This window comes from Durio zibethinus, chromosome 8 (assembly GCF_047325235.1).
Source record: "Durio zibethinus cultivar Kanyao isolate XHJ-2024 chromosome 8, ASM4732523v1, whole genome shotgun sequence".
NCBI classification, from domain to species: Eukaryota; Viridiplantae; Streptophyta; class Magnoliopsida; order Malvales; family Malvaceae; genus Durio; species Durio zibethinus.
The window spans coordinates 3,658,616-3,802,794 of record NC_143169.1 but is presented as its reverse complement, the minus strand read 5'-3'; the positions used below and the strand labels follow the sequence as shown (position 1 = coordinate 3,802,794).

Below are 144,179 nucleotides of genomic sequence, written 5' to 3'. Positions count from 1 at the left end.
TAGTATGTTTCTTGCATTTATTAACTTTTTTCATATAAGCGCCTATACATCCACATATACTACACAAATGTTTAATGGATAAAACTTACATGAAGTTTAATAGGTGGAGTTCGTGAAGTTTCTTATCATAAATAAATAAATAAAAATTTACTAAAAAATCTAAATTGATAAATTAATAGAGTTCAATGTAAAAATTATTAATATATAAAAAAATTATTAAAAATATTATTTATAATTTAAATTTGATTGATATTTATTCAATGATAAAATTTTTATCAATATTTTTATTAAAATATTTATTTAATAAATATATCAAATTTTATTAAATCTTTTTTCAAATTTTACATGTTTGATCTATGTGATGATATCTTTCAATTTATCAATTTTGATTTTTAATTTTAGTTTTTGTTTACTTATTTCTAATAAAAAACCTCATGAACTCTACCTATAAAATTTTATGTAGGTATTTCTCCATGTTTAATTAGTTATTTTAAAGTGTTAGTCAAATACTTATGAAAAGCAAGTATAGTCAAATATTTAATATAATTTTCTAATTTTCTTATAATAATTTTTAAAATTTTTATTTTAGTATTAATTAGAAAAGAGTTAAGAACAATATGGCACGTACAATACCCACATATCAAAAGTCTTAAAAATAATTAAAAAAAGATAACATGAGCAACAACTTCAAGCTTGTAATAAACTCCAATGTTTTTAAAAACATTATTTTATTTTTATTTTTTTCAATAAAAATTTTACCAAATGCATTTATTTTTTGTTATTGTTACTTAAAGGAGAAGAAAGTCCGGTTTGAAATTCAATTCAAATGTTGTTTTGAATGTAATTTTTGTTGGTTATTGAGTATTATTTTCGTGCAGAATTATCTGTTTTGGAAAACTTAGAGTTTTTGGATCTGAGCAACAATTGGCTAGGAGGCTCTCTAACAATGCAGGGTAACCTCTATACAAGTCTGAATTTTTCATTTTCGTCAGTTGATTTTTTCTCTTCAATGCTCTATTTTTTATCCTTTTCTTTCTCTAATTATTCAAATAAAGTACGGTATGATGATAGTTGAGTGTTGACAATTATTCTTTACAATTTCTTTGATTTAAAATGGTTATCTAAACTAAGAAAGTTGGAGTACTTGGATCTGAGTTTCTATAGATTCAACAAAGATATTATAAGATTATTGGAATTTCTACCATCCCTCAAATCTCTCTATCTTTCTGAAAATGGCATGGAAGGGTCCCTTTGTGTATATGCAGTTCCAAAAAAATTTATTCTATAACAAAGACAAATCTCTCTTGTATAACAAAAAAACAAGGTAAAGATTACAAAGGATTTGAAAACCTAAATTGTTTCCAAAGCTTAACATTAGCACAAAATAAGGTGAGTTCCAAAACCTCTCCCAAGACGTCGAAATTGTTTCACCTCAAAGTCTCTCATAGGTCACAGCCTCCTCTATGCTACCATGGCTTGTTGTATGCTTGAGTCGTTGTTCCCAAGGTCATCTTTGTTTTTATTTTGCTTTGCTGAGTTTGATCTTTCTACTTAAGGAAGATAGGTTTGCAGACTTTGGCTTTGGATTTATTCATTAAAAGTTTTACGTAATTTTTCCTCTTTTTTTTTTTTTGCTTGAACATCATTTGCTAGTGAAAATATGAATTTGAGAAAGGATTAAACATTCATTTAGCTCCTGTGCTGTACATTTTCTAATCATTTACTATTTAAAAAATAAAAAATTGTAATTAAATATTTGAACTTGCATTTCATTAAACATTTTGATCGTGGGACTATTTTTGTTAATTAAGCAACTATCATAGACAAAATATTTAATAAAATCCGAATACATGTAAAAAAAATGTTTTGTTATTACCAAATTATCCATTGCTATGTCAACAAAAAATAAAAAAGATAAAATTTAAAATTTCTAAAAAATATGAAAAATTTTACAAAAAAATTTCAAAAAGTCAAAAACAAATAACTAAACATTTGGATTTAAAGAAAAAGTTAAAATTTGAATAAATACCAAAAAATAAAAAATGATTTTAAAAAAATAAAATCTTTGATTTATAAAAATCTAATATACTACATTGATTAGGACAATCAAAGCTGATCTACACTAGGTACCGAATCGACTCTATCGGCCTCGTGCCTCTTCTCCCTCTTTTCTCTCTCTTCCCATTCAATGCTTCCTCTCTCTCATCCATTCTTTCCCTCTTTTCTTTTCTTTTTTTTTGTTTTGAATTTTTTTAATTTTGTATTAAAAAAATCAAGTTTTAATTTTTTAAAAAAAAAATTTCAATATTTTAAATATTTAAGAAATTTATAAATTTTTTCAAAGCAATTTTGAATTTTAATAAAAAATCATGTTTTTTTAATTTTTAATAAAAATTTTAGATTTTAAATTTTTTGGATATTTTAAATGATTAAGTAAAAATTCAAATTTTTTTTCTAAAAAATTCAAATTTTATTTCTAAAACTTAATTTACTAATAAAGAAAGAAAATTGTCTAAGGATGGATATATATATATATATATATGTCGTTTGACATGTAACCAACGAAAATAGATAAAAATTTTGGAATTTCAAATATGATTTGGACATTTTTCTACATGTCTTTTATAAATATTTTATTTCTTGATAATAATTAATATTGTTACAAATTGAATGATCAAAAAATTTTCACACGTAAATGTATGTCTATGCACGTTGCTAAAAGACTCTACAATGTTTTTTTTGATACATGACATTATGTAAAGTTGCTTAAATGCATAATGGTTGCTAAATTTTTGTAAAAATAAAATTTTTATTATAAAAATTTTTTAATCCTATAAAAAATTATTAATGTTGTAAATTATTTTTAAATTACAATAAAATATTTAATGTGATATTTAAATTATAAATATATTAATTAATATGATATTTAAAAGTGTTATTTGTCCGTTACGTACATAATTTAAGACTAATTACATTAAAAATGGGTATCACATTAATTAATAAATTTATAATTTAAATATCTCATTAAAATTTTTTAAAATTTAAATATTAAATTAAATTTCACAATATATTCCAACCATTTAAGGAGTTAAGGATTTTCAATTTAAGTTCGAATTGGATTAATATGATTCAAAAGGAAGGTATGCTGCCAAATGCTATATAACATATACTCTACTGAATGAATATATGTACATTGATTAATAAATTGCTACAATTAAATAGTACTTTTGAAATTTATTCGACTACTTAATTTGATAATTGTAATTATGCATATATATAATTACAGGTTCTAATGGCTTGTTGAGACTGCATAAGCTTGAGACTTTGGATCTTTCTGGTAACAATTTTTCAAATAACTCTTTGCGGTCCTTAAGTGCTCTCACATCTCTTAAAAAATTGATTCTAAGGAACAATGACATGGAAGGATCCTTTCCTGTCCAAGGTACGTCTAGTATTTGTTATTAATATCATATTAAGTATTAATTTGTTTTGATTTTTAGTGTGGTTAAATTAAGATTTTTTTAATAGTTATAACAGAGTTACTAAATGATATTAAATAATAATTTTTTATATGTATCAAATTTTTTTAAAAAATTAACAAAATTTAACATAAATAATATATTTAAAGTATTTTAAAGCCATATATATATAATATAGTTATTGCAATATATTAATTTCTTTCATAGAAACGCCTAGACTATCACATATATTACGTACATATTTAATTAGTTGTTTTAAAGTGTTAGTCAAATACTTATGAAAAAAAAGTGTAGTCAAAGATTTAATATAATTTTACAATTTTCTAACAATAAACTCGTTATATTTTTATTTTAGTATTAATTACAAAATAAGTTAAGAGCGATATTTTGCATAAAACACCCACATATCAAAAGTCTTAAAAATAATTAAAAAAGACTGTGAGCAACAGCTTCATGCGTGCAATAAACTCCAATGTATTTAAAAGCATTATTTTTATTTTTATTTTTTAAAATAAAAAAATTACCAAATGCATTTTTTTTTTTGGTTATTGTTACTGAAAGGAGAAAAAAGTCTGATTTGCAATTCAATTGAAATGTTGTTTCGAATGTAATTCTTGTTGGTTGTTGAGTGTCATTTTCGTGCAGAATTATCTGTTTTTGAAAACTTGGAGTTTTTGGATCTTAGTTTCAACAACTTAGAAGGTCCCCCAGCAACGCAGGGTAGTCTCTAAACAAGTTTGAATTTTCCATTTACCTTAGTTGGTTTTTTCTCTTCAATGCTCTATTATTTCTACCTTTTATTTTTTAATTATTCAAATAAAGTATGGTATGATGATAGTTGAGTGTTGACAATCATTCTTTACAATTTCTCAGATTTAAAAAAGTTATCTAAACTAAGAAAGCTGGAGCACTTGGATCTGAGTTTCAACAGATTCAACAAAAATATTATGAGGTCATTGGAATCTCTGCCATCCCTTAAATTTCTCGATCTTTCTAGTAATCGTATGGAAGGGTCCCTCTCTGACCAAGGTATGTATATGCAGTTCCACAGAAATTTATTCTACAACAAAAACAAATCTCTTGTATAACAAAAAAAGCAAGGTAAAGATTACAATGGATTTGAAAACCTAAATTGTTTCCAAAGCTTAAGATTAAGCACAAAATAAGGTGAATTCCAAAACCTCTCCCAAGTTCTCGAAATTGTTTCACCCCAAAGTCTCTCATAGGTCACAGCCTGCTCCTCCATTCTACCATGGCTTGTTGTATGTTTGAGTTGTTATTCCCAAGGTCATCTTTGTTTCTATTCTACTTTGCTGAGTTTGATCTTCCTAGTTAAGGAAGATAGGTTTGCAGACTTTGGCTTTGGTTTTATTCATCAAAATTTTTACGTAAATTTTTTTTTTGTTGAACATCATTTGCTACTGAAAATATGAATTTGAGAAAGGATTAAATATTCATTTGGCTTAAACACTATACATTTTTTTAATTTAATATTTATGGAATAAAAATCATAATTAAATATCTGAACTTACATTTCATTGAACACTTTAGTTTTAGGGACTATTTTCGTTAATTAGGTAGTTGTTTGGACAAAACATATAATAAATTCCTAACACATGTAATAAAGTTCAATAATCGTCATATTATTCATTGTTACATCAACAAAAAATAAAAAATGAAAGATTAATTTGAAATTGCTACAAATGTTTTAAAAAATACAAAAAGTTTTATAAAAAGTTTCAAAAAATTCAAAACAAAAATTAAATATTTTGATTTAAATAAAAAAAAAAGTTAAATTTTGAATAAATACAAAAAAAATAAAAATTTTAATAGATAAAAATCTAGAAGAAATGAGTCAGATCAACACTAATCCAAGGCAAATCGAGCCCGATTTGCCCCAAGCTAGCCAATCGACTCTAACGGCCACCTACCCCCTCCCCGCTCCCTTCTCTCTCTTTCCTTTCAATCCTTCCTCTTTGTCCCCGATTCTTTCCCTTTCTCTTTTTTTTTTTTGGTTGAATTTTCTCTTTTAGTGTTGCATTAAAATCAATTTTTAATATTTAAAAAAGTTTAAAATATTTAAAATATTTAAAATATTTATAAATTTTTTAAAAGTAATTTTGAATTTTAATAAAAAATCATATTTTTTAATAAAAATTTTTAGATTTTAGATTTTATTTATATTTAAATGGTAAAGTAAAAAATTCAAATCTTTTTCTAAAACCTAATCTACTAATTTAGTAAAAATGAAAGTTGTTTACAAATAGTTATTATAAAAAAAAAAAAAGTTGTCTACGGACATGGACATATATAGGTCATTTGAAACGTAACTAATGATAACGGATAAAAATTTTGAAATTTTTAAATACGATTTGAGTATTCGACATGTTTTATAAATATTTTGTTCTTTGAAAGTAAATAATATTATTGCAAATTGTATGATAAAAAAATTTTGACACTTGAAAGCATGGCTATGCACATCGCTAAAAAACTATGCAATGTTTCCTTTGATACATGATATTATGCAAAGTTGCTTAAATGCATAGTGGAAGTTAATTTTTTTGTAAAAGTAAAGTTATTTTCGTTATAAAAAATATTTTTTTCAATCTTATAGAAAATAGTTAATGTAATAAATTATCCTTAAATTATAATGAATATTGAATTTAATATTTAAATTATAAATCTATTAATTAATATAATACTTGTAGCGTTATTTGTCTATTAATTAATGTATCAACATTTAAAACTAATTATTTTAGAAATAAATATCATATTAATTAATAGATTTATAATTTAGGTAACTTATTAAAAATTTTTAAAATTTAAATACTAAATTAAATATTTTATTATAATTTAAAATTTATTTATTACATTAATCTTATAAAAAAATATTTTAAGAAATTGTGTTTTGCAAAAGAATCATTTGGCTTATTTAAAAAATGAAATGGGGAAAACAAGCAAGTCCAAGGAACCATGTGGTTCCTACTCTAATTGCTCTCACCTCCTTCAACATTTTCTTTCTTCTCTTTCACCTATTCTCTCTCTTACGTATTTATAGACTTGGTTCGGTGACTCCCAATGTAGTGAGGAGTCACTCGTGCCGCATCAGTGAGGGCCAAAATGCCATTCATACTTTTCATTTTCATTGGTTTTGGCCTCTATTAGAACTGCATCACGACATAAGTGACCGCTCACTGCAATGACTTAGTTACCTACCCGAATTTGTAAAAGAAAAGCAAAATTCTCGAAAATGCAAATTAAGACACCTGCCATGCTCTCAAGAATTAACTGGGAGCGGTTAGGTAGGGATACTCTATTGTGCGTGTATTGTACTCCTGTGCACCTTTCTTTTATACGTTATAGATTTTTGAAATTTTGAAGGTTTAGTTGTAGTTGTAGGCAGATCCTTTTTAAGTGTTTCCAATATCATTATTTATTTTTGTTTATTTGGTGACAGATTTGAAGTCTTCAACAAAACTGGAGATATTAGATTTGAGTTTTAATAATTTGGTTGGGAATGTTCCTTCTACAGTAAGGGAACTGGCTTCGCTTAAGGTATTATCTTTGGCAGAGAATGGTTTTAATGGCTCTTTACCAATTCCAGGTAATACTTTCAGTTTGGTGCAAAAAGAATAAAAAAGGCTTAAATATATATACTAAAAGGCATGTACCGGATATATATATATATATAGCGATTAAATTGTTTTTTTTTTTTTTTTGCAAAAACAACAAACTTTAATTAGCATTGAATTATATATAATGTTTTCATGTAAATATTCCTCTAAATTTCTTCCTTTGCCAGGTATATGTGAACTAAATAGACTTCAAGAGTTGGATCTTAACGGTAATAGTTTTGAGGGAATCATTCCTCAATGCCTAAACAATATGACTTCTCTTCGTCTCATTAATCTTGAAGGCAACCATTTTGAAGGCTCATTCAAATTTAGCTTATTTATGAATCACTCCAAGCTTAAGACACTCGTGCTTACTTGTGATGGTGACAAATTGAAGATAGATACGGAACATCTACATCAAAGCCCATTGTTTCAGTTAGAGATGTTAAAACTCTCTAACTGTAATCTGAAAAATATTTCTCAACTTCTCCTTTACCAGTATCGATTAGAAGCAATTGATCTCTCTCACAATAACTTGAGAGGTATGTTCCCTACTTGGTTAGTTGAAAAAAACACTGAGTTAAAACTTTTAAATCTAAGGGAGAACTCTCTTTCTGGTCAATTTCATCTCCCAGCAAATTCTATGAGAGATATTCAATTTGTTGACGTCTCCAGCAATCATTTCAGTGGGCAACTTCAAGATGATTTCGGAAAAATATTATCAAATGCAATGTGGATTAATTTGTCCAATAATCATTTTGAAGGTTATCTCCCATCCTCAATTTATGTCGCAAGCAAGTTAGAGGTATTGGATTTGTCCTCTAACAATTTCTCAGGAAAAGTACCTAAGGAGTTACTTAGATGGTGCACCAACTTGAGACTCTTGTGGTTATCACATAATAAATTTCATGGTGAAATATTTTCTTCCCATTTTAATTTGAGTAAGCTATTGTATCTCGAGTTGAGAAACAATCAGTTCACAGGTGGTCTATATCTACCCAACAATGTTAAACTTTCGTCATTAGAAGTTTTTGATATCAGCAACAATCGAATGGAAGGTGAAATTCCTAGTTGGATTGGTAATTGGACAAGGTTACGAATACTTTCTCTGAACAGCAATTTATTTGAAGGCCAGTTTCCTTGTAAAGAGATGCTTTTATCAGTCGAATACTTGGACCTTTCTCACAACGTTCTCAGGGGACCCTTACCTTATTGCTTTAATCAGAATTCTTTAAAGCAACTTAATTTGGAAGGGAACCAATTCTGGGGATCAATGCCAAGTGAACTTTTCAATTTCTCGACTCTGAAGGTGTTGAATCTTAGAGATAACAACTTGTCTGGTAGTATTCCCCACAATATTAGTGGAAACCTCCCTAGCTTGAAAGTCCTTTCATTAGGGAATAACTATCTACAGGGTTTAATTCCGGAGTTGTTCTGTCAATTGACAAATATAAACACTCTGGATCTTTCCAACAACTATTTCTCTGGGTCAGTACCTCAATGTTTCTATAATATCTTCTTTGGGAAGATCGATGCAAAAAGAGCTATCAGCAATTCACCAGAATATACTAGTGATATCGTTTTTCTCCTACTGGATGAGATATATGATAATCTCATAGATTCTATCTATGATGAGCCTGACCCGTCTTACTCTCCCAGAATACAATTTGAGCTTGATTTTGTCACCAGAATACAATTTGGGTTTGATTTTGTCACTAAAAATAGGTTGGACGTTTACAAGGCGGACTTTTTATATTGGATGTCCGGACTTGACTTGTCATGCAACAATCTAACAGGGAATATCCCAGTAGCATTGGGGAACCTATCCTTAATTCATGCATTGAACTTGTCTCACAATCGATTAATGGGACCCATTCCAATTTCTCTTTCAAAGCTTGTTGAAGTAGAAAGTTTGGACCTTTCCTACAACTATTTGAGTGGGGAAATCCCATCGGAGCTGACCAACCTTGTGCGTTTGGGAGTCTTCAATGTGTCACACAATAATCTATCCGGTGAAATTCCTTTCACAAAGCAATTTTCAACATTTGAAGAGAATAGTTACGAGGAAAATCCATTGCTTTGTGGACCGCCATTAGATAAAAGCTGCCCCACACCATACTCGCCAATTGTTCCTTCAGATGAAACACAAGGGAAATGGTTTGAAATTGATTTTATTGCCTTCTACGCAAGCTTTGGTGCAACATATTTCATGTTCTTGTTGGGTTTCGTGACTGTTCTCCTCATTAATCCTTTTTGGCGAAGAAAATGGTTCCATTTCATCGAGAATTTCCTCTATTCTAGCTATTATTTTGCTTATTATACTCTAGGCAAATTGTCAGGCAAATTGTGGAATTAGCTATCTTTTTCATGCCCATCAATTGTGTTTGTAATTTCCATAAATACTTGTCACTTGTCATGACTCTTAGAGTCTTTGTTTAAGCTTACAAATAATGGGCATTGTATAGTATGATAATCTTGTATTATGTTTATTTTGTACCTAATTAAAAGGGATAAGAATAAAGAGAATTATCCTCTTTTTGGTATAGGATGATTAAATCATCCAAAAATAGAAAGAATGATTTTTAATTCATAAAATTAAATTTACATGTTTTATTATACTCTTAAAAATTATATCAATAATTTAAATTATATAAACTTTAAAAAATGATAATTTTGACCAATAAATAAATTATCCTATCATATTACAAATAATGGTTTCATCCTGTTACAAATATATAATAAGGTCATATTTAGTATATAAGATGCTAGATATAATAGTATAATAATTATCTTATATTATATTAGATTTATATCTAATTAAAAGAAATATGATTATAAGAAGGATTATCATCCTCTTAATAGAAGACGATTCAATCCTCTGAAAGTAGATAAGATTATTTTTAATCAATAAGATTAAACTTACATATCCTATTATATTTTAAAAAATTATATTAATAATTTAAATTATATAAACGTTAAAGAAGGATAACTTTGACAAATAATCATTGCACATATAAAATAGGATAACATTATTTAATCTAATTATAATCATAATATCATTTTACCATATTCTATTTTAATTTTGTATACCCAAAATTTGTTTCCTCTCCAATTCTATCTCCTACCTCTACCTATTGAAAATCAACGATTTACATTTTTTCTTCTTTTGGGCGGTTTCAATATATAATAGGTCTCATTCCCTCCCTTTTATATTAAATAAATTTTAGCTTATAATTTTCCTTGTATAACCAGACTCTTCTACCTATTGAAAATCATTTTTTGGGGGCTTCCTTACTTCATGGCAATGGCATTTGATTTTTAACTACAAAAAGCATGGGAAATTGTATACGAAATTCCTTAAATAAGATTCATAAAGTTTTTTATTAAAAATTATTCAATAAAATCAAAATCAAAATTAATATCAGTGGATTGATAAAATTCAATAAAAAAATCAGTATTATGTAAAAAAATATTAAAAATATAGTTTATAATTCAAAATTATCAAGTATTTAGTCATTGGTAAAAATTTTGTTAAATTTTTTACTAAAAATATTTATCTAAAAATTTATCGAATTTTTTTTTCAAGATTTGCATAATTAATCAATGTATTAAGACTTTTTAATTCATCAATTTTAATTTTAAATTTGAATTTTTATTAAATCATGTTTAGTAAAAAAAATTTCAAAAACTTTATTTAAAAAATTCCACTTAAATCTTCTGGTTAAAAAATTGAAGGAGGAAGGCCAGGGGATGAGCCAACCTCAAAAAATTACTAATGATCGGTACTGGCGCACTAGTTTTGAGGAAAAAAAAAAGCTTGATATTTGAGAGCTAAAGAAATTATTACCATAAATAATATAATAACTTTAATATGCACAGATTTTTTGTTATATTTTTTATAATTTTAATTTTTTATTCATTTTAATTTTTATATTGCTAATAAAAGAATATATATTCTAATTTTTGTATTTGTAAAGAAAATAATTTATCATACCTTGATTCTAAAATTTTTATTTTAAAAATGCATATATGTATAACCTGTTTGATAAAAAAAAGAAAAAGAAAAAGAAAAAACATTTAAAGTGTTTGATTCATGAATTATGAATTATCTAAAGTGGTTTGAGAAAATATGTAGAGTATAAAAATATTTTTACATGATATAAATGAAAAAAAAAGTCTAAAGTGGTAGATAAAACCGTTTGATTTATGAATTATCTTACAATAATCTTTAAAATATTGAAGTATATAACTATAAATTATAAACCAATGGTAATAATATATGATACAATCAAATTAAATATCTTTTGAATCGTTTATCCTAAATAGAAATAAAAAAAATAATATTTTTATCTTTGTTACCTCATCAATAGACCCAAAATAATTATTCACTGATCAAAGCAAGCAAAAAGATAAGCATTCCTCTAGGAATGATAGTACTTATTTTATCATAACCAAATTATATAATCTCAAGAACTAATTCCTAAAAAAGCAAACTATTTTGGAAATATACGAAAAATGTGAAAAGAAAAAATATATATATTTTTTATAATGGGTTAAAATGAGAAAAAAATCACCTAGAATCTAAAAAATGCAATTTAAAAAAAAGATTTTTAAAAAGTTATATTTTCTTATAAATTTCCAAAAAACAGAAGAATTTTAATAAAAATCTATGAGCGGATCACCACTCTATGATAATTGATCAAAATTTTTGAACAAAATATGAAAAAAAAAGTTAATTAGTAAATGTGTTTTAAAAGAAAAATAAATTGAAATAAATATTAAATTTTTATAAGAATAAAATTATAAAAGCAATAGTGTACCTTTCAAAGAAAAATTGTAAATTGAAAAAATATTAACGATGTAACACATACCGTTTATAGGTTCATTGCATGACAATTAAAGTGTACAGATAATTTTCAAATTGATAAATATATTTTGAATTTTAAAAAATATAATAAGTGATATTTATGTTTTTAAATTTTAAAACATTTTAAAAATTAGTGAATATAAAAAATTAATGAAGGTAAAAATCTAATTTTGAAATTTTAAAATTAAAAAAAATAAGATATATCTACATAGCTAATAAAATCTGAATTAAATAAAATTAACTTTTAAATTTTTAAATTTATATTATAATTTGTTTTTATTTTAAATATATAATTTTATCTATTTAATTATTTTAAATTTAAATTAGCCCAAAGAAATATTGATAACGTAAAACCAACACTTAAAAATTTAAAATCAAGATATGCTGTAAAAAAAATAGCTAAAATTAGAACAATACTTGCAGTAAAATATAATAGAGAATTAATTATAGATAATATAATAAATTTTATTTTATATATGAATTGATCTTCCATTTGAAAGTTTTTGATAACTAAATAATTTTTCAAATATATAATTTTATAAATAATCTAAAATTAAAAAATATCTTATGTGACAATATAAAAATAAATTTAAGAATTTTTCTATACGTTGAAAAGAGAAAAGCTGTTTACATAAACGTTCACATCAATAAATCTTATCTAATAACTATATTCTTGTAATATAATATTATATATGATACATAATTGCAAAATTAAATGCTATAAATAAGCAGACTGTTGACTTTATTTAATAGTTAAAAATAAAATCACCTACTAAGATTGTTGGAACGTTCCACAATCTAACTTCTTACATTTTGCACTTTACTAGAGCTTATGTACTAGCATCTTTTAATATTAAATCATCCCCAAAGGGCACTTTCCAAACATCTTTTAATATTGTTCTGTCAAATGTTGAACTTACATCTCTTATCTCATTTTGGTTGCAGAAATGCATAGCACTTAGCAGACACATGAATGGGTATAAATATATATATCAAGAGTGGCTCATAATGTCGTAGATGTGGTGGAAGAGGTAGCATTTGGGAATTTCCATTCGATAGCATTGGAAATTACCTTGGCTTCTCTATCTCTGAAAAAAGAAGTGCAGCCAAGTATAGATTCATCGTTGACAAAGTTAAGAAAAAGTTATCGAGATGGAAAGCTAACCTCTTTTCTTTTGCTGGTAGAAATACCCTCCTCAAGTTTGTGGTTAACGCCATCCCCATGTACTACATGCAAAGAGCGGATCTCCTTGTCTTGTCTGTGAGGAGATTAACAGAGTTAGTAGAAACTTTCTCTGGGGCTCCACTGATAATCATAAGAAAATGCATATGGTTAGCTGGAATGCTGCTACTATACAGAAAGAAGGAGGAGGTCTTAGCCTTAAGGATATGAGGTAGGTTAGTGATGCCGATATGGCCTAATTAGGGTGGCGCTTTGTCACTGAAACTGAGAGTATTTGGGCCAAGGTTCTTAAAGCAAAATACACCAGAGATGGTGAGTTCATTAGAAAGGCCTGCTTGCCCATTAGGGCTGGTATGCGCAAAGGTGCACCGATCCTTGAACGTGGTATCAGAATGGGGAGCCCAAGCCTTGTTCTGGTCAGATGACTGAGTTGGCCTTAGTCCGCTAAATACAAAAATCTTTGGCCTTTGGCACCCCCACGATGAAACCCCTGTTGCCAAGGACTTTGTCTCCTCTGAAGTGTGCTGGGATTTCTCATGTGCAAGCGCTCCTATTCCTGACGAGATTGTTGATAAGCTTACTGTTATCCCTGTTCAAATGGAAAATACTAAGGAGGATATTGTTGGCTAGAAATTTTCCCGAACAGGCCTCTTCTCTATCAAGTCGGCTCATAACATGCTTAAAGGATGCATTGATGGCATGAAGAAGGAATGGAAAGATATTTGGAGAATTCCTTCTCTTCCCAAGATCCAACACTTCATTTGGCTCTGCGATCACCAAAAAATTGCCATTCGTGATACAATGTGTAAGCAGGGACTGCAAGTCAGGCCTCTTTGCCCGAGATGTAATAGGGAAAGAGAAACTATTGATCACTGCCTCAGAGATTTCCCTAGCACTAGAGATCTCTGGAATACTCTTACCATTCCCCAAGACATTCTCTCATCTTTCAGTATGGACTTTGAGTGCTAACTTTTCAGAAATTGCAATTTCATGGTTGATTTGGACATATCCAATATTCCTTGGAAAGTTGTTTTCTCCTTCGCTGTTTGAATGATTTGGCTCAGAAGGAACAAATTGGTTTTCCGTATGACTTCTAAAACACCTGATGGGTGGAAAAATAACCTGATTATTCGGGTTAAGGAGTTTTGGACTATTCGTGGCTCTGTCAACCGTCCTAAGACTTCTTGTGAAATTAATATTGGTTGGCAACCTCCTCCTCTGAAAGCCATCAAACACAATACCGATGGATCTACTAAGGGCAACCCTGGTAAAGCCGGGGCGGGAGGTGTATTTAGAGATTGGCTTGGCAACTTGATTCTTAGATTTGCTCATAACTTGGGAACCACTACCAGTGTGTGTGCTGAGTTATAGGGTATCAGGGATGGTATGCGTATGGCTTCCAATCGGGGATACAACAACCTTATTGTTGAGATTGATTCTCAAACCGTTTCAAGGTTTGTTTTGCAGGTTGTTTTTTGCCATCATACTTTCTACTCTATTATTGATGATTGCAGGTCGTTGCTATGAGGCATGCAGAATACAAGGGTATAGCACATTTAGGGAGGCTAACTCTTCTGGGGATCAGTTGGCTAAACTTGGATCCTCTATGAACTCATCCTTTCTGTTCCTAGAAGAACCTCCTGAACTCTTAACTCCTTTGTTATTGTCTGATGCTATGGGAACTATGTTACCCAAAACTCTTTACATGTAACTTTATTGGTTTTTGTTGGTTTTTCTTTAATGCAACTTTATTCACCAAAAAACAAAAAAAACTTATTTATATTTTATATTTTTTCAATATTTTTATGCAAATTTAGATTGACTTAATATGAATATCAAATCTAACCCTTAATTATTTTTTATTACATTGAATAGGGGTCCTCCATCTCAATGTTAGGGACAACTTTAATAATATACTAGAAGGATGTCTGAGCTTCTTTTCGAATCTATTATTAACATTTGCTTAAATTAATTTGTAAAAAATGTAAAAACATTTAAAATAATAATAAAATAATATAAAATATTGAACAATTAAAATGACATGAAATAATTCTATTTTTCTACAATGAAATGACTTGTACGATGAAGATATGCGGCGATTGAAGCTTTTGATGCGAGGAGAAATTGCTTAAAAAAATGTGATTACTAATAAAAAATCAAAGCAAGACGGACAGACAATTGAAGTCGCAATAGTAAGGTCAATTTGGTTTCAGTGACTAGAACAAATACAACTCAATTTGTTTTTTTCTATTAAATTGATGTGGTAAAAAACGAAAGGGAAAGAGGAAAAAGAAGAAACAAATCACAGCATGCATTAAAACATTTATCTCAAAAAGTTCAGCACAAATGATACTTCTCATGTTACGGGTTATATAATATTTCACGTCAAATTTGGTACAAATAATTAGTAGACAAAAGTAATCAAAGAAACCTATGGAATAATGAAGTTTGCTTACGATTCAAGCTCAAGGGAATGGAAACTTGGACAGAACTACAGAAATGGAAAAGTTTTATTTCCTCTTAACTGGGTTATGGCAAATAGACATAAAATGTAGTAGCATGATTTACTTATCAAGCTTAAATAAATAAAATACTTTGGATACACTAAACTTGCACCATGAAACCTTGCCAAAATCATATAGTAGAATTGCAGAATAAAACCGCATCCTGTACATTGTTGAAACCATAAAATTAAAGTATTACCTTGTTAACTGTCATCATGGACTGAAAAATACAAACCTATGGGTATGAGACATGCATGATTCAACCACCGAAAGAGAAAGAAATCCTTCAAGGGGAAGATAGAAATCTAGAAAACGGTGTTTTTTACACAACAAATAAAGCAGCACTACATGTCTTTGTAGCTTAAAGGCTGGCAAGCCTCTTTCATTTGTTAAAATACATCCTTTATATCTTATCACCAATTACTTCTTCCAAAAACGATATAAAAAATAGGGGAGAAAATTTCAGATACAATTAGATCAAATTGAAAGGCCAAAGAGTGCAAAAAAAAAAAAAAAGGCTAACTTGCTACACTACTGATAGAGTCTCTGTTCAATACCAGTAACAATGACTTTGGCTGTCTTAGAGTGAGCCTTACAAACCTTATGCCTCTTGTGGTAATCTTTGGAGGAGCTAAGATCCTTGTTACAACCAAAAACTTGACGGCAGGGAGTATGAAAATTTGAGCTTGTCGTTTGAGCTTTCTTCACCACCAAAGCTGGACGAACTAAAGAAACAACAGAAGTTTCCTTTAAATATTTGCCATCCTGTGCACCTGTATGATCAGTCAATCTCCCTAGCTTAAAATCAGTGAGTGAAAATTCTTGACTGTTAAGCAAACCAAAATTAGTATCTTTTAATCATAAACAGGGAAGTTCTTCACTCACCATTCCTCATAATTTTCACCTAGCATCTTGCCAGTTGTTCATTTAGAGGTATTTCTGGGATGGCTCAATCAATAAACACCTACCCACCTGAAGTTTCAAAGTTCAGTGTCAAGAAAAATAAAAAACATCAAGCCAAAGATCCACAAACAGGCAGATTTTATCATGTAAAAATAGTATTAAACTGAAGAATATGACTTTATAGTATCAACTGGGTGCATTAAAGATGTGGAGAGTGCATACGAAAGACCCCTTGCCAATGCAGATTTAAGAACACTTCCAGCAGGTATTTCCACAAGTGGTGCAATAGTATTGACGGTTGCAGCGTCAAACCAAATATTTCTGTATGTAAAACAGAAGGAACTTACTGTCTACAATTGGTCACCAGAATATTTGTGCAAAATGAGTGCATGCGGAAAATAAAATATATATGTTCACAAAATGAAAAAGGGAGTTGAGCGTAAGTACTATTAGTATTCAGCTACTGTAATAATCTTTATGGCCTGGCACCAAATTGGCAGTTTGGAGGCAATTCTTATCAGACAAATCGATACAAAATGAAGTTTGGTTCCAATGGAACTTACAATGAATACATGTTATAATCACTGACTTGGATTACACAAATTTCGCAATTGGTTGCAATATTTGAATAAAAATCTTTTTCAAAATGTAGTTTACTGTAAAAATGTTCAGACTTTAAAATATATGCTAATGAACAAAATAGAGTATATCTATAACTATAAAAATCATACATACCAGGAATATGCCTAAATACTCTTTGATAATCTAAAGAGCAGAAAACATTGAAGAAGACAAAAGTCTAAACTTGAAAAAATCTGCAAACGAATACATCCTGCAATAAGAAAATAAAATAAAATAAGAAAATTTTATTCATTCAATTGAAATCCATGTATATACCTATAAAATAATCACACAAAAAAAATAAAATTGAGCAACACATGCTAATCATCAGGTCGCTTGCCGGCATCTAACTTTTTGATTGTTGCAGCCTGCCCATTTTTAAGAACTCCATAATAGACTCTACCATATGAATCTTCTCCAATCAAAGAATTTGTACCAAAGTTATCTGTGATTTCCTTCAATTCATCTGTTGGAATTGTAGGGACTCCAATAGACTGAACCTTCACAATCTTAGCACTCTTTGACGTCATACCTTTGCTTTTAGTTGCTCTATTTGCTCCTTGAATAAATAATCCTGGAACATATTGGACGTAACAAAATTCATTGCATTCGTTTAGGTTTAGTATGATTGATATTATTTTTACATTTTTTTTTGTAAAATACGAATAAAAAAGTAAAAAAATATATGAATATAAATCAAAAGATAAATAACAAATGCATAAATCAAATGAAGCTGTACATTCTTATATTTTGTTGCTAAGACATGACATGAAAAAGGGCAATTCAATTTGCTGCTCACAAACCTTTTTGCCTTGATGTTTCTGAAGCTTCATTCTAGCTGGCTTTCAACCTTTTGAAGTTCCTTGACAGAGCACGAACCTAGACCTTGACCCAAGAGCTTCCTGAGACACCAAAATATCAAAGTTCAAACAGACCTCATACTTGAGAGAATGTGCCAAGTAAAACACATGTCTGGAAGAAGCATTAAACTGTATCTAATACTTTTGAGAAGCTTCAAAAAGCTCAATTTTCCTGACCATTTTTGCTGCTTCAAGCTCCAGTTGCTGCAGCATAAGCAAATCAGAATGTATATATGTGCCATTGAAGAACGCAATGAAGTTCATAGAGCAACAAAAATTATGCTAGATCAATATTCAATTCCCAAGAAACGCAGTTGTCATGTTATCATAGCTTTGAAGCTAAATTATAAAAAAGATGACATCTAACAGTAACCTCTCCATTTATTCTTAAACTAAAATTTTTTTGTTAAAAAAAACAGAATATTTTTTTTATATATTTAAACCTTAGCTTGAGTGCATGCGTCCGGTAGTAGCATCAGATTTCAAACCAGAAATCAATGGCTTTGTGTAAGTTGTTCTTGTTATTATTGTTGTTGGTCCAATTCCATGAGCACCAAGCTTGCTATGAAGAGGAGAGGAGGAGTCTATTGAAAATCAAGGCATACTTCCAATCAAATGGGTATGCAGACTATTTTGTTCTACGTTCATGGGGTGAAGATGATCCAGACTGTTGCCGCTGGGAGAGTGTCAAGTGCGCCAACACCACGGGTCATGTCATCGAACTTTCTCTCTGCAATGTGGGCGAAAGTGTTTATGGAGACAACTTACCATCTATGCTTAACCTATCTATATTCCAACCATTTAAGGAGTTAAGGATTCTCAAATTAAGTGGGAATGGGATTAATCTGATTCAGAAGGAAGGTGCGCTGCTAAATGCTTTATAACATTTATCCTCCTGAATGAATATATGTACCTTAATTAATAAATTGCTATAATTTCAAGTATTTTTGAAATTTATTTGACTAATTAATTTGATAATTGTAATTATACATATATATGATTACAGGTTCAAATGGTTTGTTGAGACTACAAAAGCTGGAGACTTTGGATCTTTCTGGCAACTACTTTTCAAATAACTCTTTGCGGTCTTTAAGTGCGCTCACATCTCTTAAAAATTTGATTCTAAGTGACACTCACATGCAAGGATCCTTTCCTTTTCAAGGTACTTCTAGTATTTGCTATTAACATCATTTAAGTATTAGGTAGTATTATTTAGTTTTGATCTTTAGTGTAGTTAAATTAAAATTTTGTTAATAATTTATAACAGAGTTACTAAATAATATTAAATAATAATTTTTTATATGTATTAAAAAAAACAGTTATATTTGAATAATCAACAAAATTTAACATATATGATATATTAAAAGTATTTTTAAGCCATATATTTAGTATATTTCTAGCATATATTAACTTTTTTCATACAAACACCTACACACCCACATATACTACATGCATGTTTAATGGATAAAACTTACAAGAAGTTTTATAAGTAGAGTTTGAGAAATTTTTTATTAGAAATAAGTAAATAAAAACTTTAATAAAAAATCTGAACCAATAAATTAATAAAGTTTAATGTAAATATCAATAATATATAAAAAATTATTAAAAATATTATTTACAATTTAAATTTGATTAATATTTATTTAACGGTAAAAATTTTATCAATATATTTACTAAAAAAATTTATTTAATAAATATATCAAGATTTATTAATTTTTTTTAAAATTTACATGTTTGATTTATATGATTATATCTTTCAATCTACTAGTTTTGATTTTTAATTTTAATTTTTATTTACTCATTTTTAATAATAAACTTTATGAACTTTACTTATGAAACTTCATGTAAGTTTTTTCCATGTTTAATTATTTATTTTAAAGTGTTAGTCAAATACTTATGAAAAGAAAGTATAGTCAAATATTTAATATAATTTTCTAATTTTCTAATAATAGTTTTTTTATATTTTTATTTTAGTATTAATTAAAAAAAAGTTCGGAGCAATATGGCAAGTGGAATACCCACATATCAAAAGTCCGAAAAATAATTAAAAAAAAAAAGATAATGTAAGCAACAAGCTTGTAATAAACTCCAATGTTTTTAAAAGCATTATTTTATTTTTATTTTTTTAAATAAAAAATTTATCAAATGCATTTATTTTTTGTTATTGTTACTGAAAGGAGAAGAAAGTCCGGTTTGGAATTTAATTCAAATGTTGTTTTAAATGTTATTCTTGTTGGTTATTGACTATCATTTTTGTGCAGAATTATCTGTTTTGAAAAACTTGAAGTCATTGGATTTGACATTCAACAACTTAGAAGGCCCCCCAAATATATACACACGTCTGACATGTAACCAATGAAAATGGATAAAAATTTTGGAATTTCAAATATGATTTGGAGATTTTTCGACATGTCTTTTATAAATATTTTGTTCCTTGAGAGTAATTAAATATTGTTACAAATTGTATGATCAAAAAATTTTGACACGTAAATGTATATCTATGCACATTGCTAAAAGACTCTGCAATGTTTCTTTTGATACATGATATTATGCAAAGTTGCTTAAATGCATAGTGATAGTTAATTTTTTGAAAAAATAAAGTCATTTTCATTATAAATTTTTTCCATCTTATAAAAAGTGATTAGTGTCATAAATTATTTTTAAATTATAATGAAATATTGAATATAATAATTAAATTATGAATTTATTAATTAATATAATACTTAAAAAATTATTTGTCTGTCATGTTCATAATTTGAGATTAATTATTTTAAAGATGAATATTATATTAATTAATAAATTTATAATTTAGATATTTCATTAAAAAATTTTTAAAATTTAAATATTAAATTAAACATTTTATAATAATTTAAGAACCAATCGTTACATTAATCCTGTAAAAAAAATAATTAAAAAAATAATATTTTGCAAAAATATCATTTGGTTTATTTAAAAAAAATAAATCGGAAAAGCAAGCAAGTAGGTCTAAGAAACCATGAGGTCCCTACTCTAATTTCTCTTACCTCCTTGAACCTTTTGTTTCTTCCTTCTTTTTCACCTGTTCTCTCTCCTGGGTATTTATAGACTTGGTACGGTGACTCCCAATGCAATGAGGAGTCACTCGTGCCCCATCAGTGAGGGCCAAATCGCCACTCATACTATTCATTTTCATTAATTTGGCTTTTGTTGGAGTTATGGCACGATACGAGTGACTGCTCACCTCACCAGGATTAGTCGTCTACCTGAATTTGTAAAAGAAAAGCAAAAAATCTCTAAAACGCAAATTAAGACACATGTCATGCTCTTAAGAATTAACTGGTAGCGGCTAGGTAGGGATACTCTATTGTGCCTGCATTGTTCTATGTACCTTTCTTTCATAGATTATTATAGATTGTGAAGTTTTCAAGGTTTTGTTGTAGTTTTAGGCGTTCGAATACCATTATTTATTTTTGTTTGGTGATAGATTTGAAGTCTTCAACAAAACTGGAGATATTAGATTTAAGTTCGAATAATTTGGTTGGGAATATTCCTTCGATGGTAAGGGAACTGGCTTCGCTCAAGGCATTATCTTTGGCATGGAATGACTTTAATGGCTCTTTACCAATTCCAGGTAATTCTTTCAGTTTGGTCCAAAAAGAATAAACAAGGCTTAAATATATATACTAAAAGGCATGTACCAAATATATATAGCGATTAAATTGTAAGTTTTCTTTTCAGAAACAACAAATTTTAATTAGCATTGAATTATATATAATGTTTTCATGTAAATAATCCTCTACATTTCTTCCTTTGCAGGTATTTGTGAACTAAATAAACTTCAAGAGTTGCATCTTTTCGGTAATAGTTTTCAAGGAATCATTCCCTCATGCCTAAACAATATGACTTCTCTTCGTTACATTGATCTTAGTGGCAATCATTTTGAAGGCTCATTCAAATTTAGCTTACTTATGAATCACTCCAAGCTTGAGGTAATCGTGCTTACTTGTGATGGTGACAAATTGAAGACAGATGCCGAACATCTACATCAAAGCCTATCGTTTCAGTTAGAGACGTTAAAACTCTCTAACTGTAATCTGAAAAATATTCCTCAGTTTCTCCTTTACCAGTATCGATTAAAAGCAATTGATCTCTCTCACAATAAGTTGAGTGGTATGTTCCCTACCTGGTTAGCTGAAAACAAAACTAAGTTAGAACTTTTAAATCAAAGGGAGAACTCTTTTTCCGGTCAATTTTATCTCCCAGCAAATTCTATGAGAGATATTCAATGGGTTGACGTCTCTAGCAATCATTTCAGTGGGCAGCTTCAAGAGGATTTCGGAAAAATATTCTCAAATGCAATGTTTATTAATTTGTCCAATAATCATTTTGAAGGACATGTCCCATCCTCAATTTGTGTCAGAAGAAACTTGGAGGGATTGGATTTGTCCTTTAATAATTTCTCAGGAGAAGTACCTAAGGAGTTGCTTACCTGGTGCACAAACTTGGGACTCTTGTGGTTATCACCTAATAAATTTCAAGGTGAAGTATTTTCTTCCCATTTTAACTTGAGTCAGCTATCATATCTTGAGATGAGAGACAATCAGTTCACAGGTAGTCTATCTCTACCAAACAATGTTGAACTTTCGTCATTAGAAGTTTTTGATGTCACCAATAACCAAATGGAAGGTGAAATTCCTAGTTGGATTGGTAATTTGACGAGCTTAGGGATACTTGCTCTGAGCAATAATTTCTTGAAGGCCACTTTCCTTGTAAAGAGAAACCTTTATCTGTCGAATACTTGGACCTTTCTTACAACTCTCTCAAGGGACCCGTACCTTACTGCTTTAATCAGGATTCTTTAAAGCAACTTAATTTGGAAGGGAACCAATTTTGGGGATCAATACCAATTGCTCTTTTCAATTTCTCGGCTCTGATGGTGTTGAATCTTAGAGATAACAACTTGTCTGGTAGTATTCCCTGCAATATTAATGGAACACTCCCTAGCTTGAGAGTCCTTTCATTAGGGAAAAACTTTCTAAGCGGTTTAATTTCGAAGCTGTTTTGTCAATTGACAAATCTAAGCATTCTGGATCTTTCCAACAACTTTTCTCTGGGCCACTACCTCAATGTTTCTATAATATCTTCCTGGGGAAGATCAAGGTAAAGAGAGGTCCAAAAGTGCTTAGTATTTTCTATCATCGTCCACCGTATCTTATAAATGGAAAACTCTTAAGACATACGTTAGATGACCTTGACTCTTCATACACACCAGTGATACACTTTGAGTTTGATTTTGTCACTAAAAATAGGCTTTACTTTTACGAGGGTGGCTTTTTATATTTGATGTTGGGACTTGATTTGTCATGCAACAATCTAACAGGGAAAATCCCTTCAGCGTTGGGGAATCTATCCTCAATTCATGCATTGAACTTGTCTCACAATCGATTAGTAGGATTCATTCCAATTTCTCTCTCGAAGCTTGCTGAAATAGAAAGTTTGGACCTTTCCTACATTTATTTGAGTGGGGAAATCCCATCAGAGCTGACCAACCTCATGAGTTTGGAAGTCTTCAATGTGACACACAACAATTTATCTGGTGAAATTCCATCCACCAAACGATCTGCAACATTTGAAGAGAGTAGTTATGAAGAAAATCCATTGCTTTGTGGATGGCCTTTAAATAAAAGCTGCCCCACACCATACTCGCCAATTGTTACTTCAGATGAAACACAAGGGAAATGGTTTGAAGTTGATTCTATTGCGTTCTATGCAAGCTTTGGTGTGACATATCTCATGTTTTTGTTGGGTTTCGTGACTGTTCTCTTCATCAATCCTTTTTGGCGGAGAAAATGGTTCCATTTCATTGAGAATTTCCTCTATTCTAGCCATTATTTTGCTTACGATACTCTAGGCAAATTGTGGAATTAGCTATCTTTTGCATGCCCATCAATTGTGTTTGTAATTTCCATAAATGCTTGTCATTTGTCATGACTCTTGAGTCCTTGTTTATGCTTACAAATAATGGGTATTATTCCTAGTTTGTTTTATAAGTAAACAACCCCTTCCACAATCAAATTTAAATATTGTTCACTTGACTTTTAAGCATCACACGGTCAACAAAATTTGGCATATTTTCATTTAGCATTATTATATTATTGAAGGAAAAATTTTTTTTGCCCCATCCAATCAAGGGTAGAGTCACATTGGACAAAAATAATAATAATAAGTCATGTATTTTCTAGATAAAGTTTAAAGAATTTTCACTATTATAACTATTTTTTACGATTTTTTTCTTTCATTCTAATGTCAAAATATTATTTCCTGAATCGAAAAATGGTTTGTGCAAACTTTAATAATATTTTCATATGAGGGTAGGTATATAGATATTTCTGATTATACATTATATAATAAATTTCAATACTGAAGCATTTATGAAAAAAATAACAAGATGTTGGGGCCGTAATAGGTATTTTACTTATATTTTATCTTCTATGTCTATTTGCAACTTTTCCTGATTTACTTTAACAAAAGTACATAAAATTTCATTAGAAGTTAAATTGTTTAAAGATTATGTTGTTATTGGTAACAAATTTTTTTAATTGGTTTCTTATGGATTTGTAGTTTCTTATAACATTAAGATAGTATTTTGTGCTTTCAACACAATATTTATCTCAATGATTTAGTCATAAAATAGGTGGTTATTATTATTTTTTAATTTAATATATTTAAATTAAGCCCTAAGATGAAAATTTTAGCTCTTGCACTTAATTCATCCCGCCTCTTTATCATGCTCATCTCTCACTTTCTTATTAAACTAGATCTCTCTTATGAGAAAAAATTGTATTTTTTTCATTGAAACCATGATACTTAATCATATTATTGAAAAAAATTAATAACTTATTACATATTGCATGTGATAATGTGATAATTAAATAGTGGATATTTATTTTAATAAATTAATTATTTTATAATAAATAAATTTTTTAATAATATAATTGTATGATATGATTTAAATAAAATATATATATACTAATCTAACCTATTTGTTTTATATGAATTTTTTGACCAAAAGTCTTCCTTTTTTTGTCTAAACTAGTAATTTTATCGGGGGTTGTTTAAAAAGAAAAACCACATATCATCCACTCCTCTAATCTTAAAAAATCATTTCTTTTTGGGCTTTCATGATGTATTGCATCTCAGATCCAATTCTTATCTAAGCCAATGGAATATCTTTTATATGGTGAAAAAAAAAAAAACATATATTGGTCTCTTCCCCAATACCATCTCTACCTCTGCCTATTGAAAATCAACAATTGCTTTTTTTTTTTTGGTGGGTGGGGGGGGAGGGGTTTGGGTTCATAATATAATTGGATTTGAGTATTTTACCTATAATTATTATAGTGTAATTAATTAATTGCAATTTAAAATTATTTGATATCTATAAAAAATTTATGTCAAATCCGCACTTATAAATGATAAATCCTACATTTTTTTTTATTATGATTAGATAATTATAATATTGTAATAAAAAGAATTATTGATAATATGCTTCTCTTATTCCCTCTATCTTTTATAAAATAATTCATCTTTTCTATCATTCCTCGTATAACCAAACATCTTCACCTATTGAAAATTAAAAAAAAAAAAAAAAATTGGACTATCTTTCTTTGTGGCAATGGAATTTGATTTTCAATTATAAAAAACAAGGAAAATTTTATATGAAAATTTTTAAGTGAAATTTATAAATTTCTTATTGAAAATGATTTAATAAAACTAAAATCAAAATTGATAGATTGATAAAATTCAACGAAAAGATTCATACTATGTAAAAAATTATTTAAAATATAGTTTATAATTCAAAATTGTTGAGCATTTATTTAACAATAAAAATTTTATCAAATTTTTTTAATAAAAATATTTTTCTAAAAAAAGTATCAAATTTTTTTTTTTTTTAAATTTGTATATTTGATCTATGTAAAAAGATTTTTTAATTTATCAATTTTGATTTTTGATTTTACTTTTTATTGAATCATTTTTAATAAAAATCTTCATAAACTTTATTTAAAAAAAAGGTTAATGTTATGAATGGTTATTGAATTATAATGAAATATTTAATATGATATCTGCTCTTTAAAAATCTTTAATGTGGTACATAAATTATGAATTTATTAATTAATATGATACTCACACCTAATGTGGTTTGTTCCAAATGATGATACATGGTATAAGTAACCCTCCAAATACCATATTAGTTAATAAAATAATAATTCAAGTACTATATTGAAGATTTTTAAAAGTTAAATATCATATTAAATGTTTCATTATAGTTCATGATATAATGGATCTGATTATTTCACTTACAATTATTGTAATATAATTAATCAATTACAATTTGAAATTGTATAGTACCCATAAAAAAATTTATGTGGAGTTCACACTTACAAATGATAGACCCTAAATAATTTTTTATTATTATTAAACAATTGAAATATTATAATAAAAAGAATTATAGGTGATATGCTCCCCTCGTTCTCTCCTCCTTCTATAAAATAATTTCTCTTCTATCATTCCTTGTATAATCAAACTCCTTTACTTATTGAAAATTAAAAAAATATTCTTTTTTGAGCTTTCTTACTTTATGGCAATGGCATTTGATTTTCAACTATAAAAAACAAGAAAATTTTTATTTGAAAATTTTTAAGAAAAATTTGTAAAGGTTTTTCTTATTAAAAATGATTCAATAAAAACTAAATTCAAAACCGATAGATTGATAAAATTCAATTAAAAATTATTAAAATTATATTTTATAATTCAAATTTGTTGAGTATTAATTCAACAGTAAAAATTATGTCAAATTATTTTACTAAAAATATTTATCTAAAAAATATATCAAATTTTATTTTTTTTTTTCAAAATTTGTATTCTTGATCTATGTAACAAGACTTTTCAATTTACTGATTTTAATTTTTATTGAATCATTTTTAATAAAAAACTTCATAAACTTTATTTAGAAAAAGGTTAATGCTATGAATGGTTCTTAAACTATGGTGAAATATTCAATATGATATCTGAATTTTAAAAATCTCTAATGTGGTACATTAATTATGAATTTGTTAACTAATGTAGTACTCACACTTAATGTGGCTAGCTCTAAATGATAACATATGACACACAAACAACCCTCAAAGTATAATAGTAGTTAACAAATTCATAGTTCAAGTACTATGTTGAAGATTTTTAAAATTTAAGTATCACTTTAAATATTTTGCTATAGTTCAAAGATCATTTATAATATTAATAAAAATCGTATATAGGCTTGGCAAACGCATGGCCCCTAAACTTTGGGCTAGATTCTATATTGATTCCTAAACTTTAAAAAGTTCTAATCGAGTTCTTAATTGCCTAAATGTTTGTCAATGTAGTCATTCTGTCTGCTGAACCATTTAAATTGATAGTAAATCCTACATGGCATAATAGATAATCTTTCAAACTTATATTACGTAAAATTTTTTTATTGTTCAAATAGATTATGTAGAATTTTTTTATGGTTTTTAAACAAATTATAAAACAAAAAAGGCAAAAGACTAAGGAAAAATAAACTTTGACCACCCATCATCCATCTGCCATTAAAGCCCTCATCGATCTTGAAACAGAGTCTGATTTAATTCTCTCTAAAAACCTCATCTCTTTACTCTTTTCCAATACCTTGTTGACTTCAAAACCCTTGCTGAAACCTTCAAAAGAAATCATAGTTACAGCTTCAGTAGCTTCTTAACTCATCAAGTCTCATCTCACTTCATCTCCTATGTCACTGGTTTAATTAAGTATGAGATTCAAGCCTAGATTGACCATGAGAGCATTAAGAGCTTGATAAAGGGTTTGAAAGAGCCATGGAAGAATGGGGACAAGTTGGTTTGGTTACTGCTCAATTAGAAAATTGAGTCTCACAAGGGTTTAATCATGAGTGTAATAACGTATAGATCCATGGATCTACCACTAGATGTGGATTAGAAGGAGTCACCAGCAATCTTTTTTGTTTAGGTGTGATTAACCACCTAATTGAATCTATCCTATTTAAAGGAGAATCTCAAGATTGACTTAGTTATCTTTAAATAGTATATTATAATCTACGAAACCAAAGTTTAGATTCGGGAGTGCGGTTACATATAGGGAAGGTTATAACACCCTTATAGCGCCTATTCAAATAATTTGGTTGGGATTATTCCTTCGATGGTAAGGGAACTGGCTTCGCTCAGGGCATTATCTTTGGCATGGAATGGCTTTAATGGCTTTTTACCAATTTCAGGCAATACTTTCAGTTTGGTACAAAAAGAATAAAAAAGGCTTAAATATTTGAGCATGATCCTAGGTCTCGATTTGATTTTAGCAGTTATAGCGATTTGATTTTTTGGTCTGACCAATTTTAGATTCGGATTTCCTTGCGAAATGAGCAGATTCGACCAAACAGGAAAGAAGAAAAGCAATAATAATAATAATAATAATAATAATAATAATATTATTATTATTATTATTATTATAGTATAAGCTTAATAATAACACTATAATATGTATATAATAATAATAATACTAATGTATAATAATAGTAATAATAATAATAATAATAATATACAATATAATGTATTATACTATAATATATAATAACATTATAAAAATAGTAACATTCCATACAATCGACCTCAATTCATCTTGGACACAAATGAATGTCTACAGCGAGTTATAGATTTAATCCTAAAATCGAAAGTCTTTTCGATTTTATAGTCAATCCTTGACTACCCAAATTGCACAATGCGGATCTGAAAAGACATAGCATTTTATATAGTTGCCCGTTGCCTGAAAGTTTTGTATGAGCTTATTAAGTTTACTAAATCTCACATTATGAAAGAAATTGTCAATAATGAAGAAATTCTTAAACTTTGTTGGAATCTAAGGATTTGGACATGAAAATTTTACCTTTTGATTTCATTCTTGAAATTGGTTACTTTGGACGCAAAGAAGCTGTAGAAGCACTGTTTAGAGAATGAGGAGAGTAGGGAAAAAACTTATAGCCTTTGATAAAGATTTGGACATGAAAATTTTGGCCTTTGATAAAGAACCTTGTGGAGTTGTAAAGGTTAGAGCTTGGTGGAGATTTGATTGAAATGGGAAAGTTTGGTGATAAAAATAAGGAGAATGGGGATAAAAAAAGATTGAGGAGAGAAAATAAATTTTGGTCTTCCTCCACATAATCTATTCAAATCTTTGAAAAATTTCACGTAATACAATTTTGAAAGATTATATGTCATGCCACGTAAGATTTACCATCATTTTAGATGATCCAACAGACGGAGGGACCATATCGACACACGTTTGAGCAATTGAAGACTAAATTAAAAATTTTTTAAATTTAGAGATCAATATATAAATTGACTCAAAGTTTAGGTACTACACGTGATAATAACTTGCAAAAATTAAAAAAAAAAAATTTATATTTAACGTGTCAACAAAAACTGTGATATTATAATTTTTATAAGTTTATATATATTCGATGTGAAATAAATATACACAAATACAATCGAGCTTGACCTAGTAATAAAAAAGAAGTCTTAGAATTATGAGATCCTAAGTTTAAGTCCCATTGTATGTGGGTTTGTTTCAACTTATTATTGGATTTATTTAATTATGTTTTAATTTGTTGATAGATTTATTTATATGATTGTGAATGTAATCTATATTTGTAATTAAAAAAAATCTACTAAATTACATGAGGTTAAATTTTGGTTTGCTCCCTATGTAGGCTTTACTCTTTAGGACGTTTCAGAAGAATACGTGGCGCCGCTCTCTCATGTAGGTCGTCCTTGACAAATGACAAGTTCAAAGTTCAAACAACATCCAAGCCGAATCCAACCAGCCCATTGGACAGCTCCCTACAGTTTGGAGTTGGGTCTTCCGAGCTAGAGATAATAAAGTTGGTTTTCGGCTCCATCCTCATTTTATGCACAGAAAACACGACGTAGCTTCACAACTCAAGTCTGTATCAGATCCTTCCACTATCACAGAACTCCTTAAATTCCTTTTCCTCCTTGTCTCTCTCATTGGGAAATTGCAACAACCACCTGCCATCCGTCACTGCACCACCGCTTCTGCTTTCGCTTCGTTGTTTTAGACGCCAAGGTATTTATTCCCAACTTTAAGTTAGACTTTCTTTCTTCCCTTTCCTTCTCTAGCATAACTTCGTTATCGAATGCACAGAAAATCTTAGGGCTTTATGCTTTATTACTTCGACAATTGATTGTTTTATTAAACCTTTTCCGCCGTAATCAGAACATCATTATTTAGGGGTTTTTTTGGGTTATAAAAAAATATAAAAATGGAGGAAGATGATGATTACGTTGAGTGTATTCCGGTAGCGAAACGCCGAGCCATGGAAGCTCAAAAAATCCTACAAAGGAAGGGCAAGTTTTCTGTTCTTGACGATGAAACTGAAAAATCCAATCTTGCTGAAGTAAAACCTAGTTTACTCGTAAAAGCTACTCAGCTTAAGAAGGACCAACCCGAGATCAGTCAAATGGAACAAATTGTACAACAATAAAAAAAGATGATTGAACATTTATCCAATAAAAAAACGCTTATGTCAGTCCGAGAACTGGCGAAAGGGATTACTTATACAGAACCCTTGTTGACTGGATGGAAACCGCCTTTGCATATTCGAAGGATATCCAGAAAGGATAGGGATCTGATTCCAAAGCAATGACATATTATTGTTGATGGGGAAGATATTCCTCTTCCTATTAAGAATTTTAAGGATATGAAGTTTCTGGATCCAATATTGAAGAAGTTGAAGGCAAAGGGACTTGTGCAACCAATTCCAATTCAAGTTTAAGGCCTGTCTGTTATTTTGTCTGGAAGAGATATGATTGGTATTGCATTTACGGGGTTAGGGAAAACACTTGTGTTTGTGCTTCCATTGATTATGATTGCATTGCAGGAGGAGATGATGATGCCAATACTTCCAGGAGAAGGTCCTTTTGGGTTGATTGTCTGTCCTCCGAGAGAGCTTGCTAGGCAGATATATGAAGTCGTGGAGCAGTTTTTAGTACCTATGAGGAAATCTGGGTATCCAGAACTCAGATCTCACTTTATATTGGTGGTGTTGATATCAGGTCTCAGTTGGATGTTGTGAAGATGGGGGTTCACATTGTTGTTGCTACTCTGGGAGATTGAAGGATATGCTTGCCAAGAAGAGGATGAATTTAGACAATTGCAGGTATGATTTTTTTTTTTTTCAACGCTTTTGGTAACACCATTGTCAATTAGCTAACCTGCTACTTTTAGTCTCATGATCATGAATTCAATATATATTCGAATTCAATATGCATTTGACAGGATCAGAAATTCTAAATGCTATAGATGCTTGGTTTGGGGACCAAACTGCTATTACTTTTGTTTTGCCATTTAATTTGTTCTCACATGTTTAAATATCTCTTTGTACTTTTGCAAATGTAGTGCTATTTGTTTCTTTATGTATGGTGAAAACATGTAGTGTACTTACTTCTGCTTTATGTTGCAATTTTTCTTGCGTTTATTTTCAAAGTTATTGTATGGTGTCAAATCTGTCACAGTGATCTTAATTTTGGTTTGTTTGTTAATTTCTTGCGGTTACATTTATTGGGAAAAGGCTTTGTACTTCCTTTTGGTTTTCTTTGTTATTAATTTTGGTTTATATTTATTTATTGTATGTACTTTTGCTTTTATGTAATTTTAGGTGCATCTGCGTTTTGTTTTGTTTTTTTTTAATACCAGCACTTAATTTCAAAGTTAGCCAATGTGTTGAATATGTTGAAGCTGGCTTTTTTACCCCCAAAACATAGATTATATGCATGCCTTTTAAATTAAACTTTTTTCCCCCTAGATAGATAATGATACTCAAGCAATTGGTTTTTCTTCTGTAGGTACTTGACATTGGATGAAGCAGATAGACTAGTGGATTTAGGCTTTGAAGATGACATCAGAGAAGTGTTTGACCACTTTAAAAATCCAAGGCAAACCCTTTTGTTCTCTGCAACCATGCCTACCAAAATTCAAAACTTTGCCAGAAGTGCTATAGTAAAGCCAATTACTCTTAATGTTGGAAGAGAAGGAGCTGCAAATCTTGATGTGATTCAGGAGGTTGAGTATGTGAAGCAAGAGGCGAAGATTGTTTACCTCCTTGAATGCCTACAAAACCCCCCTCCTCCTGTTTTAATATTTTGTGAGAATGAGGCTGATGTAGATGACATGCATAAATATCTCTATTTATTGTTTATAAGTAGAGAGAGTATGCCATTTCATCCTTCAAAGCTGGCAAGAATGATGTCTTTGTTGCAACTGATGTTGCATCAAAGGGTGTTTGGATTTTCCTGATATTCAACATGTGATCAACTATGATACGCCTGCAGAAATTGAAAACTATGTCCTCCATATAATAGGACAAACAGGAAGATGTGGTAAAACAGGAATTGCAACCACATTTATAAACAAGAATCAGAGTGATACACCCTTCTTCATTTGAAGCACTTATTACTAGAAGCCACACAGAGGATTCCACCTGTCTTAGCTGAGCTTAATGATTCAATGGAAAATGTGGATGCAATCACCAATGCAAGTGGTGTAAAGTGTTGTGCTTATTGTGGTGGGTTGGGGCATCGTATCCAGGATTGCCCCAAGTTAGAGCATCAGAAAAGCATGGCTATTACAAATTCTAGAAGGGATTATTTTGGTTCTGGTTTAAGTTCTTTGAACTCATTTTGGTTTGTATCAAACTAAAGAATCTGGGTTGTAGCGCCTTAATGCAAAATGTATTTCTTCTTTGACGTTAATTAATGCGAAGTTCAATTTCAGGGAAAATAGAATCATGTTTTTTCTAGTTTGTTTAGTTGTGCTTTTCATCTCGTCCATGGAGATGTTTTGTTCTGGGGAAAAAGAAGTGCAGCCAAGTATAGATTTGTCAAGAAAAAGTTATCGAAATGGAAAGCTAACCTCCTTTCTTTTGTTGGTAGAACTACCCTCCTCAGGTCTGTGGTTAATGCCGTCCCCACGTACTACATGCAAAGAGCGGATCTCCATGTCTTGCCTGTGAGGAGATTAACAGAGTTAGTAGAAACTTTCTCTAGGGCTCCAATGATAATCATAAGAAAATGCATATGGTTAGCTGGGATACTGCTACTTTACCGAAAGAAGGAGGTCTTAGCCTCAAGGATACGAGAGAGGTTGATGATGCCAATATGGCCGAATTATGGTGGCGCTTCCTCACTGAACCTGAGAATATTTGGGCCAAGGTTCTTAAAGCCGAAAACACCAGAAATGGTCAGTTCATTAGAAAGGTTTGCTTGCCCATTTGGGCTGGCATATGCAAAAGTGCACCTATACTTGAACGTGGTATCAATTGGATTATTAAATCGGGAGCCCAAGCCTTTGTTCTGGTCAGATGACTGGATTGGCCTTAGTCCGCTACATACAAAAATCTTTGGCCCTTGGCACCCCCATGATGAAATCCTGGCTGTCAAGGACTTTGTCTCCTCTACAGTGCGCTGGGATTTCTCACGTGCAAGCGCTTCTATTCCTGATGAGATTGTTGATAAGATTACTGTTATCCCTGTTCAAATGGAAAATACTAAGGAGGATATTGTTGACTGGAAATTTTCCCAAACAGGCCTCGTCTCTATTAAGTTGGCTTATAACATGCTTAAAGGATGCATTGATGGGATGAAGAAGTTATGGAAAGATATTCGGAGAATTCCTTCTCTTCCCAAGATCCAACACTTCATTTGGCTTTGCAATCACCAGAAAATTGCCACTCGTGATACAATGTGCAAGCGAGGACTGCAAGTTAGCCCTCTTTGCCCGAGATATAATAGGGAAAGGGAAACTATTGATCATTGCCTCAGAGATTTCCCTAGCACTAGAGAACTCTGGAATACTCTTACCGTTCCCCAAGACATTCTCTCATCTTTCAGTATGGACTTTGAGTGCTAACTTTTCACAAATTGCAATTTCATGGTTGATTCGGACATATCCAATATTCCTTGGAAAGTTGTTTTCTCCTTTGCTCTTTGGATGATTTGGCTCAGAAGGAACAAATTGGTTTTCCATAAGACTTCTAAAACACCTGATGGGTGGAAAAGTTACCTGATTATTCGGGTTAAGGAGTTTTGGGCTATTAGTGGCTCTGTCAACCGTCCAAAGACTTCTTGTGAAATTAATATTGGTTGGCAACCTTCTCCTCTGAAAGCCATCAAACACAATACTGATGGATCTACTAAGGGCAACCCTGGTAAGGCCGGGGCGGGCGGTGTGTTTAGAGATCAGCTTGGCAACTAGATTCTTAGATTTGCTCATAACTTGGGAACCACTACCAGAGTGTGTGCTGAGTTATAGGGTCTCAGGGATGGTTTGCGTATGGCTTCCAATCGGGGATACAACAACCTTATTGTTGAGATTGATTCTCAAACCGTCTTAAGGTTTGTTTTGCAGAGTGTTTCTTGCCATCATACTTACTACTCTATTGTTGATGATGCAGGTCGTTGCTAGGAGGCATGTAGAACACGAGGGTGCAGCACATTTAGGGAGGCTAACTCTTCTGTGGATCAGTTGGCTAAATAGGGATCCTCTATGAACTCATCCTTTCTGTTCCTAGAAAAGCCTCCTAAACTGTTAACTCCTTTGTTATTGTCTGATGCCATGGGAACTATGTTTCCCAAAACACTTTACGTGTAACCTGGGGACTTTTGTTGGTTTTTCTTTAATGCAACTTTATTCACAAAAAAAAAAAAACTTATTTATATGTTATATTCTTTTAATATTTTTATGCAAATTTAGATTGACTTAATTTGAATACCAAATCTATCCCTTAATTATTTTTAATTACATTGAATAGGTGTCCCATCTCAGTGTTAGGGGACAACTTTAATAATATACTAAAAAGATGCCCGAGTTTCTCTTCATATCTATTATTAACATTTGATTAAATTAATTTATAAAAAATATTTAAAATAATAATGAAATAAAATAAAATATTAAACAATTAAAATGACATGAAATAATTCTGTTTTTCTATAATGAAATGACTTGTAAGAGGGAGAAGCTTTTAATCTAAGGAGAAATTGCTTAAAAAAATCTTATTACTAAAAAAAAAAAAAAAGTCAAAGCAAGACGGACAGACAGTTGAAGTCGCAATAGTAACGACAGTTTGGTTTCAGTGACTTGAACAAATACAACTCAATTTGTTTTTTCTATTAGGTTGATATGGTAAAAACGAAAGGGCAAAAAGAAAAAGAAGAAACCAATCACAGCATGCATTAAAACATTTATATCAAAAAGTTCAGCACAAATGATGTTTCTCATGTTACGGGTTATATAATATTTCACGTCAAATTTGGTACAAATAATTAGTAGATAAAAATAATCAAAGAAACCTATGGAATAATTAGTTTGCTTATGATTCAAGCTCAAGGACATGGAAACTCGGACAGAACTACAGAAACGGAAAAGTTTTATTTTCCTCTTCCCTGGGTTATGGCAAACAGACATAAAATGCATAAGCATGATTTACTTATTAAGCTTAAATAAATAAAAAACTTTGGATACACTAAACTTGCACCATGCAATCTTAGGTGCTTCTGCGTTTTGTTTTGTCTTTTTTTTTCTAATACCAGCACTTATTTTCAAAGTTAGCAAATGTGTTGAATCTGTTGAAGCTGGCTTTTTTATCCCCAAAACATAGATTATATGTATGTCTTTTAAATTAAACTTTCTTCCCTCTAGATATATAATGATACTCAAGCAATTGGTTTTTCTTCTGTACGTACTTGACATTGGATGAAGCCAATAGACTAGCGGATTTAGGCTTCGAAGATGACATCAGAGAAGTATTTGACTACTTTAAAGCTCAAAGGCAAACCCTTTTGTTCTCTGCAACCATGCCTACCAAAATTCAGAACTTTGCCAGAAGTGCTTTGTAAAGCCAGTTAGTGTTAAGAGGGGGATCTGCAAAACTTGATGTGATTCAGGAGGTTGAGGATGTGAAGCAAGAGGCGAAGATTGTTTAGCTCCTAGAATGCCTACAAAAACCCCTCCTCCCGTTCTAATATTTTGTGAGAATAAGGCTGATGTGGATGACATTCATAAATATCTCCTCTTGAAAGGAGTTGAAGCTGTGGCTATTCATGGAGGCAAGGACTAAGAAGACAGAGAGTATGCCATTTCATCCTTTAAAGCTGGCAAGAATGATGTCTTAGTTGCAACTGATGTTGCATCAAAGGGTTTGGATTTTCCTGATATTCAACAAGTGATCAATTATGATGTGCCTGCAGAAATTGAAAACTATGTCCTCCATATAATAGGACGAATAGGAATTTGTGGTAAAACAGGAATTGCAACAACATTTATAAACAAGAATCAGATTGAGACAACCTTTCTTCTTTTGAAGCACTTATTACAAGAAGCCAAACAGAGGATTCCACCTGTCTTAGCTGAGCTCAATGATCCAATGGAAAATGTGGATGCAATCACCAATGCAAGTGGTGTAAAGAGTTATGCTTATCGTGGTAGGTTGGGGCATCGGATCCAGGATCACCCCAAGTTAGTGCATCAGAAAAGCATGGCTATTGCAAATTCTAGAAGGGATTATTTTGGTTCTGGTGGTTGCAGAGGAGAAATTTGATTTGTACGTGTAAGTACTTTGAACTCATTTTGGTTTGTATCAAACATAAAGAATCTGGGTTGTAGCGCCTTAATGCAAATTGTATTTCTTCTTTGACGTGAATTAATGCAAAGTTCAATTTCAGGGAAAATAGAATCATGTCCTTTCTTGTTTGTTTAGTTATGCTTATTTCATCTCATTCATGGAGATTTTTTGTTTCGGGAAAACTTTGCTGCAGTTTGATTTTTTTTTTTTTAAGTTTATCTTTATCTCTGTGTGCTTCTTTTCCAATATGATTAACAGTAAATAATGATCTGTGAATCAAAATTTAAACGAAATATATGTGGTCAGGCAAAAAGGATATAATTACCTGTGAGCTTTAGTCCAAGTGATAGAGATAAGGTGAAAAATGGGGGAAAATCTTAAATTTAAGCGATTGTTAATTCTGGAATAGAGTTTCTCAAGATTGGAAATTACTTGAGTATTCGAAGTCCTTTAAAATGATAGTAGTTGATAAAATAACTCATATGAGTGAATTGTGTAACTCTGAACGAGAAATGCTGATACCTAGGCGTTGGGATCTCTGGAACCTGGATTTGCCAATAAAACTTGTGACAAACTGCTTGCTGCTGTTCCTCCAACTTGTCCTTGTATACTCCTTAATATTATTATCATTTGTCCAAACCCATATTCTGTTTCCAAAAAACATAAAGTAATGGTAAAAGCAAAAATTGAACCAATTGCTCAAAAATGGAATACCTTGGAGATTTGATGATCAAAGATTCATAGCTGGATCTGTGCCCATCTTCTTAATCCTTAGGGTGGAGGCTGTAGCTCAGTGTCTGAAGCAGCTGACATACTTTATTAACTACTTTTTTGCTTTCCCCCACTGTCTTAAGAATGCTTGATTAAAAATTTCATTTTCTTCTTCAAGGATCTTCAATCGTGTATTCAGTCGTTCAGCTTCACTAACCTGCAAAACAAACTTACCTTTACGAAAAGTGCTGCAAGCCTCATTTCTTGGATGACTTATTTATCACTCCAGAATTTTTTCACTACCTGTTCTGAAGTCGAAGCCCCTTCATTCCTAAAAGTGGAAAACAATTTTTCTTGTTTCACAATAGAATCTGACGAGACATCAATCTATTTTTGGTATAAAAGGAGAATGTAGCTCAAAGATGAGTTGTAGGTACTGGGATTCGAATACTAAATCATTTGAATATTAAACCTGTTGATTGTCACCTCTTATAAATGGTTGTATGAATCTATTATCTAAAGTTCAAGTTTGACAGCAATCTTTACTTTTGACTGATGGCTTGTTGTATGCTTACCAATTCTTGCTGCCTCAAAATTCTTCAACTCCGAAAACCTGTTTCTCAAGGAATCTAATTTCATCTTAGATGAAGCAAGTTCGTTCTTCCTAAGCAAGGAATTTCTTGAAGAAGTTGCATGGTATCCAAATTTTGGTTTCAAATATATCGAAGGCTCGAGCTTGGTCTATCAGTTCTATGACGGTAAAAACACCCATTTCTATGAAATTGGCAAGCACATAGTTGAGCAATTCTGAAAGGCAACATAAAGTATAAAGGGAAAAAATCATTAGAAAAAAGTTTAGCAATCAACTGGCTCTAGTTGATGGAATGTATTTTTAGCAGTTCTATTTGCGTAAAACAGAGAAGTTAGTTGCTGAACATGATAATGAATGATGGTTGCTTATTAGAGAGCGATATGTCCAATGATATGGAAAACATTTAAAAAAAAAGTTTCCTTTTGTTTGTCTTCTAAGAGAGTTTGCCACTATTGGGATTTGCCTTAAATCTCATAATACCACATTGAAAGTTATAAGAGTTTTGAGTTTATTTTGTATCCCACATCGAAAGTTTAGTAAAGGTATAAGGGGTTTTACCCTTATAAATAAGATGCTTTGGTTTCGTTTTGGTAGTCCCAGATAGTTAGACACCAAGAGAATAGCTAGGTGAGTAGGCTATTAAAAGAGTGTAATGGGTTTTTGGGTTAAGTTTTGAGTAAGAAGTTTTTAGAGATTTTTTTCATTCTAAAAGTTTCACAATTGTAAAGATTTATTTGATAGTGGATTAGATTTAGAGTAGGCCATTTTGAGTTGGACCGAAATAAATATATTTATGTGTTCTTATTCTTGATTTGAGCTTGCTATTTTGTTCGTGGGTACTGCGTGTGTCTGTTGATTTCTTAACAAGTAATATCAGAGCTGTAGTGATCTCCAACAATTGGTATCAGAGCGAGGTTCAAGGTTTAAGGTTCGTGGGCCTAAGAGAGTGTGAAGCAATGTTTCAAATGTTTGAAAAAGGTATGTCTAGTATGCCTATGCCTAAGTTTGAGATTCTGTTATTTGATAGCAAGAATAATTTTATGTTATGGCAAAGTATGATTCAAAATCTATTAGTACAACAAGGGTTGGATCAGGCATTAGAGAGTAGTAAGCCTGAGGAAATGTCAAATGATAATTGGAATAGAATTTAGAAGAAAGCTCTTAGTATTATTAGATTGGCCATAGCCTCAGAGGTAAAGTATAGTTAACTAAGAGTACTCCGAAGAGTTTATGGGATATGTTTAAGGGTATTTATGCATCAAAGTCATTAATTAACAGAATATGTTTGAAGATGAATCTATATTCTCTAAAGATGAAAGAAGGTATAAGTTTTTATAATCACTTGAATGAGTTTAATAGATTGGTTTCTCAATTGCTAGCAATTTTTGTTGATGAGTTAAAAGATGAAAAAAAGGCTTTAATTTTACTGTCATCTTTACCTAAGTCTTATAGGCCTTTAATCCAAACTGTGTTGGTGGGTAGGTCTACTTTGAAGTTAGCTGATGTGATTGCCCTATTACGTGAGAATGAAAGATTTATGTGAGCACAGAACTCATCACCTAAAAAAAGTACACTAGTTATAGAGGGTTTTAATCAAGAGAGGATTCAAAAGAAATTGATGGATCAAGAGAGAGATCCAAATCAAGAGACAGATTACAGTGACATAGAATGTTATTATGGTGAAAAGGGACATATTTAAGTGCGTTGTAAGAAGTTGAGAAGGGATATAGCTACTTTTGAAAAGGCGAATGATGAGAAAAAATTGAATGAAAGAAATAGTGATACTATTGCAATTGTGTCTGATGATGATGATGTTGTTTTGATTATTTGTGTGGATGAGACTCAGATTTTGAAAGATGATAAAAGTTGGGTTTTAGATTCAGTTGTTATAGTCCATGTTTGCAATGATAGGAGTTGTTTTATGGAGTTGGATGAGAATGAGAAGTATGGGGATATTGTGGTTGCTAACAAAAAAAAGGTATAGATTCAAGGCATTAGGAGTGTTCGCTTTAGATCTTATAATGGTGTTGTTAGGACACTTCGTCATGTAAGGTATGTATCGAGTTGTAGCTACAATTTAATTGTTTTGGGTGAGTTAGTTTCTCGAGGGTACACATACTATGGTAGTAATGATTCGTTGAAAGTGTACACGAATAGTAGTGTGATTCTACAAGTGAATATGGTCAAATCACTTGTATATGCTTGATGGAAGCTTAGTTGCTAGGATCCTTGTGATGAAAGAAAAGAATAAAGTTAAGCATGTTAGCTTTGCAGATACTGTTGAAGTGTTTGGAGATTCAAGTTAAGGAAAGATCTGTTAGGATTTGCCTTGAATCTCATAATACCACATCGAAAGTTATAAGAGTTTTGAGTTTATCTTGTATCTCACATCGAAAGTTTAGTAAAAGTATAAGGGGTTTCACCCTTATAAATAAGGTATTTTGGTTTTAGTTTGATAGTCCCAGATAGTTAGACACCAAGAGAATAGCTAGATGAGTAGGCTATTGAAATGGTGTAATTGGATTTTTGGGTTAAGTTTTGAGTAAGGAGTTTTTGGAGACTTTTCTCATTCTAAATATCTCACAGTTGTGAAGATTTATTTAATAATGGATTAGGTTTGGAGTAGGTCATTTTAAGTTGGGCCGAAACAAATATATTTGTATATTCTTATTTTTGATTTGAGCTTACGATTTTGTTCGTGGGTGCTGCATGTGTGTGTTGATTTCCTAACATGTAATATCAAAGCTATAGTGATCCCCAACAGCCACTGCAGCAAGCAGAGTGTGCAGTGAGAGTTGAGTTTTGAGAAAGAGTGGAAGTGAAATTAACAAGAATTTGCCAAGCAATTTCGAGTAGAGTGTCACACTATCAGAATTTGTCATTGCTAATGGTCAGAAATTAAATAAGAACTTGGGACTGTGGAGTCATATAATAGTTATGAAGTCAAAATTTTGTTCAATTAATTTATGTATTCACTTTTAAAAAGAGATATTTAGTAGATTCGAAATTCGAATCTCAAGTATTATAATTCAGTTTTTAGTTCTAGACGGTAACCTTTTATATAAAAGTTATAGCATTTATAAAAAATTGTTTTTCTCAACTTAAAGCAATATATTTTGATTCTATCAAGGCTAAGTTTTGGCCTTTTAAGTTTCGGGCTATTTCTTACAGCTCATGTTAAAAAAATTCAAAATTTAATTTAGTTGATTTATTCAATCACCTTTAGAAGATGATATTTAATAAATTTTTAAAAAATGAGATCTAATAAATTTAAAATTTAAATCCTAATATCTATAATCTCTCCTTTTATTTTTAGATTATTTTTTTTGTACCAAAAAAAAAACCTAGATTTTTTTTATATTTAAAATTATCAAGGGTTGAATCTTATTTACTTGAACTATAAGTAAAACACTCTTACTAACAAACCACAACTAAAAGTATAACATCTTATTTACAAGTTAAATTCAAGTGTAATACTATCAACAAATCTCATGGCTTTTTCAGACAAATGACAAACCATATATCAAATTAGATGTCTAACTTACTGAACATTTTTAAGCCACCAAATGGTATCTATTACCATGACTTGCCATATGATTCTTTAGGAAGGTAGTCAAACAACCTAATGGTGTCATAATGTCTAGATCCGGAGATCTATCGCTAGACATTGACTTTTAAGAGTCGCCACCAATCTTTTTTATCTAGGTGCGATTGACCACCTAAGGAATCTGTCCTTTCAGGGAACACCTAAGTTTAAAGGTCCCTAAAAGAATAGGTTCAGGTCTACTAACCAAAACAGGATTCGGGAGTTCAGTTACGTATGAGGAAGGTTATAGCACCCTCACAACGCCCATCAAAAAATGGTACCAGTTTAAATTTGTGTTATCCAATGAGCCTTAAAATTTTACCAAGTAATTAATTATTGGAAATTATTCTCAATTGACTTTAATACTTTTAGCAGAAAATTGAGAAAATTCCCTCACCTCAAGAGTATGCAAGAAAAACTACTGTTTCACTTGCAGAGGCTCCATTGTCGGATTATTTAACATAAAAAAAATAAAAAAGGAAGAAAAAAATGATTGTTCTTGTGCAGGAAAAATTGATACTTTCAACTTTTTCCCAAAATATTTTTCTGAAATTTTAATCTCGAGGAAAATTGATACTTTCAACTTTTCCCCAAAATATCTTTTGAAACTTTAATTTCAAGAAAAATTGATACTTTCAACTTTTCCTCAGAAAAACCTTTTTTGAAAATTTATTTTTAAGAAAAATTGATACTTTCAACTTTTTCCAAAATATCTTTTGGAAACTTTGATTTTCGAGAACAATTGTTACTTTCAACTTTTCCTCAAAAAAACTTTTTTTGAAAATTTATTTTTAAGAAAAATTGATGCTTTCAACTTTTTCCCAAAAATATTTTTTGAAAACTTTGATTTTCGAGGAAAATTGATACTTTCAACTTTTCCTCAAAAACCTTTTTTTTGAAAATTTATTTTTAAGGAAAATTGATACTTTCAACTTTTTCCCAAAAATATTTTTTGAAAACTTTAATTTTCGAGGAAAATTGATATTTTCGAGCAAAATTGATACTTTCAACTTTTCCTCAAAAACTTTTTTTGAAAATTTATTTTTAAGGAAAATTGATACTTTCAACTTTTCCCCAAAAAATATTTTTTTTGGATTCTTTGATTTTTGAAAAAAATTGATACTTTCAACTTTTTCTCAAAAACCTTTTTTGAAAATTTATTTTTAAGAAAAATTGATACTTTCAACTTTTCCCCAAAAATATTTTTTTTGGATTTTATTTAAAGAAAATAAAATAATAAAACAAAATAAAAGTGAAAATAAAAAAAAAAGTAAAACAAAAATAAAAATAAAATAAAGATAAAAGAACATTAAATAATCCTAATTTAATAATAAAAAAAACAAATAAATAAATAAACAAATAAATAAATAAATAAATATATATAAAAAAATTTGGAGCGGCTCGGAGAACGACTCGGCTCGGCTCGGCTTAAAGAAGAAAAATGGCTCGGAGAAGCGGCTCGGGACGTCGGCTCGGCTCAGCTAACGGCTCGAGGAGGCAGAACACGTGCGGGTAGAAAAGATGGTCAAAGTTCGGGTCGAGTCAGATCTTGACAAAACGCGCTGATCTTTTGGGTTATTTAACGCAAAAATGGCATCGTTTTGGGAGGGTATATAAGGCTGTTTCCTTTATTTTTTCGACAGAAACCTTTTCCCCTCTCTCTCTCTTCCTTTCTTTTCTCTCCCTTCTCTCTAAAACGCCCGATGAATCCCGGTTGAATATTCATCGGATTCCGAAATTTTTTTGCTGGAATCTGGGTTTTTCGTCGAAAGTTCACCGAAAAGTTGATTAGTTTCTGGGAATCTTCATCGAAAACTGGGCAGCTGGCCGAAAACTTCAAACTTGGCCAAAATTGTTGTCGAAAAATTCAACGTCCGCCGAAAAAGTCACCGAAATCTGAAAATTTTCCAAAAATTTCCAGAAAAAAATTTTGCCAAAAATCTCCAAAAAAATTTTTTCGATTCCTACAGCTGTTCTAACACTTCTAAACCTTTTCTTAGCCTTCAAAAATCTTCTATATGCCCTTTTCTCTCAACCAGTAGCTTCTTTCCTCACTATTTTTTGTGTTTTCTGTGTTCCTGAGGATCCCTTTTATAGGGATTGATCAGAAGAGTTTCTGATCAATTCCAATTCCTCTTTGGATCGATATTCAATCTTTGAATCCAACATGGACTCTTCTGATTGAATCTCAATCCAATTTTCAGCCGGATAAATAAAAAAAATTAAATGAAAATAAATCAGATAAATCAAGAAAATTAACAGATAAATTAAAATTAAAGAACAGATAATACATAATCTGATATACATAAATATTAACAGGGAAAATAATAATAATAATAATAATAGTAAAGATATATACATATTAATAAATAAGTAAATACCTAAGATAAAAATAAAAGAAAAAAATATATAAAAAAACAATAATAAAAATAAAAATAAAATACAAAAAAAAATAAAAATGTAAAATACAAAAAAAATAAAATAAAAATAAAAATAAAAATAAAAATGAAAATAAAATAAAGAAAAAAAAGAACATAGACTTACCTATTTGGACCAGGCCCAATTGATCCGGGCCTGGACCAAATTGGGTGTCTACAGCTGCCCCTCTTTGCACATTTTCTGTGAAATAAAAATTACGCAAAGACGTAGACACCCAATCAAGACTCAACTCGACCTTTTTACTTTTTATTTTTTTTTTTGTTTTTGATCAAAGCTCCTCTAAGCAGAGGCTCAATGACTTTGAGAAACATAAATGGCTCTTCTAATCAAAGGCTCAATGACTACCTCTAATCAAAGGCTCAATGACTTTGAAAAAATAAATGGCTCCTCTAAACAGAGGCTCAACAACTTTGAAAAAATAAATGGCTCCTCTAAATAGAGGCACCATGACTTTTGGAAAGTAAATTGCTCCTCTAAACAGAGGCACCATGACTTTTGAAAGTAAATTGCTCCTTAACAATCATGTCCAAAGGAGTTGAAAATTGTGTTTGAAGGAATTTCAGGAGATTATGCCCAAAGGTCTTATAAATCAACCCTGATACCAAAAGACATCCTATTTCAAGGATTAGGAACTTACCTGACAAGTTTCTTTTCAAATTTGAAAAATATCTTCACATCTATCTTCTCTATGTAGGATGTTGAAACACCCCTGCTTCTTGAATTTATACACTATACTTTCCTGAAAGTAGTATATGCTATGTAATGCATATGAATTTCAATGTATGCTAAGCAAATGTTGGCCAATTAATTCCTATTCAATGTATGGTACTCAAGTTTCTCAAGCTTTTTCCTTGGGCATCAAGCCTTTTGATTCTTCAAAGATCCAATTACACTGCTCTTTTAAGATCGAACTAGTGTAGCTCTCAATTGTCTTTTCCACTCACATTTTTCCTGTAAGAAATCTCTTCCCAAATTCAATGTCCTAATCAGGAACTGAACCTCTCGATTCTACCTTTATCACTCTTGACTTATTCAATGTAATGTAAAAATCTTTCATGTTGTTATTCATTCATCAATCATTATTTCAAACTCAAAAAGTAAGAATACATTTGTACATTTCTTCCATGGTGGGGTATTAAGAAGAAAAGAATCTGAATGGTTGAGAAACAATCATCAGAAAAAGACACAAAGAATGAAATAGAATGTCTCTTATTAGCAAAATGTTGGCTAATTTCAGCCAAGGGAGGATTACAAGGATAAATATGTGGATAAAGCCCAAAATGAACAATCAGATAATCATGATAACACATCTCAAAGTTTTTTTCTAAAAAGCCAACCCTCTGATGTACTTAACAACTTGGAACTCTTTCAAATTTGCTAGCCTTCATGTCAGCAGACTTTTAAATTTGATACTGTATTCTCCTTATCTAAGCTGCCTTTTCAGGTTTTCAACTTAGACAAATCCCCTATGACTCAAATCGTCCTTTTAGGGTTTTCGCCTTGAATCTTCCTTTTTCATTCACTTTTTTCATTTTTTCATTTTTTTCAAGCATAGTATTTCTTCACAGCATCAAAATTTATAGGATGGGGTAAATCATTTCCATCCATCTCAGTCAGTATCAGCGTTCCACCTGAAAAAGCTCGTTTCACCATAGACGGCCCTTCCCAATTCGGAGTCCATTTTTCTCTACTATCGTGCTAGATTGAGAGAATTCTTTTCAAGACCAACTCTCCTTCTCGAAAGCAATGGGGTCGAATCTTCTTATCATGAGCCCTCAACATTCTTTTTTGATATAGCTGACCAAGGCACAGTGCAGTCAATCTCTTTTCTTCTATGAAATTTAACTGTTCATAGCGTTCTTGAATCCATTTAGCTTCTTTCAACTTAATTTCTTTTAAAACCCTTAAGGATGGGATCTCTACTTTCACTGGTAGTACAGCTTCCATCCCATAAACCAAAGAAAATGGGGTTGCCCTAGTAAAGGTACGAACTGACGTTCGATATGCATGCAGTGCAAATGGTAACTTCTCATGCCAAAATTTGTAAGTCTCGATCATTTTTTTCAAAATCCTTTTTATGTTCTTATTGGCTGCCTCAACTACCCCATTCATTTTCGGATGGTATGGTGCCGAGTTATGATGCTTGATCTTATATTGAACACATATTCTTTGCATCATCTTACTATTTAGATTCTTAGTATTGTCTAAAATAATTCTTTCTGAAAGTCTATATCTACAGATGATCTCTCTTTTTATGAACTTGTAAACCACAGAGCGTGTCACACTTGCATATGATATTGCCTCTACCCATTTTGTGAAGTAATCTATCATCACAAAAATGAATCTGTGCCTGTTAGAAGCTTTTGGGGTGATTGGACCAATGACATCCATGCCCCACATTGAGAATGGCCATGGTGGTGCCATAACATGTAAGGCAGATGGCGGAGTATGGATTTTATTAGCATATATTTGGCATTTATGGCATTTATGAGCATAATCAATGCAATCATTCTTCATCGTCAACTAGTAATATCCAGCTCTCATGATCTATCTCGCCATCATATGTCCATTGGTATGTGCCCTACATAGTCTATCATGCACCTCTTCAATGATTTTTCTCGCTTCAGTCTTACTTACGCACCTCAATAATACTTGATCCTTGTTTTTTTTTTACAGGACATCCCCATCCAAGAAAAAACTCATAGCCAATCTTCAGATGACCTTTTATCATTTTCTGTTGCTTGTATTGGGTACTGTTGATCCTTAATATACTATAAGATGTCATAATACCAGGGCTTTCCATCTTCTTCTTCCTCTACATTAGAGCAATAAGCTGGTATATCCTTAACATCTAACTTGATAAGCTAAATGTCAGTATTATCATTAATTCAAATCATTGCAGCCAGAGTAGCCAATGCATCAGCAATCAAATTCTCTTCTCGAGGTAAGTAGTCAAACTAGATATCTTCAAATTGTTTCGTCAACTTTAGAATATACTTATGATATGGAATGAGTTTTGAATCTCTCGTCTCTTATTCTCCTTTCAACTGATATATAACTAGATCTGAGTCTCTAAACATTTTTAGTACTTTCACTCTTCTATCTATAGCAGCTTGTAAGCCCATGACACATGCCTCATATTCAACGATGTTATTTGTGCAATTGAAATTTAACCTTGCTGTTACAGGGCAGTATTATTCTTTTGGAGAGATCAGAATTGCCCCAATTCTATGCCTCAAGGCATTAGCAGCTCCATCAAAGTACATTTTCTAACATTTTTTTCCATGCTCCCCTTCCTCCAGTTGGGAAATAGTCATTAAGTCTTCATCAGGGAATTCTAGCTTCATTGGCTCATACTCTTCAGTAGCACGATCTATAAAAAATTCTGCTATAATACCCCCTTTTATTCTTTTTGGCTCACGTATATAATATCATATTTTAAAAGCATTACTTGCCATCTAGCGATTCTTCCAGACAAAGAAGGCTTCTCGAAGATATACTTAATGGGATCTAATTTTGCTATGAGCCACGTAGTATGATAGAGCATATACTGTCTGAGTCTTTTGGCAGTCCACGCTAATGCACAACACATTTTCTCTAATGAAGAATACTTGGATTCATATTTCATGAACTTTTTACTCAGATAATAAATAGCTCTCTCTTTTCGGCTAGCCTCGTCTTGCTGCCCTAGCACACATCCCATTGAATTTTCACATACAGTTAAGTATAAGATTAAAGATTTCCTTAGAACAGGTGGCACAAATACTGGAGGGTTCGATAAATATTGTTTAATTTTATCAAACGCCTCTTGACATTCTTCATTCCATTTCCCAAGATTATTCTTACGGAGAAGCTTAAATATGGGATCACATTTGTAAGTAAGCTGAGAGATAAATCGAGAAATATAGTTCAATCTCTCCAGAAAACCTCAAACTTCCTTTAGCGTACTGGGAGGTGACAGATTGTGAATGGCCCGTATCTTATCGGGATTGACTTTAATTCCTCTTTTACTGATCACAAAGCCTAGCAACTTCCCTGACTTTACCACAAATGTGCACTTGGCTGGGTTTAATTTGAGCTGAAATTTTCTCAACCTCTCAATTAACTTTCTGAGGCTAGTGACATGATCTTCATCTTCACAAGACTTTGCAATCATATTGTCTACATACACCTCGATCTCTTTGTACATCATATCATGAAAGAGTGTTACCATGGCCCTTTGATATGTTGCCCCAGCATTCTTTAACCCAAAAGGCATGACTTTGTAACAAAAGGTTCCCCACATGGTTACAAAAGTAGTCTTTTACATATCATCTGCAGCCATTTTTATCTGATTATACCCCGAGAAACCATCCATAAAGGAAAAAATTGAATGCTTAGTCGTGTTATCTACCAGTGTGTTGATATGAGGCAAAAAAAGGTTATCCTTTGGGCTAGCCTTATTCAAGTCCCGATAGTCTACACATATTCGTACTTTTCCATCTTTCTTAGAAATTGAGACTATATTGGCTACCCATTTTGGATACTTAGCCACTTGTAGAAAACCTCATCAAATTGTTTCTTCACTTCTTCTTTAATTTTTAGTAGCATTTCGGGCTTCATCCATCTTAGTTTCTACTGAACTGGTTTACATTCTGGCTTTAAGGGCAATTTGTGCTCCACTATCTCTGTGCTCAGCCCTGGCATATCCTGGTAAGACCAAGCAAATATATCTACAAATTCTCAAAGTAGGTCTGCCAATCATTGCCTATCTCCAGATGAAAGTAAAGTGCCCATTTTGACCTCTTTCTTATTCTCTTCATTTTTCAGATTCACTAAGTCCACTACCTCCTGATGAGGCTCAATTGGCTTATTTTCTTGTTCAATCATCCTCATTAGGTCCGAAAGCATAACATATTCTTTAGAATTCTCTTCATTGTCAAGTTAATTAGTGTTAATTGAATTCTCAGAGCTAACCTCTTGATTGTTATCATGATTATCTTCATGTTCATTTAAAGACCTGAAATTGAATGAAATGGGATATGTTAGTAAGATGTGCTTGGAAAGATGAAAATAATGAAGACACAAGAAGAAATGAATGAAAATGTATCCTTCTTATTTTTTATTAAAAAATAATAAAAGATAAATGGCCCAAACAAAAAAGATCACCCCAATGCCTTGGGCAATAGCTATTGAGATGTTACAATTACATTGTATCAAAATCAAAAGTCAAAGGCATCTTGATGGCACTCCAATTATTTAGCTCATAATCTGGTGGACAAAGGCGAACCCACTCCTCTTGATTAAGCCCCACTTCATCTTCAACAGCATTAATGGCTAACTGGGCAAAAGCGTCTTTCACACTTTTTCTTGTATCTGGGTACATGAATCCTCCAAATCTAAGAGTTTCACACAAGTGTAGGATAAACATCAATCTTGTTGTCTTTTCTGATGGCCTTCTTTTGACTTCTCACTCTGCCATCTTATAGCCTAGGCCTACCCTGTCGCTATTATCTATTATTGTCAGAGGTTCTTTTATTCTCTGTAAGTTTTTGCCTAGCCCAAGTCCTGGATACCAGCCCTTGTTGATGACTTGGCTCACCATTATCCTTGAAAAAGGTTGATTTTGAAATCTTTCACCTACAGAATTGATCAATTCAAAAGATCGATCGATAGCCTTTATATATGGAGTGTTCAATGGTTAAGTCACTAGCATATCTTTCTCCCCAACTACCACTACTAATTGACCTTCTACATTAAACTTGATCTTCTAGTGCAGAGTAGAGAGCACAGCTCCTATCATGTGAATCCATGATCTTCCTAACAGACAGCTATAGGATGGAGAGATATCCATCACTTGAAACTTTACATTGGAGGTGCATGGCCCAATTTGTAAGGACATCTCAATATTTCCTAGGACTTCTCTTCTGGTCCTATCAAAGGCTCTCATAATCATCTGACTATCTTTCATATGAAAGTAATCAATGGGTAGCGTTGTCAAAGTTGACATAGGCATGACATTGATAGCAGAGCCATTATCGATAAGGACCTTGGCTATGATATGGCTCTTGTACTTGACTGTGATATACAGAGCCTTGGCATTTCCTTTTTTCTCCAAAAGAATCTCATCATCATTGAATGAAATGTGATTTGGCATGACTAGATTTCCAGCCAGGTGGTTCACATATTCAACAAATACGTTATGTGCCACGTATGCCTGATTCAACACTTTTAACAGATGTTTCGGTGTGGCTCTAAGTTCAGCAGTAGTGATAATAATGAGATTCAAGCTGGCATTTTATTCAACTGTTCCACAACTGAATACTCACTATGTTTTACCAGCTTCAGGAATTCACAAACCTCTCTTTCTGATACTGGCTTCGGATGATCTTTTTTAGGTTCTATCTCAGGATTATTTCATCTTTCTCCTTCTTTAGCTTTCTTCCTTCTAGCTTTCTCTAACATTTCTGGAGTATAACACCTCTCACTTCGAGTAATGCCTCTTACGCCAATTATATTAGAAGCGTCGGCTTTAGAGACATTTTCTTTTTGCCTCTGAACTACAGTGTCATAACCATATCTCCAGGGTACAGCTTTATCATCCTTGTATGGAAAAGGAGTCAGAACCTTAAAAGTTATCAGCCTGGGGAAGAGTTTGTCTATGATTGACTTTAGTTTGTTCCCACATTGAATTGTCACTAGTTTTGAAAACAACTTCATAGGCCTATCAGTCATGTACACCTCAACATTCTTTAAGTCTTCTCTTTCTTCATAGACTTTCATTTGATGTGAATCTAAGAGTTTTTGTACCTCTTGGTGAAACTGCTCACAGGTCTCAATGGAATGGCCTATGTCCCATTATGATACTTACAACTAGTACCAGCTATATATACTCCATGATAGCTATGTGGACTTACTAGTCGTATCATGTCAGCTCTTTGTAAAACATCAAACAGTTGGCTGAGAGGTGTTTTAATATCTGTCACTCTTTTCTTCACATGGCGCTCCTGTTCTTCACTTATAGCATTTACATTATGATTCGGCAAAGGATTGCCACTAACATTCGATGCAGTCATCCCTCCCGTATCCAAGCAAATCATCCCATCCTTGATTAACCATTGCACTTTGTGTTTCAAAGTAGTGCAATTTTCGGTGGAGTGATCGATAATCCCATAATGGTAGTCACAGTGGGCTGTGGGATCGTACCACTTGGGGTAAGGTGGCTTGAGGGGTTCCAATTTACTTGGAGCAATTAAATGACTGTTGTAAAGCTCCTTATATAATTCTGTATACATCATAGGAATTGGGTCAAACACAGGTTTCTCACGGGTAGTTCGTTGCTCTCGCGAACCACTAATGGGGTTAGTTGGGTGATTTTGGGGTCTTGGGGTAGGCTGAGTGTTAGGACTGTACATGGTATTTTGAGGCCTATGAGTGGTTTGATATGTTTGAGGGTATGGTGATTATGCAAATAGTTGGTATGGGTGAAGGGAAGTGTTATTTACAGTAGGGTAATAAGGCAGATATTCTGGTAGTAAGTTAGGTGGATAGCCTCCAAATTGCTGTCTATCAAAACTCACAGCTGAGCTTCAGTTTCTTTATTCTTCGAGACTCTCTTGCTAGATGTTTCATTTCCTTCTAGCTTACCATTCTTGATGGCACTCTCAATAATTTCTCTCAAAATTACCATATCAGTAAAGTTTTTCGTTGCATTCCCTATCATCTTTTCATAATAGAGAGGTTTTAAAGTGCTAACAAACAGCACTGTAGTCTCTTTCTCAGTCAGAGGAGGTTGTACCTGAAAAGCAATATCCCTCCACCTCTGAGCATACTCTATAAAAGACTCGTTTGCCTTTTTTTCTAGATTTTGTAAAGACAAACGATCAGGGGCCAAATCAATAATATGTCGATATTGACCGATGAAGTCATGTGCCATATCGCTCCAAGAGCGAATGCGGGTTCTGTCCAGCTGAACATATCATCTGGCCGCAGAGCCAATAAGACTATCCTGAAAGACATGCATTAATAGTTTTTCATCATGAGCATGAGCTGCCATCTTCCGACAATACATTGTGATGTGAGTTTTGGGGCACTTTGTACCATCATATTTTTTAAATTTTGGTACTTTGAACTTATGAGGAATAACCACATCAGGGACTAGGCAGAGCCCAGCAGCATCAACTGACCCATAAAAACTAAATCCTTTCACAGCTCGTAGCCTTTGCTCTAGCATACTAATCTTGGAGCTTTCCTGAGTTTCCACTCTTATCTTTTCTTTCTCCTTCTCTTTTAAATCATCTAGATCAGGAATTGGTTCTACTGCCTTTTCAGTAAAGACAGGATTTACATAACTATTATAATGCCCTGGGTTGGAAGCTGACAGTATTCCAGGATATGTTGGATATGTGAAGTGTTGTGGTGGAACCTCTTGAGTAGATTGGGCTTGAGGTGGGCCAAAACCTGAAGGATATAAAGGGTCAGCCACTTTTGCAACGGGGGAACTTGTTGGCTTGTATTTTTTTCAACTTTTTTTCCTTTATTCATGTTATTAAGAGCATCCAGAATCTTGCTTAACTCACTTTCAATCTTTTCCTGTGCTTTTTCTATCTTTTTAAATCTATGAGAATTTTTCTACTCCATTTGCCTTGCTCTGGATCTTGTGTTGTATCGATGGGCAGGGTTTTCGCTAGATGGAGCTATCCTAAAACTTAAAGTACTATATCTTAGAATTAGTAAATTTGCATGACTATCACATGGTTACTTTGTTAAGTGTAATGAATGAGAATGCAATGAATGAAAAATGCATGTATGCAAAGAACATTTGCCTTAAAACGGTATTCAACTAAAAGATTTCATTTATTCCAAAAAAACTTTTATCTACATTGAGTTTATCATCTTAAAATTATAGCCATAAAATTGTTTGATTTGTTCATACTGGGCCTTGGCTTTTTCGATGAAGTTCAACAGACGCTGTCCATGTTCTCATACTGGGGTCACCATTTGTCTCACTGCCTCTACCTCTTTCACCATCTCTCTTGCCTTACATACCCCTTTACAGATTTGGGTCATTAAGTGCTCAATGTATTTCTACCTTCCTAAGTTCTCTCTTTTACCACACCAGACTTGGTATGATAATTCTCTATGTTCTCTAACCAATGTAGCGATGTGGTCTCCTTGTTCATCCAACTTTTGACTTAGCCTGCTCAAATAACTATTTAGCATGTTAATTTCTGCTTGTGCTTCAGTACTTTCTTCTTCCAATTTAGCATACTCTTGCTTCAATCTTGTATTTTCCTCAGTCAACTCGACAATAGTTATCTCTTTAGCTCTTTCTCTCACACATAACCTTTTATGCTCTTGGTGTAGCTTTGTTAGATCTTCAATAGTTGTTCACGTTCTCTAGCAATCTTGTGAACTTTAACTTCATAACTTTCGACTCTATCTTTCCACTGGGCTTTTTCTTTTTGAAGCTTCTGGATTTTTTGCTTTAACTTGCCCTTTTCAGACTCAAATTCTTTTGTTGCCAGCTCTAATTCTGATGGTGTCTCTTCAAGTTTTTTTTTTGTTAGTGGTTGAGAGATTTCATAAGTAAATACCATTTCTTATTTTTTTTTTGTTCTCCAAACCAAGTACCCTTGGTGACTTTATCAGTAAATGGTCCAGGACTCACTTTTCGAGGATTTTTCCATGCTTTAATCATCTCATTCATCCTTTGAAATGCTTTAGGCTCACTGTAAGAAAAATCTAAATGATGAAGCCCATAAGTCATAGGAATGAACTGTTCTCCCCCAAATTGCCTTCTCACTACGAGTGGTGCATAATTCGTCACTCCCCACAAACCCAAAAGTGGGACCATTGTACAATCCCCACATTGATACAACATAGGCTCACGATTCATCCATGGGGCCAACCATCTCACCCTGGCGCTTTTCAACTTTTGTAGAAAAGTTATCCATTCTTATTTAGACTTTCATTTTGACCACTCACTTTCACAGAATTCCTTGATCGAAACACGATTACGGATATAAAGCTTCAAGAAAACACCATTTCCCTATTCAAAATGGTTTTTCATCCACAAGTACAATAACTATATGAAGCCTATGAAGCGTCCTCCATTCCGACGACAATAACTCAAAGATCTGATAGTCTCTGCTAATATTATCGTTGAAGGATTACAGCCATTAATCACACTCTCGAAGAAGTCGACCACCACTATCTCAATATATCCCAAAACCTTTGGAAAGATCACCAGTCTGTATATGGCCAAGGCAAATATATCTAACCCCCGTTCTTCATTGGCATGTTGCATCAAAAACTCATGAAAGAACTTTCAAGATAGGCAAACCTGTTGTTGTTTCTTCTTCGTATAAGAATTCATAATTTTCTTGTCTATCCCCATGAGTTGAGCCAGACCTTTACGAAATCCTGACTTGTGTTTTTTGACATATATCTTGTCAGGAGTCTTGAGATGCAAACCCAACAAGACCGAATATTCTTCGATGGTGGGAGTCATATCAGCTTCATTAAAGATGAAACACTTGTATGTAGGATCCCAAAATTATGTTGCAGCTCTGATTAGTTGATCATCAACAACTACTGTTAGAAGGTGTGCTATATGCTCATGTTTTTAACAAAACTGCTCTTGTCTTGACGGACTCATCTTCTTCCAGATATTAACCAAATCCTCTAAATTGTTCTGTTTGAGGAGGATAAATGTTTCTTGAGATAGAGTAGAATCATACTCGATTGGCAAGCAATCTCCTATCTTCAGTTGAATCTTTTTTTACTGGGCCCTTACTTCATTGGGTGTCCCACAAGGTGCTAATACGGATGAAGAACAAACTAGTCGTTCAGTGGAGTCCATGAAAAAATTTATTGAAGAGCATTTTTCAAGCAAATGTTCTTTATACAACTTTATGATATGCGTATGAACCAATGCAAAAGAATAAGAAGAAGGTTAGTATACCTAGAAAAAGAATAAATAACTAAGTAAATTTAAACATCACACAGAGTAAAAGGGATGAATCCTATGCTTTTGGTCAATTCTAAAAGGGAAGAGTGATGGCTCTATCTATAGGTTAGGTGCTCTTAAGGTTCACTATATGCGGTTTTAAGGTCAAAGTCTAAAGGTCCTCAAATTGTTCCTTACATCCTTGTCCATCACAGAATAGTAAGGCACCCTAATCCTCACCCATTACAGGCTACAAGCGGAAAAAGTTTAATTTGAGTGGGAGTATTTCGCTAACCACTGCAGAGGCATTAGACCTCACCAAAGCAATAGGTACTTTACTCCCTCCTAGAGGGGCGGAGCTCAGGTATAGAGCTCATGTTATGCACATGCATATGAATGACATAATTAACAAAGTAAATAAACATGAATGAATAATAACACATATATACAAAAAGGTTCAATTTTATTAGGCTTTTGGATAACACAAATTATTTGGTGGCCTGACTCTCAAAGCTTTCCAGCAGAGTCGCCAAGCTGTCACAACGTCTAGATCTGGGGATCTATCGCTAGACATTGACTTTTAGGAGTCGCCACCAATCTTTTTTATTTAGGTGCGATTGGCCACCTAAGGAATCTGTCTTTTCAGGGAACACCTAAGTTTAAGGGTCCCTAAAAGAATAGGTTCAGGTCTATTAACTAGAACAGGGTTCGGGAGTTCGGATACGTGTAAAGAAGGTTATAGCACCCTTACAACGCCCATCAAAAGATGGTACCAGCTTAAATTTGTGTTATCCAATGAGCCTTAAAATTTTACCAAGTAATTAATTATTGGAAATTATTCTCAATTGACTTTAATACTTTTAGCAAAAAATTGAGAAAATTCCCTCACCTCAAGAGTATGCAAGAAAAACTACTGTTTCACTTGCAGAGAGGCTCCATCGTCGGATTATTTAACATAAAAAAATAAAAAAAGAAAAAAAGAATGATTGTTCTTGTGCAGAAAAAATTGATACTTTCAACTTTTCCCCAAAATATTTTTTTGAAATTTTAATCTCGAGGAAAATTGATACTTTCAACTTTTCCCCAAAATATCTTTTGAAACTTTAATTTCAAGGAAAATTGATACTTTCAACTTTTCCTCAGAAAAACCTTCTTTGAAAATTTATTTTTAAGAAAAATTGATACTTTCAACTTTTCTCAAAATATCTTTTGAAAACTTTGATTTTCGAAAAAAATTGATACTTTCAACTTTTCCTCAAAAAAATTGATACTTTCAACTTTTCCCTAAAAATATCTTTTGAAAATTTTGATTTTCGAGAAAAATTGATACTTTCAACTTTTCCTCAAAAACCTTTTTTGAAAATTTATTTTTAAGGAAAATTGATACTTTCAACTTTTCCCCAAAAAAATTTTTTTTTGGATTCTTTGATTTTCGAGGAAAATTGATACTTTCAACTTTTCCTCAAAAACCTTTTTTGAAAATTTATTTTTAAGAAAAATTGATACTTTCAACTTTTCCCCAAAAATAGTTTTTTTGGATTTTATTTAAAGAAAATAAAATAATAAAACAAAATAAAAGTGAAAATAAAAAAAAGTAAAACAAAAATAAAAATAAAATAAAGATAAAAGAACATTAAATAATCCTAATTTAATAATAAAAAAACAAATAAATAAATAAATATATATAAAAAAAAACCTGGAATGGCTAGGAGAATGGCTCGGCTCAAGGAAAAAAAACGGCTCGAAGAAGTGGCTCGAGACGTCGGTTCGGCTCGACTAACGGCTCGGGGAGGCAGAACACGCGCGGGTCGAAAAGCGGGTCGACGCTCGGGTAGGGTCGGATCTTGGCAAAATGCACGAATCCTCTGGGTTATTTAACGCAGAAACGGCGTCGTTTTGGGAGGGTATATAAGGCTATTTCCTTCATTTTTTCGATAAAAACCTTCTCTCCTCTCTCTCTCTTCCTTTTTTTCTCTCTCTTCTCTCTAAAACACCCGATGAACCTCGATTGAATATTCACCAGATTTTAAAATTTTTCACCGGAATCTAGGTTTTTCGTCAGAAGTTCACCGAAAAGTTGGTCGGTTTATGGGAATCTTCACCGAAAATTGGGCAGCTGGCCGAAAACTTCAAACTTTATCGAAATTATCACCGAAAAATTCAACGTCCATCGAAAAAGTCACCGGAATCTAGAAATTTTCCAAAAAAAAATTTCGTCAAAAATCTCAAAAAAATTTTTTTCGATTCCTACAACTGTTCTAACACTTCTAAACCTTTTCTTAGCCTTCAAAAATCTTCTATATGCCCTTTTCTCTCAACCAGTAGCTTCTTTCCTCACTGTTTTCTATGTTTTCTATGTTCCTGAGGATCCCTTTTATAGGGATTGATCAGAAGAGTTTATGATCAATCCCAATTCCTCTTTGGATGGGGATTCAATCATTGAATCCAACATGGACTCTTCTGATTGAATCCCAATCCAATTTCCAGCCAGATAAATAAAAAAATAAAAAAAATCAAATGAAAATAAATTAGATAAATCAAAAAAATTAACAGATAAATTAAAATTAAATAACAAATAATACATAATCTGATATACATAAATATTAACAGGGAAAAAAATAATAATAATAATAGTAAAGATATATACATATTAATAAATAAGTAAATACCTAAGGTAAAAATAAAAGAAAAAAAAATATAAAACAATAATAATAAAAAAATAGAAATAAAATAGAAATAAAATAAAAATAAAAATAAAAATAAAAATAAAAATAAAAATAAAAATAAAAATAAAAATAAACATGAAAATAAAATAAAGAAAAAAAAGAACATAGACTTACCTATTTGGACCAGGCCCAATTGATCCGGGCCTGGACCAAATTGGGTGTCTACAAATGGTATATCACATTAGGTCCAGTCTAAAACCATGAATGTTATCACACCATTTAACCATACAATTTCCTATATAGTCTAAGAAAATGCTATCACTTGAATAAGTGTAGCATGTGAAGGAGAAGCAAGACACGAAAACAAGAATCTTAAACAGCTAAATTACGCTTTTTAGAGACTTGAAAATTTTGAAGATAAATAGAACCATTTATAAAGATTTGAAGCTTATTTTGATACATAAGTTGCTAATTATTTATTGTCATTGAGGTTAGGAAACATGAAAAAGGAATAGTATAGGTGTGTCATGGATTTAAATAACATTTGCGACACAATATAGCGACTATTATTTAATGGCAACGCTGATTTTCATCACCATTATTCATCATAATGAAGGGTAAATCATCATTCACATAAATTACAGTATATCGCATTTGTAAATAATGGTATAATAAAAAATTATGATCACAATGAGACGTTAAAATCATTATTTGTGCTTTCCTTTAATATATTTATGAATTTTATAACATATTGATTTTAAGTTATTACTAAAATATATGAAAAAACTTATTTTAATCTATAAATACAAGATTAAAATGTCATAAATTACTTTAAATATCATAAATAAATATTATTCTATTAAATTATTCTATGATAAATTGTGAAAGTTTTAAAAGAATTTACAATCGCAATAAAGGCGATTACCGTTATTTTATTCGTTTTATTCGTAACTGTGATAAATGTGACACCATCGAAAATGCAACGACAATCACTTTTTAAATCCTGAGGTGCATTATATATGCTTCTGAAAGGTGTTTTTCTCGTATTATGCATATAGTAGCTCATCTCCTATTATTTAGGGGAGAGACTGCACAAATTAGCTTAATCAATGAAAACTTCAACCTCCATATTTAGGCTAGAGCTCTCAAAAACCTGTGCCAAATAGAAAGCAATAATGATAAATATATGGATTGTCTCCAAGAAAGAACATTACTAAGCCGTAATATCATTAAAATTATGGTGGTAACACAAACAGGGGTGCTTCCCAACAGTTATTTGAAGCTAGCCATTAAGGGAAGCTTTGGCAACATAATAACATGTGGATCATATAGACCCTTTATGCAATTTTTAAATGTTTTTTAAATCGCATCAGAATATCAGCCTGTTTACTTCATTGCAAAAGATGTAAATATTTGAGAATTCATCTACTCTTACCGGAAGAGTCAAATTGTTGGGTTCCTAATACACTACCATCTCTAGTAGTTTACACAATTGATCCCATAGGCGTAAATTGCCACACCATATGAATCTGTTACAGGTTATAGGTTTAGAAAGAGGGGAAAATGCAAGCTACAATTAACCTCCCTTATATTTCAAGTGTCAAATTGGTTAACTTCCTTTTACACACTAGCTTTAAGGTTTCAGTCACTCAACCCCATAGACACCATCAAAATCTTTGCAAATAGGAGAAAAATCATAATATTCTTGTTCTCATAATGCTGAGAATTGGTGCTTCCTTTTTTGCCCAACAAAGTATGGATCTTTAAGATAAGATATAAAACCACTCAGACATGGCATAATAGTTATTGATCAGAGGTCTTTTTATCTAGCTTACAAGGTCCATGATTTAAATCCTTTCATCAAGTTTTCATGTTCAATTGTAGCAAAGAGAGAGATCTTGCATAAAACCTTAAGATATATGGTTAAAAATAGGCTGAGTCAACACCATTGGTCTCTACTTCAAATTTATTACAGCCATAGAGTCAATCAAAAGAAAGCATCATGGTTTAAATTTTAAGGAGCCAAGGAATTCTAGTCTAGGGTTGGTATATTCATCCATGCATGTGAAACAAAGTAAGACAACTAAAAACAAAATATTCTAGATGATATTATCTAATTGATTTTTGCTGGATTCCATCCCCCAAGTCAGCACATCATTTATAAGAAAAAAAATGAAATTTCCTCCAATTCTATTTTAAGCATCCAAAGTAGTGCCAAAAAAATTAAATGGATTAGGAAACAATTCAGAAGTATTATTTTCTTTCTTGTAATTTAAGGATGTTTATCATAACTACGTATCAAGAAGTGGTTTAGCCTTTTCAAGATTAAAAAACCATTTACTGGTTATCTTTGCCATTTATGCCAAAACCCACTTAAGCTTATTGAGGTTGTATCATGTGAGGTTGTGTACTCTTGATAATGCAACAAGAAGAAACTAATAAGTTTTAATTGCTCTTGAGTTCTTAAACTAGTCATTTAAATTTGTGGAAATCCCAAGTTAAAATGGTTAACACCTTACCAAATAGATCATCTTAAGTTCCATTCTCTTATAAATATGAAAATATCATTGTACTATTTGTGAATTTAAACGAGAGACAGAGATAGAAAAAAAGAGTAGCCACTTCAATATAGTCAACCAAGGATGAAAAAGAAGCCATTTGAATATAGTTAGCTAGGGATTGAAAGAGGCTTTTCAAAGGATTTTAAACCAAGGTCTTATAACAAATGGCTGCTTAAAATTTTAAAAAATGTCAAGTAGACCTATTACAGTATCTTATAAAAATACATATATTAAATGGTGCTATAAAAGTACCTATTTTTTAGAGTATTTAGTCATACTATCGTCTAGTCCAAGAACATTTTTGCCTTTATTTCTTTTTTTTTAAAATAAATTCTTCTCTTTGGTGGCATCGGTGGAATGAAAAAGAAAAAAAAAGTTATATCATCAACAGTAGGTCCTAGCCTCCAACTTTAAATATATTGATCTCTCTCTTTCACTTATTTTTTTTTACCAACCTTATAAATTAAACTGTTATGTAAAAGAAAAACATAAATTGATAGAAATTGTATAGTTATAATAAATATAAAATAGAATGAAAAACACCTTAACGAAGTCATCCAACATTAGGTAAAAATCCCTCGAGTAACCTACTTCTTTCAAAAGTTGGGTCAAGATTTGTTGCAAGAGAAATAACAAAAGAGTAAAATGTTTTATCACACACCACTCACATCTAGGTAATCTTACATGATGCTATCGTTAATAGAGAAACCATAAAGCAATCTATCTCATTTAAAGTAATTTTATAACCAAAATTATGAGACTATAAAGAAATGGAAATATTTAGTTCTAAATTATAGAATGACGTTGAACTTTGAAAATCTTTTTTTGTTACTTTAAGAAAATCTTAAGAATGGATAAGGCACCAGTAAAGATTATTATATGATGCAAACCACTAAATCACTAATCCTTAGATACTAGCCACTTACCCACTCAAATGCATACTTTTAGCAACAAACAGCCTACTTGAGACATCTTTAAAGAATTTCTTTATTAAAGCAAGTAATTCAAGTGAAGCATTTAGTGTATGTTTATATTCTCATAAATTGAGTCATTTTATGTAATGTTGTTCTTTAATAAAAGTCACTCATAACAGTAAACTCATTAAGAATGCGTGAATTTTAAAAGGAGTTAGCACATTTCAAGAAAGATTACTAAAATGAAGTGGATTCTCAAATTGTGAGTAATAACTAAAAGACTCAAGAAAATTTGGGTATTTAAAACCAAATTTTGATTGTGCATTAATAGGTATAAGAGTGTTGCTACAATGCAAATTCAAGTAAGAATAATCAATGATACCTTGATAATGGATGCTTAAGACACATGATCACGAAAAAAAGTTAATTGAAGGACTCTAAAGCCTAAAGGTGGAGGAAGTATTATGTTTAGAGAGAACTCCAAAAGTTAAATTAAGGGAATTAGTTCATCGTTGATTTTAATTTTATCACTATGGGTACCAATCTCACTTTCATCGTTATTTTCAATTTTACCGAAACCAATCTCATCGCCCATCTAAAGCAAAGATTAAAATTTTTTGCTTCTATTTCCATTTGTATTGATGGTTGTTTTGTTTTGGTTATCTAGGAAGTTTATCTTTTGAGGGAAGTCATTAGTATTTTTAGTTTTGGGGTCTTAAGACCCCCGTTTTGGATTTTTTTTTGTACATAGCCATAAGAGAAGGGAGAGAAGGTTTTGATTTTTTGGTTTGAAATCAAGCAAAATCAAGATTTCTATATCCTTTTAAGATACTATTTTGGACTAATTTTTTGCGCTTATGAGAAATCTCTTTTTATTATCTCTTTTTGATATCCAGAGACTTTATCGATTAGATTAATCATTCTTAATTAGTCGATCTCTCTTTAAATTGTTTAAGTTAGAATGTTAGATAAGATAAATCAATTACATATGGAAAACTAACAAGTGAAAAAAAAATTAAAAAATGCATGTAGATATACAAACTTACCTTGATTAGAAAGAAACCCCTCTATTTCATTGTTAGAAATAAATCAACTTAAGGTTTTAAACCATACAAAAACGTGCCTTTCGACATATATGTAATTCAAACACCAATTTATATATTGTGCATACCTTCTTCATGATTGATAATCCTGCAGACAAGATAAAAGTTTCCTTTGGAGTTACCCTAACCTTTGCTAAGAAGCTACCATGCTATATATGATCCTTAATTACTTTTAACAGTTTTTTTCTTTTCTACTCTTTTTTAGTTTCTTTTCAAAACTTTGCTTGATCTATAATACTCCATCAGAAAATTCATCAAATTACCGTTCATGAATTTCCAAGGCTTCTTAAGAAAATTAAAATTAAATCAGATTTCTAAAGAGCCTTTTTTAGTTCATCAATAAAGAATGACATTTTTGGAGAATCCTTTCTTCCTTTAATGGCTTTCTGAAGGGGACAATTTGAAAGATCTGCCCTAACTTATATGAAGGTTAGCAACTAGCATCAGCGAGTATGATGTAGCTTGGTTTTGTTTGGTTTTAGGATAAATCTCATAACAAATCAAAATTTTTGACCCCAAATCAATCCAAATTACAAAGAAAACCAAACCAACCAAATTGAAATAATTTGGTTTAGTTTGATTTCTTATTTGATTTAAATTTTTTAACATGTTAATTTTTTTAAAAAAATTAAACATTTTAAAAATAAAAGAATAAATATTTAGATATTTTATCTTTTAAAAAAAAATTTAGAGACTGAAGAAAGCTTATATAATATTTAAATAAAAATATTAATATATAAAAACTTATAAAGATAATATAACAAAAATATTAATGTAAATATATTAGATAAGATTTGATAAGCTAAGACCCATGACATTATTTTAATATCAAATTTTTTATTGAATTTTAATTCGAAAATACATTTCAAATAATTAAAATATTAATATTAAAATATTTTTAATATTTAATGATAATTTTAAATGAATTGAACCTAAACAGGTTTAATTTGATGGGCTTGCCCGAATTGGCTAGCTTGGCTTGGCCATGACACTTCTATTTTAAACTTCTCTTCCAAGTTTAAAATAGACAACACACCAAAAGAAATCTACTTCTAAAGAACATGCATCGAGTTTCACTAGTCAAAGCATGAAATATCTTGTAGCAGTCATTAAATGTCATTCTTTAATATCAATTAGAAATTTAATCTTATCCATATCCAATAAAAAATATGATTTCTTATCTAAATAGAGATAGAAATGAGGATGAATATAATTTTAAATTTTTATAGAGTATGAGGATGGGGATAGATAGTATAATATCTACTCCATACTCATATCCTACATATATATATATACATTTATATATATCTAATATACAGATTTTTTTATTAAATAATATAATTTATTATTTTATATAAATTAAAATTAATATATTTTTATTGAAAAAAAATATATTAATATATATTTATAAAAAATTACCTAAATAGACAAGATAAATTAAAAAAATTAGTTTTTAGTTTTTTTTAAAGCTATGGATATGAAGATTACCTATACTCATTAAATACCCGTGGAGATGGAGATAAAAATAAATTTAAAATACTCATTGGCTATGGGTATAAGGATAGGCATAATATTAAAATCCAATGATAGGGATAGAGAATACTTTTACCTACCCATACCCTACCAATTGACATCTCTAATATCAACTTCAATCTTAGAATTTTTTTTTTCTATAAGTGAGAGTTAAAATGATTTTAAATAGAGGATTAACTTTTATAGTTAAAAAAAAAAAAACAAAGGTCAAAATGGTGCGTTTAGGAGGCAAGACTCGCACTAGAACTCAAACTTGGATCTAAAAGCTACGCAACTGACCCAATTGGTATTACTAAGGCTCTAAGCTAGGTCAAACCCATCTAGACCGGTCTAAATCGATTTGAACGGCCCAAATAGCCATTAAATAGCCTAAACCACCCCAAGCCACTAAAAACCGCTCTAGACCATGCCATTGACATTTATCAGCCCATTTTGGATTTTTTTGTTTTTTTCATTTATTTATTTATTTATTTGTGCATATTTATGTTTTAAATCCCTAGAATAATTTTTTTTAGAAATAGAAAAATTGGTGTTTAAAAAATTAGTAAATTAAAAAATATGTGTAATAATAATAATAATAATAATAATAATAATAATAATAATAATAATAATAAATCTTTGAAGATAAGATATTAAGGGAATTTAGGTAGCTATTCTTTAACATATTTAGGTGAAGATATTTTTTCAAAATACTTCTAAAGAAATGGAGTATTTAGAAAATATTCAATACAAAGGACTTTCGTTTACTTATTTCCCAAAAATATATAATAATAAATAATAAAAATGATGAAAGGAAAAAATCCTTTTAATAAAAAAATTTATATGCATAAATATAATTAGTAGTAATTAATTATTTTTTTGAAAAAAAGGGGAGGGAAATGAAAATAAAAATCTCTGAATATAAGATTTTAATGAAATCTAAGTAGTGATTCTTTAAAAATATCGAAGATGATTTATTTAAAACACTACTAAAGTATTGTGGCATTTAGAATAATTATCAATAAAAAATTTTCATTTACATTTTTTTTCATAAAAAAATTAAGTGTTAGTCTTGAATTGATTCTTATTTTGAAATGATAAAACATTAAGCTTGATTATGATTTTGCAAATGAATTTATTTAGTACTTGTTTTTAAGTTTTATTATTTTTATACTAAATAAATAATATGTTTTTGAAAATGATATTTGATTTGCTTAAACTTGAAAAACTTTAAAAATTGCTTTGAACTCAAAATGAAAATGTTTTTAAGTGATTTACAAAGTGGAAAATGATTTAAGATAAAAAAAACCAACTTCTTTTCACATTTAAAGAAGGTTTTATACAAGTTTGGAAAGAAGGGATCGATCCCTTGGTTGATCGAATCGATCCCTTGAGATATAAGATCAATTGAGTTGAGAGTTTGGCAGTCAAGTTCTCCGACTTGCACGTTGTGACAAATGAGCCATGAAAATTGTTGTTTTTGATGTGAAGCCTAGCAAGGAAAGATAAATTTCCCATCTTTGTCATTTGTCAGGTGACTCCTCTTTGGATGGATAATTTGTCTTCTCTTAGATACTTTGATTGATCTTATTAGTAGGTTTTACCATCTACATTTGGATCAATCTCCAAAACAATAGCATTTTATTTTCTCTTTTTTTTTTGAGCCATTTTATTCATTATTCTGCCCTAAAAATACCTCTGCTAGAGAACGTAGAAAGGAAACCAATAGTTTTGGATGGAATCGATGATTCAGATGAAACCCTATTCAAAAGAGCAGAGAGCAAAAATAAGTCGCAGTTTCTCACGCCCAAGTTCATTTGGCAACGTGATCCGCTCTTTCCACTGCGCTGCAGCGGTGAGAGGACAAGCCGAACAAAACAACTTTATCCCATACTAACCATGAAGAATAGAATGGAAAATGTAAGATTAGATATGAAATAATAATAATAGCAATTAAATATATATAAAATTGAAGTTAATATTTTAAAATTGATTTTAAAATTAAAATTATTAATTCTATTTTTTGGTTTTATTACTTAATCTTATATATTACAATTTAAGAGATGTTCAATCTCAATTATTATACCCAATAATCATTATTTATAAATTCTTAAAACTAAAAGGTTTATCACAAAATTTAAATCACAATCCTGTGAGCTTAATAAAATTTAAATTAATTTTTTTTAGCTTTTTCAACAAAACTGTGTTTCCAATAAGTATCAAATATGTAGTTTTTTTTTCTTTTTTTGGTACAAGAGACCAAAGCCTAAGGGCTTTAGGAAAAGATAAATTGCAAAATTTAAGAATTGAACTCTAATTTAACATGAATCCATCATATGAAAATTAGGTTGACTATTTGAACTAAGCCCTACGATCTTTTTTCTTTGTGAGCTTATTTCAACTTTTCCTCTTCATATTATTTTCACTTTTATTTTTACTATAAATCCTTATATTGTCATAATTTTTTTCTGATAAAAAATCGTATTGGATTTACTTTAGGAAAAGATAGAAAAACACCATAATTTTTAATCTCAAAATTTTATTACATTCTTTTAAAAATACATTTAGTTTTCTTGTAGTGATAAAATATTTAATAATTAATTTATTCGTACATCTTTTTTATTTTAATTTTTAATTGTCAAAAATTTTTTAAATTTATAATTCATTGATAGAATGTGTAATTCGTAATTCTACCTTTAATTGTAAGTCTTAGTGTTGTTAAAAAAATACAATGTTATCACAATAATATTTTTATTTTATAATTTTATTAACTTTTTTATTAGTATATTTTTTTCATATATATTAATAAGTATGATAAAATATTTTTTTAAAAAAATGAAATAAAGTATTTTGAATATTATTACTTGACTCTAAAACTAAATGGTAAGATCAGTCATTGCACAAAAGATATGTATCCTGAAATATTAACATTTAAATTCCCCTTCATCCAAAAGAGAAAAGAAAAACACTTAAATTTGCTATCTATTTACCAATCTCACTTTCATTGTTATTTTCAAATTTACTAAAACCAATCTCATCGCCCATCCAAAGCAAAGATCAAAATTTTTTGCTTCTATTTCCATTTGTATTGATGGTTATTTTGTTTTGGTTATCTAGGAAGTTTATCTTTTAGGGGAGGTCGTTAGTATTTTTAGTTTTGGGGTCTTAAGACCACCGTTTTAGATTTTTTTTTTTTTTACATAGCCATAAGAGAAGTGAGAGAAGGTTTTGATTTTTTGGTTTGAAATCAAGCAAAATCAAGATTTCTATATCCTTCTAAGATACTATTTGGGACTGATTTTTTGTGCTTATGAGAAATCTCTTTTTATTATCTCCTTTTGATATCCAGAGATTCTATCGATTAGATTAATCATTCTTAATTAGTTCATCTCTCTCTAAATTGTTTAGGTTAGAATGTTAGATAAGATAAATCAATTACATATGGAAAACTAACAAGTGAAAAAAAAATTAAAAAATGCATGTAGATATACAGACTTACCTTGATAAAAAAGAAACCCCTCTATTTCATTGTTAGAAATAAATCAACTTAAAGTTTTAAACCGTGCTTTTTGACATATATGTAATTCAAACACCAATTTATATATTGTGCATACCTTCCTTGTGATTGATAATCCTGCAAACAAGATAAAAGTTTCCTTTGGAGTCACCCTAACCTTTGCTAAGAAGCTGCCATGCTATATATGATCCTTAATTTCTTTTAACAGTTTTTTTCTTTTCTACTCTTTTTTAGCTTCTTTTCAAAATTTTGCTTGATCTATAATACTCCATTAGAAAATTCATCAAATTAACGTTCATGAATTTCCAAGGCTTCTTGAGAAAATTAAAATTAAATCAGATTTCTAAAGAGCCTTTTTTAGTTCATCAATAAAGAATGACATTTTTGGAGAATCCTTTCTTCCTTTAACGGCTTTTTGAAAGGGACAATTTGAAAGATCTGCCCTAACTTATATGAAGGCTAGCAACTAGCATCAGCGAGTATGATGTAGCTTGGTTTTGTTTGGTTTTAGGATAAATCTCATAACAAATCAAAATTTTTGACACCAAATCAATCCAAATTACAATGAAAACCAAACCAACCAAATTGAAATAATTCGGTTTAGTTTGATTTCTTATTTGATTTAACTTTTTTAACATGTTAATTTTTTTAAAAAAATTAAACATTTTAAAAATAAAAGAATAAATATTTAGATATTTTATCTTTAAAAAAAAATAGAGACTGAAGAAAGCTTATATAATATTTAAATAAAAATATTAATATATAAAAACTTATAAAGATAATATAACAAAAATATTAATGTAAATATATTAGATAAGATTTGATAAGCTAAGACCCAAGAGATTATTTTAATATCAAATTTTTTATTCAATTTTAATTTGAAAATACATTTCAAATCATTAAAATATTAATATCAAAATATTTTTAATATTTAATGATAATTTTAAATGAAGTGAACCTAAACAGGTTTAATTTGATGGGCTTGCCTGAATTGGCTAGCTTGGCTTGGCCATAACACTTCTATTTTAAACTTCTCTTCCAAGTTTAAAATAGATGACACACCAAAAGAAATCTACTTCTAAAGAACATACATCTCGTTTCACTAGTCAAAGCATGAAATATCTTGCAGCAGTCATTAAATGTCATTTTTTAATATCAATTAAAAATTTAATCTTATCCATATCTAATAAAAAAATGATTTCTTATCTGAATAGAGATAGAGATGATGATGAATATAATTTTAAGTTTTTATAGAGTATGAGGATGAGGATAGATAGTATAGTATCTACTCCATACTCATATCGTACATATATATATTTTATATATATATATATCTAATATACAGATTTTTTATTACATAATATAATTTGTTATTTTATATAACTTAAAATTAATATATTTTTATTGAAAAAATATATATTAATATATATATTTATAAAAAATTACCTAAATAGACAAGATAAAATAAAAAAATTAGTTTTTAGTTTTTTTTAAAACTATGGATATGAGGATTACCCATACTCATTAAATACCCGTGGAGATGGAGATAAAAATAAATTTAAAATACTCGTTGGCTAAGGGTATAAGGATAGGTATAATATTAAAATCCAATGACAGGGATAGATAATACTTTTACCTACCCATATCTTACCCATTGACATCTCTAATATCAACTTCAATCTTAGAATTTTAAGAATTGCATTTCAAGCCTTAATATTTTGCTATGCTTATTTACCTTATTAACTAAAAGGATAGAAATTATGAGTAATAGGAATCAAAGGCCCTTTCAAAATTTTTATAATCCCTTGTGTATATATATAATCTATTTAAGTTGATTTTAAAATTAAAATTATTAATTCTATTTTTTGGTTTTATTACTTAATCTTATATATTACAATTTAAGAGATGTTCAATCTCAATTATTATACCCAATAATCATTATTTATAAATTCTTAAAACTAAGAGGTTTATCACAAAATTTAAATCACAATCCTGTGAGCTTAATAAAATTTAAATTAATTTTTTTTAGCTTTTTCAACAAAACTGTGTTTCCAATAGGTATCAAATATATACTTTTTTTCTTTTTTTGGTACAAGAGACCAAAGCCTAAGGGCTTTAGGAAAAGATAAATTGCAAAATTTAAGAATTGAACTCTAATTTAACATGAATCCATCATATGAAAGTTAGGTTGACTATTTGAACTAAGCCCTACGATCTTTTTTCTTTGTGAGCTTATTTCAACTTTTCCTCTTCATATTATTTTTCACTTTTATTTTTACTATAAATCCTTATATTGTCATAATTTTTTTCTGACAAAATATCGTATTGGATTTACTTTAGGAAAAGATAGAAAAACACCATAATTTTTAATCTCAAAATTTTATTACATTCTTTTAAAAATACATTTAGTTTTCTTGTTGTGATAAAATATTTAATAATTAATTTATTCGTACATCTTTTTTATTTTAATTTTTAATTGTCAAAAATTTTTTAAATTTATAATTCATTGATAGAATGTGTAATTAGTAATTCTACATTTAATTGTAAGTCTTAGTATTGTTAAAAAATACAATGTTTTCACAATAATATTTGTATTTTATAATTTTATTAACTTTTTTATTAGTATATTATTTTCATATATATTAATAAGTATGATAAAATATTTTTTTTAAAAAATGAAATAAAATATTTTGAATATTATTACTTGACTCTAAAACTAAATGGTAAGATCAGTCATTGCACAAAAGATATATATCCTGAAATATTAAAATTTAAATTCCCCTTCATCCAAAAGAGAAAAGAAAAACACTTAAATTCGCTATCTATTTACCAATTTCATTATGATAAACCAGCTGAATTAAGCTTCAACTTCGAATTTCTTTCATTATTTAATTAGTAAGAGTGCAGCAAGTGCGATATAACTCAGAATTAGCCAAGTGAAACAAGTTTTGGTAGTGCCAATGTGATTCTTAAGTCTAGAAATTAGTTTTCAACAAGTGTTTTAAGTCCTATATCAACACGTATCATGCCCCACGGAATCTTAGCTTTTAAATTGCGTAGGTGTGGAATTAATATCAACGAGTGTATGGAATTCTTAGCCCTATTAGTCGCCAACCCATCATCCCCGTCTCAATGCAACCGCCCTGATCAGCGAAAAATCCGCTGGCGATGGATTTTAATCCTCACCTTTAGAAGGAATAAATTTATTAGATGATCAATTATATCTAATTAAAAAAATTAAATTAATTGTATCTAATGAAATAATTCTTGCACTTACACATTATGACAATTCTCATAATTGAGCTATTAAATATACTAGGGGGGGGGGAGTGATTCCAGATATACTGTTAGATCCCAAAGACAAGACTTCCAATTTCTGTAAGTTGGCAAACTTTAAGTCGTATTTGACCTGTCAAAAAATCAAAGGGTAGTTCCATTGGTTTTGTTAATTTTATATAATAATTAGTGTTTTAACATAATCATTCAAATCTTATATAAACTATTGATTGTGCAATCTTATATACCATCAGACAATGAAAAGGCTAGGATTTTATTAAATTAAACAAAACTAACAGAATGAAATAAAATGATAAGACTTGGAATATATCTCTAATTTAAATTAAATTAAAAAATGTTATACACCTCTATGCATCATTCAAATTTAATTCTCTTCACCTTCCCATTTCCCATTCTTTTCCTCCATCTCACAATTCAATAAAAAATATTAATATTCACTGAAAAAACAATAATACTAATATTCAAATACTAAAAGAATGAATCTATAACACAAATGGAAATAATTATATATATATATATATTATCTATCAAGTTATTACCCAAAAAATTGAGAATTTTAAAAAATGTTAGGTTGCCAATGAACGATAAAATATCCCCTATTCGGTGATAATTCGCTCTACCTAATACCTTCAAACTTAGAATTACTAATTTGAGATGAAATTTTTCCTGCATTTAAATGAAAATTTACTTCATTTTAAAGTTATTGTAAAAAATTAATAGAGCCAAATTTTGTTTTCTTTAGGTCAAAATTTGTCATAAATTTATGTACTTTTTGATTTTTTAAAAATTTAATCTTTTTAGTAATATTTAAAAAAATTTAATCATTGTAATATTATTTTTTAAAGATTTTAATCCATTCATTAACAGTATTAAATTTTATCTTTTAAATGATTAATGTGACTACTAACGTGATATTTTATTTACTTCCTAATTTTATTAATGCTGATGTGCATTACAAATTGTAACCACATACACTACCAAAATGTCAAGTCAAATATCTTAAATATTTCTTAAACTTAATAACATCTTAATGTCATAAAAAAGAAAAAAAGAAACTCTGAAAACAAAAGAAAAAAAATTGGTTGAAAGCTTGATTCCTCTTGTAGTTCTCTTGCCGTCCCCTCTGAACCGCTTTAGCCATCGTTGCCGTTCCGACCAACGAATCGCCGCTTGATTCTAAATGCCAATGCCTTGATTCCGTTGTTGGCCCAAGATACAATATCTTAAGAATAATCAAATTTTCGATTTCTCCAGTTACAATCCCCTCTATATGGTTATAAGATAGGGATAATTCTTCTAACTCTTTGCACTTGGATACACTTACTGGAATTCTACCAGAAAGATTGTTCGCACTCAAATAAAGCCTTTTTAGTTTAGGTAGGTAATCAAACATATTTGATGGACTTGACCAGTAAGATTGTTAAATGTTAAATCAATTTTTTCCGGAGAAGAAATGTTGAGTTCGATGGAAGGCATTGAACCAATCTCTGACAAAGAACACAAAGAAGATGGGATAACTCCCATGAAGTTATTACCATTCAAAGACAAGTTCTGAAGTTTAGCAAAGGAACCAAACCAGGATGGGATTTCTACGTTGAAATTGTTGTTAGACAAGCTTATAGATTTCAACCGACGCAAATTAGTCGATTCTATATTTTTATTGGCAATGAACCATAAAAACTGTTGTTTCCGGTGTGGAGCCTCGCAAGGAAAGAAAGATTTCCCAAGTCTGGTGGTATGGTAACATAGAGATTCATGCCGAAAGATTTAGAGCTATAACTCTTTTGTGCACACCGAATTTTTTTCAAAATAATTTCTTTTATTATTTAGATATCTTAATTTGAATCCATTTTAAAACTTTGATTAGACTTATTTTATGTTGGGCTTAAAACCAATTTTGAATTAATTCTGATTTAGGCTTAAAGTTTCAAAGCCTAATAGATGTTTAAATTCAATTTTTAAGCTTAAGTCATTCTTATTAAAATTAAAAGATAATACCGGCCTATAGCAACCAGCGTTAGTGGCATAGTGCCAGTTCATTGGATTTTGAAAAAACAAGAGGGCTATTTTGGGAAAATTGAAAGCTGAAAAGTTTCTTTCTTTTTTTTTTTCTATAAGTGAGAGTTAAAATGATTTTAAATAGAGGATTAACTTTTATAGTTAAAAAGAAAAAAAAAAACAAAGGTCAAAATGGTGCGTTTAGGAGGCAAGACTTGCACTAGAACTCAAACCTGGATCTAAAAGCTACGCAACTGACCCAATTGGCATTAGTAAGGCTCTAAGCTAGATCAAACCCATCTAGACCGGTTTGAACCGATTTGAACGGCCCAAACAGCCATTAAATAGCCTAAACCACCCCAAGCCTCTAAAAACCACTCTAGACCATGCCATTGACATTTATTAGCCCATTTTGGATTTTTTTCTTTTTTTCAATTATTTACTTATTTATTTGTGCATATTTATGTTTTAAATCCCTAGAATAATTTTTTTTAGAAAAAGAAAATTTGGTGTTTAAAAAATTAGTAAATTAAAAAAATAATAATAATAATAATAAAAATCTTTGAAGATAAGATATTAAGGGAATTTAGGTAGCTATTCTTTAACACATTTAGGTGAAGATGTTTTTTTAAAATACTTCTAAAGAAATGGAGTATTTAGAAAATATTCAATACAAAGGATTTTCGTTTGCTTATTTCCCAAAAATATATAATAATAATAATAAATAATAATAAAAATGATGAAAGGAAAAAAATCCTTTTTAATAAAAAAATTTATATGCATAAATATAATTAGTAGTAATTAATTATTTTTTTGAAAAAAAGGGGAGGGAAATGAAAATAAAAATCTTCGAATATAAGATTCTAATGAAATCTAAGTAGTGATTCTTTAAGAATATCTAAGTAAGATGATTTATTTAAAACACCACTAAAGTATTGTGGCATTCAGAATAATTTTCAATAAAAAATTTTCATTTACATTTTGTTTCATAAAAAAAATAAATGTTAGTCATGAATTGATTCTTATTTTGAAATGACAAAACATTAAGCTTGATTATGATTTTGCAAATGGATTTATTTAGTACTTGTTTTTAAGTTTTATTATTTATGTACTAAATAAATAATATGTTTTTGAAAATGATATTTGATTTGCTTAAACTTGAAAAACTTGAAAAATTGCTTTGAACTCAAAATGAAAATGTTTTTAAGTGATTTACAAAGTGGAAAATGATTTAAGATAAAAAAAAAAAAAACCAACTTCTTTTCACATTTAAAGAAGGTTTTATACAAGTTTGGAAAAAAGGGATCAATCCCTTGGTTGATCAAATCGATCCCTTGAGATATAAGATCGATTGAGTTGAGAGTTTGAAAAAACCAATAGATCCTATAAGGGCATGGATTGATTGATTTTTTAATCCAAAAAGCCACAATATTGCAAATTGGCCAAAATAGATAGATCATTTACAAGAAGGGATCGATCGAGTCCAAAAAAGGATCGATCGAGTCCAAAAAAGAAAGCTTCAAATGGTTAGTTTTTCAAAAGTTCAATAGGTATTTTCATCACCAATCCATCCCTAATGGCTACAAACTTATTTCTTCTATAAATAGGATTCTTCCAACACCATTGAAGCTAATAGAGAAGACCCTAAAAGCATTTGAATCATAATCTTTTAAGAAATTGAGAGTTTTAAAGCTTTAAAGACTATATTTTTTGAATTTATTGTATCCAAGCTATTGTTGTATTTCATTGATCATTCTTTATACTTAAATTAGGAAAACACATAGCTTCATAAATGTATTTCATTGTTTACAAAGAGCATTTGATATATAAAAGGGGAATAAAGAGTAAGAGATAAAGTATCCTCTTAAGAGCTTTGTAGTGAGATTGGTAGATTATTACAAAGTGTAGAGGTTGCTATCTTAACCTTGATAAGATGGGGATTATATCTTGTAAAAGACTTTTTCAATTAGTGGATTAATTCTTGGTTAAGAAGGCCAAGAAAGAGGATGCAAGTACTTTTGGAAAAGAAACAATCCAATTATTGTGTTTGATTTCTCTATCCATACTCTTTTTAATTTCATTGTTACTTATATTTGCTTCAAGTTCATTAATTGTTACTTATTGCATCATATTTTCATCAAACATATTGATTTTAATTTTCCATTTGAATTTATTGAAATCTAGTTTTGGATAAGAATTTGGAGTAATGCAATTCACCCCATCATGGATTACTATTTACACTTGAACTAATAATAAGAAATGAAATTTTATAAAGTGAAAATATTACTAGGGTTAATTTATAAGTATTATTTTATTATATGCATTTTAAATATTGATTTTGAGGATAAATAAGAGCCACTAAAGAAAGGATTTTTAAAAAGTTCAAATAATGATTCTTAAAAGATCTTTAGATAAAAAAGGTCTTCTAAATATTGCCTAAATACTATAATATTTTTGGGTATTTTTCAATACACAAGTTTCTTATTTATTTTCAAGCAAAAGATTTAAAAAAAAAAAGATTTTTGTTGAAATAAGAAAAATTAAGGGAATTACTTTTTAAATGTCAGAAGTAAGACCATTTTTATTATTTTTAAGAGATAACATATAGTTAATTGGTAACATATTTAAAATGGACACCATGGGGTGCTAATTTTTCCCTATGCTTAACCATACTTTCAAACCCAACTTTGTTTTTGCAGACCCAAATGTTATCTTTTTAATAAGTTTTAATTAATTATAAAATTTTATTAAAATAATGAGTTTTTTGGGTGGCCAACCACACCAAATAAAAAAAATTGGTGGTGATTTTTTCTATTTTAAGTTTTTTAAAATTTTCTTCTAATGATTCTTAAAACTGTTGTGACAGTGAAAACCACAAATGACATTAATCTATTTCAAATAGAGGTAGCCATTGATCAATTAGTTATGTGAAGGTTTTCAGGATCAGTAATGACTTAGGCTTATAGTGCAAGAAGTGCCAATTAGTTTGTGCTAATATTGTTTTTTCTTTTCATAAAGAATAAAACCACAAAACTAGGCAAAAACATTGCCACCCTAAGAGGCCAAATGAACAGAGTGTTTTCCATGAAGTAATGTAGAATTGGAACTTGTGAGAGGAAAATTTTTTATGTTTATTCTTTAATATTCCAAGCAATGAAAATTGTGATAGATTGTGTGCTTTTTTTATCCTTTCATTGAAAAAATTTATAATTTGGTAGTTGTATTGCAAAAAATTTTTGAAGGGAAAAAATTGTAACTTTAGTATTTCTTTTTTATTTTTATTGGTATTTAAGGTCAAACAAAATGTAACTTTTTTATATTTAAAAAAAGTAATTTTATGATAAAGTTAATAAAATTTATTTGTACCTTGCAACTTTTTATAATTAATTGTATCATGTTATTCACGATTTAAAACTAACTTTACATTTATCATTAATGATTTTTAAAAATTTTCTGGTAGCCAACACACTTTAAAAACAATTGGTGGCAATTCATTGGTTTTGATTTTTATTGAAAATACTTTTTGACCAATTTTTCCATTATCCATGTCTGGCAGTCAAGTTCTTAGACTTACACGTTGTGACAAATGAGCCATGAAAATTGTTGGTTTTGATGTGAAGCCTAGCAAGGAAAGATAAATTTCCCAAGTGTAGTGGTATTGTACCATAAAGAATCATGCCAAAAAGATTCAGAGTCATAACTCTTTTGTGCCAAGTGTAGAGACTGAATTTTGTCCAATATAAATTAGTACATTTTTTAGGTAAATTACATAAATATACCCTGTGGTTAAACATGATTTGAGTTTGCCCATTGAGATTTAAAAAGTGACACTTAACCACCCTAATATGTGTATTCATGTCATTCCGTTAGTATTCTTTAGACATCGTCTATCATAAAATGATAAGAATACCCTTACCTTTGACGAAATTGATTGAATTGTAGATTTTGAAAATGAAAGTTGATCTATTAAGAGATGATGGATTGTTGAGAAGAAGATGAACTTCGGGGGTATTAGATTTCGCTACAGTTGCATGCATCGCAAATGACCTATTAAAGAACATCAACTTTAATGATGATTTCATCTTGTTATTTTCAAATTTTGCCATCGATCCAGATCACAAAAGCTCACAAGTTAAAAAAATTCAACCCTTTTTTTTTTCTTCTTTAACAAAGAAAAATTCAAGATTTTGACAAATGGGTATGTTTTCTTTGTTGAGGTTCTTGTTGTTGTTGTTGTTGTTGTTGTTGTTGTTGTTATTGTTGATGATGATGATGATTGATTGATTGATTGATTGAAGAACATCTACCATAACGTGTAGATCCGTGGACCTATCACTAGACATGAAATAGATGAGTCATCACCAATCTTTTTTTTGTTTAGGTGTGATTGGTCATCTGAAACAGATTCTGATCTGTGGAACCAAAGTTTAGGCTCAAGAGTATGATTACACATGAGGAAGGTTATAGCACCCTCACAATGCCTATCCTAAGAATGGTACTAGTTTGATTCCAATTTATCCAAGCCTTAAAATATGTTTATGTTTTTACCAAAATATTAAATATTGAAAATTAGTTTTAAAATTATTCTAATAGTTTGGTAGCAATTTAAAACAATTCTCTCACCTCAGAAGTATTCATGGAAACTAGTGTCTCACTTTGAAGAGACTCCGTCGTCGAATTTATTAAGGTATTTTATTCAAAAAAATCAATAAGTCTCTTAATAGTTTGGTAAAACTTACTTTGAAGCAGATCTCTCAATAATTTGGTGAGATTTTGTTGTAAAAGTGTTTATAAAATTTTATTCTTTTGAGGAAAATTAATTAAATCTTTCAATAGTTAGTAAGACTTAATTTAGAAAGCGAACCTTCAATCATTTGGAGGATGAAGTCATTTTTTTTTATTTTTCTTTTATTTTAGTTTTTTATTTTTTTTGTATTTTAAAAATAGTTTATGAAATTTTTCAATAGTTTGGTGGATTCCATAAATTTATTTGAAAAGGATTTTTTTGTTTTTTATTTTTTATTTTTTGCAAAACAAATATATTTTTGTAGAATCATTTAATAGATAAACCACTCAATAAAATAAAATAAAATAAAATAAAACTAGTAAGATAGGATAAATAATATAAAAATTGAAAATAAAATAAAAATCAAAATACTAAAAAAAATTAAAATGAAAAAGAAAAAACTTGCAATCGGGTCGAGTTGGACCAAGTATAACGCATAGATCCTAGTTGGATTATGCGCGGATTCAGGCTTGCAAAAATGATGTCATTCTTGGATGGGTATATAAGTCAATCTTTAGCCTTTTCCTTTAGAAATCTAGTCTCCCTTCTCTCTCTAGCTTTAGATTCCTATGCCTTCTCTCTAGAATAGCCAAGAATAGCACTGGAAAGTTCAACTAGAAACTGGAAAACTCATCAGTTTCTAGAAAAATCGTTAGAAAGTTCAACTAAAAACTAGAAAACCCACTAATTTCTAGAAAACTTGTCGAAATACCATTGCAAAATTCAACCTTCGCTGGAAAATTCCACCAAAAAATTCAAAAATTCATCCCCAAACCTAGATTTTCCCATATTTTTTCAGAACCCAAAAAATTTCAAAAAATTCGACCTTGATCCCGGAGTTTCAAAATGTCAATCCTAACAACTTGAGATAGGAACTAGAAACTCAGATGTCCCAATTACCCAAAATCTCGAATCCAAAAACTCCTAGAACCAAACTTAAAAATAACTTAACTCCAAAAATTTTCTAGACCCTTTTTTTTTTTAAATTCACTCTGTCCTGTACCTACAATTCTTGATTCAATTTATAGGCTTTTTTAAGAGGAGTTTTAGGAAACGAAAAGAATCATTCCATGCTTGAATCCTAGAATTGAATTTTGTCAAAGCATATGGATGGATTCTTGCTAACATTTAGAATCAAATTAAAGGTTCTGTGATCTATGTCATTAAACTTTTTTTAACCATGCATATCTTCTAATCAGCTGATTCAATTTCAATTTCCAAAATCACTGTCACAGATTGAATAGGAAAGAAAAGTAGAATAATAAAATGAATAATAATAATAATAATAATAATAATAACTAAAAAAACTATAATAATGTAACAATATACGACATGATATATTATACTATAATAATACTATACTATAATAATACACCATATTATACTATAATACACTATAAAATACTAATAATAACAAAGAAAATTGACCTTGATTGATCCCGAACATAGATATGTGTCTATAACATCAACTCAGATGATGATTTTGCCTTGTTGTTTCCCTATTCTACCATCAAACCAAATAAGAAAAGCTCACAAATTAACAAAAAAATTCAAACTTTTTTCTTTTTTTTTCTTTTTTTACAAAGAAAGATTCAAGATTTTGACAAATGGGTATGTGTTTTTGTTAGGATTCTTGTTGTTGTTAATGATGATTATTGATTGAAGAACATCGACGTAGATAATGATTTTGTTTTATTATTTCCTAATTCTCCATTGACCCAAATTATAAAAACTCATATATCAACAAGAAAATTTAAACTTTTTCTCTTTTTTTTTTCTTTTTTTACAAAGAAAAATTCAAGATTTTGACAAATAGGTATGTGTTTTTGTTGGGGTTCTTGTTGTTGTTGATGATGATGATGATTATTGTTGAGTTTTACTTTAAAAAAGAAATAAAGGAAATTTGTTTCCATTGTTCCTTGTTCTAGATGTTCTTACAAGTGATTCCACTCCACAATAGCATGTTTTTCCAACATTTGATCTCCCACTTGCTGAAGATTGTGAAGAATTCGTGCTTCTACACTAATTTTTCTTTAAAAAGTTTAAATATGAGAAATAGAAAATAAAAAAAAATTAGGGAAAGAGCTAAGGTTTATTTGATTAGGCATTAATGGAGTTAATGAAAGTAACAAAATGACACAGATACACATATTAGGGTGGTTAAATGTGACATTTTAAATCTCAAAGGCCAAACTTAAATCACGTTTAACCACATGGTATACTTATATAATTTACCCTTTTTTCTTATTATTTAGATATCCTAATTGGAGCCTATTTTGACACTTTAATTATACTTATTTCATGTTGGGCTTTAATGAGCTTTATCTTAGGATCAATTTTTCGTAGGGATTTAGTTTATGTGGGCTTGGAAACCAATTTTTAATTTATTCATAAGTGAGTTAGGCTTAAGGTTTCAAAGCCCAATAGATGTCCAAATTCAATTTTTAGGCCTAAATCATTCTTATTAAGATTAATTAAGCTATCTTAAAATTTCAAAAAGCCAATACTATGGCTTAGCATGGTCCACAATCCTAAATGCAACAATGCTACTGCTACAACAAAAATAAATCCAAAAGACATTCAATTCACAGGTTAAATGGGATAAGAGTTTTGATTTTATAAACAATTACACAGTTCACAGCAAACACACAAAGGGGAGAAAAAATAACTCATAGGGGGACATGAGACAAAAATCCTAAGTGCTTACCATTAAAAAGTTTTTGCAACCTCCATCTGTGCCATGCCTCCAATTTGTAACCAAAAAAAAAAATACACCAAAGCCCTAACCCTGACCAAATCTGCCTCCATGACCCACCACTTATTAACAACCTATAGCCCATAACCACCCAAATTGCCACATTTATGCAAGCAGCCAAATAATCAACACCATTATCATGTGCCCTACACCACTGACATCTAAACCCTATCAAGGAGTTTTGATTTTCACAATGAGCTTTCTACTTTTACTATCCACCACGAAAAAACACACTACTTCCATTAGAGCCACACCACCCACACTGACCCAAAACCCAGCACCATCATAATCTCCCCTGTAAGCCAAGATCTATTTAGCCATCTTCAACCTTAAAGCCCACCCTGAACCACACATTGCCACCTATCCTAGCTTCATTGTGATTACCACCACTGTAAATCCCCCTCTTAAAAAAAAATTCTATCCATAGACTACCAGATATCCATAGCAACAAAATTAAAAAAAAAAAACAAAATAAAAATCCTTATCCCTTTTTAGGGAATAGTAGCACTAGAGGAAAAAAAAGACAAAAACAAATAAAAAACAAAAAAACGAACACAAAAAAAAAAGGGAATTGAGATTTTCATTTAGGGTGTTTTTGGTGGATTTAAAACCTCAAACTTAGGAAGAAATGAGATCTAGACAAAAGGGAGAGCATATTGTGAAAGGGCAGTGTTTGGAGTGGTGGGGTTAAAGATTTTGAGGTGTTTTAGCTGAAAATTTAAGGGTAAATCTAGGTTTTTATGGCATTTTTAGGTAAACTAAGCTTGGAACAGAGTTCAAGGGTTCAAATAGAGCTTGTGTGAAATTTTAGGGAAGAGAGGACATTGACTAGTGGCGATCAGAGACTGCAACTCATCGGATTCTAGAAAAACAAAGAGGCTATTTTGGAAAAATTGAAAGCTAAGAAAATTTTGTTTTTCTATGAGAGAGAGTCAAAATGATTTAAAAAAAAAGGTTTACCTTTTATAGTTAAAAAACAAAAAAACAATGGTTAAAATAATGTGTTTTAGAGGCAAGACAATGCAGACTTGGATATAAAACACGCACAACAAACCTAATTGGCACTAGTTAGGCTTTGAACAACCATTTTGGGTCAGTCCAACCCAGTTTGAATCACCAAATCACTATTAAATCACCTGAACTCCCAGTAAACCACCCTAGGCAGTGAAAAATTGCTTTAGATCGCGTTGAACAGGTTGAACCTCCTTTTAAACCATTGACAGGGCCATTTTGGGTTCTTTTAATTTTTTAAAGTATTTACTTATTTATTTATGCATATTTTATATTTTAAATCTCAAGAATAAATATATTTTTAGAAATAGAAAATTTGGCATTTAAAAAAATAGTAAATTAAAAAATATATGTAGAAATAATAATAATAATAATAATAATAATAATAATAATAATAATAATAATAATAATAAAGATGAAAATCTCCATGGATAAGATATTAAGAAAATCCAAATAGTGATTCTTTAAAATTTTTAGGCAAGGATATTTTTTTAAAACACTACCAAATGGAACATTTAGAAAAATATTAAATACAAAGGATTTTCATTTGCTTATTTCCCATAAATATAATAATAATAATAATAATAATAATAATAATAATAATAATAATAATAATAATAATAATAATAATAATAATAATAATAATACAAATGATGAAAGGAAAAAATAATCCTTTTTAATAATAAAATTATATATAAATTGGATAAATATTATTGGTAGTAATTAATTTTTTAAAAAAAAAAAGAGGAGAGAAATGAAAATAAAAATCTTTAAGGATAAGATTTTCATAAATCCGAGCAACGATTTTTTAAAAATCTATAGATAAAAAAATTTATTTAAAATGCTGCTAAAGTATTGAGGCATTAAAATAATTTTCAATAAACAATTTTTGTTTACCTTTTATTTACTAAAAAAAGAAATGGATTTTTAGAAAAGGAAAATATTACTTTGGTTAAATTACAATTATTATTTTATTATATGCATTTTAAATATTGATTTTGAGAATAAATAAGAACCACAGAGAATGGGATTCTTGAAAAATCCAAATAGTAATTCTTAAGAGATCCTTAGGTGAGAAAGGTCTTCTAATTATTGTCAAAGAATTAGAATATTTTAGGGATTCTTTCAATATATAAGGTTCTTATTTATTTTTCAAGAAAAAGATTTAAAAATAAGAAAAAAGGTTTCTTATTTTTTACAATAACAAAAATTAAGGGAATTATTTTTTCTTATATCAAAAGTAAGACTACTTTTATTAATGTTAAGGGATAACACATGGTTAATTGTTGCTATTTTTAAAACAAGTATTGTGGGGGTGTTAATTTTTCCCCATGTGTGACCATATTCCTAAAATAGCTTTATTTTTCAAGACCTAAAAGTTATCTTTTTAATAAGTTTTAATTAACTTTAAAATTTTATTAAAATGATAAGTTTTTTTTAAGTGACTTATTGCATCTAATGAAAAAAATTAGTAGTGGCTCCCCCTATTTTAAAATTTTTAAAAGTTTTATCTAATGGTCTCCAAAACTATTATGACAATGAGAGCCATAAAATACATTAATCCAATTGCAAATTAAGGTAGCCAATGAGCAGTTGATTGTGAAGAGGTTATTAAAATTAGTAATGACTAGCTTTTAGTGTAAGAAATGCCAATTAGTCTATGCTAATATTGGTTGTTCTTTTCGTAGAGAATGAGACTATAAAAGTACACAATTGTAATGCCCTAGCCTAAATGATAATTGGGCTAAACTATTACTAAAATCTATTAGTTTAATTAAGAGGTTAATTATTAAAGAAAAAGTGACTGAAGTATTTTACCAAAGAAAATCTAGCAATCATGAAACAAAAAAGAAAATAAGAGTCCTTCTCCTTATCTTTTTTAAGGTTAGAGAGCATGAAAAATCAAGTTGAGGATCCAAAATCAAAGGCTACAATTAGGTTAATCTCCTATTTTTATTTAAGAAAAATACTATGTTGGTTGCTATTATTTGGAGTTTAAGCTATGAGAGAAAAATTAAGAAAAATTTATGAAATCTCTCATTAATCTTCATGATCAATTTGGGTAAATTATTGGGCTTTATTTTTTCATGTTATTAAGATTTAATGATGATTATTGAGTGGATTTTAAAGGTTGAAAGTAGGGATTTGAGTTTTTAAAGATTGAAAGAGAAATTATGTTTTAAATGAGATGTTATTATCTATAGCAGTGGATTAAAATAAAATTCTATATTAATGGATAAATTATTACTATAAGTATTATATATTTTTGGAAAGCTTTTTGAATCTACTTTCCAACGAAATAAACAGAAGTCAAATTTGAGTTTTCTATGAAGAGTTGTCTAATTTTTACTTAAGAATATACAAGCTACCTAGTAATAGCAGTAGAAAGGAATTATGAAATTTCTTTTAATTTTTATACAATGAATTACGAATTGAGCAATACATGTTTGACAAGCTTATTGAGTCTACTTTCCAACAAAATAAGAGGAATTGAATTTGAAGTCTCCTATGAATAAATATGTAATTTTTTATTAGAAGATATATATGTTATCTAGTAGCAATGTATGATGTGGATTGTAAAAATTATTACAAAAAATTTACAAAGAATTAAGAGGTGAGCCATATATGGTTAGAAAGTTTATCGAGTCTAGTTTTTAACTCATTAAAAAGATCTTAATTTTGAATTGGATATCTTAAGATATGACTGTTTTAGTTAAAGGAGCTTAAACTGTCAATATTGATTAGTTAAGTTAACCCTTGTGTAATTTAGTTGTTTTTAGTACACATAATCTCAAAAAAGGTTGAGTAATTCTTGATATATTGAAATGATCTTGAATAGACTATTAATTATTTTGGGGAAAAAATTAAGTGGTGGAATTGAAAGGAGATAAATAGAATCTCACGCACTTTGTTTGTTTTCAAACTTATGTATATATGTATGATTTGGCTTGATTATTATATTTGAATGATAGCATATTTTGAAATGATTTATGAATTGATATGTTTGACATTCATTTATGAATTTATAAAATGTTTGACAAAATGATGATTTTTTAAATGTTTTGACATTATGATTTGATGAATGTTTTGAATGATCTATATGATATGTATGAAAACAGTGCTTGATCTAGTAAGGTGTGTGTGCTTATACTTACTAAACTGTGTTTGCTCATTCTCTTTTTTTTTTCTTTACAGATAAGTAAATGATAAGTTTTCTTAGTCTTGTAAGAAGCCAGAAGATCTAAATGAGAATGATTACTTGGTCGTTGTCATAACGTCTAGATCCGGAGATCTATCGCTAGACATTGACTTTTAGGGAGTCGCCACCTATCTTTTTTATCTAGGTGCGATTGGCCACCTATAGAATCTGTCCTTTTAGGGAACACCTAAGTTTAAGGGTCCCTAAAAGAATAGGTTTGAGTCTGCTAACCAGAACAGAGTTCGGGAGTTCGGTTACGTGTGAGGAAGGTTATAGCACCCTTACAACGCCCATCAAAAGATGGTACCAGCATAACTTTGTGTTATCCAAATAGCCTTAAAATTTTACCAAGTAATTAATTATTGGAAATCATTCTCAATTGACTCTAATACTTTTAGCAAAAAATTGAGAAAATTCCCTCACCTCAGCAGTATGCAAGAAAAACTACTGTTTCACTTGTAGAAGCTCCATCGTCAGATTATTTAAAGAAAAATCAAAATCAAAATCAAAATAAAAAAGAAGGAAATGATGATTGTTCTTGTGCAGGAAAAATTGATACTTTCAACTTTTCTCCAAAAATATTTTTTGGAAACTTTGATTTTCAAGGAAAATTGATATTTTTAACTTTTCCTCAAAAACCCTTTTTTGAAATTTTATTTTTAAAGAAAATTGATACTTTCAACTTTTCCCTAAAAATAATTTTTTAGAAATTTTGATTTTCAAGGAAAATTGATACTTTCAACTTTTCCTCAAAAATCCCTTTTTTGAAATTTTATTTTTAGAGGAAAAAAATAAAACAAAATAAAAGTGAAAAGAAAAAAATAAAATAAAATAAATAAAAAAATAAAGAAAAGTAAAAAAAATAAATATAAAAAAAATATTAAATAAACCTAATCTAATAAATAAAAAAACAAATAAACAAATAAATAAATAAATTCAAAAAAAAAAAAAACCTGGAGCGGCTCGGCTCGGCTCAAGGAAGAAAAAACGGCTCGGAGAAGCGGCTTTGGAGCTCGGCTCGGCTCAGCTCGGAAGGGGGCAGACACGCGCGAGTCAGGAAGCGGGTCGACGTTCGGGTCGGGTTGGATCTCGGTAAAACACGCGGATCCTCTGGGTCACTTAAGGTAAAAACGACGTCGTTTTGGGAGGGTATATAAGGCTCTTCCTTCTGTTTTTCGACAAAAAGCTCCTTCCTTCTCTCTCTCTTCTTCCTCTTCTCTTCTGCTTCTCTCTAAACTACTGAAGAACTCCGGTTGAATGTATGTTAGATTCTAGAAAATTTTGCCAAAATCTAGATTTTTCGTCGGAAGTTGGCCGGAAGGTGGTCGGTTTCTGGGAAAGGTCGTCAGAAACTAGGCAGCTCGCCAGAAACTTTAAAGTTGGCCGGAATTTCCGTCGAAAAATTCAACTTTCACCGAAAAATTCGATCGAAATCTAGAATTTTCCAGAAATTCCCAGAAAAAAATCGCCAAAAATCTTCAAAAAAATTCCTACTAACTCCCAGAATACTTCTTAGCCTTCTATACTCTTCTATCTCTCAAATCAGTAGCTTTGCTCACTTTTTTTTTTCTCTGTCCCTTGTTCTGTTCCAGAAGGTCCCTTTTATAGGGATTGATCAGGAGTTTCTGATCAATCCCAATTCCTCTTTGGACGGGGATTCAATCTTTGAATCCAATCTGGACTCTTCTGATTGAATCCCCATTCCCAGTAGGATTCTTCAGCCTTCAATCTCAACCTTCCAAAATAAAATCAAATAAAAAAAAATAATAGATAATTAGAAAAGATAAATCAAAAAATATTATAGGATAAATAAAAATAATAATAATAACAGATATATAATTAGATAAATAAAAATACAAAAATAAATAAAATATAAAATTAAAAAATTAAAAATAAAAATAGATATATATATTAATAAATAGTATTAATAAATAAATAATACATACATAGGATATAAAGGAAAATATATACATAAAATATGGAATAAAAAAATAAAAAGTAATAAAAATAAAATTGGACTTACCCATTTGGACCAGGCCCAATTGATCCGGGCTTAGACCAAATTGGGTGTCTACAGCTGCCTCTCTTTGCACATTTTCTATAAAACAGAAATTACGCAAAGACGTAGACACCCAATCAAGATTCAACTCAACATTTTCATTTTCTGATTTTTTTTATATTTGTTTGTTTTTTTTTTGTTTGCTTTTGTTTTTGTTTTTGTTTTTGTTTTTTTTTTTTAACCAAAGCTCCTCTAAACAGAGGCTCAACGACGTTGGAAAAGTAAATTGCTCCTCTAAACAGAGGCACCACGACTTTGAAAAGTAAATTGCTCCTTGACAATCATGTCCAAAGGAGTTTGAAGGAATTTCAGGAGATTACGCCCAAAGGTCTTATAAATCAACCATGATACCAAAAGACATCCTATTTCAAGGATTAGGAACTTACCTGACAAGCTTTTCCTTTTTCAATTTTGCAAAATATCTTGATATCTGTCTTCTCTATGTGGGATGTTGGAACACCCCTGCTTCTTGAATTTATACACTATACTTTCCTGAAAGTAGTGTATGCTATGCAAATGCATATGAATTTCAATGCATGCTATGCAAATGTTGGCCAATTAATTCCTGTTCAATGTATGGTACTCAAGTTTCTTAAGCTTTCTCTTGGGCATCAAGCCTTTTGATTCTTCAGAGATCCAATTACACTGCTCTTCTAAGATTGAACCAGTGTAGCTCTTAATTATTTCTTCCACTCATAATCTTCCTGTAAAAAAAAATCTCTTCCCAGATTCAATGTCCTAATCAGGAACTGAACATCTCGATTCTGCCTTTATCATTCTTGATTTATTCAATGTAACGTAAAAAATCTTTTTATGTTGTTATTCATTCATCAATCATTATTTCAAACTCAAAAAGTAAGAATGCATTTACACATTTCTTCCATGGTGGGGTACTAAGAAGAAAGGAATATGAATGGTTGGGAAACAGTCATCAGAAAAAGGCACAAAGAATGGAATAAAATGTTTTTTATTAGCAAAATGTTGACAAACTTTGGCCAAGAAAGAATTACAAGGATAGGTATGGGGACAAAGCCCAAAATGAACAATCAGATAATCATGATAACACATCTCAAAGTTTTTTTCTAAAAACTCAACCCTCTGATGTATTTAACAACTTGAAACTCTTCTGAATTTGCTAGCCTCCATATCAGTGAACTTTTAAATTTGATGCTGTATTCTCCTTATCTAAGCTGCCTTTTCAGGTTTTCAATTTAGACAAACCCCCTATGACTCAAACCGCCCTTTTAGGGTTTTCGCCTTGAGTCCTCCTTTTTCATTCACTTTTTATTTTTTTCTTTTTTTTTCATTTTTTCATCATTTTTCATTTTTTTCATTTTTTTCATTTTTTTCATTTTTTTCATTTTTTTATTTTTTCAAGCATAGTATTTCTTCACAGCATCAGAATTTATAGGATGAGGTAAATCATTTCCATCCATCTCAGTCAGTATTAGCGCTCCACCCGAAAAGGCCCGTCTCACCACATACGGTCTTTCCCAATTCGGAGTCCATTTTCCTCTACTATCATGCTGGGTTAGGAGAATTCTTTTCAAAATCAACTCTCCTTCTCGAAAGCAACGGGGTCGAATCTTCTTATCATGAGCCCTTATCATTCTTCTTTGATATAGCTGATCATGGCACAACGCAGTCAATCTCTTTTCTTCTATGAAATTTAACTGCTCATAACGTTTTCGAATCCATTCAGCTTCTTCCAACTCTATTTCTTTTAAGACTCTCAAAGAGGGGATCTCTACTTCCACTGGTAGTACAGCTTTCATCCCATAAACCAAAGAAAATGGGGTTGCCCCAGTAGAGGTGCGAACTGACGTTCGATATGCATGCAATGCAAATGGTAACTTCTCATGCCAATCTTTGTAAGTCTCGGTCATCTTCTCTAAAATCCTCTTTATATTCTTATTGGCTGCCTCAACTGCCCTATTCATTTTCAGACGGTATGGTACCGAGTTGTGATGCTTGATCTTATATTGAGCACATATTTCTTGCATCATCTTACTATTTAGATTCTTGGCATTGTCTGAAATAATTCTCTCTGAAAGTCCATATCTACAGATGATCTCTTTTTTTATGAACTTGCAAACCACGGAACGTGTCACATTTGCATATGATGCTGCTTCTACCCATTTTGTGAAGTAATCTATCATCACAAAAATGAATCTGTGCCCGTTAGAAGCCTTTGGGGTGATTGAACCAATGACATCCATGCCCCACATTGAAAATGGCCATGGTGGTGCCATAACATGTAAAGCAGATGGCGGAGCATGAATCTTATCAGCGTATATCTGGCATTTATGGCATTTACGAACATAATCAATGCAATCATTCTCCATTGTCAACCAGTAATATCCTACTCTCATGATCTATCTTGCCATCATATGTCCACTAGTATGTGCCCCACATATTCCATCATGCACCTCTTTAATGATTTTTTTCGCTTCAGTCTCATTTACGCACCTCAATAATACTTGATCCTTGCTTATTTTGTACAGAACATCTCCATCCAGGAAAAAGCTCATAGCCAATCTTCGAAATCATTTTCTGTTACTTGAACTGGATACTGCTGATCCTTGACATACTGTAAGATGTCATAATACCAGGGCTTTCCATCTTCTCCTCCCTCTACATTAGAGCAATAAGCTGGTATATCCTTAACATCTAACTTGATGGGCTGAATGTCGGTATTATTATTAATTCGAATCATCGCAGCCAGAGTAGCCAATGCGTCAGCAATCAAATTCTCTTCTCGAGGTAAGTGATCAAACTGGATATCTTCAAATTGTTTCACCAACTCTAGAATATACTTATGATATGGAATGAGTTTTGAATCTCTCATCTCCCATTCTCTTTTCAACTGATATATAACTAGAGTCGAGTCTTCAAACACTTTTAGTACCTTCACTTTTCTATCTATAGCAGCTTGCAAGCCCATGACACATGCCTCATATTCAGCGATGTTATTTGTGCAATTAAAATTTAACCTCGCTGTTACAGGACAGTATCATTCTTCTGGAGAAATCAAAATTGCCCCAATTCCATGCCCCAAGGCATTAGCAGCTCCATCAAAGTACATTCTCCAACATTTTTCTACATGTTCCCCTTCTTCCGGTTGGGAAATAGTCATTAAGTCTTCATCAGGAAATTCCAGCTTCATCGGCTCATACTCTTCAGTAGCACAATCTGTAAGAAATTCTGCTATAGCCTTCTTTTTATTGCTTTTTGGCTCACATATATAATATCATATTTCGAGAGTATTACTTGCCATCTAGCGATTCTTCCAAACAAAGAAGGCTTCTCGAAGATATACTTAATTGGATCCAGTTTGCTATGAGCCATGTAGTATGACAGAGCATATACTGTTTGAGTCTTTTGGCAGTCCACGCTAATGCACAACACATTTTCTCTAATGAAGAATACTTGGATTCATATTCCGTGAACTTTTTACTCAGATAGTAAATAGCTCTCTCCTTTCGACTAGCCTCATCTTGCTGCCCAGCACACATCCCATTGAATTTTCACATACGGTTAAGTATAAGATTAAAGGTTTCCCTGGAATAGGTGGCACCAATATCGGAAGGTTCGATAAATATTGCTTAATTTTATCAAACGCCTCTTGAAATTCTTCATTCCATTTCCCATGATTATCTTTACGGAGAAGCTTAAATATGGGATCACATTTATAAGTAAGCTGAGAGATGAACTGAGAAATGTAGTTCAATCTCCCCAGAAAACCTCGAACTTCTTTTGGTGTGCTGGGAGGTGACAAATTCTAGATGGCTCGTATCTCATCGGGATCAACTTCAATTCCTCTTTCACTGACCACAAAGCCTAGCAACTTTCTTGATTTTACCCCAAAAGTGCACTTGGCTGGGTTTCATTTGAGCTGAAATTTTCTCAACCTTTCAAATAACTTTCTGAGGCTAGTAACATGATCTTCATCCTCACAAGACTTTGCAATCATATCGTCTATATACACCTCAATCTCTTTGTGCATCATGTCATGGAAGAGTGTTACCATGGCCCTTTAATAGGTTGCCCCAGCATTTTTTAACCCAAAAGGCATGACTTTGTAACAAAAGGTTCCCCATATGGTCACAAAAATAGTCTTTTTCATATCATCTACAGCCATTTTTATCTGATTATACCCCGAGAAACCATCCATAAAAGAGAAAATCGAATGCTTAGCTGTGTTATCTACCAATGTGTCGATATGAGGCAAAGAAAAGTTATCCTTTGGGCTAGCCTTATTCAAGTCTCGATAGTCTACACACATTCGTACTTTTTCATCTTTCTTAGAAACTGGGACTATATTGGCTACCCATTCTAGATACTTAGCCACTTGTAGAAAACTTGCATCAAATTGTTTCTTCACCTTCTCTTTAATCTTTAGTAGCATTTCGGGCTCCATCCGTCTCAATTTCTGCTGAACTGGCTTACATTCTAGCTTTAAAGATAACCTGTGCTCCACTATCTCTGTGCTTAGCCCTGGCATATCCTGGTAAGACCAAGCAAATATATCTACAAATTCTCGAAGTAGGTCTGCCAATCGTTGCCTATCTCCAGATGAAAGTGAAGTGCCCATTCTAACCTCTTTCTTATTTTCTTCATCTCCTAAATTCACTAAATCCACTACCTCCTGATGAGGCTCAATTGGCTTATTTTTTTGTTCAATCATCCTCATTAGGTCTGGAGGCATATCATATTCTTCAGAATTCTTTTCATTGTCAAGTTCATCAGTGTTAATTGAATTCTCAAAGCTAACCTCTTGATCATTATCATGATTATCCTTATGTTCATTTAAAGACCTGAAATTGAATGAAATGGGATATGTTGGCAAAATGTGCTTAGAAAGATGGAAATAATGAAGACACAAGAAGAAATGAATGAAAATGCATACTTCCTAATTTTTATTAAAAATAATAAATGATGAATGGCCTGAACAAAAAAGATCACCCCAATGCCCTGGGCAATAGCTATTGGAATGTTACAATTACATTGCATCTAAATCAAAAGTCAAAGGCATTTCGATGGCACTCCAATTATTGAGCTCAAAATCTGGTGGACAAAGGCGAACCCACTCCTCTTGATTAACATTCACTTCATCTTCAATAGCATTAATGGCTAACTGGGCAAAATCGTCTTCCACACTTTTTCTTGCATCTGGGTACATGAATCCTCCAGGTCTAAAAGTTTCATATAAATGGGGATAAACATCAGCCTTGCTGTCTTTCTTTTGACTTCCCACTCTGCCATAAACTTGTCATTTTTTATTTTAGTATTAATTACAAAATTTAACATAAATAATATATTTAAAGTATTTTTAAGCCATATATTTAGTATATTTCTTGCATTTGTTAACTTTTTTCATATAAACACCTACACATCCACGTATACTACATAAATGTTTAATGAATAAAACTTACATGAAGTTTAATAGGTGGAGTTTGTGAAGTTTCTTATCAAAAAAATAAAAAATAAAAACTTTAATAAAAAATCCGAACTAATAAATTAATAAAGCTCAATGTAAAAATAATAATATAGAAAAAAATTATTAAAAATATTATTTATAATTTAAATTTGATTGATACTTATTCAACAATAAAAATTTTATCAATATTTTTACTAAAAATATTTATTTAATAAATATATCAAAATTTATTAAATTTGTTTCAAATTTTACATGTTTAATCTATGTGATGAAAACTTTCAATCTATCAATTTTGATTTTTAATTTTAGTTTTTATTTACTTGTTTCTAATAAAAATTTTCACAAACTCTACCTATAAAATTTCATGTGAGTATTTCTTCATGTTTAATTATTTATTTTAAAGTGTTAGTCAAATACTTATGAAAAGAAAGTATAGTCAAATATTTAATATAATTTTCTAATTTTCTAATAATAATTTTTATATTTTTATTTTAGTATTAATTAAGAAAAGGTTAAGTGCCATATGGCACGTAGAATACCCACATATCAAAAGTCTTAAAAATACTTAGAAAAAGATAACGTGAGCAACAACTTCAAGCTTGCAATAAACTCTAATGTTTTTAAAAGCATTATTTAACTTTTATTTTTTAAAATAAAAAATTACCAAATGCATTTATTTTTTGTTATTGTTATTGAAAGAAGAAGAAAGCCCCATTCGAAATTCAATTCAAATGTTGTTTTGAATGGAATTCTTGTTGGTTATTGAGTATTATTTTCGTACAGAATTATCTGTTTTGGAAAACTTGGAGTTTTTGGATCTGAGCGTCAACTATCTAAGAGGTTCTCTAACAATGCAGGGTAATCTCTAAACAAGTTTGAATTTTGCATTTTCCTCGGTTGGTTTTTTTCTCTTCAATGCTCTAATGTTGTTTTGAATGGAATTCTTGTTGGTTATTGAATAATATTAAATTTGAATAAATACCAAAAAATAAAAAATGATTTAAAAAAAATAAAATCTTTGATTTATAAAAATCTAATATACTACATTGATCCAGGACAAATCAAAGCTGATCTATACTAGGATACCGGATCGACTCTAACGGCCTCCTGCCTCTTCTCCCTCCTTTCTCTCTCTTCCCATTAAATGCTTTCTCTCTCTCATCCATTCTTTCCCTCTTTTCTTTTCTTTTTTTTTTTTGAATTTTTTGAATTTTGTATCAAAAAATTTTTTTCAATATTTTAAATATTTTAGAAATTTATAAATTTTTTCAAATCAATTTTGAATTTTAATAAAAAATCATGTTTTTTTAATTTTTAATAAAAATGTTAGATTTTAAATTTTTTGGATATTTTAAATGATTAAGTAAAAATTCAAATTTTTTTTCTAAAACTCACTAATAAAAAAAGAAAATTGCCTATGGATGTATATATATATATATATGTCGTTTGACATGTAACCAACGAAAATAGATAAAAATTTTGGAATTTCAAATATGATTTGGACATTTTTCGACATGTCTTTTATAAATATTTTATTTCTTGATAAAAATTAATATTGTTACAAATTGAATGATCAAAAAATTTTCACACGTAAATGTATGTCTATGCACGTTGCTAAAAGACTCTGCAATGTTTCTTTTGATACATGACATTATGCAAAGTTGCTTAAATGCATAATTGTAGCTAAATTTTTGTAAAAATAAAATTTTTATTATAAAAATTTTTTAATCTTATAAAAAATTATTAATGTTGTAAATTATTTTTAAATTATAATAAAATATTTAATGTGATATTTAAACTATAAATATATTAATTAATATGATATTTAAAAGGGTTATTTGTCCGTTACGTACATAATTTAAGGCTAATTACATTAAAAGTGGGTATCACATTAATTAATAAATTTATAATTTAAATATCTCATTAAAATTTTTTAAATTTTAAATATTAAGTTAAATTTCACAATATATTCCAACCATTTAAAGAGTTAAGGATTTTCAATTTAAGTTCGTATTGGATTAATATGATTCAAAAGGAAGGTATGCTGCTAAATGCTATATAACATATACCCTGCTAAATGAATATATGTACATTGATTAATAAATTGCTACAATTACATAGTATTTTTGAAATTTATTCGACTACTTAATTTGATAATTGTAATTATACATATATAATTACAGGTTCTAGTGGCTTGTTGAGACTGCATAAGCTTGAGACTTTGGATCTTTCTTTTAACTTTTTTTCAAATATCTCTTGGCGGTCCTTAAGTGCACTCACGTCTCTTAAAATGTTGATTCTATCTTCCAATTACATAGAAGGATCCTTTCCTGTCCAAGGTACGTCTAGTATTTGTTATTAATATCATATTAAGTATTAATTTGTTTTGATTTTTAGTGTGGTTAAATTAAGATTTTTTTAGTAGTTATAACAGAGTTACTAAATGATATTAAATAATAATTTTTTTATATGTATCGAATTTTTTAAAAAAATTAACAAAATTTAACATAAATAATATATTTAAAGTATTTTAAAGCCATATATATATATAATATAGTTATTGCAATATATTAATTGCAAGGTCATCTTTGTTTCTATTCTACTTTGCTGAGTTTGATCTTCCTAGTTAAGGAAGATAGGTTTGTAGACTTTGGCTTTGGTTTTATTCGTCAAAATTTTTACGTAAATTTTTTTTTGTTGAACATCATTTGCTGCTGAAGATATGAATTTGAGAAAGGATTAAATATTCATTTGGCTTAAACACTATACATTTTTTGTTAATTTAATACTTATGGAATAAAAATCATAATTAAATATCTGAACTTACATTTCATTGAACACTTTAGTTTTAGGGACTATTTTCGTTAATTAGGTAGTTGTTTGGACAAAACATATAATAAATTCCTAACACATGTAATAAAGTTCAATAATCGTCATATTATTCATTGTTACATCAACAAAAAATAAAAGATGAAAAATTATTTTAAAATTGCTACAAATGTTTTAAAAAATATGAAAAATTGTATAAAAAATTTCAAAAAATTCAAAACAAAAATTAAATATTTTGATTTAAATAAAAAAAGTTAAATTTTGAATAAATAAAAAAAATTAAAATTTTTAATAGATAGAAATCTAGAAGAAATGAGTCAGATCAACACTAATCCAAGGCAAATCAAGCCCGATTTGCCCCAAGCTAGCCAATCGACTCTAACGGCCACCTGCCCCCTCCCCTCTCCCTTCTCTCTCTTTCCTTTCAATCATTCCTCTTTGTCCCCGATTCTTTCCCTTTCTCTTTTTTTTTTTTTGGTTGAATTTTCTTTTTTAGTGTTGTATTAAAATCAATTTTTAATATTTAAAAAAGTTTAAAATATTTAAAATATTTATAAATTTTTTAAAAGTAATTTTGAATATTAATAAAAAATCATATTTTTTAATAAAAAATTTTAGATTTTAAATTTTATTTATATTTAAATGGTAAAGTAAAAAATTCAAATCTTTTTAAAAACTAATCTACTAATTTAGTAAAAATGAAAGCTGTTTACGATAATTATTATAAAAAAAAAAGTTGTCTACGGACATATATAGGTCATTTGAAATGTAACTAATGATAATGGATAAAAATTTTGAAATTTTTAAATATGATTTGAGTATTCGACATGTTTTATAAATATTTTGTTTTTTGAAAGTAAATAATATTATTGCAAATTGTATGATATAAAAATTTTGACACGTGAAAGCATGACTATGCAATGTTTCCTTTGATACATGATATTATGCAAAGTTGCTTAAATGCATAGTGGAAGTTAATTTTTTGTAAAAGTAAAGTTATTTTCATTATAAAAAATATTTTTTTCAATCTTATAGAAAATAGTTAATGCAATAAATTATCCTTAAATTATATTGAATATTGAATGTAATATTTGAATTATAAATCTATTAATTAATATAATACTTGTAGTGTTATTTGTCTATTAATTAATGTATCAATATTTAAAACTAATTATTTTAAAAATGAATATCATATTAATTAATAGATTTATAATTTAGGTAACTTATTAAAAATTTTTAAAATTTAAATACTAAATTAAATATTTTATTATAATTTAAAAATTATTTATTACATTAATCTTATAAAAAAATATTTTAAGAAATTGTGTTTTGCAAAAGAATCATTTGGCTTATTTAAAAAATGAAATGGGGAAAGCAAGCAAGTCCAAGGAACCATGTGGTTCCTACTCTAATTGCTCTCACCTCCTTCAACATTTTCTTTCTTCTCTTTCACCTATTCTCTCTCTTTCGTATTTATAGACTTGGTTCGGTGACTCCCAATGTAGTGAGGAGTCACTCGTGCCGCATCAGTGAGGGCCAAAATGCCATTCATACTTATCATTTTCATTGGTTTTGTCCTCTATTAGAACTGCTTCACGACATAATTGACCGCTCACTGCAATGAGTTAGTTATCTACTTGAATTTGTAAAAGAAAAGCAAAATTCTCGAAAATGCAAATTAAGACACATGTCATGCTCTCAAGAATTAACTGGGAGCGGTTAGGTAGGGATACTCTATTGTGCGTGCATTGTACTCCTATACACCTTTCTTTTATACATTATAGATTTTTGAAGTTTTGAAGGTTTAGTTGTAGTTGTAGGCAGATCCTTTACAAGTATTTCTAATACCATTATTTATTTTTGTTTATTTGGCGATAGATTTGAAGTCTTCAACAAAACTGGAGATATTAGATTTGAGTTTTAATTATTTGGTTGGGAATGTTCCTTCTACGGTAAGGGAACTGGCTTCGCTTAAGGCATTATCTTTGGCATGGAATGGTTTTAATGGCTCTTTGCCAATTCCAGGTAATACTTTCAGTTTGGTGCAAAAAGAATAAAAAAGGCTTAAATATATATACTAAAAGGCATGTAGCGAATATATATATATATAGCGATTAAATTGTTTTTTCTTTTTTTTTTTTTGCAAAAGCAACAAACTTTAATTAGCATTGAATTATATATAATGTTTTCATGTAAATATTCCTCTAAATTTCTTCCTTTGCCAGGTATATGTGAACTAAATAGACTTCAAGAGTTGGATCTTAAAGGTAATAGTTTTGAGGGAATCATTCCCCAATGCCTAAACAATATGACTTCTCTTCGTCTCATTGATCTTGGAGGCAACCATTTTGAAGGCTCATTCAAATTTAGCTTACTCATGAATCACTCCAAGCTTAAGACAATCATGCTTACTTGTGATGGTGACAAATTGAAGATAGATGCGGAACATCTACATCGAAGCCCATTGTTTCAGTTAGAGACGTTAAAACTCTCTAACTGTAATCTGAAAAACACTCCTCAATTTCTCTTTTACCAGTATCGAATAAAAGCAATTGATCTCTCTTACAATAACTTGAGTGGTATGTTCCCTACCTGGTTAGCTGAAAACAACAATGAGTTGGAACTTTTAAATCTAAGGGAAAACTCTTTTTCTGGTCAATTTCATCTCCCAGCAAATTCTATGAGAGATATTCAATTGGTTGACGTCTCCAGCAATCATTTCAGTGGGCAACTTCAAGATGACTTCGGAAAAATATTATCAAATGCAATGTGGATTAATTTGTCCAATAATCATTTTGAAGGTGATCTCCCATCGTCAATTTGTGTCACAAGCAAGTTACAGGTATTGGATTTGTCCTCTAACAATTTCTCAGGAGAAGTACCTAAGGAGTTACTTACATGGTGCACCAACTTGAGACTCTTGTGGTTATCACATAATAAATTTCATGGTGAAATATTTTCTTCCCATTTTAAATTGAGTCGGCTACGGTATCTAGAGTTGAGAAACAATCAATTCACAGGTAGTCTATCTCTACCAAACAATGTTGAACTTTCGTCATTAGAAGTTTTTGATATCAGCAACAACCGAATAGAAGGTGAAATTCCTAGTTGGATTGGTAATTTGACAAGCTTACAAATACTTTCTCTGAACAAGAATTTATTTAAAGGTCAGTTTCCTTGTAAAGAGAAACTTTTATCAATGGAATACTTGGACCTTTCTCACAACTTTTTCAAGGGACCCTTGCCTTATTTCTTTAATCAGAATTCTTTAAAGCAACTTAATTTGGAAGGGAACCAATTCTGGGGATCAATGCCAAGTGAACTTTTCAATTTCTCGGCTCTGAAGGTGTTGAATCTTAGAGATAACAACTTGTCTGGCAGTATTCCCTACAATATTAATGGAAACCTCCCTAGCTTGAAAGTCCTTTCATTAGGGAATAACTATCTGAAGGGTTTAATTCCGAAGTTGTTCTGTCAATTGACAAATATAAACACTTTGGATCTTTCCAACAACTGTTTCTCTGGGCCAATACCTCAATGTTTCTATAATATCACCTTTGGGAAGATCGAGGCAAAAAGAGCTATCCTCAATTCACCAGAATATTCTACTGATTTCTCTATTGCTCCACCTTATGAGATACATGGAAATCTCTTAAAATATATCTCTGTTGACCTTGAGCCGTCTTACGCTTTCAGAACACGATTTGAGTTTGATTTTGTCACTAAAAATAGGTTTGACGTTTACAAGGCTGGCTTTTTATATTTGATGTCCGGACTTGATTTGTCATGCAACAATCTAACAGGGAAAATCCCAGTAGCATTGGGGAACCTATCCTCAATTCATGCATTAAACTTGTCTCATAATCGATTAGCAGGAGCCATTCCAATTTCTCTTTCAAAGCTTGTTGAAATAGAAAGTTTGGACCTTTCCTACAACTATTTGAGTGGGGAAATCCCATCGGAGCTGACCAACCTTGTGCGTTTGGAAGTCTTCAATGTGTCACACAACAATTTATCTGGTAAAATTCCATCCACCAATCAATTTTCAACATTTGAAGAGAGTAGTTATGAAGAAAATCCATTGCTTTGTGGACGGCCATTAAATAAAAGCTGCACAAACCCTCCGACACCATACTTGCTAATTGTTCCTTCAGATGAAGCACAAGGGAAATGGTTTGAAGTTGATTTTATTGCCTTCTACGCAAGCTTTGGTGTAACATATCTCGTGTTCTTGTTGGGTTTCGTGACTGTTCTATTCATCAATCCTTTTTGGAGGAGAAAATGGTTCCATTTCGTCGAGAATTTCCTCTCTTCCAGCTATTATTTTGCTTATGCTAGTCTAGGCAAATTATGGAATTAACTATGTTTGTAATTTCCATAAATGCTTGTAATTTGTCATGACTCTTGAGTCTTTGTTTATGCTTACAAATAGTGGGGATTGTTCCAAGTTAGTTTTTCAGGTAAACAATCTCTTCCACAAAGATTTCCCAAGATCAAATTTAAACGTTGTCCACTTGACCTTTAAGAATCACATATTCAACAAATTTTGGCATATTTTCATTTAGTATTATTATATTATTAAAGGAAAACTTTTTTTACCCCATCCAATCAAGGGCGGAGCTAAATGAAACCCTCACTGGGAAAAAAAACTAACTCATGTATTTTCTAGATAAAGTTTAAAGAGTTTTCATTGTCACAACTAGTTTTTATGTTCCTTTCTAATCATTCTATAGTGTACGTCTGTTAAGCATTAAACTTAAAACCAATTGACAGTAAGTGGAAGAACTCAACCTAAATATAAGGCTATAGGAAATTGAAAATTTATTAGATAGGTGATAACCCACTTTAATAGGAGCCCATCACGTGTAGGCAAAGATGAAAAAAGTCTTTCACGTGATAAATTGAGAAAAAGCAATGGAAAAAAAATTTTGACTTTGATAACATATTAAGCATCTAACCTAAAACCAATTGACAGTAAGTGAAAGGGTCTAACCTAGATATAAAGTTATAGGAAATTGAAAATTTATTGGATGTGAGATAATCCACTATAACAATATCTAAATATCATTTTCTTAAATTGAAAAATGATTTGTACAAACTTTGATAGTATTTTCAAATAAAGGAATGTGTGTAGATATGTTTGATTATATACTATATATTAAATTTCAAGACATGCAAAAATAACAAGATGTCGGAGCTAAAAGTGTAAATAATACACTTGTACTTATAAGCTGTTCGAGTTCGACTCAAATAAAATTCGAATTCGATTCGATTATTATCGAATCGAACTTGAATTCGAGCAGCTCAATTTATGAAGTAAATCAAATTCAACTATCGTAATACTTCACTCCAACGACTTATGAGCTTAATCAAGTTTTTTTATTTAAATATATATTTTTATTATTTTAATTAAAATTTTATAATTTTACCCTTATATATATATATATATATATATATATAACCCTAAGCACTTTAACTCTTTTTCTCAAATCTCATTTGCTTTTCCTTTCCCTCAATCTCCCTTTCAACGATGTCTTTGTTCTCTCTTTTCCCATCCCATCCTAGCAGCCACCCTTTTCCTTTCTAGCACTCTTCCTTAATGCCTCATTTCAACATAACTGTTTGTAAATTGAGCATGTTGTATCTACATGCCTACTCTTACCTTCAATTAACATCAGTTTACATAGAAAAATCAAAAGCGTCAACTCCAAATATGAACTACTATTGCACATTTGAAGGTTGAGTGAGTAATTTTGCTAAACCTTTAGCTACACCCCTTGGCTAAAACATAGCTACTGAATGTTGTTTATTTTTACTTTAACTACTTAAAGGAAAAAAAAAAAAAGAAAGTGTTTGAATAATATATGCCAATAATAGTGCTTGTTTTAACGCTTCTTTTTTTTGTTTACAATTTTAATATTGCCTTAGTGAAACTATTGTTATCTTGATATTAGAACTTTCGATTTTTTATGTTGAGGAATTTTTGGATTTGGTTGTTTGAATTTAATTGGTTGAGACTTCTAATTTTTTTATGTTTAGAAAAATTTTTAATTTGATGTTGAGTTTTTTATATTGTTACGATATTATTTTGAAAATATCATTATTTATAAAAAAAACATCTCAATTTAAGTTTTAGTTTAAATTCCAAATCAACTAATTGTGTTTTACGATCAAGCATATTAATTAAATTTGTAAATTTTTATTAGGTAATAAGTTAATATCGAATGAGCTCGAATTTTATCTTGAGTCGAGTTTAAACGTGATAAATAAAACTCGATCAAATTTGAATCAAGTTTCAAACTTCAATATTTGAGTCGAGCTCAAACTCAAGCCCAAGTATTGTAATTTACTTACTCGGCTTGACTCAACTCGATTATGTCTTTAGTTGGAGCTTTAATATGTATTTTACTTTTATTTTATCTTCTATGTCTATTTGCAAAATTTTTCAATTCACTTTAACAAAAAAAAAAAACATAAAATTTCATTAGAAGTTAAATCGTTTCAAGATTTTGTTGTTATTGGTAACAAATTTTCTTAATTGGTTTCTTATGCATTTGTAGTTTTTTATAACATGAAGATAGTATTTTATGCTTCCAACCTAAGATTTATCTGATGTCTTACTCATAAAATTGGTGTTTATTTTTTTTTTATAATTTAATATATTTAAATTAAGCCCTACTAGATGAGAACTTTAGCCATCCCCTTCTCGTATCTTGCTTATCTTTTCACTTTCCTATTGAAAAGGCTCTTTTTCTTAAGAAAAGGTTGTATAAAACAATTATGCCACGTTAACGTATTTTTTTTATTGAAATATATCATTTAATTACATTATCAAAAAATGTTAATTATTTATTACATATTATATGTGATAATTAAATAATAAATATTTATTTTAATAAATTAATTAATTATTTTATAATAATTAATTAATTTTTTAATAATATTATTATATTACAAAATTTAAATGAAATATATAGATATATATATATATATATATACATATATATATATTGACCTGATATAATTGTCTTATGTAATATTTTCTCTTCACCAAAAGTCTTTCTCTTTTTGTCTAAGCTAGTGATTTTTTTTAGCGTTGTTTGGAAAAAAAAAAAAAACAGATGTCATCCACTCCTCCAATCTAAAAAAATGGTTTCTTTTTTTTTTTTTTTTTTTGCATAATTTCACTCTTTTACCATTCCTCGTTGAACCAAACTCTTCTACCTATAGATAATCATTTTTTTTTTTTTTGGAGGGGGGGCTTTCCTACTTCATGGCAGTGGCCTTTGATTTTCAAGTATAAAAAACAAGAAAAATTTTATAAAAAAAAAAAATTTAAGTGAAATTTCTTAAATTTTTATTAAAAATTTTTCAATAAAAACTAAAATCAAAATTAATAAACTGATAAAATTCAATTAGAGGATTAATACTATGTAGAAAAATTATTAAAACTATAGTTTATAATTCAAAATTATTGAGTATTTATTCAACAATAAAATTTTTTTCAAATTTTTTATTTAAAATATTTATCTAATTTCAAATTTTGCATACTTAATTTTGTAACAAATTTTTTTAATTTATCGATTTTAATTTTTGATTTTAATTTTTATTAAATCATTTCGAATAAAAAAATTTCACAAACTTTATTTAAAAAATTTCACTTAAATCTTTCCCTTAGAAAAAAAAAATCAAGGTAAAAGCGCCAAGGGATGAGCCAGCTTCAAAAAAAGACTAAAGTATTCAAGAAAAGAAAAGAGAGTTTGATATTTGAGAGCTAAAGAAATTGTTACTATAAATAATATAATAATTATAGAATTAAATACTATAAATAATTAGATTGTTGACTTGATTTACTGATTAAAAATAAAAAAAAAAACCTTAAAATTTTAATAAAAATCCAAAAAATAACAAAACTATGAAAATTTAATAAATATATAAAAAAATTAAAATTTTAAATTCAAAAAAAGAAAAATTTTCGTAATGTTTAAAAACCTTTTTACAATTTTTTAAAATTTTTAAATTGTTTTCAAAATATTTAATTTTTCTTATTTCCAATTTTTTAAAGTCAGTGAATCTTTTTTTATTTTAAGAAAATTTTTATTTTTATTAAAATTTTCATTTTATGAAATTTTCAAAAAAATTTTTAATTTTAGATTTTTATTAAAATTTTGAGTTTTTTTATTTTTTAAATGTTAATAAAATTTTTAAATATTTCAATTTTTTAAATAAATTTTTAAAATATTTCTAATTCTTTGAAAAAAAATTTAGAAAATTTTTTTGAATTTAAAAAAATTTTTCTTTTAATGTTAATATGAAAATTGATGATTTGGTGTTAGTTGAACTACTTGACACATGTTAGCATCTTATTGAATGTTCATGTATGTCAACAAATTAACTAACAACGTTGATCTTAAGTACCAAAGTAAATGACGGAATGAAAGTTTCAATACCAAACTAAAAGTTTTATTTGTTTGGAAACCAAATGACAAAAAACGTATGGTATATGGGCCATTTTTATATTTAATCCTTCTTAAAATTAGATTTGACAAGTTCAAATACAATAGGAAAATAATATGATAAAAAAATAAAAATAATACGGTTTAAAATTTTAATAAAAAGAGTTAATAGCACACATGCTTCTTAAACTTTAGGCTAGATTTTATATTGGTTTCTAATTTTGAAAAGTTCTAATTAAATCCTTAATTGCCTAAACGTGTGTCAATGTGATCTCTCTATCTGCTAAATCATCTAAATTGATGACAATTCTTACATGGCATGACACATATTCTTCCAAACTTTTATTACGTGAAAATTTTTAATGTCCACTAAGCAAATAAAAAAGCAAAAGACACTTTTGCAATGTCTACTAAAAAAATAAACCAGCAAAAAAAAAAATCTTTGCAATTTTTTGGGTTTAATTGAAATTGGTAATTTAGCACATTTGTTATTGCAAAAATGAATACCAAAAAAATAAGAAAAAGTATATTAGTGAGTTGCCTTGGAATTCAGAACCCTCCACGAATAAGTTATCAAAACTTCTTAAACTATATGGAAATCAAATCTATACCCATTTATCCAAATTATATCATAAAATAACTTATTAAAGAAAATCCATTTCTTTTTACATTTCACTAAATAGAATTTAAAGCTAAATCATTCAAATAGAAAAAAAAAAAAGAAAATACCTTTTTTTCTCACAATGAGTAGGCATATTCCATGAGCATCCATAAGAACAATTTCACCCTTATCATGAGGGTCAAGATACTACAAATCGACTAGGAAGACTAATAAAATGGTGAAGCCATCGTTGGTGAAGAAAAGAGAAGTTTTGAAAACAGTGAGATGCCTTTTTTTTTTTTTTTTTCATAAATATAACCACCATCCATGACCAAATATGCTTTTATTTTATTCCCCTGCAATACTATTAACTTTTCTCTTCTTTTTTTTGTTTAAACTTTCCCTCCTTTAAAATAAAAGGCCTTCGATTTGGAACAAATAAGACAATAATAATAATAATAATAATAATAATAATAATAATAATAATAATAATAAGACTCTTCTCTCTTTTATAGTAAAACTTACTTTGTTTTAGAGTTTTTTTTTGTCTTGTCAAAGTTTTTTTTTTTAGTCTTTCGCCTTTTTTTGTTTTATAATTTATTTAAAAACTATAAAAATTTCACGTAATCTATTTAAACAACAAAAAAATTCACATAATAAAAGTTTTAAAAGATTATGTGTCATTCTATATAGAATTTACAATCAATTTAGATGATCTAACAAATGAAAATATCACATTGACATATGTTTAAGTAATTAAAGACTCAATTAAAAATTTTCAAAGTTTAGGGACTAATATAAAATCTAACCCCAAACTTAGAGATCATACGTGCTATTACCTCTAATAAAAATCATATATGAGTGGCAAAAATTAAAAAAAAATCATATTTAATGTGCCAACAAAAATTATGATATTATAATTTTTATGTGTTTATATGTGTTTAATTCAAAATAAATATACATAAATACAATAAGAGTTTGGTTTAGTGATAAGGAAGAAACTTTAAAACCATGAGATCTCATGATCAAATTCAATTATGTATGGATTTGTTTCAACTTAAGATATAACTTGTTTAATTATATTCTAGTTTATCGATACATTTATTTGTTTGTCTATGCTTGTAATTTAAAAATATATATACACCAATACATGAGGTTAGGTTTTGCTACCTAAGTAGGCTTTAGTCTTTAGGACGTTTCGGAAGAAGACGTGAGGCCCGCTCTCTCAGGAAGATCGGGCTTGACAAATAATAAGTTCAAAGTTCAAACCACATCCAACCTGGACCGAACCAGCCCATTGGACAGCTCCCTACAGTTTGGAGTTGGGTCTTCGGAGCTAGAGATGGTAAAGTTGGTTTTCGACTCCATCTTCATATATGCAAAGAAAACGCGACGTAGCTTCGCACCTCATGTCTATATCATCCTTGAATCACAGAACTCCTTCAATTCCTTTTTCTCCCCGTCTCTCCCCTTCAGACACTGCAATAACCACCTGCCATCTGTCACCTCGCCACCGCCTTCCGCTGCCGCCTGGTGTTCTAGACACAAAGGTATTTATTCCCAACTTTAATTTCGACTTTCTTTCTGCCTTTTCCTTCTCTAGCATAGCTTCGTTATTGAATGCACGGAAAATTTTAGGGTTTTATGCTTTATTACTTACCCAATGGATTTTTTTATTAAACCTTTTCGCCGTAATCAGAACATCATTGTTTAGGGTTTTTTTTTGGGTAATACAGAAAAATAAAAATGGAGGAAGATGATGATTACGTTGAATATATTCCGGTCGCGAAGCGCCGAGCCATGGAAGCTCAAAAAATCCTACAAAGGAAGGGCAAGTCTTCTGCACTTGAAGATGAAACTGAAAAATCCAATCTTGTTGAAGTAAAACCTAGTTTACTCGTAAAAGCAACTCAGCTTAAGAAGGATCAGCCCGAGATCAGTCAAATGGAACAAGTTGTACAACAAGAAAAAAAGATGATTGAACATTTATCCAATAGGAAAACGCTTATGTCAGTCCGAGAACTGGCGAAAAGGGATTGCTTATACATAACTCTTGTTGACTGGATGGAAACCGCCTCTGCATATTCGAAAGATATCCAGAAAGGATAGGGATCTGATTCGAAAGCAATGACATATTGTTATTGATGGGGATGATATTCCTCCACCTATTAAGAATTTTAAGGATATGAAGTTTGCGGATCCAATATTGAAGAAGTTGAAGGCAAAGGGAATTGTGCAGCCAATTCCAATTCAAGTTCAAGGCCTACCTCTTATTTTGTCTGGAAGAGATATGATTGGTATTGCATTAACGGGGTCAGGAAAAACACGTGTTTGTGCTTCCGTTTATTATGATTGCATTGCAGGAGGAGAAGATGATGCCAATACTTCCAGGAGAAGATCCTTTTGGGTTGATTGTCTGTCCTCCGAAAGAGCTTGCTAGGCAGACATATGAAGTCGTGGAGCAGTTTTTAGTACCTATGACGGAATCTGGGTATCGGGTATCTAGAACTTAGACCCTTGTTTTATATTGGTGGCATTGATACCAGGTCTCAGTTGGATGTTTTGAAGAAGGGGGTTCACATTGTTGTTGCCACTGCTGGGAGACTGAAAGATATGCTTGCCAAGAAGAAGATGAATTTAGACAATTGCAGGTATGATTTTTTTTTTCAACGCTTTTGGTAACACCATTGTCAATTAGCTAACCTGCTACTTTTAGTCTCATGATCATGAATTCAATAAATATTCGATTCAATATGCATTTGACAGGATCAGAAATTCTAAATGCTATAGACGCTTGGTGTGGGGACCAAACTACTATTACTTTGGTTTTGTCATTTTATTTGTTCTCACATGTTTAAATATCTCTCTGTACTTTTGCAAATATGTAGTGCTATTCGTTTCTTTATGTATGGTGAAAACATGTAGTGTACTTTAATTCTGCTTTATGTTGCAATTTTTCTTGCGTTTCTTTTCAAAGATATTGTATGGTGTCAAATCTGTCACAGTGAGCTTAATTTTGGTTCGTTTGTTAATTTCTTAGCGTTACATTTATTGGGAAAAGGCTTTGTACTTCCTTTTGGTTTTCTTTGTTATTAATTTTGGTTTGCATTTATTGATTGTTTGTACTTTTGCTTTTATGTAATCTTAGGTGCTTCTGCATTTTTTTTAATATTGGCACTTAATTTCAAAGTTAGCAACTGTGTTGAATCTGTTGAAGCTGGCTTTTTTAACCCCAAAACATAGATTATATGTATGCCTTTTAAACTTTTTTCCCTCGAGATAGATAATGATACTCAAGCAATTGGTTTTTCTTCTGTAGGTACTTGGCATTGGATGAAGCAGATAGACTAGTGGATTTAGGCTTTGAAGATGACATCATGGAAGTGTTTGACCACTTTAAAGCTCAAAAGCAAACCCTTTTGTTCATGCCTAACAAAATTCAGAACTTTGCCAGAAGTGCTTTAGTAAAGCCAGTTATTGTTGATGTTGGAAGAGTAGGAGCTGCAAATCTTGATGTGATTTAGGAGGTTGAGTATGTGAAGCAAGAGGTGAAGATTGTTTACCTCCTTGAATTCCTACAAAAACCCCTCCTCCTGTTTTAATAGTTTGTGAGAATAAGGCTGATGTGGATGACATTCATAAATATCTCCTCTTGAAAGGAGTTGAAGCTGTGGCTATTCATGGAGGCAAGGACTAAGAAGAGAGAGAGTATGCCATTTTATCCTTTAAAGCTGGCAAGAATGATGTCTTAGTTGCGACTGATGTTGCATCAAAGGTTTTGGATTTTCCTGATATTCAACACGTGATCAATTATGATATGGCTGCAGAAATTGAAAACTATGTCCTCCATATGATAGGACGAACAGGAAGATGTGGTAAAACAGGAATTGCAACCACATTTATAAACAAGAATCAGAGTGAGACAACCCTTCTTCATTTTAAGCACTTATTACAAGAAGCCAAACAGATGATTCCACCTGTCTTAGTTCGGCTCAATGATCCAATGGAAAATGTGGATGCAGTCACCAATGCAAGTTGTGTAAAGGGTTGTGCTTATTGTGGTGGGTTGGGGCATCGTATCCAGGATTGCCCCAAGTTAGAGCATCAAAAAAGCATGGCCATTGCAAATTCTAGAAGGGATTATTTTGGGTCTAGTGGTTACAGAGGAGAAATTTGATTTGTACTTGTAAGTACTTTGAACTCTTTTTGGTTTGTATCAAACATAAAGAATATGGTTTGTAGCGCCTTAATGCCAATTGTATTTCTTCTTTGACGTGAATTAATGCAAAGTTCAATTTCAGGGAAAATCGAATCATGCCCTTTCTTGTTTGTGTAGTTGTGCTTATTTCATCTCATTCATGGAGATTTTTTGTTTTGGGGAAACTTTGCTGCAGTTGGATTTTTTTTTTTTTGTTTTTTTTGTTTTAGTGTATCTTTATCTCTATGTGCTTGTTTTCCAATATGATTAATAGTAAATAATGATATGAGAATCAAAATTTATATGTAGTTAGGCAACAAGGATATAATTACCTCTGAGCTTTTGTCCAAGTGATAGAGAGAAGGTGAAAATTGGGGGAAAATCTTAAAGTTATTGTTACTTCTGGAATAGAGTTTCTAAAGATTGGAAATTACTTGAGTATTCAAAGCCCTTTAAAATGATGGTAGTTTATAAAATAACTCGTATAAGTGGATTGTGTGACTCTGACCGAGAATTGCTGATACATTGGCCTTACATATGTTGCTAATTATTTACTGTCACTAAGGTTACATAAGTTGCTAATTATTTATTGTCACTAATGTTAGGAAACATGAAAGGGGAATAGTATAGGTATATCATTGATTTAAATAGAGTTTGCGACATGATATAGTGGCCAGTATTTAACAATAATGCCGGTTTTCGTCACTATTATTAATCGCAATGGAAGTGTAAATCATCATTCATAGAAATAGTCGTATATAGCATTTGTAACTAATGGTATAATAAAAAATTACAGGTATAACTAGATGCTAAAATCATTATTTATGTTTTTTTTAATATTTTTATGAATTTTATAACATATTAATTTTGAGATATAATTAAAATATATGAAAAAATTTATTTTAATCTGTAAATATAAGATTAACATATCATAAATTATTTTAAATATCATAAATAAATAATATTATATTAACCTATTCTATGATCAATTATGAAAATTTTAAAAAATTTCACAATCGCAATAAACGTGATTACCGTTATTTCATCTATTATTTTCATAATTGTGATAAATATTACGTCACCGAAAATGCAATCGCGATTACTTTTTAAATTCCTAAGATGTATGATGTATGCTTCCAAAATGTGTTTCTCTCGAATGATGCATACAGTTAGCCCATCTCTTATTATTCAGGGGAAAGATTGCACAAATTAGCTTAATCAATAGGAACTTCAACCTTCATTTTTAGGCCAGAGCTCCTAAAAACCTGGGCCAAATACAAAGCAATGATGATAAATATATGGATTGTCTCCAAGGAAAGAACATTACTAAGCCATAATATCATCAAAATTATGATGGTAACACAAACAGGGGTGATGACCTTGCTTCCCAACAGTTATTTGAAGCTAGCCATTAAAGAAAGCTTTGGCAACATAATAACATACGGATCCTATAGACCCTTTATGCAATTTCTAAATGTTTTTTAAATCGCATCAAAATATCAGCATGTTTACTTCATTGCAGAAGATGTAAATATTTGAGAGGTCATCTGCTCTTATCGGAAGAGTTAAATTGTTAGGTTCCTAATACACTACCATCCCTAGTAGTTTACGTAACTGATCCCATAGATGCAAATTACCATACCATATGAATCTGTTGCAGGTTGCAGGTTTAGAAAGAGGGGAAAATGCAAGCTACAATTAACCTCCCTTACATCTCAAGTGTCAAATTGGTTAACTTCTTTTTACACACCAGCTTTAAGGTTTCAATCACTCAACCCCATAGACACCAGCAAAATCTTTGCAAACAGGAGAAAAAATCATAATATTCTTGTTCCCATAATGCTGAGAATTAGTGCTTCCTTGTGTGCCCAACAAAATATGGAACTTTAAGATAAGGTATAAAACCACTCAGACATGGCATAATAGTTGTTTATCTGAGGTCTTTTATCTAGTGTACAAGGTCCATGATTCAAATCCTCTCTTCAAGTTTTCGTGTTCAATTGTACTGGAGAGGGAAATCATGTATAGAACATAAAGATATATGGTCAAAAACAGGCTGAGTCAACACCATTGGTCTCTACTTCAAATTTATTACAGCCACAGAATCAATCAAGATAAAAACATCATGATTTAAATTTTAAGGAGCCAAGGAATGCTTGCCTAGGGCTGGTATATTCATCCATGCATGTGATACAAAGTAAGACAACTAAAAACAAAATATTTTGGATGATATTAGCTAATCAATTTTTGCTAGATTCCATCCCCCAAGTCAGCACATCATTTATAAGAAAAAAAATGAAATTTCCTCCTAATTCTATTTTAAGCATCCAAAGAAGTGCCAAAAAAAAAAATGGATTAAGAAACAGTTTACAAGTATTGTTTTCTCTTTTGTAATTTAAGGATGCTTATTATAACTACATACCAAGAAGTGGTTTAGCCTTTTCAAGACTCAAAGAAACATTTACTGGTTATCTTTGCCATTTATGCCAAAACCCACTTAAGCTTATTGAGGTTGTATCATGTGAGGTTGTGTACTCTTGATAATACAACAAGAAGAAACTGATAAGTTTTAATTGCTCTTAAGTTCTTAAGCTAGTCATTTGAATTTGTGAAAATCCCAAGTTAAAGTGGTTAACACCTTACCAAACAGACCATCTTAAGTTCCATTCTCTTACAAATATGAGAATACCATTGTACTACTTGTGAATTTAAATGAGAGAGACAGAGACAGAGAAAAAGAGTAGCCACTTCAGTATAGCCAACCGGGGATGAAAAAGAAGCCATTTGAATATATTTAGCTAGGGATTGAAAGAGGCTTTACACAAGATTTTAAACAATGGTCTTATGGCCGCTTAAAATTCTCAAAGGTGTCAAGTAGTCCTATTACAATATCTCATAAGAATGCTTCTCTTAAATGGTGTTATAAAAGTACCCATTTTTTTAGAGTATTTAGTCATACTATCTTATAGTCCAAGAACATTTTTGCCTTTTTTTCTTTTTTTTTTTTTAAATAAATTCTTATCTTTGGTGGCACTAGTGGAATGAAAAAGAAAAAAAGAAAAGTTATATCATTAACCGTAGGTCCTAGCCTCCAACTTTAAATATATTGATCTCTCCCTATCACTTATTTTTTTTAACAGCCTTATAAATTAAACTGTTATGTAAAAAAAAAAGACATAAATTGATAGAAATTGTATAATTATAATAAATATACAATAGAATGGAAAGCACCTCAACGAAGTCATCCAACATTAGGTAAGAGTCCCTCGAGTAACCTGCTTCTTTCAAAAATTGGGTCAAGACTTGTTGCAACAAAAAAAAACAAAAGAGTAAAATGTTTTATCACACACCATTCACATCTAAGTAATCTTGCATGATGCAATCCTTAATAGAGAAACCATAAAGCAGCCAATCTCATTTAAAGTAATTTTATAACTAAAATTATGAGACTACAATGAAATGGAAATATTTAGTTCTAAATTATAGAATGACCTTGAACTTTGAAAATATTTTTTTTTTGTTACTTTAAGAAAATCTTAAGAATGTATAAGGCACCAGCAAAGAGTATCATATGATGCCAACCACTAAATCACTAGTCCTTAGATACTAGCCACTTACCCACTCACTCACTCAAGTGCATACTTTTAGCAACAAACAACCTACTTGAGACATCTTTAAAGCATTGCCTTATTAAAGCAAGTAATTCAAGTGAAGCATTAAGTGTATGTTTATATTCTCATAAATTATTCTTTAAAAAAAAGTCATTCATAAAGGTAAACTTATTAGAAGTGTGTGAATTTCAAAAGAAGTTAGCACATTTCTAGAGAGATTACTAAAATGAGGTGGATTCTCAAATTGTGAGTACTAACATAAAGGACTCAAGAAAATTTAGATACTTAAAGGCAAATGTTGATTGTGCATTAGTAGGTGTAAGAGCATTGCTACAAGGCAAATTCAAGTAAGAATAATCAATGATACCTTAATAATGGATGCATAAGACACATGATCAAGGAAAATAGTCAATTGAAGGACTCTAAAGCCCAAAAGTGGAGGAAGTATTACGTTTAGAGAGAACTCCAAAAGTCAAATTGAGGGAATTATTTTATCATTAATTTTAATTTTATCACTATGTGTACCAATTTCACTTTTATCGCTATTTTCAATTTTATCGAAATCAATCTCATTGCTCATCCAAACGGACCTTTAGTGAATATGAAAACTTTTTGCTTATATTTCCATTTATATTGCTGGTTGTTCTGTTTTGGTTATCTAGGAAGTTTATCTTTTGGGAGAGGTCATTAGTATTTTTAGTTTTGGGGTCTTAAGACCCCTGTTTTGGATTTTTTTGGTACATAACCATGAGAGAAATGAGAGAAGGTTTTGATTTTTTGATTCGAGATCAAGTGAAATCAAGATTTCTATATCCTTCTAATATACTAGTTTGGATTGATTTTTTGCACTTATGAGGAATCTCTTTTTATTATCTCCTTTTGATATCCAGAGACTATAAATTAGATTAATTGTTCTTAATTAGCTGACCTCTCTTGAAATTGTTCAGGTTGGAATGTTAGATAAGATCAATCAATTACATATGGACAACTAACAAGTGAAAACGAAATTAAAAAATGCATGCAAACATATGAACTTACATTGATCAGAAAGAAACCCCTCCATGTCATTGTTAGAAATAAATCAACTTAAGAATTTAAACAATACAAAAACGTGCCTTTCAACATATATATAATTCAAATACCAATTTATATATCGTGCATACTTTCCTTGTGATTGATAATCTTGCAGACAAGATAAATGTTTCCTCTGGAGTCACGCTAGCCTTTGCTAAGAAGCTAGCAAGCTACAGATGATCCTTTATTTCTTTTAACATTTTTTTCTTTTCTACTCTTTTTTAGCTTCTTTTCAAAATTCGGCTTGATTTGTCCTAACTTATATGAAGGATAGCAACTAGCATGAGTGAGTATGATGCAGCTTGGTTTTGTTTCGTTTTAGGATAAATGTCATAACAAATCAAAATTTTTGACACCAAATCAATCCAAATTACAATGAAAACCAAACCAACCAAATTGAAATAACTCGGTTTAGTTTGATTTCTTATTTGGTTTAACTTTTTTAGCATGTCAATTAAAAGAAAACATTTTAAAAATAAAAGAATAAATATTTGATATTTTATCTTTTAAAGAAAATTTTAGGGACTGAAAAAAGCTTATATAATATTTAATAAAAATATTAATATATAAAAACTTATAAAGATAATATAACAAAAATACTAATGTAAATATATTGGATAAGATTTGATAAGCTTAGACATGTGAGATTATTTTAATATCAAAATTTTTTAATTGAATTTTAATTTTAAAATTCATTTTAAATCATTAAAATATTAATATCAAAATATTTTAAATATTTAATAAAAATTTTAAATGAAGTGAACCTAAATAGGTTTAATTTGATGGGCTTGCTCGGACTGGCTAGCTTGGCTTAGCCATGATATTTCTATTTTAAACTTCTCTTCCAATTTTAAAATAGATGACACATCAAAAGAATTGTACTTCTAAGAACATACATCGAGTTTCACAGTCAAAGCATGAAATATCTTGCAACAGTCATTAAACGTCTTTCTTTAATATCAACTAGAGATTTAATCTTATCCATATTCAATAAAAAATATAATTTTTATTCAAATAGAGATAAAGATAAAGATGAGTATAATTTTAAATTTTTATAAAATACAAGGATGATGATAGATAATATACAAGGATGAGGATAGATGGTATAGTACCTATCCTGTACCCGTATCCTACATATAAATTATATATATAATATATAGATTTTTTATTAAATAATATACATTATTATTTTATATAAATTAAAATTACTATTTTTAATTGAAAAAATATATATTAATATATATTTATAAAAAATTACCTAAATAGACAAGATAAAAAAAAAAAATCAATTTTTAGTTTTTTTTTAAAGCTATGTATCTAAGGATTACCTATACTCTTTAAATACCCACGAAGATAAAGATAAAAATAAATTTAAAATGCTTGTTGGATATGAGTACAAAAATAGGTATAATTTTAAAATTTGATGATGGTGATAGAGAATACTTTTACCTATCCATACACTACCCCTTGACATCTTTCATATCAACTTGAATATTAAAATTTTAAGAATTGCATTTCAAGCCTTAATATTTTGCTATGCTTATTTACCTTATTAACTAAAAGGATAGAAATGATGGGTAATAGGAACCAAAGGTCCTTTCAAAATTTTTATAATCCCTTGTGAGTGTGTGTGTGTGTGTATATATATATATATATGTATGTATATATATATATTTAATCTATTTGAATTGATTTTAAAATTAAAATTATTAATTCTATTTTTTGGTTTTATTACTTAATCTTATATATTACAATTTAAGAGATGTTCAAATTTCAATTATTATACTCAATAATCATTATTTATAAATTCTTAAAACTAAGAGGTTTATCACAAAATTTAAATCACAATCCTGTGAGTTTAATAAATTTAAATTAAACTTTTTTAGCTTTTTTAATGAAACTCTATTTCCAAATAAGTATCAAATATATATATTTTTTCTTTTTTTTGGTATAAGAGGCCAAAGCCTAAGGGCTTTAGGAGAAGATAAATTGCAAAATTTAAGAAGTGAACTCTAATTTAACATGAATCCATCATATGAAAGTGAGGTAAACTATTTGAACTAAGCCCTACAATCTTTTTCCTTTGTGAGCTTATTTCAACTTTTTCTCTTCATATTATTTTTCACTTTTATATTTATTATAAATCTTTATATTGTCATAATTTTTTTCGACAAAAAATCGTATTGGATTTACTTTAGAAAAAGATAGAAACACACCATAATTTTTAATCTCCAAATTTTATTATACTCTTTTAAAAATACATTTAGTTTTCTTGTTTTGATAAAATATTTAATAATTAATTTATTCATACATCTTTTTTATTATAATTTTTAATTGCCATTTTTTTAAAATTTATAATTCATTGATAAAATGTGCAATTTGTAATTCTACTTTTAATTGTAAATCTTAATATTGTTAAAAAATACAATGTTATCACAATAATATTTTTATTTTATAATTTTATTAACTTTTTTATTAGTATATTTTTTTCATATATATTAATAAGTATGATAAAATATTTTTTTAAAAAAATTGAAATAAAGTATTTTGAATATTATTACTTGACTCTAAAACTAAATGGTAAAATCAGTCATTGCACAAAAGATATGTATCCTGAAATATTAACATTTAAATTCCCCTTCATCCAAAGGAGAAAAGAAAAACACTTAAATTCGCTATCTATTTACCAATTTCATTATGATAAACCAGCTGAATTAAGCTTCAACTTCGAATTTCTTTCATTGTTTAATTAGTAAGAATGCAGCAAGTGCGATATAACTCAGAATTAGCCAAGTGAAACAAGTTTTGGTAGTGCCAATGTGATTCTTAAGTCTAGAAATTAGTTTTCTAACAAGTGTTTTAAGTCCTATATCAACACGTATCATGCCCCACGGAATCTTAGCTTTTAAATTGCGTAGGTGTGGAATTATTATCAACGAGTGTACGGAATTCTTAGCCCTATTAGTCGCCAACCCATCATCCCCGTCTCAATGCAACCGCCCTGATCAGCGAAAAATCCGCTGGCGATGGATTTTAATTCGCACCTTTAGAAGGAATAAATTTATTAGATGATCAATTATATCTAATTAAAAAAATTAAATTAATTGTATCTAATGAAATAATTCTTGTACTTACACATTACGACAATTCTCATAAGTGAGCTATTAAATATACTAGGAGGGGGGGGAGTGATTCCAGATATACTGTTAGATCCCAAAGACAAGACTTCCAATTTCTGTAAGTTGGAAAACTTTAAGTCGTATTGGACCTGTCAAAAAATCAAAGGGTAGTTCCATTGGTTTTGTTAATTTTATATAATAATTAGTGTTTTAACATAATCATTCAAATCTTATATAAACTATTGATTGTGCAATCTTATATACCATCAGACAATGAAAAGGCTAGGATTTTATTAAATTAAACAAAATTAACAGAATGAAATAAAATGATAAGACTTGGAATATATCTTTAATTTAAATTAAATTAAAAAATGTTATACACCTCTATGCATCACTCAAATTTATCTTTTTCTCACTTACACTCTGCACACAAATTAATTCTCTTCACCTTCCCATTTCCCATTCTTTTCCTCCATCTCACAATTCAATAAAAAATATTAATATTCACTGAAAAAACAATAATACTAATATTCAAATACTAAAAGAATGAATCTATAACACAAATGGAAATAATTATATATATTATCTATCAAGTTATTACCCAAAAAATTGAGAATTTTAAAAAATGTTAGGTTGCCAATGAACGATAAAATATCCCCTATTAGGTGATAATTCGCTCTACCTAATACCTTCAAACTTAGAATTACTAATTTGAGATGAAATTTTTCCTGCATTTAAATGAAAATTTACTTCATTTTAAAGTTATTGTAAAAAATTAATAGAGCCAAATTTTGTTTTCTTTAGGTCAAAATTTGTCATAAATTTATATACTTTTTGATTTTTTAAAAATTTAATCTTTTTAGTAATATTTAAAAAAATTTAATCATTGTAATATTATTTTTTAAAGATTTTAATCCATTCATTAACAGTATTAAGTTTTATCTTTTAAATGATTAATGTGACTACTAACGTGATATTTTATTTACTTCCTAATTTTATTAATGCTGATGTGCATTACAAATTGTAACCACATACACTACCAAAATGTCAAGTCAAATATCTTAAATATTTCTTAAACTTAATAACATCTTAATGTCATAAAAAGGAAAAAAAGAAACTCTGAAAACAAAAGAAAAAAAATTGGTTGAAAGCTTGATTCCTCTTGTAGTTCTCTTGCCGTCCCCTCTGAACCGCTTTAGCCATCGTTGCCGTTCCGACCAACGAATCGCCGCTTGATTCTAAATGCCAATGCCTTGATTCCGTTGTTGGCCCAAGATACAATATCTTAAGAATAATCAAATTTTCGATTTCTCCAGTTACAATCCCCTCTATATAGTTATAAGATAGGGATAATTCTTCTAACTCTTTGCACTTGGATACACTTACTGGAATTCTGCCAGAAAGATTGTTCGCACTCAAATAAAGCCTTTTTAGTTTAGGTAGGTAATCAAACATATTTGATGGACTTGACCAGTAAGATTGTTAAATGTTAAATCAATTTTTTCCAGAGAAGAAAAGTTGAGTTCGATGGAAGGCATTGAACCAATCTCTGACAAAGAACACAAAGAAGATGGGATAACTCCCATGAAGTTATTGCCATTCAAAGACAAGTTCTGAAGTTTAGCAAAAGAACCAAACCAGGATGGGATTTCTACGTTGAAATTGTTGTTAGACAAGCTTATAGATTTCAACCGACGCAAATTAGTCAATTCTATATTTTTATTGGCAATGAGCCATAAAAACTGTTGTTTCCGGTGTGGAGCCTCGCAAGGAAAGAAAGATTTCCCAAGTGTGGTGGTATGGTAACATAGAGATTCATGCCAAACTCTTTTGTGCACACCGAATTTTTTTAAAAATAATTTCTTTTATTATTTAGATATCTTAATTTGAATCCACTTTAAAACTTTGATTGGACTTGTTTTATGTTGGGCTTCGACCAACTTTGTTTTAGGAATAATTTTTCATGGAGATTTATTTTATGTGGGCTTAAAATCAATTTTGAATTAATTCTGATTTAGGCTTAAAGTTTCAAAGCCTAATAGATGTCTAAATTCAATTTTTAAACTTAAGTCATTCTTATTAAAATTAAAAGATGATGCCGGCCTATAGCAACAGGCGTTAGTGGCATAGTGGCAGTTCATTGGATTTTGAAAAAACAAGGAGGCTATTTTGGGAAAATTGAAAGCTGAAAAGTTTCTTTTTTTTTTTTTTTTTTTTTTCTATAAGTGAGAGTTAAAATGATTTTAAATAGAGGATTAACTTTTATAGTTAAAAAAGAAAAAAAAAAAAAAGGTAAAAGTGGTGCGTTTAGGAGGCAAGACTCGCACTAGAACTTAAGCCTCGATCTAAAAGCTACGCAACTGACCCAATTGGCATTAGTAAGGCTCTACGCTAGTCAAACCCACCTAGACCGGTTTGAACCCATTTGAACGGCCCAAACAGCCATTAAATAGCCTAAACCACCCCAAGCCACTAAAAGCCGCTCTAGACCATGCCATTGACATTTATCAGCCCATTTTGGATTTTTTTTTTCAATTATTCACTTATTTATTTGTGCATATTTATGTTTTAAATCCCTAGAATAATTTTTTTTAGAAATAGAAAATTTGGTGTTTAAAAAATTAGTAAATTAAAAAATATATGTAATAATAATAATAATAATAATAATAATAATAATGAAAATCTCCGAAGATAATATATTAAGGGAATTCAGGTAGCTATTCTTTAACATATTTAGGTGAAGATATTTTTTAAAAATACTTCTAAAGAAATGGAGTATTTAGAAAATATTCAATACAAAAGATTTTCGTTTACTTATTTTCCAAAAATATATAATAATAATAATAATAAATAATAAAAATGATGAAAGGAAAAAAATCATTTTTAATAAAAAAATTTATATGCATAAATATAATTAGTAGTAATTAATTATCTTTTTGAAAAAAAGGGGAGGGAAATGAAAATAAAAATATCCAAGGATAAGATTCTAATGAAATCTAAGTAGTGATTCTTTAAGAATATCTAAGTAAGATGATTTATTTAAAACACCACTAAAGTATTGTGGCATTTAGAATAATTTTCAATAAAAAATTTTCATTTACATTTTGTTTCATAAAAAAAATAAGTGTTAGTTTTGAATTGATTCTTATTTTGAAATGACAAAACATTAAGCTTGATTATGATTTTGCAAATTATTTAGTACTTATTTTTAAGTTTTATTATTTTTGTACTAAACAAATAATATGTTTTTGAAAATGATATTTGATTTGCTTAAACTTGAAAAACTTGAAAATTGCTTTGAACTCAAAATGAAAATGTTTTAAAGTGATTTACAAAGTGAAAAATGATTTAAGATAAAAAAAAAACTAACTTCTTTTCGCATGCATTTAAAGAAGGTTTTATACAAGTTTGGAAAGAAAGGATCGATTCCTTGGTTGATCGAATCGATCCCTTGGTTAATCGAATTGATCCCTTGAGATATAAGATCGATTAAGTTGAGGGTTGAAAAAACCAATTGATCCCATAAAGGCATGGATTGATTGATTTTTTAATCCAAAAAGTTGCAATATTGCAAATTGGCCAAAATAGATCGATCTTTTACAAGAAAGGATCTATCGAGTCCAAAAAAAGATCGATCAGTTCTAGCTTAGAAAGCTTCAAACGGTTAGTTTTTCAAAAGTTCAATAGGTATTTTCATCACCAATCCATCCCCAATGGCTACAAACTTATTTCTTCTATGAATATGATTCTTCCAACACCATTGAAGCTAACAGAGAAGACCCTAAGAGCATTTGAATCGTAATCTTTTAAGAAATTGAGAGTTTTAAAGCTTTAAAGACTATATTTTTTGAATTTATTGTATCCAAGATATTATTGTATTTCATTGATCATTCTTTATACTTAAATTAGGAAAACACATAGCTTTAGAAATGTATTTCATTGTTTACAAAGAGCATTTGATATACAAAGGGGAAAAAAGAGTAAGAGATAAGGTATCCTCTTAAGAGCTTTATAGTGAGATTGGTAGATTATTACAAAGGGTAGAGGTTGCTATCTTAACCTTGATAAGATAGGGATTGTATCTTGTGAAAGACTTCTTCAATTAGTGGATTAAAGCTTGGTTAAGAAGGCCAAGAAAGAGGATGTAGGTACCTTTGGAATAGAAACAATTCAATTATTGTGTTTGATTTCTCTATCCATACTCTTTTTAATTTCATTGTTACTTATATTTGCTTCAAGTTCATTAATTGTTACTTATTGCATCATATTTTCATCAAACATATTGATTTTAATTTTCCATTTGAATTTATTGAAATCTAGTTTTGGATAAGAATTTGGAGTAATGCAATTCACCCAATCATGGATTACTATTTACACTTGAACTAATAATAAGAAATGAAATTTTATAAAGTGAAAATATTACTAGGGTTAATTTATAAGTATTATTTTATTATATGCATTTTAAATATTGATTTTAAGGATAAATAAGAGCCACTAAAGAAAGGATTCTTGAAAAGTTTGAATAGTGATTCTTAAGAGATCTTTAGATAAGAATGGTCTTCTAAATATTGCCTAAATATTATAATATTTTGGGTATTTTTCAATACACAAGTTTCTTATTTATTTTCAAGCAAAAGATTTTTGTTGAAATAAGAAAAATTAAGGGAATTACTTTTTAAATGTCAGAAGTAAGACCACTTTTATTATTGTTAAGAGATAACATATAGTTAATTGGTAACATATTTAAAATGGACACCATGGGATGCTAATCTTTCCCTATGCTTAACCATACTTCCAAACCCAACTTTGTTTTTACAGACCCAAATATTATCTTTTTAATAAGTTTTAATTAATTATAAAATTTCATTAAAACAATGAGATTTTTAGGTGGCCAACCGCACCAAATAAAAAAATTGGTGGTGATTCTTTCTATTTTAAGATTTTTAAAATTTTCATCTAATGATTCTTAAAACTGTTGTGACAGTGAAAACCACAAATGACACCCATCCATTTCAAATAGAGGTAGCCATTGATCAATTAGTTATGTGAAGGTTTTTAGGATCAGTAATGACTTAGCTTATAGTGCAAGAAGTGCCAATTAGTTTGTGCTAATATTGGTTTTTCTTTTCATAAACAATAAAACCACAAAACTAGGCAAAAACATTGCCACCCTAAGAGGCCAAATGAACAGAGTGTTTTCTATGAAGTAATGTAGAATTGGAACTTGTGAGAGGAAAATTTTTTATGTTTATTCTTAAATATTCCAAGCCATGAAAATTGTGATAGATTGTGTGCTTTTTTGATCCTTCCATTGAAAAAATTTATAATTTGGTAGTTGTATTGCAAAAAATTTTTAAAGGGAAAAAATTGTAACTTTAGTATTTCTTTTTTATTTTTATTGGTATTTAAGGTCAAACAAAATGTAACTTTTTTATATTTAAAAAAAGTAATTTTATGATAAAGTTAATAAAATTTATTTCTACTTTGCAACTTTTTATAATTAATTGTATCATGTTATTCACGATTTAAAACTAACTTTACATTTATCATTAATGATTTTTAAAAATTTTCAGGTAGCCAACGCACTTTAAAAACGATTGGTGGCAACACATTGGTTTTGATTTTTATTGAAAATACTTTTTGACCAATTTTTCCATTATCCATGTTTGGCATTCAAGTTCTCAAACTTGCACGTTGTGACAAATGAGCCATGAAAATTGTTGTTTTTGATGTGAAGCCTTGCAAGGAAAGATAGATTTCCCAAGTGTAGTGCTATTGTACCATAAAAGAATCATGCCAAAAAGATTCAGAGTCATAACTCTTTTGTGCCAAGTGTAGAGACCGAATTTTATCCAATATAATTCAGTTCATTTTTTAGGTAAATTACATAAATATACCTTGTGGTTAAACGTGATTTGAGTTTGCTCATTGAGATTTAAAAAGTGACACTTAACCACCCTAATATGTATATTCATGTCATTCCGTTAGTATTCTTTAGATATCGTCTGTCATAAAATGATAAAAATGCCCTTACCTTTGATGAAATTGATTGAATTGTAAATTTTGAAAATGAAAGTTGATCTATTAAGAGATGATGGATTGTTGAGAAGAAGATGAACTTTGGGGGTATTGGATTTCACTGCAGTTACATGCATCGCAAACATCAACTCTAATGATGATTTTGTCTTGTTATTTTTCAATTTTGCCATTGATCCAGATCACAAAAGCTCACAAGTCAACAAAAAAATTCAGACCTTTTTTTTTTCTTCTTTGACAAAGAAAAATTCAAGATTTTGACAAAAGGGTATGTTTTCTTTGTTGAGGTTCTTGTTGTTGTTGTTGTTGTTGATGATGATGATGATTGATTGATTGAAGAACATTTGTCATAACATGTAGATCGATGGACCTATCACTAGACATGGAGTAGATGAGTCGTCACCAATCTTTTTTTTGTTTAGGTGTGATTGGCCATCTGAAACAGATTCTAATCTATGAAACCAAAGTTTAGGCTCAAGAGTATGATTACACATGAGGAACATTATAGCACCCTCTCAATGCCTATCCCAAGGATGTTATCAGTTTGATTCCAAATTATCCAAGCCTTAAAATATGTTTATGTTTTTACCAAAATATTAAATATTGAAAATTAGTTTTAAAATTATTCTAATAGTTTGGTAGCAATTTAAAATAATTCTCTCACCTCAAAAGTATTCATGGAGACTAGTGTCTCACTTTGAAGAGACTCCGTCGTCGGATTTATTAAGGTATTTTATTCAAAAAAATCAATCTTTTAATAGTTTGATAAAACTTACTTTGAAGCAGATCTCCCAATAATTTGGTGAGATTTTGTTGTAAAAGTGTTTATAAAATTTTATTCTTTTGAGAAAAATTAATTAAATCTCTCAATAGTTTAGTAAGACTTAATTTAGAAAGCGAACCTTTAATCATTTGGAGGATGAAGTCATTTTTTTTTATTTTTCTTTTATTTTAGTTTTTATTTTTTTTGTATTTTAAAAATAGTTTATGAAATTTTCCAATAGTTTGGTGGATTCCATAAATTTATTTGAAAAGGATTTTTTTTGTTTTTTATTTTTTTTGCAAAAAAAATATATTTTTGTAAAATCATTTATTAGATAAACCACTCAATAAAATAAAATAAAATAAAACCAGTAAGATAGGATAAATAATATGAAAAATGAAAATAAAATAAAAATAAATATACTAAAAAAAATTAAAATAAAAAAATTAAAATGAAAAAAGAAAAACCTACGATTGGTTCGGGTTGGACCAAGTATAATGCATAGATCCTAGTCGGATTATGCACGGATTCAGGCTTGCAAAAATGATGTCATTCTTGGATGGTTATATAAGTCAATATTCAACCTTTTCCTTTAGAAATCTAGTCTCCCTTCTCTTTCTAGCTTTAGATTCCTCTGCCTTCTCTCTAGAATAGCCAAGAATAGCACTGAAAAGTTCAACTAGAAACTGGAAAACTCATCGGTTTCTAGAAAACTTGCTAGAAAGTTCAACTAAAAACTAGAAAACCCACCGATTTCTGGAAAACTCGTCGAAATACCATTGCAAAATTCGACCTTTGCTAGAAAATTCTACCAAAAAATTCAAAAATTCATCCCCAAACCTAGATTTTCCTAAATTTTTCCAGAACCCAAAAAATTTCAAAAAATTCGACCTTGATCCCGAAGTTTCAAAATGTCAATCCTGACAACTTGAAACAGGAACTAGAAACTCAGATGTCCTAATTACCCAAAATCGCAATCCAAAAACTCCCAGAACCAAACTTAAAAATAACTTAACTCCAAAAATTTTATAAACCCCTTTTTTTCCCAAAATTCACTTTGTCCTGTTCCTATGATTCTTGATTCAATTTATAGGCATTCTTATGAGGATTTTTAGGAAACAAAAAAATCATTCCGGGCTTGAATCCTAGAATTGAATTTTGTCAAAGCATATGGATGGATTCTTGCTAACATTTAGAATCAAATTAAAGGTTCTGTGATCTATGTTATTAAACTTTTTTTGACCATGCATATCTTCTAATCAACTGATTCAATTTCAATTTTCAAAATCACTGTCACAGATTGAATAGGAAAGAAAAGCAGAATAATAAAACGAATAATAATAATAACTAAAAAAACTATAATAATGTAACAATATACGACATAATATATTATACTATAATAATACTATACTATAATAATATACCATATTATACTGTAATACACTATAAAATACTAATAATAACAAAGAAAATCGATCCTGATTGATCCCGAACGTAAATAAGTGTCATAACATCAACTCAGATGATGATTTTGCCTTGTTATTTCCCCATTCTACCATCAAACCAAATAAGAAAAGATCACAAATCAACAAAAAAATTCAAACTTTTTTCTTTTTTTTCTTCTTTTACAAAGAAAGATTCAGGATTTTGACAAATGGTATGTGTTTTTGTTGGGATTCTTGTTGTTGTTAATGATGATTATTGATTGAAGAACATCAACCTAGATAATGATTTTGTTTTGTTATTTCCTGATTCCTCTATCGACCCAAATTATAAAAACTCACATATCAACAAGAAAATTTAAACTTTTTCTCTTTTTTTTTTTTCTTTTTTTATAAAGAAAAATTCAAGATTTTGACAAATAGGTATGTGTTTTTGTTGGGGTTCTTGTTGTTGTTGACAATGATGATGATTATTGTTGAGTTTTACTTTAAAAAAGAAATAAAGGAAATTTGTTTCCATTGTTCCTTGTTCTAGATGTTCTTACAGGTGATTCCACTCCACAATAGCATGTTTTTTCCAACATTTGATCTCCCACTTGCTGAAGATTGTGAAGAATTCATGCTTCTACACTAATTTTTCTTTAAAGAGTTTAAATATGAGAAATAGCAAATAAAAAAAAAATTAGGGAAAGAGCTAAGGTTTATTTGATTAGGCATTAATGGAATTAATGAAAGTAACAAAATGACACAGATACATATCTTATGGTGGTTAAATGTGACTTTTTAAATCTCAAGGGCCAAACTTAAATCACGTTTAACCACATGCTATATTTATATAATTTACCTTTTTTTCTTATTATTTAGATATCCTAATTGTAGCCTATTTTGACACTTTAATTATACTTATTTAGTGTTGGGCTTTAATGAGCTTTGTCTTAGGATTAATTTTTCGTAGGGATTTAGTTTATGTGGGCTTGGAAACCAATTTTGAATTAATTCATAAGTGATTTAGGCTTAAGGTTTCAAAGCCCAATAGATGTCCAAATTCAATTTTTAGGCTTAAATCATTCTCATTAAGATTAATTAAGCTATCTTAAAATTTCAAAAAGCCAATACTATGGCTTAACATGGTCCACAATCCTAAATGCAACAGTGCTATTGCTACAACAAAAATAAATCCAAAAGACATTCAATTCACAGGTTAAATGGGATGAGAGTTTTGGTTTTATAAACAATTACACAGTTCACAGCAAACACACAGAAGGGAGAAAAAATAATTCATAGGGGGACATGAAACAAAAATCTTAAGTGCTTACCATTAAAAAGTTTTTGCAACCTCTATCTGCCCCATGCCTCCAATTTGCAACCAAAAAAGAAATACACTAAAGCCCTAACCCTGACCAAATCTGCCTCCATGACCCACCACTTATTAACAACCTACAGCGCACAACCACCCAAATTGCCACATTTATCCAAGCAGCCAAATAATCAACACCATTATCATGTGCCCTACACCACCGATATCCAAACCCTATCAAGGAGTTTTGATTTTCACAATGAGCTTTCTGCTTTTACTATCCACCACGAAAAATCACACTACTTCCATTAGAGCCATACCACCCACACTGACCCAAAACCTAGCACCATCGTAATCTCCCCTGCAAGCCAAGATCTATTTAGCCATCTTTAACCCTAAAGCCCACCCTGAACCACACATTGCCACCAATCCCAACTTCATTGCGATTACCACCACTGTAAATCCCTTTTTTTAAAAAAAATCTATCCATAAACTACCAGATATCCATAGCAACAAAATAAAAAAAACAAAACAAAACAAAATAAAAATCCTTATCCCTTTTTAGGGAATAGTAGCACTAGAGAAAAAAAAGATAAAAACAAATAAAAAAAAAAACGAACACAACAAAAAAAAAAAAAGGGAATTGAGATTTTCATTTAGGGTGTTTTTGGTGGATTTAGAACCTCGAACTTAGGAAGAAATGAGATCTAGACAAAGGGGAAAGCATATTGTGAAGGGGCAGTGTTTAGAGTGGTGGAGCTAAAGATTTTGAGGTGTTTTAGATAAAATTTTAAGGGTAAATATAGGTTTTTGTGGTATTTTTAGGTAAAACTAAGCTTGGAACAAAGTTCAAGGGTTCAAATAGAGCTCGTGTGAAATTTTAAGGAAGAGAAGACACCGACCAGTGGCGATCAAAGACTACAACTCATCAGATTCTAAAAAAACAAAGGGGCTATTTTGGAAAAATTGAAAGCTAGGAAAATTTTATTATTCTGTGAGAGAGAGTCAAAATGATTTTAAAAAAAGGTTTACCTTTTATAGTCAAAAAATGAAAAATCAATGGTTAAAATAATGTGTTTTAGCAGCAAGACAATGTAGACTTGGATATGAAACACGCACAACAAACCTGATTGGCACTAGTCAAGCTCTGAACAACCATTTTAGGTCAGTCCAACACGGTTTGAATCACCGAATCACTATTAAATCACCTGAACTCCCAATAAACCACCCTAGGCAGTGAAAAATTGCTTTAGATCGCATTGAACAGGTTAAACCTCCTCTTAGACCATTGACTGGGCCATTTTGGGTTCTTTTAATTTTTTTAAGTATTTACTTATTTATTTATGCATATTTTATATTTTAAATCTCAAGAATAAATATATTTTTAGAAATAGAAAATTTGTTATTTAAAAAATAGTAAATTAAAAAGTATATGTATAAATAATAATAATAATAATAATAATAATAATAATAATAATAATAATAATAATAAAGATGAAAATCTCCATGGATAAGATATTTAGGAAATCCAAATAGTGATTCTTCAAAATTTTTAGGTGAGGATATTTTTTTTAAACATTACCAAGTGGAACATTTAGAAAAATATTAAATACAAAGGATTTTCGTTTACTTATTTTCCAAAAATATAATAATAATAATAATACAAATGATGAAAGGAAAAAATAATCCTTTTTAATAATAAAATTATATATAAATTGGATAAATATTATTGGTAATAATTAATTTTTTTTTAAAACAAAAAGGAGAGAAATGAAAATAAAAATCTTTAAGGATAAGAATTTAATAAATCCGAGCAATGATTTTTTAAAAATCTATAGATAAAAAAATTTATCTAAAACGCTGCTAAAGTATTGAGGCATTAAAATAATTTTCAACAAACAAATTTTTTTTACCTTTTATTTACTAAAAAAAGAAATGGATTTTTAGAAAAGGAAAATATTACTTGGGTTAAATTACAATTATTATTTTATTATATGCATTTTAACTATTGATTTTGAGAATAAATAAGAACCACAGAGAATGGGATTCTTGAAAAATCCAAATAGTAATTCTTAAGAGATCCTTAGGTGAGAAAGGTCTTTTAATTATTGTCAAAGAATTAGAATATTTTAGAGATTCTTTCAATATATAAGGTTCTTATTTATTTTTCAAGCAAAAGATTAAAAAAAAAGAAAAAAAGTTTTTTTTTTGCAATAAGAAAAATTAAGGGAATTATGTTTTCTTACATCAAAAGTAAGACCACTTTTATTAATGTTAAGGGATAACACATGGTTAATTGTTACTATTTTTAAAACAAGTATTATGGGGGTGCTAATTTTTTCCAATGCGTGACCATACTTCTAAACTAGATTTATTTTTCTAGACCTAAAAGTTATCTTTTTAATAAGTTTTAATTAACTTTAAAATTTTATTAAAATGATAAGTTTTTTTTTTAAGTTACTTATTGCATCTAATGAAAAAGATTAGTAGTGGCTCCCCTTATTTTAAAATTTTTAAAAGTTTTATCTAACGATCTCCAAAACTATTATGACAATGAGAGCCACAAAAGACATTAATCCAATTGCAAATTAAGGTAGCCATTGACCAGTTGATTGTGAAGAGGTTATCAAAATTAGTAATGACTGGCTTTTAGTGTAAGAAATGCCAATTAGTCTATGCTAATATTGGTTGTTCTTTTCGTAGAGAATGAAACTATAAAAGTATGCAACTGTAATGCCCTAGTCTAAGTGATAATTAGGCTAAACTATTACTAAAATCCATTAGTTTAATTAAGAGGTTAATTATTAAAGAAAAAGTGACTGAAGTGTTTTACCAAAGAAAATCTAGCTATCATGAAATAAAAAAGAAAATAAGAGTCCTTCTCCTTATCTTTTTTAAGGTTAGAGAGCATGAAAAATCAAGTTGAGGATCCAAAATCAGAGGCTACTATTAGGTTAATCTCCTATTTTTATTTAAGAAAAATACTATATTGGTTGCTATTATTTGGAGTTTAAGCTATGAGAGAAAAATCAAGAAAAATTTATGAAATCTCTCATTAATCTTCATGATCAATTTGGGTAAATTATTGGGCTTTATTTTTTTCATGTTATTAAGATTTAATGATGATTATTGAGTGGATTTTAAAGGTTGAAAGTAGGGATTTGGGTTTTTAAAGATTGAAAGAGAAATTACGTTTTAGATGAGATGTTATTATCTACAGTAGTGGATTAAAATGAAATTCTATATTAATGGATAAATTATTACTATAAGTATTATATATTTTTGGAAAGCTTTTTGAATCTACTTTCCAACAAAATAAACGAAAGTTGAATTTGAGTTTTCTATGAAGAGTTGTCTAATTTTTACTTAAGAATATACAAGCTACCTAGTAATAGCAGTAGAAAGGAATTATGAAATTTCTCTTAATTTTTATACAATGAATTACAAATTGAGCAATACATGTTTGACAAGCTTATTGAGTCTACTTTCCAACAAAATAAGCGGAATTGAATTTGAAGTCTCCTATGAATAAATATGTAATTTTTTATTAGAAGATATACATGTTATCTAGTAGCAATGTATGATGTGGATTGTAAAAATTATTACAAAAAATTTACAAAGAATTAAGAGGTGAGCCATATATGGTTAAAAATTTTATCGAGTCTAGTTTCTAACTCACTAAAAAGATCTTAAATTTGAGTTGGATATCTTAAGATATGATTATTTTAGTTAAAGGAGCTTAAATTGTCAATATTGATTAGTTGAGTTAACCCTTGTGTAATTTAGTTGTTTTTAGTATACATAATCTCAAAAAGGGTTGAGTAATTCCTGATATATTGAAATGATCTTGAATATGCTATTAATTATTTTGGGGGAAAACTTAAGTGGTGGATTCGAAAGGAGATAAATAGAATCTTACACACTTTGCTTGTTTTCAAACTTATGTATATGTGTATGATTTGGCTTGATTATGATATTTGAATGATAGCATATTCTAAAATGATTTATGAATTGATATGTTTGACATTCATTTATGAATTTATAAAATGTTTGACAAAATGATGATTTTTGAAATGTTTTGACATTATGATTTGATGAATGTTTCGAATGATCTATATGATATGTATGAAAACAATGCTTGATCTGGTAAGGTGTGTGTGCTTATACTTACTAAACTGTGGTTTGCTCATTCTCCTTATTTTTTTTCTTTACAGATAAGTAAATGATAAGTTTTTTTAGTCTTGTAAGAAGCCAGAAGATCTAAATGAGAATGATTACTTGGTCGTTAGAAACAATGTTGGCTAGTGAGATCTTACGATATGGTTTTATACTTTTATTAATTTATATTTGGATATATAGAAATGTATTATTAGTTAGACTAAAATAATGGATTTTATTTAGTAGATTATTTTATTGAAAAATTTTAGAATAATTAAAAAAGAAAATTGTGTATTACTTTAGAGTTTTATTTCAAGATAATATAATTGTATTACATCTTAGTCTTGGCACATGACAGCAATAGCACCACCCCTATAAGAGCAAGAATGTACCAAGTATTTCCCATGAAGTTATGTAGAATTGGAACTTATGAAAGGAAAATTTTTTATTTTTCTTCTTCAATATTCCAAGAGATGAAAATTGTGATGGACTACGTGCTTCCCTACCCTTCCACTCAGAAAATTTATAACTTGGTAGTTTGCATTGCAAAAAGAATTTTAAAGGGAAAAAAATTGTAACTTTATCATTTCTTATTTATTTTTATTGTCATTTAAGGCCAAACAAAATGTAACTTCATATGTATATATATATATATATATATATATATATATATATATAAAGCAATTTTATGATAAAGTTAATAAAATTTATTTGTATAATTAATTGTATCACATGTTATCCATGATATAAAAAACTAACTTTACGTTTATCATTAAAGATTTTTAAAACTTTGATTCATGAGCACAGAAACAACCTCAAAATAGAGTATAGGACAATTAAGACAATTTCCATGTAATAGCTCATGTAAATATGAATTCTAGACAAATCACTTTCTCTTTTATTAATTATTACTCGATTAACAACTCTCCATCCCCTTTCTTTTATTTTTTTAGTTTATTTGGAGACTCAGATTTATTTGTAACACAATAAAAAATATATATTGGTCATTGAACCAATATTTGGGCACGTTTTTTTTTTTGTTTGAACAACTCTATCTTTCTTTTGAATATGGGCCACTTACAATTTGATCAAAATGTAGGAAAAATCACAACTTTCAATTGCTTTTCCGTAACAATCGACATATAATAATATGGTACAATGACTCAAGATATGGATTTAACCATAAATTGGCCAAAATTGAAGACTCTGTAGATGATTTATCACTTCAAGATAGAGTATTTTTGCAAGCAATTCTTTTAGGTGAGCTTCCTTGTGTCAACAAAATCCGGAAAAATGCTTCATTTGGGATCAAAGCTTTGATCATTGCCTCCAAAGATTAAGCATTTAGGTACGTGTTAAGTGTAGAAATATTTTCCAATCAGAAAAACGGGAGTAAAGAGACAGCATTAGCACTGTAGAAATACTTTACACACTTTCCAATGAAAAGTTAGAAAAAAAAATCTTCTGGTTTGGTTGTCAATTGTAATTTTTATGCCAAAAGGAAAACCAATCTTCTTACGCCAACAATATTCTATAATTGTAGCCACATTGATATGAGCATGACTTAAAGACAACACTTCCCTATATTATTCACAACTTGTAGCTTTGAAAGATTGTGGTTGACTCAAGACTTATCTCACCAAATTCTACCATCTACCCCCAAAAAACAAGTTTAATTACTTGCATTGCACTCTTGTCAATTCAGTTGTTTCTATTAGGGCATTTCGTAGTTATAGAGATCCCTAGCCAGTCCAATTAAACTATCGATTATGTAAGTTCATAATTATTTAAACTCTTTTGTAATTTAATAGAATAAAAATTGGAAATTTTTTTGTACAACTAAATTTAAATGAAAAAATACTCGATGGCCCCTCTCTTTGTCCCACCCAACGTGGCAATGCTCTAAGGCCATTTGCACCTCTATTTCATTTTTTCCTTGATGCTATAAAATAGTGATTACATTGAGATATTTGATTTAAAGATATTTTTGAAGGCCATGAATCAAACAAGGATAATGGTGCTTAATTAATAACACTTATAACGTAGTAGGAGAGGTCAATTAATTTATATTTATATTACTAAACTATAAGAGTTTATTCAAAGGAAAAAGGCTGATAGATGTAACCTAGTGTGGTGTGTTTGGTGAATGACAGACAGCTTGGGTTTATGGTCAACTAAAAAGAACGAAAAAGGACATGGGTGAGTGATAGAGAGGGTGCTGAATGTGAATGGTATTTTGGAGCTGATTGACCACTTTGCAAAATTGGATGATTATGTGACCTTGAAGATGAATAGAAGTCTGCAACTTTAACACGAAAAATGAGAATACAAAAGAAATTATAGAAAAACTAAATGGCTTTTTAACTTTTCTTTACTTAATTTCTTATTTGTTCTCATAAGTCACAAAATTAGTGATAATTTTACACTTTTAATTCTTTGTTTTTACTGCTTTCTTTAAATAAATAAAAATTTAACATATTTGAAGGAAAAAATGTGTGCAATTGTAGATACCTCAGTCCTCACCATGCATTCAAACAAGGTCCATCTTTGCATAAGAACCCTTTTCAATGTGAAATATGAAACTTTCTTTTCTAACATGTGGTTGGGATTCCCACTTTCCAAATTGAAAATGTAGGAAAAATATAACGATTTTCAATTGCTTTTTCATATCAATTTCATAAATGATCAAAATACGGTCCAATGACTCACGCTATGGAATTAATCATAAAATGGTTAAAGACCCAAGATAAGGGGCATTTCAATTTGTCACTGGATATGGCCAAATACATTAAGTTTTATAACCCTAATAATAATGTATAATTGTGATCACATATGACTTATTGACAACTTGTTGCTTAAAAAGGTTGGGATTAACGTTGATATATATGATCAAATTCTTAGCTTCTACCCCAAAAAGCAAGTTTGAGTTTCACTCTTCTCAATTCTATTGTTTTCAATTGGCCATTTTCTTTTTCTTTTTTTTTTGGCTAAGCCAAAATTTTATTAATGAAACATAAGAAAACACTCAAAATATTAGGAGATGGTTGTTGAGATGAGCTTTTAGAACAAGAAGATCCAGTTGGTCTGTGTTGATAATATTAGTGGTGGTTGATTTCAATGACAAGGAAAGCACAAAATTAGGAAACAGCATTACCAACATAAGTGCCAGAATGAATTGGGAGTTTCCCTTGAGGAATTAAGAGAAACTTAATTGTATGGCTTAATTGATCAGAGTTCTATGGTTCCTACTTCAAAATCAACGATCTAGCTAAGGAATTTTTAACTAATTTATTTGCATTCTCTCTTTTTTGTCGCTTAATTCTCATTTCAAATTCTACTCTTTTGATATTTAAGTTATCAGAAATTTAATCGTGGCAACAAAATTTATGAATTTAATATTTTATCAATAAACTACAAGATTATGGGTAATTTATCACTTTAGTTCTTTGCCTTGTGATGGGTTTACCTTCTTAGTTAGATCAATGAAACTTTAGCATATTTGAGAGAGAGAAAAAACAAATAAGAAATTTCAGACAACCTAGTCCTCACTCTTCTTTACTCTCATGCATTGATAAAAGAATACTTTTAACGAGCAGTGCACGAAAATGGGTTTTGTGACCCTTCCAATTGATTGTCATTAAGGTTAATATATAATTTTTAAGTTACTGCTAGCATTTCTCGAAACGTGCTTTCCAATTCTTATCTAGTCATTATTACTCCATTATTAGCTTTCCATTATCTTTCTTTCTTTAATATGGGATTGCCCATTTCCCAGTTGGAACATGTAGCAAAAATATCATCACTTTTTAATTGCTTTTCCATATCAGTTTGACAAGTGATCATAATAGTGTTCAATGACCCAAGATATGGAATTATCCATAAAATGGGAAAAGACCCTAGAAAATTGGCATTCCAATTTGTCACTTGACATGGCCAAAATTGAAGACCTTGCAACTCTAAGGCTCCAACCATATTTTAATCTTTTTCACGTTATAACATCTCAATAAAATCAAAATAAATGCTTCATTTTGGATCCATATTTAAAGCTTTACCACCAAAGATTGAGCATTTAATTTCACCTTATTTCGACTCAAGACAGAGGTAAATGAGTTAAATTGTTGTTAGACAATGCATTCCGTTTCTGACATCCTAATTACTTAGGTAATAGAAACTTCAAAAATTCATATTGTACTGTTCCATTTTTTCCAATTAAAAGTTAAAAAAAAGGAAAAAAATACTTTGTTGATAGAGAAAATTTTTTAAGACAATTTTTTGACAAACCCCGAAGCTAAAGAAAACTCACTACTATGAGGAACTCTGTTTTTGGTTTCTTGCAGAGATGAGAATGGCAAACTCCTTTCCAAAAGAAATTAAATCTTTAAGTTGACAACAACCAATTTCAACAAGGAAAAAAACGTTTTTGCTTTAAACAATTAGCAAAAACTTTGAATCAACCAAAACAAAAAAAGACCAAATACAACATTGAACTTTATAGGAATTGAGCAATTCATTTAATGTTCATGAACACATATTAGAACAAAAGCCCACAAACACAGTTAACTTATTAAGGAAAATACTCATATATGAAAGAATTGAGCTGAAACTATGGATATTCAATGCTCAAAGGAAATCAAGAAAGATAAACCATAAGCACAAAGGAGTCAAATAGAAATGCCAGCTACATGAACGTTCTCCTCATTAGGCCCGCCTATTCGACTCATGTGAAAACTTGATTTTGATCTTCTTCAGCTTAGCAACTTCTTTCATATCAATCCTCTCCTCTGGAACGTCTTCTGAGCATTCCAGTCCTAATTGCTAAATAGATAAAGCACAATCTCTTGTCGCAAAGTATTGTCTTCCTTCATTATTTAACAAATTGGTATCTACAACCTCTATCAAAGCAGATGGTAATGACGTTTTCACCCAATATTTTATGCTCATTTCTCCAGCAAAAATTTCATCTGTGGGTTTCTTTCTTGTGAAGGTCTCCATTAAAAGAATACCAAAGTTGTACAGATCGCCTCTTGTTGAAACAATTCCTTCTGATTCGTATTCTACATATAATTGTCAAAATCATCATCAAAGCATACAATGATGTTACATTAGTCATCATAATAGGATAAAAGAGTTTAAAATTTTGTATTACCTCCTGCCATATACCCAATCGTTCCTAGTGTCATGGTATGTACTGTAGAATCGTGTTCACCTAATAGCTTTGCAATGCCAAAATCACTCAAATGTGCAACCATATCTTTATCTAGAAGAATGTTGGTGGTTTTTAAATCGCAATGGATCGCAGGTGTTGTATAACCATGATGAAGGTATTCTAATGCAGATGCCACATCGATCATCATGTTCAACCTATGCAAGATATCCAAAAAATGGTTATGAGAGTACAAACACTTCTCTAGACTTCCACTAGGCATGAACCCAAGAAACAAGGCTTTAAAATCAATATTAGAACAACTACTGATGATTTTGACTAAATTTCGATGGCGAATGTTACGTAAGACCTCGCACTCAACGTCAAAGCTCTTAAATGCTCCTTCTAACTCCAAATTGAAGACCTTTACTGCAACGCTCAACCCATCTAAAATAATTTCTTGGTATACTGATCCAAAACTCCCCACACCAAGTAATTTGCTTTCAGAAAATCCATAAGTAGCCTGTTGAAACTCTTCTCCATTCTACTAAGGCTGGGAAATTTTCTTGACCAACTAGCAGATTTGCATTCCTTTTTCGTCTTCGTGAAAAGATTAGAATCAGGGCTAGTACTATTATTGTTGAACCAATTGGCGATAAAATATATTTTACAAGATGAATAGCTTTCCTTGAATGCTTTCCAAAAGAATTAGCTTCGCATGGTGGGAGTGGGAGTCGCAGTTGAGGTGCAGCACACAGTACTTTTATTTCCCATGAAGGATTGAATAGTGTAGTTGCCGAAGGAACCTTTTTTAGGAATTTCTCCTTCAAGTTTATTGAATGAGAAATTAAAATGTTCAAGATACAAGAGTTTCTCTAAAGACTTGGGGATGATTCGTGATAAATTGTTCCTTGACAAATCCAAGACTTGTAAACTTATTAGACCCCCAAATGACTCTGGTATAGGTCCTTGCAATCTGTTACCAGATAATGAGAAAAAGGTCAAGTCCTTAAGATCACCAATGCTTATCGAGATTTCACCTGATAATTTTTTGGATAAATCATTGCTAGTGATAACTTTCCACTTTCCAACGTCAACTGGGAGGGCCCCACTTAAACAATTGGAAGACAAGTTTAGCTCTAAGATATCTGTAAGCCTTGTCAAGGTTGAGGGTATTGAGTTGGCAAATTCATCGGAGCCCAAAAATAGATATCTAAGAGAAACAAAATCACCTAAACATGCTGGTATTGGTCCAACCAATTTGTTACCGGTGAAAGACAGGTAACTCAAACTCTTTAAATTGCATAACTCAGTTGGGAAGAATCCTTCTAACTTGTTGCCTTGAATAGATAGACTTTGCAAATTTTTTAATCTTCCGATTGTGTTGGGAAGAGATCCCGTCAGTTTATTGTTATCTAGGTTCAACGCAATCAAGTTGCGCGTGTTGCCAATTTCTCCTGGAATACTGCCTTTAATGTTGTAACCATAAGCTAGAAATTGTTCAACAGAGAGATTTCCTATAGAAACCGGAAGTTTACCACTGATCATTGGATTGATAGCAAAGAACAATACTCTCATGTGTTTGCAATTTGCCAATGAAGTTAAAAAGCTCAACCCCCAGGACGAAGGTGTGCTATCCAAATTATTCTGACCTAGGCTAAGATATTGTAGATCTCTTAAATTGCCAAGGTCAATAGGAATATATCCAGAAAATGAGTTGCCATCGAAGCTAGGAGTGGTAAGCCGAGAGGCATTGGTAATGGAGGCAGGTATCGATCCACTTAACTCATTTTCTCCAAGTTCAAGGATTTCAAGCTTCGGAAGCCAAAGGCCTGCGGTTGATGGAAGATAGCCTGAGAGCCGGTTTAGTGTTAGAAAAATGACTCACAGTTGAGCTATTAAAGACGCGAGGAGGGATGATTCCAGAGATACTATTAATTCCCAAAAGCAATGCCTCCAATTTTGGTAGGTTGCCAAATTGAACTGGTATATTACCTGCCACAAAAATCAAAGGGTAATTCCATTGTCCTACATTGATCCACACAATAAAGGACAAAAACAAATGAAAATGTTATTTCCACGTATCTCTTGTTATTGTTAATTTTATATCATTCTTAATAATTAGTGTCGGTAACATAATCAGTCAAATAACTAACTTCAACAAAATAAAATGATTTTGAAATCTAATATACTATTCGACGATGAAAAGGGTTAGACTTTATTAAATTAGAAAAATAAACAAAATAAAAAATGATATGGCTTGGAATAGTTGTCTACTTTAAATTAAATTAAAGATTTTATATTAGCTGGGTTTGGACTTTACAAAAAGGTTTTGCCTAATTCAAAAGCCATGGACATCTCTATGCACCATTTAAATCTATTTCTTGCTTATTCTCTGCATTCAACCATTCCTATTTCCCATTCATTTCATCAATCTTACAATTCTATAAAAAATAAAGAAGGTTATGTAACAATGACTACAATAAGAGAGTCTACTTATAATAATATTAATATTCACTAATAATAAAAATATTAACATTCAAATATTAAAAAGATGCAGTTATAACACAAATGGAAATAATGTAATATATTACCGGTCAAGTTATTGGAGAAATATCGAGAACTTTCAGAAATGCTAGGTTGCCAATGACAGAAGGAATAGCCCTTATTAGGTGACAAAATCGAAAGCTTAATTCCTCCAAATTCAGAACGTTACCAACCTGTGGTGGAATTTTACCTGCATTTATAATGAAATTTTATTTCATGTTAAAATTATTGGCAAATTTCGTTTTCTTATACATGAATACGCCTTTTTTCTTTGTTAAGCACGAAAGAATCAAACAATGTTTAGGTAATACAAAGCATTAATGCCCGCACAAAGAATTTATTTTTTTGTGTTTAATATGAATAAAATATATAAAAATGAAAAAAAAAATATTAATAGTTCATACAAGGTGGTAATAATTAATTGTTGAATGATTAGTCAATGAAAATTACATGCATGATTATTATAAGTAAAAGTTTGGGATCAAATGATGAAATCTAAAAAAAAAAAAAAGGTGAGTAGAATTTAAATAAAAAGAAATAAGAAAACTAAAAAAGAATGTGACACTAATCACAAAAAATTAAAATAAAAATTAAAAACAACAAAAAAGAAAGAAGCTCAAAATCCCGAACGTTATTTGCCTGCAGTAAAAAGGATGTGAAGCACACAGTAAAGCAACTACAATTTTTCAATAAAATTTTTATTGTTTTTATTTAGCTATAAATTAAATAAGGTTTGGTGTTAACTTAAGTGGTTTCCTAATATATATTCTAGCAAAATTAGTAGTGAAAAACCAGTCTCGACGAACATAAAATCATATACTTTACATAAAAAGATGTTAAAGAAATTAAAGTTAAATTAAGGATAAAATACCCTAATTAAAAAGTGATAGGTAAAATGAAATTAAAAACACTTTCGAGATTTGCCAAAAAGTGACATTGTCATTGTTCAAAAAGAAATAAACTCAACAATAATTTTCTTTTTGCCTTTGAAGTTGTTGTTGCCAAGATACAACATCTTAAGCATAGTCAAATTTCCGATTTCACCAGGTACAATTCCCTCTAAATAGTTATAAGATAAGGACAATTCTTCTAACTTTTGGCACTTGAATAAACCAATTGGTATTCTGCCAGAAAGCTGGTTTGCACTCAAATAAAGCCCTTTTAGTTTGGGTAGATAATCAAACATATTTGGTGGGATATGACCGGTGAGATTGTTAAATGTTAAGTCAATTGCTTCTAAAGATGAAATGTTGAGTAGGATGGAGGCTATTGAACCAATTAGCTGATTACCACTGAGAACGTACCAATGAAGATATGTTGAAGACTGAGGAAGGTATGGAGCCTGAAAGCTGATTGTAATTCAAATATAACCATCTCAGGCTACGAAGATTTCCGATTGCCACAGGAATCTGTCCTTGTAGATTGTTACGAGACAAGCCCAACAGCCCTAGTTTTGACAAGAACACAAAGAAGATGGGATAACTCCCATGAAGTTATTACCAGTCAAAGACAAGTTCCGAAGTTTAGCAAAGGAACCAAACCAGGAAGGGATTTCCCCGTTGAAATCGTTGTTAATCAAATTTAAAGATTTCAGCCGACGCAAATTAGCCATTTCGATAGGCAATGAGCCATGAAAACTATTGTTTCCAGTGCGGAGCGTAGCAAGAAACGACAGATTTCCCAGGTGTGGTGGTATGGTACCGGAGAGATTCATACCAACAAGATTCAGAGCCGTGACTCTTTTGTACCGAGAACCGCAAGTGACACCAATCCAATTGCAAATAGAAGTAACAGTTGACCAATTGGTAGCCAGGAGGTTTTGAGGATCACTATTGACATGGGCTTTTAGTGCAAGAAGAGCCAACTGGTCATTGTTGATATTGGTTGTTGTTTTTGTAGAGAATGAAACCTCAAAACTAGACAACAGAACCACCACCATAAGAGTCGGAATGAAGCGAGTATTTCCCATACTTACAATTTTAAATTGGAGGTTATGAGAGGAAAATTTTTGAATTATAGATGTAGACACCCTAATATGTCCAGAGTGTTTATTTTCTAAAAATAATAATGAAAAAAAATAAAAAATTAGGAAAATTTAGGGAGGTTGAATTGGTTTGGGATTGTTTTTTTGGCTTATATAATTGGGGATAAATTCGAGATTAAAGTTTGAATTTAAAAGAAAGTAGAATTCCTTTCCTGTTTGGGGCTCTTAGGCTCAAAACCCTATAAATACAAGCCCACGGATCAGGAGATGAACACACAGAAACGAATCATAGAACACAAAAGATAAACAGGCAGATCACGCGATAACAGAGTAGACATAGAAACACAGCAAGCAAAAGGCAAAAAAAAAATTTTAGAGTTTTTTTTGGGTAAAAAAATCTTTTGGGAATTTTCTGAAAAATTTCAGATTTCGATGAAATTTTTCAATGCTTGTCAAATTTTTTGGTGACTTTTTCTGCATCGGCTGAATTTTTTGGTAGGTTTCCTAGAATTTGGTTAAAGATTTTGACATCAATTGAATTTTTTGACGAACCAACCAAGATTCTGGAGAGATTTCCAGAATCTTGTGAAGGATTCAACCGAAGTTCATCCGAGTTAGGGAGAGGGGGGGAGAAAAGAAAAGGGAAGAGAAAGAGAAGGGAAAGTGAAATTTGAGGAAAAAAGGTTGGGTCTGCCTTTTATACCAGCTTCAAAACGACATCGTTTTGGCATTATAATTCAGCCTAGGATCCGCACATTTTATCGCTGGGCTACCTAACCCAAGCGCTCATCCCACCTTTAACCCGTGTCCCTACCTTTGGCTCCAGCTGAGCTGAGCTGCAAACCCAACCTCCTGAAGCTGTCTCCTGAACCTAAAGCCAAGTCGCACCGAGCCATTCCAGCTGAGCCATTCGTTTTTTGGTTTTTTTTTTGTTTTTTTGGTATTTTTTATTTATTTATGTGTTTATTTTTTTAGTATTTTTGAATGATTAAATTTAGAAAAATAATAAAAATAAAAAAATATTTTTTGAGAATAAGTATTAATTATCCAATGATGAAATTTATAAAAATTTCAAATGACAAATTTCTATAAAATTCTTGGTGAGGAATTTTGTCTAAATAATCCTAAATGGTGGAATAATTTAGATAAAATTTTAATAACAATAATTAATATTTATTTTCAAACAAAAAAAAGAAAAAATAACAAATTTTGGTTGAAAATATTTGACAATTATCCAGAGATTAGATTCTTAGAAACTTCAAATGGTAAATTCCTAAGAAATCTCCAAGTGATAAATTTTTTTAAATTTGTCCCGAATGATAGAAGAATTTAAATGAAATTTCGATAAAAAATAATTTTCATATTATTTTCTTTCCAACAAAAAAAGAGAAAAAGATTTTCTAAATAGGCTCAAATGGTGAAAAATTTAAAAATTTCAAAAATTTAGAAATCCAATAAAAAAGAGAAATACAAAGAATTTCTAAATATGCCCAAATGGTGGAGAATTTAGAAATTCAAAAAAGAAAATATTTCTAATTTGGCCTAAATGGTGGAATAATTAGATATATTTTTGACTAAAAAAATCAAACAAAAAAAAAATCTTTTTAATGACAGAGCTTCTTCAAGAAAACAAATGGATCCTTGAATACTCTTGAGGTGAGAAAATATTTTTAAAAGTTCTACTAGATTGATGAAGAGTCTTAAAAGTTATTTCCAATATTCAACATAAAAATTTGAAACCATTCGAATTAAGATCTTAGGATAAATTTAAAATAATATGGTACCATCCTTCGGATGTGCATGTGGGGGTGTTATAACTGAACTCTCAAACCCTATTTTGGTTTGTAGACCCAAACCTATTCCTTTAGGAACCCTTAGTCAAGCTTCGGAGATCCTTAAAAAGATAGATTCCATTCACACCTAGTTAAAAAGATTGGTGGCGACTCCATTTGTTAAGTCTAGCTATAGATTTTTCGATCTATATGTTATGATAGTTTGACGACTCCATTAGGGACGCTAGAGAGTCAGGCCATAATTTTTGAATTTATCCTATCCTTTGGTCTAATGGTTTTAAATTGTAATTATGTGTTATCTGTTTACTAACGTTGTTGTCTTTTTTATCTTTTATTTTTGGGCACAAAACCTATATGTTCCTTCACACACACTGTCACATGCATTTGCATTTCATGAGCTCTATACCCGGGCTCCATCCTCTTTAGAAGGGAGTAAAGTACCTACGCTCTCATGAGATGATAATCTCCACAATAGCTAGCAAAATACTCTCACTCAAATTAAATCATTTCTGTTGGTAGCTTGTGATGGATAAGGATTAGACTGCCTTACTAGTCTATGATGGACGATGATGTAGGGAACAATTTAGGAACCTTTATTAGTCAAAATCACCTAACCTTGCATATAGTGTACACTTAAAAGGCCAGCCTTAAGATAGAGCCCTTCCTACCCAGTTGATAGACGTAACTCGAAGTTAGGACACGAAAAGGAATAGTTTGTGAACTAACTATTTTGTTTGTTTGACTTTGTGCATTTGCATTATCATGTCATACATCATTTTCACTATCATATGTAATGTTGTGCATCTGTATCATTTTCATTTCATCCATGAAAAGGTACATTTCATGCATATACATATCACACATAAAGCATATCATTTTTTTATCATAATTATGGTACTCAAGGTTCAAGGATAGCTCCACCAACCAAGAATTCCACACAATCAACTCACTAATACAATACAAGAGCTCGAGCCAGACAAATGGAACAAAAAAATTTCAACTGTCTTGAGAGGATAAAGAAAGCTCAAGAAAAGATAGAAAGGGAGTTGAATAAGATTTTGAAAGCCTTGAATAAGTTAAACAAAGAAAAAAGAATAGAAGGGAATACTAGCCAACAAGACTATCCATCACAAGATGTGGATGAGCCTCTATATCCTTTTGGTTTCGGGTTGCATCAAGCCCAATCCACACAAAACCTACCACCACAGCAATTCACATATTCGGTAGGCTACACATACCCTAAAATACCATCAGCTTCAAATCCAGAACAGTATTAAAATTATATAAATCCTATCTTTATTGAAAAGGCAGTAGAACTAGTTTAGGTCCCTGATTTAGACAATCCAAAAGAGAACAAAAAATTAAAACTGAAAAGGGGTGAGTCACTAAAGGACTCGATAGTTGACCAGAAGATTAGTATGTTAGAAGAGAGGCTGTGAGCAGTGGAAGGAGTTGCTTTTTATGGTTTCATGGATGCTGCTGGACTTTGTCTAGTCCTTGATATTGTTATTCCTCCTAAGTTCAAGGTTTCAGAGTTTGAGAAGTATGATGGTACAAAATGTCTAAAAACCCACATTACCATGTACTATTGAAAGATGAAAACCCATGCTAATAATGAAAAACTATTAATGCATGTATTTCAAGATAGCCTCACTAGCTCTGCTACTAGATGGCATGTCTAGCTAGACATAACTTGTATTTGTTCTTAGAGTGATATAGCCTATGACTTTATCAGTCAGTATCAGCATATCATAGACTTAGCCCCTAATTGCCTATCCTTGCAGAACATGAAAAAAAAGGCAAATAAGTTATTTAAGGAATACGCCTAAAAATGGAGGGATGTAGCTTCTCAAATGCAGCCCCCTTTGACTAAAAAAAAAACTACAGTGTTGTTTGTTAGCACTTTAAAATCTCTCTATTACAAAAAATTGATAAGGAATGCCACAAAAAATTTTGCTGACATGGTGATTTCAGGTAAAATTATTAAGAATGCCATTAAAAATGACAAGTTGAAAGGAAGGGAACTCAAGAAGACGCCAAAAGAAAAACGAGATTGAAGCTCAAGCCATGAGTTTTGACAGACAGTTTAAGAGACATCAACCTTATCCATCACAAGAATATTCCCCATACTATCCTGCTGTGAACAATAACTCACCTTACCCATATTAACTGTATCTACAACCAGTTTACCCACTAACCTACCAATCAACTTTTCAAGAACCTGCATTAACTTCAAAGCCTAACAACTAAGGAAGTGGTTTAAGAAAATCTCGAGATAACCAAGAAAGGGCGCATATTGACCTTATCCCATGACTTAGTGAGTTATTTTCAGAACTGGTCAAGAATAACTTGGTATCTCTGGTTATTCTATAGCCATTGAAGTCACCCTATCCAAAGTGGTAAGATGCTAATGCAACGTGCGATTATCACAAGGGAAACGTAGGTCATTCTATTGAAACCTGCCTTACTTTCAAACTCAAAGTGCAAAGTTTGATCCGAAAAAGGCTTAATGAGCTTTGATGAATTAAGGGGTAAGATATCAATAAAAATCCTTCACCTGATTGCATAGGGGCATATAATTTTAAGAAGGATGTTAAGGCTAGTTGGAAGTTGCTTGTCATTTTAAGATTTCTTTTAGAGTAATGTTAGAAATTCTTTTATGCAATAGGATTTCATTTGTTATCATTTTAATAAAAGACAAGTTGATGCATTTCATTACAATTTCTTTTTCACTTGACCGTGCTTTATTATTTTTTATCTCTTTTTATTCCCATTCTCAAATTTTAGATGGTGAATATTTAGACAATGATAAAAATAATTTTGGGATTTAATTTTGAAAACTCATTCACATTGATCTAAAGAGATTATTTGAGAAAAAAAAAGTCAACTACTAGTAAAAGTGAAATAGATATGTCTTGAAGATATGTAATTTTTTATAAAGATCCATGAGCATATTTTTGTTCAATAGATGATCTTTAAAGAAAGAATTCATATTTGAAAGAAAAAATGGCCATCTTTCTTTTACCATTCGAAAAACTATTCATTGCTACCCTTTTAAGCTTGTAATGATTTCGTTTTCTAAAAGAACCCTAACCAAAGATCACCCTCCACACTGGGTAATAATTTTTGAAAAAAAAAAAGCACAAAGATCACAAAAGGTCTCAAAGATAGAAAGCAAAAAAAGAAAGAAAAACAAAATGAAGGAAAGAGAGAAAAGAGAAATGAATGCCATAAATGAATTAGGGCAAAGTAATGAGAATCCTTTTGTGAGGAATGAAATGAATGGAAGAAGCAAAAGTAGTGAAATGATGCTAAGTGGGC

The 144,179-nt window shown here is 30.0% G+C and overlaps 2 protein-coding genes and 4 pseudogenes across 4 annotated transcripts in view; 5 read left to right on the top strand and 1 right to left on the bottom strand.

Annotated features, from left to right (window-relative positions):
* LOC111301145 (receptor-like protein 1) overlaps positions 1-9,655 on the top strand; it is an 11,870-nt gene extending 2,215 nt beyond the window's left edge. Inside the window, exons 4-9 of the mRNA XM_089764594.1 lie at positions 879-953; positions 3,287-3,442; positions 4,125-4,199; positions 4,353-4,508; positions 6,937-7,083; positions 7,282-9,655. Coding sequence (XP_089620720.1) covers positions 879-953; positions 3,287-3,442; positions 4,125-4,199; positions 4,353-4,508; positions 6,937-7,083; positions 7,282-9,449 — 2,777 coding nt within the window. The 3' untranslated portion in view covers positions 9,450-9,655. The remainder of the gene's footprint in view (positions 1-878; positions 954-3,286; positions 3,443-4,124; positions 4,200-4,352; positions 4,509-6,936; positions 7,084-7,281) is intronic.
* Positions 9,656-27,623: 17,968 nt separating this feature from the next.
* On the top strand, positions 27,624-29,256 carry LOC149517324 (uncharacterized; annotated as a pseudogene).
* Positions 29,257-30,189: 933 nt separating this feature from the next.
* Positions 30,190-36,707, top strand: LOC111307979 (DEAD-box ATP-dependent RNA helicase 35-like; annotated as a pseudogene). The gene is made up of 3 exons (XR_016343987.1): positions 30,190-31,274; positions 31,960-32,229; positions 36,110-36,707. The product of XR_016343987.1 is annotated as a DEAD-box ATP-dependent RNA helicase 35-like (transcript).
* Positions 36,708-96,323: 59,616 nt separating this feature from the next.
* Positions 96,324-98,996, top strand: LOC111293532 (uncharacterized). The gene is made up of 3 exons (XM_089765164.1): positions 96,324-96,354; positions 96,515-96,661; positions 96,862-98,996. The coding sequence occupies exons 1-3, from the start codon at positions 96,324-96,326 to the stop codon at positions 98,994-98,996; spliced, it is 2,313 nt and encodes a 770-aa protein (XP_089621290.1).
* A 6,110-nt stretch (positions 98,997-105,106) lies between these two features.
* On the top strand, positions 105,107-108,028 carry LOC111293536 (DEAD-box ATP-dependent RNA helicase 35-like; annotated as a pseudogene). The gene is made up of 3 exons (XR_016343986.1): positions 105,107-105,243; positions 105,430-106,344; positions 107,013-108,028. The product of XR_016343986.1 is annotated as a DEAD-box ATP-dependent RNA helicase 35-like (transcript).
* A 26,061-nt stretch (positions 108,029-134,089) lies between these two features.
* Positions 134,090-139,050, bottom strand: LOC111293533 (uncharacterized; annotated as a pseudogene).
* Between the last annotated feature and the right edge of the window lie 5,129 nt (positions 139,051-144,179).

What these genes read in the sequence shown, in the direction of transcription:
- LOC111293532 (XM_089765164.1), top strand. Translation starts at nt 96,324, where the DNA reads ATGTCATGCTCTCAAGAATTAACTGGGAGCG. An exon ending in TCAAGAATTAACTGGGAGCG is followed by an intron (nt 96,355 to 96,514) that starts GTTAGGTAGGGA and finishes ATTTGGCGATAG; the next exon opens with ATTTGAAGTCTTCAACAAAA. An exon ending in TGGCTCTTTGCCAATTCCAG is followed by an intron (nt 96,662 to 96,861) that starts GTAATACTTTCA and finishes TTCCTTTGCCAG; the next exon opens with GTATATGTGAACTAAATAGA.